Source organism: Girardinichthys multiradiatus, chromosome 20 (genome assembly GCF_021462225.1).
Source record: "Girardinichthys multiradiatus isolate DD_20200921_A chromosome 20, DD_fGirMul_XY1, whole genome shotgun sequence".
In the NCBI taxonomy this organism is placed as follows: Eukaryota; Metazoa; Chordata; class Actinopteri; order Cyprinodontiformes; family Goodeidae; genus Girardinichthys; species Girardinichthys multiradiatus.
The window spans coordinates 5107840-5249845 of NC_061812.1; the positions used below are offsets into that span (position 1 = coordinate 5107840).

At 41.0% G+C, this 142006-nt stretch overlaps 8 protein-coding genes across 17 annotated transcripts in view; 4 read left to right on the forward strand and 4 right to left on the reverse strand.

Moving 5' to 3' along the window:
* Positions 1-6282: 6282 nt before the first annotated feature.
* On the reverse strand, positions 6283-11681 carry LOC124856403. 4 transcript variants are annotated; one of them, XM_047346779.1, is made up of 10 exons: positions 11475-11681; positions 10682-10894; positions 9671-10186; positions 9357-9481; positions 8995-9193; positions 8572-8658; positions 7965-8218; positions 7671-7799; positions 7122-7262; positions 6283-6866 (listed from the first exon to the last, which is right to left on the reverse strand). In XM_047346779.1, exons 6-10 carry the CDS (start codon positions 8606-8608, stop codon positions 6714-6716), a joined length of 714 nt encoding a protein of 237 aa, XP_047202735.1. In that variant the 5' UTR covers positions 8609-8658; positions 8995-9193; positions 9357-9481; positions 9671-10186; positions 10682-10894; positions 11475-11681; the 3' UTR covers positions 6283-6713. The 4 variants fall into 4 exon arrangements, 3 of the variants coding, with proteins under 3 accessions (XP_047202735.1, XP_047202733.1, XP_047202736.1); XM_047346777.1 differs by having other exon boundaries at positions 6283-6536; positions 6665-6866; positions 9671-10894; XR_007035322.1 differs by having other exon boundaries at positions 7970-8218; positions 9671-10894.
* A 7639-nt stretch (positions 11682-19320) lies between these two features.
* Positions 19321-22533, reverse strand: LOC124856704 (zinc-binding protein A33-like). Its single transcript, XM_047347458.1, has 2 exons — positions 21953-22533; positions 19321-21876 (listed from the first exon to the last, which is right to left on the reverse strand). Exon 2 carries the CDS (start codon positions 21545-21547, stop codon positions 20105-20107), a length of 1443 nt encoding a protein of 480 aa, XP_047203414.1. The 5' UTR covers positions 21548-21876; positions 21953-22533; the 3' UTR covers positions 19321-20104.
* Positions 22534-22819: 286 nt separating this feature from the next.
* On the forward strand, positions 22820-26319 carry LOC124856703 (E3 ubiquitin-protein ligase TRIM35-like). Its single transcript, XM_047347457.1, has 2 exons — positions 22820-24215; positions 24308-26319. The coding sequence occupies exon 2, from the start codon at positions 24320-24322 to the stop codon at positions 25799-25801; it is 1482 nt and encodes a 493-aa protein (XP_047203413.1). The 5' UTR covers positions 22820-24215; positions 24308-24319; the 3' UTR covers positions 25802-26319.
* Positions 26320-29743: 3424 nt separating this feature from the next.
* On the reverse strand, positions 29744-47301 carry lmcd1 (LIM and cysteine-rich domains 1). Of its 2 annotated transcripts, none has more exons than XM_047347459.1 (7): positions 46965-47301; positions 37091-37164; positions 36496-36751; positions 33480-33629; positions 33177-33407; positions 30115-30333; positions 29744-30028 (listed from the first exon to the last, which is right to left on the reverse strand). In XM_047347459.1, the coding sequence occupies exons 1-7, from the start codon at positions 46989-46991 to the stop codon at positions 29843-29845; spliced, it is 1143 nt and encodes a 380-aa protein (XP_047203415.1). In that variant the 5' UTR covers positions 46992-47301; the 3' UTR covers positions 29744-29842. The 2 variants fall into 2 exon arrangements, with proteins under 2 accessions (XP_047203415.1, XP_047203416.1); XM_047347460.1 differs by having other exon boundaries at positions 29744-29964; positions 46965-47286.
* A 2340-nt stretch (positions 47302-49641) lies between these two features.
* On the forward strand, positions 49642-57595 carry mcm2 (minichromosome maintenance complex component 2). Its single transcript, XM_047346548.1, has 20 exons — positions 49642-49744; positions 50776-50963; positions 51049-51221; positions 51312-51442; positions 51518-51656; positions 51743-51840; positions 51935-52056; positions 53276-53483; positions 53610-53744; positions 54305-54496; positions 54576-54669; positions 54754-54832; positions 54936-55107; positions 55390-55516; positions 55627-55739; positions 55902-56066; positions 56153-56227; positions 56351-56533; positions 56732-56887; positions 57125-57595. The coding sequence occupies exons 1-20, from the start codon at positions 49739-49741 to the stop codon at positions 57233-57235; spliced, it is 2667 nt and encodes an 888-aa protein (XP_047202504.1). The 5' UTR covers positions 49642-49738; the 3' UTR covers positions 57236-57595.
* A 963-nt stretch (positions 57596-58558) lies between these two features.
* podxl2 (podocalyxin-like 2) lies at positions 58559-87135 on the forward strand. Of its 2 annotated transcripts, none has more exons than XM_047348158.1 (13): positions 58559-58870; positions 64395-64738; positions 65064-65400; positions 68085-68188; positions 70459-70675; positions 73702-73857; positions 73945-74087; positions 74175-74249; positions 74929-75085; positions 75282-75343; positions 76648-76717; positions 79265-79431; positions 81667-87135. In XM_047348158.1, exons 1-13 carry the CDS (start codon positions 58840-58842, stop codon positions 81724-81726), a joined length of 1923 nt encoding a protein of 640 aa, XP_047204114.1. In that variant the 5' UTR covers positions 58559-58839; the 3' UTR covers positions 81727-87135. The 2 variants fall into 2 exon arrangements, with proteins under 2 accessions (XP_047204114.1, XP_047204113.1); XM_047348157.1 differs by having other exon boundaries at positions 58561-58870; positions 76648-76827; positions 79255-79431.
* A 5176-nt stretch (positions 87136-92311) lies between these two features.
* LOC124856278 (bladder cancer associated protein) lies at positions 92312-96557 on the forward strand. Its single transcript, XM_047346584.1, has 2 exons — positions 92312-92468; positions 95196-96557. The coding sequence occupies exon 2, from the start codon at positions 95377-95379 to the stop codon at positions 95638-95640; it is 264 nt and encodes an 87-aa protein (XP_047202540.1). The 5' UTR covers positions 92312-92468; positions 95196-95376; the 3' UTR covers positions 95641-96557.
* A 933-nt stretch (positions 96558-97490) lies between these two features.
* Positions 97491-142006, reverse strand: part of ripor3 (RIPOR family member 3) — a 54387-nt gene continuing 9871 nt past the window's right edge. For 3 of the 5 annotated variants that reach the window (XM_047348873.1, XM_047348875.1, XM_047348872.1), the window contains exons 2-26: positions 141385-141452; positions 127842-127940; positions 124987-125139; positions 119225-119303; positions 119111-119134; positions 118956-119009; positions 118674-118823; positions 113573-113636; positions 113438-113481; positions 111590-111715; positions 109485-109630; positions 107956-108082; positions 102647-102801; positions 102158-102349; positions 101341-101431; positions 100942-101205; positions 100727-100869; positions 100486-100651; positions 99794-99923; positions 99520-99684; positions 99207-99371; positions 98834-99036; positions 98241-98324; positions 98072-98162; positions 97491-97980 (exon numbers count right to left, since the gene is read on the reverse strand). In XM_047348873.1, coding sequence (XP_047204829.1) covers positions 97880-97980; positions 98072-98162; positions 98241-98324; positions 98834-99036; positions 99207-99371; positions 99520-99684; positions 99794-99923; positions 100486-100651; positions 100727-100869; positions 100942-101205; positions 101341-101431; positions 102158-102349; positions 102647-102801; positions 107956-108082; positions 109485-109630; positions 111590-111715; positions 113438-113481; positions 113573-113636; positions 118674-118823; positions 118956-119009; positions 119111-119134; positions 119225-119303; positions 124987-125139; positions 127842-127939 — 3015 coding nt within the window. In that variant the 5' untranslated portion in view covers position 127940; positions 141385-141452 and the 3' untranslated portion in view covers positions 97491-97879. Of the gene's footprint in view, positions 97981-98071; positions 98163-98240; positions 98325-98833; positions 99037-99206; positions 99372-99519; positions 99685-99793; positions 99924-100485; positions 100652-100726; positions 100870-100941; positions 101206-101340; positions 101432-102157; positions 102350-102646; positions 102802-107955; positions 108083-109484; positions 109631-111589; positions 111716-113437; positions 113482-113572; positions 113637-118673; positions 118824-118955; positions 119010-119110; positions 119135-119224; positions 119304-124986; positions 125140-127841; positions 127941-128637; positions 128725-141384; positions 141453-142006 lie in introns of all 5 variants that reach the window. The other 2 variants (XM_047348876.1, XM_047348874.1) reach the window with 1 other exon arrangement.

Sequence of the window (142006 nt, forward strand, 5' to 3'; positions counted from 1 at the left end):
CTTTTGTTTGCTTACAGATTAATGACGTTTGAATACAGTGAGCAGAAACTGCAAGTCAGAACATAATCAATGTCAAAGGACAGGGACTTAGCTTTAAGGAAAGTTAACTAAAATAAAAATTAATATTAGAAAAAAAACACATTACTGGTTTACAACGGTGTGCATTAGATGCTGGTATGAGTCTAAATATTCCAGTTTCCTGTTGATTTCTTAACAAATTTACTCACTGCAAGAGAAAGAGAAATATCTGATTTAAAAAAATCTTTTAATAATCAGTTTAATGAATTAAGTGGGTCAGAAAGGGGGTCAGATTCTCCAGGGGATTAGAGTTTAACAGAACAAGTTCATTAGCTGTTTTAAACCACCTTGAGCGTTTCATGAGGCTGTTTAAAATGGAGGACTAAGATGAAGATTGTGATTCGAGCACCACTAAAAAGCAGTGATACATAAAATTATTCACCAAATATTCCCCAGTGATGTGCTTCCATAAAAACCAACAAGATCATCAGGCTATAAAATATGGAAGCAAATCGCTACCATATTTCAAATGAAAAAGCATTTTCAGAAATGCTTTTTCATTTTAAGAATGTGGCTGCATTGTTCGACTCATAAATAAAATTAGTAATCAATCATCCTATTTGCATTTTCATTTTCTTCTTCAAGACTGCTCATTCTTTCACTTAATTAAAATGAAAAAGAAAAAGACATTTGAGATTTATTTTTCAAAATATGCCCCAGCAAATAGATACCAAAATTCAATTTGAAATGTAAAATTTGAAAATGAAAAAGCATTTCCAGAAATGGTCTTTCTGCATGGAGTTTGCATGTTCTCCCCGTGCATGCGTGGGTTCTCACCGGGTACTCCGGCTTCCTCCCACAGTCCAAAGACATGCCTGTTAGGTTAATTGGTAGCTCTAAATTGCCCTTAGGTGTATGAATGAGTGTGTGCATGGTTGTTTGTGTGTTGCCCTGCGATGGACTGGCAACTTGTCCAGGGTGTACCCTGCCTCTCGCCCATAGACTGCTGGAGATAGGCACCAGCTACCCCGTGACCCACTATGGAATAAGCGGTAGAAAATGACATTTCCAGAAATGCTTTTTCATTTTAAGAATGCGGCTGCATTGTTTGACCCATAAATGAAATTAGGAAGCAATAATCCTATTTGCATTTTAATTTTCTTCTTCAAGACTGCTCATTCCTTCACTAAATGAAAATGAAAATGAAAAAGACATTGCTTTTTCATTCTCGTGGTCTGCCCGCAAAGTTCTGCCCAGAACTCGAAAACGAAAAAGCATTCCGAGCTGCGGGCGCAGCAGAGTGACGTCAGCAGCCGCTCTCCCTCAGCTCCCTGCTGACCGAGCTACCCATCTTGTTCGGTAGGGGGCGCTGTGCACGTCCGCATTGCATTACATTGCAAACGTGCGGGAAAATTGATTGAATTGCCGGGTCTTTAGCATCTCAGGTCATGGCGCTCCCTCAAATTGTTCAAAACACTTTTAGAATTAGCTGAGCAGGTAGAATCCAGTAGTATATCCGAGTCTGAAGCCCGTGACCGAGTAGAACAAGTCATGGAGACCTTGGCTGCATACTCTGCCGTCATAGATTTGAACATTAATGAGGTTGCTATAGTAAACCTCCGTTCAGTCCTGGAACGGCTGGATGCTGTGGAGCCTCGAATGGGACGAGGACGACCAACCATCAACATCCCGTTTGAGTCCATTGAAATCTATTTATTAAATGGTTTCAAAGTACATGAAATAGCGGAGCTGTTCGGCGTGGGCCACCAGACGATCCGTCGGAGGATGCAAAGCAACGGATTGAGGTAACAGACTGCTTATTACTATTATTAGTGAAGGAACCGTGTTCACAAAAACATATTTGTCGCCATTTGATGCTTTGTGACGTAGCATATGCCTGTATAAGGGCGTCCAGGTAGGTAGGTGCAGTACTGGAGACAACTTTCTGACAACAACTCCCCCTCCTTCGTTGTGCTACGGGGGAAAAAAAAACACTGTAATTGTGTAATTATCAGACCGCCATTACACATTTCATCTTGTTCACGCCCTAGAAAAACACTTTGTGAATCCCTGAAGTAGATCACTAACAACTGACTGTAATGTGTGGAAATATAAACGCCTTATCATTAGTAAAGCTAAGATATATTTGGGGTTTGCTGCTTATAGATTGATTATTATCAGGAGTTTTTAGTTATGTTTTTGAGAGTTAGAAAAATCCTTAAACAGTAGCTTCTAATGTGGTCACACAATGAGTGTTTATTATTCAAGGTTAAAGCTTGCAGGTGTTTTCTGTCTGTATCGTGAGAAGCTGGCAGTGAATTAGGGAGGCATGGTAACTCCTCTCCCTGAAGATTCCTGAAGACGTTTGGGAAACAATTCTTTAATTAAATGATTAAATGTATCTCTGTTTCTTTGATACTGTTAATGGGGAGACATCCACAGACAGAAATGATTGTGTATGTGTGCTGCATAGCAACGTGGGGTATAAAATGTAATGTGACGCAGCCTCCAGTCAGACAACACACAGAGGTTTCCAGGTAGCAGTGTAAGTGTGTGTCTCCCTCTCTGAATTCAGATTGGTTTTAATAAACTTGTGGAAACTGATCTCTGACTGAGGATTGTCCTTTGGGTGCCAAATAAAAGGAATCAATAGTAATGTAAGAGTTAACTGACGGCCAGTAAAGTTTTCCTACCTCAACAGATGTCATAAGGACTACAGTATAGTAAGCCTTAACTCCCAAGTCCCAAGATTGACTTGGGAGTTAACTACAAGTACTCCAGATAGTTTTGTTTAAAGAATATTGAATACATAATATTTTAGTCAAAGTTCAAAAGTTGGGCACCCGACTTTAGCAGGTTCATGTGCACTATCCCCCTAGGAAACTTGACTATGTGACCACAGCAGCATAAAGTGATGATAGTGGCAAACACACAAACAAAAAAACAAAAAATAAAGGTCAATTAAAATAATCTGTCTCACTCTTTCCAAGATAATTCTCAGAAATTGTTTTTTGTTTGTTTAGAATAGACATGTTTTCTGCAATGAGTGACCAAGAGCTGGATGCAGTCATTGCAGAAATCCACCAAAGTCACCCTAACACAGGATACAGGATGATGAAGTCACTCCTTCATGCCAGGCGACTGCTAGTGCAAAGTAAGTTTAATGTGAAGTTTATCTCCATATGAATGCATTAAATCCTATGTAAGTTCAATGAGTGCACATTCTCTCAGTTTGACCTAAGTTATAATAACAATAATAATAATAAAATGTATTTGTATAACTTTTCTAACGAAAATGTAGTGAAAAGTGCTGCATTCAACAAAAATGATCAAAAGATAATAACATGATATAATTAAAATAAGAAAATAAAATTAAAATATAATTATTTAAATTAAATTGGCAATTTCATAAATGAAATCTTACCTTCATTGCCATTGCCTGTGCTGTGTTAACACTGATTTTTGAAGTGCTGTTAATATTTCACGTAATTTGTCTTTGAAATTTAACGTTTGCTGTTGTTGTTGTAGTTACCAGAGTACGTGACTCCTTAAAAAGAGTGGACCCAATTGGCAATGAGGTGCGTGCCATGGCCAATCGGACACTAAGACGGAGGCAATAATCTGTTCCTGCACCAAATGCAATGTGGCACATAGATGGAAACCACAAATGAATACGGTACATACTTGGACATACAATATATTGACTTTGTTCACCCGCTCTACAACTTTCTTCGTTGTACGCTACTGTTCTTTGTGTCAAATAAGCTGTGTATGAACCTTTTTCAGATTGCTATCTGATACCTTATATATTTAAGAAATGTTTTTTCTTCATCTTTTCTCTGTTTTCTTTTACTAATAGCTGGAGATTTGTTGTTCATGGTGGAATAGATGGCTTCAGCCGTTTAATTGTTTATCTGTCTGCTGCAACCAACAATCGGGCATCCACTGTGTTGGAGAGCTTCATTGGTGGCATCAACAAGTTTGGTTTGCCATCACGTGTGCGCTCTGACAAAGGTGGTGAGAACATGGAGGTTTGCCAATTCATGGTGGAACACAGAGGAGAGAACCGGAACTCACACATTACTGGAAGAAGTGTCCATAACCAGCGGTAAGTTTTCAATAGCACTGTATTATGAGAAAACCATTTCAGGAGAATATAATAGCACTAACAATAGTCACAGGGAAACCTATGACTGTGAGTGAAATACTTGCACTGTAGAGCTCAGAAAAATGGGTCAAATGAGACCTGAACAGTGTTTAAGGATTACAACAACATTTAGGGACCAGAGAACTACTTCAAAACTTTTGATTTTTTTATTTCTTCTTTTCTATTCACATAATTGTTGGATGTTACGATCTTCTCTCCTCTGACCACTGACATAAAGCTTAAAAGATAAAACTTTATAGTGTGTATTTTGCTTGTATTTTCACACTTCAGGCGAGTACTCGACCAAGACCAGGGCCTCATCTATAAAACTATGCATAGGGTCAAATGCACTGTTCAGTTCCCTGATTTATTCATTCCACACCTCATTCATCAGTGGAGCTTTAGTGTCTGTCACAATCTAAATTACTATGACTATCTAAAGTTACCACTTTTATGCACATCGACCTTTTCTTTGAACGTGGTTTTTTTGTCTTCAATTCTAATTTTAAATAACACAATTATTATTTTGTCAATTATAATTCAAAGCAAAACCATTTTTTCCATTTGTTTTTTTTTCTTTATCATGTCACTTGCCCTTCCAGGATAGAACGCCTGTGGAGAGATGTGTACATCCAAGTCCTGGACCCATTCCATGTTGTCTTTCGAAACCTGGAAAGCGAAGGAATGTTGAATCCTGATGATGAAAATCCTCTTTTTGCTCTCCACTGGACTTTTCTGCCTCAACTACAGAAGCAACTGGCCTTCTTCGTGGATGCATGGAACCATCATAGTCTGAGAACAGCAGGTAGCCAGTCTCTCTACCAACTTTGGGCATCATTCAGAAACCTTGAGGATCCTGATGAGGTATGTTAAAATGGTTGAGTGTATCATATTAGGAGCCATCATTTAAATTAAATATTATAAAGCCCTAAAATTATGTGGCTACATTTCTTTAAAAATGAAATATGTAAAGGAGTCATCACCTTAAAATCAAATTGTTCCTTGTTAAAACATTTCTATTATAGTTGGACCTCAGTTGAAACTTGACTGAAAATTGAACATTTTTGTTTACGCATGCATGCATACATTACATGAAAATGAATTTGTGAAAGCGAGGGGGACAGCAGCGAACCCTGGTCCAGCTCTGCCTCTGACGTGAACAGCTTCTCAATTATTGTGCACCTCATTACCGTTATTACAATGAGCATCCAGACCAGTCAAAATCTCATGTGTAATTTTGATACAATTACAGAAACACGATATGTTAAAACACCAGGTGATGACTCCTTGAAGCTTAGGAGAGCTGATTGCATAGTTTAACATTTTTAAACTGTAATTGTTAAACTTACAATGAAACATTTCAAGATATGTTTTGTATTGTGTTGTATCCAAACAAAGCCTTATTTTTCTGAAACAGTTACGTTTATGAAATATTTAATATTCGATATTTAAAATTCCAATACTCTTTTGTGTTGAGGTGGAGGCAGACTATGGTATTGATTGGGATGGACCATACGGATTTGATGACCTTGGAGATCAAAGGGAACAAGTTGAAGTACCTCAAGTGGAGCTGCAGCAACATCTGACAGAGGAGGACATGGCTAGCTTACCTGACCCCAATGTTCATCCTTCTTGGATGCACTGAACATCTACACAGCCACACTACAGCAGTTGATGCAGTGACAGTCACAGTCCCTCCTCCACTCTATCCAGAACCACAACCACTACTGATATGGCAAGAATTAAACCCAGCATTCTTAAATACTGGCAACAACATTAGAGTTAATTAAGTTCACTTGTAAAGGTTGTGTGCATTTTAGGTGCATTCTGGAAGCAAGAAACTGGTTTTTTTTTTCTTTTTGAAGTTGTCTTTATTCCACAACCTTAAACATTTGTCAATAAAATATCACACTCCTTCCTTAACTGTATGATATTAAAATGTCAACATTATTAAATGGTAGTTCGTTATGGAGGTACTTTTGTATGATTGACTATACAAATATATTCAACATGAGAGTAGAACTATCTTTTCACCAACTGGTAAAAAAATAAAGAGAAGCGTCACGAAAATTTACAAAAACTACAAACCAGACATGGAAATGTGGGAGTTAGGTTTCTCCTACTCCCTACGTCTGCTTTAAAGCAGATCTCAGATCATTCCAAACCCAAACTCTAGATCTCACAGATGCTTCCAGGTTTTCTTTCAATGCCTGGTAACTTTGGCACTTCAGTGGGAGTTTCGGCGTTGTGAGGCAGGTTGAAGCGACTGGCAGAGTAATTTCTGGAGATACTTCAACATAAAGGTGCTGGGGGGGGGGTATACTCCAACCTGTCCAGAACTTCAGGAGTTGTTGTAGTTCCTGAGAAGACCCTACAAAGACAGTCATACCTTTTTGAAGTTTACCCAAACATTAGTCACTGCTTCACTGTAGAGTGCTTTTAAAAAATTGGACTTTCTACAGTAAAATAAAACATTGTCCACAAAATGTTATTTCTCACCAACATGTTTCCATAAATATGGACTCGATGTGAATAATCAGCAATAGCTCTAGGATATGAAGAGTGTTCTGAATCGGATCTGTTTTAACGTGTTAATGTAGTCTCTCAAAAAGCCTGTCACCAAGCATGTCTCCTCCACGTTGCTGTGGTCGTCCTCATCCTCACTATCTGGCATTGGCCAGATGATCCTTTTCAAGATGGTCTAAGAAGTAAAAACATTTTCAAAGACTATCAGTTAAAAAGGCATATCAACAGAGTAGAGCTACTTTGCAAATATCACATTCAGAAAAGTACAGATAAAAAAGGCAACCTTAATTGTATATAAAAATGGAGGATTGTTATTGGAAAGATAGAAATACAAAATATTACACTTAAAGCAGTATTTCTAACTACAATGACAATTACCACAATGATATTTATGTAAACAGTCAGCAGTTTCTTATTAGAAGCCAATTACCTGTGAGTCCATCACTTGTTCTGCTGATTTTGGGAAAAGTACCTCGGCTAGAGCTGGACGCTCTTTAATCATAGTGAGAACAACGCTCTCTTTCAGCCCCTTACGGAGCTGCTTCATTTGTGCTCTTCTCCGGTCAATGACCTATAAACATAAATTATCAATAAGTTTAAGTACAATTTAGATACAGTTGCTGGTGGAAAAAAAAGACACTATTACACTAGTGAATCTTTTTTACAATATACGTAGCATAATTTGGTTTGGTTGAACTACTTTTATTGTTTTTTTACCCAATAAAAGGGTGGAGAATTAAAAAAACGACATACAAGGAGGTAGCCTAAGTAATGGGTGAAATTTGTATATGCAAAATTTCATATACCGGTATATATATATATATATATATATATATATGTGTGTGTGTGTGTGTGCGCATAAGTGTGTGCTTGTATATATGTGGCTATTTCAGCAGCAAAAAAAATAATAAAAAGAAATAATAGAATAAATGACAAAAAAAGATAAAGTACTTAATTTCATTTATAATTATTCATATACCGCATGCTGTAGAATTTTCTCTGCCAACCACCTCCTGTTGTTATCGTTGATGGGAGGAAGATCCCAGCCAAAGGCCAAGTTGTTCACCTCACATCGTTCCTGTGGGGTCAGTTCTCTCTGACTATCAAGCTGCAATTAATAAAGTAAGGCAACGGTATTTCACTTTTATGGTCTATGCTTTTATGTTAAGCACAAAGTAAACATATTTGCAAGAAAGCATAGGAATAATCAATTGAAGCGAATTTAAGAAACATTTGTGTCATGACAATAAAAACAACTTCCTGTGACACTTACTACACACACCACATCAAGGACATCTGTATCAGGGCAGTCAGCAAGCTCAAGTGCAGCAAACTCCTGATTACTTCCAACAATTAGCTGCAACATTGCTGGACTCAGTCCAGCCAATCGAGGGCCTCCATGAATAAAAGAATGTCCTATGACACGTCCAGCTACTCGGAAAAGGTCTCCATCAATCAGGGCTTTGGAAGTGGATGGGACCTTGTGATCGCCTGACCCATTGAACAGAAGAGTTCTGCCAGTGTTCTCTGAGAGTAAAAAAAAAAAAAAAACAAAAGATACAAATAAAAGCTGATTTCTGCTGAGACAACATTATCCTGAGGTTTATCAATTGCAGTTCAAGGAAATATCTTGCTCTGATAATGATTTACATAATGTCACACAAACAGATTTGGGTGAGTCAAAATACCAGACATGAGAGAAGACAATTTACTGTTAAAGAACACAATGCAATGTAATGCAGTTGTCAATTTGAGATCAATTTTGGGCTTTAGGGCCAACTAATCAGAGCCAATTCATCCAACCATTACTTGTGTTTGATTAAAATTGTATGTTTTTTTTACACAAAAAAACAATACAATAAACTTATTTTAAAACTCACCAAAGTCAAGGTTGAAACCAAACTGGATTTTTTCCATTACTATAGACAGGAAATGCCGTTTTACACCATCTCCAATAGCTGCATCACCTGAAATACAAGGACTTACCCTGTAGACTTAATAGGAATGTATATATAATGTAAGAGTCAATTTCAATAGGTTTTATTCCTAGCTCGACAACTTTCCGAAGGTGCGCCTGACCATGGTTGTTATTGTGACTGCTGTGGTAAGGCACATCTGGATTAATCAATTTGGCATGTAATGTAAAACAAAAAAAAATAAAGGAGCTGCTTTAATCTAAGGAAGTAGTGGAGCAGGGCATAAAGACTATTCAGCTAGTTAAAGTTTTTACTTCAGTTTTAAGTTGTAATCACTGTTCTTGTTAGAAATGTTGCAGTAAAACACATTTAATGAAAGATACCTACCAGTCAGTATAACAGAAAATGGGCTTGCCCAGTCAATTCCCGTTTTTTTTGTAGAAAGTCAGAATCTCCCTTTCACGATCTTCCTCGGTGGATCCGAGGTCCAGCCTGGCAACCAACCCTGGCTTGAGTTCAGCATTGCTGAGCAAGTGATGGCAAAACATGTTGGCTGCCTTGTAAAAATCAGGCTCTGTTGTCCATTCTGAAAATCAATTAATTATAAATGAAAACTGGAAAAAAATATATTTTTTTAATGTTTTTTTAGGACAGCAGCTAAAAGTTCCTTCTATTTTGTAAGGACAATATAAATATCAGTACTTTTATCCATTAATTGTTTATGGTTATAAACAATAAGACAGTTGCACCTTCAGAGCTACTACTTTGATTTTCTTCAAGCGGATTTTGGTTGCTTGATGAGCTAGCAGCAGCTGAGGTTCCTGCCTGGGTATTCTCAAGGGTTTCTTCACCAGTTGAATCTGAGTTATTTTTCCTTGGAGTGATAGCGGGACATTGTTAATACACTAAAGGAATCTAAAACATCAATAATAGTTCAGTGTGTGAGACACTAATAAAATAAAATTTGTTTTGGGTCAACTGGTGTTTTAGGAACATAAAATGTCGGTAGGACTTCACAATTTACACTATACAAATTCATGTATAAACAAGAAATATGTCTCACCTTTCACAACAGTCATTGTGGCCTTGAATCTCAGAGAAGCTAAATATCTCTGCACAGTAGACACATTCCACCAGTGGTCCAGTTGTTTGAGGAGTGAGGGTCAAACTGGGAGGATCCTGGCATAAATGAGACAATAGTAACAAGTAAATATGCATCACATAATGAAACATCTTTCCTCACATTAGAGCTTAGTGGACTTTGTACAGACATATTTCAGTTGTGAGGGTTATTGGCTGGGGATTTCTTTGCCAGGGATTTCATACTCCAGAGAATCAAATACTACATTGTCAATATCTTTTTGGAGTGGCCTTATGTAAATCACAGCTGCCCCTACTCCAAGTTCTTTGCTACACAGACCCTCTGGAGTACACCTATTCTGTGGGCAAGGACTGATTTCCAAGACCTTGGACCTTGTAGAGCCCCGGCTCCGCAGGAGTTGAAACCCACCACAGTACTTCCGTTGTGGAAACTTCAACTCTAGGTGATCAGAAAAGTCAGATGCACCACAGTATTTATCTGAGAAAAAAAAAAAGGTATTGTAACAAGTTTAGGGGTAAAATGTAAACATTTAACTTTATTACAACATCACGGTGTCCTAAAATTAGATAGCTGACCAATTTTTGACATTTAAAGTATCACAGGTAAGGCATTGGTCTTACTGACTGATGGTCTCACAACTGGTCTAAATGTCAATAACCCCCTGCACTTATACTTTAATTTCTTTCTACTTTTAGTTAATTATGTCTTAATTTAGTTTACTTTGTTTCAAGCACATGGCACATTACAGACAGAAAGCAATACACATGGGTTTTGTTTTATGTCCTTTTGTGTCCAGTTCAGTATGTCTGTTTTGTCTTTTGTTGGGCAGTTACATCATTAGTTTGTTCAGTAAACTCACTTTATATTAAGTTTGTATTTCTTGCGTTGGGTTCTGCTAACCCTAACCTCTTTTGGGTAAATAAAACCCCTTTTTTCAGTCAGATTTTATTCAATACATACTTGTAGGCATACCTGGGAATGTGATTTTCCTTTCCCCTAAACCTGCCCTTTCAAGCGTTCTTTTTGCTGCTGCGGTTGGGATATCACTGTCCTTTCTTTTAGCCAGGCAGAAGAAAGCGTGAGTGTATGTGGTCTTTTTCCATTTTTTGGTCATGGTGGCTAGTGAGGTTGACTTCCGTCGTACACCTCGTGCAAGGTAAGGACCAAACAACCTCAAAACCTCAGCTGGAAGAAATATGGGTTGGAAAGCAGAACATAAATTCAACTTAATTGAACTTTATTTTGAATATGTTAAAAAGAAGAAACAGAATTAAAAATAAAATAAGGATATAGTGTAGTTATACATAAACATACAAACATAAATGGTGAGATAAACATAGTCCAACATTTTTTTGATCAATTGATATTTTTTGCTTAACATTTTAATGCAGAACAGTAAGATCGCATGATGTAATTTAATTTCTATCGTGATCAAGATCATGTTGAATTAATAGTAGAAAACGTATACAAATTTACAAGGGTCTTTGTTGACTGCAGGTTGTTAGAAGCCTAATGGCTCCAGGCATACACACTGATGTCAGACTTGCTGTTGTTGACACTTAAGTTAGTTGTTGAAACAAATGGTTGCTTCATTATATTCTACTGTAACTGTAACTTCAGTTAACAAAATAAAAAATCACTGATACTTGTCTGGCGGGCCCTAACACTCAACAACAGTGTATCGCGTTGACATGACATGTTAAAAAAAAAAAAACGATCTCACACGTGCATTTTATTTTGCTGGCTTTTCTTGCTAAAACCTTACCTGGAGCATTGTTGCGGCGCTCAGGAGCATTCAGCGTTGCCACAGGTGCGTTGGAAGAAGAAACTTGTTCTAAAGCAGCAGCGGCCTCCCTCAGTAGCTCTGCCACTGTTTCGGTCATTGTGGTTGCTTACTCTGCGTCCAGATAGTCAGACCCACACCGGCAATTCAATCAATTTTCCCGCACGTTTGCAATGTAACGCAATGCAGACGTGCACAGCGCCCCCTACCGTTTCTGGAAATGCTTTTTCATTTTCAAATTTTAGATCCCACCAATCCAGCCTGCCAATCAGCTTCATTGTCTCCTCTTATTGACGCTGCTGTTTGCTTCCCTGTGCAGACAAAGGAGCTGCAGCGCGGTTGCTGAGAGATGCTTTTATAAACATGCATGTTACTAAGGGCTTGATTTCTGCAGTGTCCATTTCAGTTTGGACTGAGCAGATGGTGCAGATATGTACAATGTTTATTTCTAACTGCAGATGATCAGCCATTTAGTTGGTTTAACCATAGTTGTTAGATTTAGCGGAGAAAGCTAATCTTGAGGCAGCTTTAGAAGTCAAATGAAACAAAACACCAACAGATAAAATGACTGGATGCAGAAAGATTGTGGCTGTTGAATTCATTTATTCAAAAGCTGATTTAAATCATGATTAATAATTGATATATTATATTATTGTTAATTCTTATAATATTGTTAATTAGACTCACCTGATTCCCATGTCATTGATCACACCTCCTCTGTTTCTAGGCTTGCTGCTTTTCATTGTTCATTGCTGGTTTCCTCCGACACCCCGTGCTCCATGCCCTGTTCTCCTCATGCCACATCTGGAAGTCTTTCTGTTTTCTTTTTCATTAACACCACCTTCATCCATGTTGCTTCATCCTAGCTCTTGTCTACATTTTGGTCCTGCCTTAAACTCAACTCTTGACAATGTCAGGAGATCGATGTACGGATGTACAGATTGGGTTTTGTCTGCTGTAATGCAGGGATTGCTCTGATTTGTTGAGGTAAAGCTAGGAGCTGAGCTAAAACATGAAGTTCTTGACTCACCAATCCATTTATATTCCAGTCCTTATCATGAGCACAGTGTTTGATATAAAGCTGGGAGCTCTGTCATGTGAGAGAAGCTCAGAACCTTGGAAAGGAGTCAACTGAGGTGGTCCATCTGATCAGGATGCCTCCTGAGGCATCCCTTTGGAGATATTCCCATCCCAGTTGAAGGGTACACCAACACTGACCCTGAACTTCCACACTACCACAACCTCCAGAATGAGCTGGAGAGGGGTGTCTGGATTTGTAAATCTCTGACCTTTCTTCAAAAATCCTAACATTTTCCTCACACATCTTAGGTGGTCCCTTTGACTTCTCACCATGGAACAAAAACCTGCTCTAACTCATGCATGAAGCACCAAACTCTCCTTATCGATCAGCATATTCCCAAGGCATTAGCTGGGAACATTTCCCAGGAACATGCTTTTGCATTTATTTGTTTAAGCAATATGAAAAAATCAGGCAAATGTCAAATTTGCCTTGGCTCGAGTGTGTTTTTCTCTGAAATTCCTGCATTGAACCTCCCTCTTAAATTAAAGGGAAAATGTTGGTCCACATAGAGCCAGATTTGTCCTGGAGACCCGTTCTAACCTGCATGTCAGGAGAACAGAAACACATTCTCCCTCATGTCTGACCCTGTGTGAAAGAGCAGACTAATCCTCCACTTCACCCAGACAGAGACCCTCAGAGAGAGGTGAACTCATTGAACCAAGAAGGTCCAAAACTAGTTCATCACAGCTCTGAGGGCTTTGAATTACAACTGAATATGACAGAATGGAGTAAAAAGGCTGTAATTCATGAATCAAAGCGTAGATGTAGCAGGAACCCACTGTCTCCTTGAAGGCTTTCACACAGGAAGCAAAGTTGGACATAAAACATCTGGTACCTGTCCAACATATTCATACTTCTTCACCAGTTTTAAGACAGACTGTTGATCTGCAGAACTTTTGACCATTTATGTTGAATAAGGCAGAACCTCAGTGTTGGTTTGATTATGCTCTGGAGGACTTCAGGAGGCGTTAGAAGGTCATTGATCACAAGCAACATAATTTTTCTGACCTGAATGGAAGAAGATGTTCTTTAAGAAGCTCTTATTTTGAAGAGTGTTTAGTGTTTTATTCTCTTATATTAAAAAAACAAAATTGATAAATGATCTAACATCTCCTCAGAGATATTTACCTTTAATATAACAACCAATGTTCTTCATCCTGGTTGATAGGCCTCGTATTCATCTGAATTAAGAATCTATGGAAACACATTTTATTCCTTTCGGTTAAATAGCGTCTGATTTTGATCTGGTCTCTGATGATGTTGGTTTTAAACAGATCCTCTTTCCGCCATGAATCTGACTGAACTGGACGGATTCAAATCCAAACTGGACTCCGTAAAACTGGACATGGTTTGTCCTGAGAAGTTCTTTGAGATGAGATTTCTGGTGAATTAAATAAAGTAAACTTAATTGATGGTTTCATTAGAAACTGTGAAGTCAAAACATTTCTTGATTTTAAGCAGCGTTCTAGACAACCTGCAGAAGGTCCAATGATGCTTTGTTTAGGCAGGCGAATAATAAATTTGCAATAATCCAATCTTGAAGAAACAAATGCATGAATAACAGTTTCCAGTTCTGTTCAGTAGATAATACAAAGGAGGGAACCCAGAGATTGAACATGACCATTTAAAGTAAAACCAGAGTCAAAATTCACCCCTGAATGGAGGGGGCAAGAAAACATTCAGCTTTGGGAAGGTCATTCCAGATGCTTAAGATTTGTTTGTTTCCTTCATCCATTTCAAGACTTCAAACCTGTTGAAACTTTATTGACAAAGATTAAATCCATCCCAGGAAACCAACTATTTGTCATGGTTGGGTGGATAAGGACTTAAATTCACAGCTAAACTGAAGTGAAGCCAAGTTATTTATTTATTTAAAATAAAGAAAAAACTTTAAAAAATGGTCTTGCACAAGATGAGCAGATGGGAGCACAGAAATACGACCGGGCATGGAACAATAATCCAGCAGAGAGAGGACGAGTATGGCAGAGAACAAAGGCAAGAGAAGAATCCAGCAGGGAATAATGAGAAGACAAAAACTTACTGAGGCAGGGTGGGAGTAATGGGAAGCAAACTGGAAGAGCTAGACAGAGTTGGAAAGGCAGAGCAGCTGAAGGAGGAAGACTCAGAGACACAAAGAATTATCGATCAAGGGGAAAAGATAAACAGAGATGTAACAGGTATATTACTTCATAAACAAATAACTCAACAAACACTTGAACTAATATAGGAACACCAATCTAACAAAGAGCACAGGGAAAGAAACTGAATAAGGCAAGACATAAAGAACATAAACAGCAAGGAAATGGTCAAAAATACACACAAAAGAAGATCAGAACCCAAACCCTTTAGGATTGTGACAGTATTCTGAGCTGGACCAGTTCTGCCATGGAGAGTGGTTAAATAATCGCCATTTAACCAGTTATTAATAGAGGGATTGCATCTATTTGAAGCAAATCCACAATTAAAAGCCCCCAAAATGTACGCTGATAATGATTATTTGTAAAATTAGTGAGCAGAACTGTAACTCCACCTGCAGCACTCACAGTGTTTGCAGTGTGAAAATACAAGCTTCTCAACATTTGGACCCTCCTTAGTTCATTCAGACCTCATGACTTGCAGAAAACATTGAACAAATAGTGCCGCAGATCAGTTTTATTGGCTGGTAAAACATTTGACCCGGATAGATTAGATGTCTGTATATAACTATTTGTTATGATTTGGGGTTGTTTGGTTTTTGGTTTCTGGTTTTTTCTTATGTTTTTCACAGTTAAGGTTTTGACTCGTTCTTTTGTTATTATTCTTCTTAGATTTTGAATCATGCTTCTGTTATTTTCCTGGTCATGCTTTAGTTTTGTTGTCTTGTTCATGTTTTGTTCAAGTTTGGTTTTTCAACCACGTTTTGTTCTGTCTGTCAATTAAGTTTATTCGGTTCACCTGTCCAAGTTAATCTGTCTCCTTGCTCCACCTGGTTTTCACTCCATATATACACACCTGTTCAGTTAGTCGTCGCAGAAACATCTCTCATGTTCATGTCTAGTTCTCATGTTCATGTCTTGGTCTCTAACCAAGTCTTGTCTTTTTGATAATGCCTTGATTGTCTTGCCTGCCCATTTCTTTTGTTCCTGCCTCCTGCTGAGTGTGAGTTTTCTAATTAAACCTTTTTTCACTTACTGTCATGCTGCCTTCTGGTCTGCATTCTGGGGTCCTATATCTCACAAGCCCTAACACTATAACAGTTGCAAACTGTCCGGATGAGTCAGGAAAATTAAGCCCTCATTCTTATCTGACCAAACAGAAGTTGTATCCTGTAATAAAATCCCAGGTTTTATGCCTGATGCAATGATATTGAAGTGCAGTACAGTTTTTTTTGACCATCAGTTAAGATGTGTTTGTGTGTTGGTAGTGGTTTCAGATCACAGCATTGTGTTACATAAAGACCCAGCAGCTACTGTGCTTCAGCTGCACAAAGGGGAGACATGTTACACCATCACTTCAGTCTTCCTTTTTGTACTGAAGCAACATTTTTGCAACAGGATTTACTTTCAGGCAATGTTTTTATGCTTATGCTTGATTAAATTTCTGTCTTTCCTTGGATGTCCTGTAAATCATTTGTGCATGAATGGTGCTAAATAGGTAAATTTGTAGCAGGATGAGCGTTGGATGTCAAATATATCTATCCGCTTGTATACCCGCTTGGGACTGGTTCCTATCTCCAGCTGTCATTGGGTCAGAGGTCAGGCACATCCTGGACAGAATTTAAGTTTGATCTCATAATCTTACTTTAAACTAGAAAATACAAATTCATTGAACTGAAATGTGTATGGAGTTTTGTTGCAAAAAGGAGAACTCCAAAGAACAACAAATAATCACAAATGAACACATTTTATGCCTGCAGTAAATTCCTGTTGGGCTGGATTACATATTTGATCCTGCAGTTATGTTAGAATTGGCCACATTAATATTTATGTAACTCTATAAAGTGTTTATAATGCTGTAGAGATACTGTCCGGTTGTTACTGTTCTGGCAGACATCTTGTTTAATGATCCTGAACACACCACTGTGAGGGGAAATTATAGAGAAAAAATGACTTTAAACAAAACAGAAACAGAAAAACTTTGAAAATACATAAAACTAGTTTTGATTTGTCTTACTTTAACTGTTTAAAGTGGTTTGATTAAACTTTTCTTATTGCACAAATATCATAATAACTTATTTTCCCATTGACACAAAATATTTCTTCCCTTGAATATAAAATGTGAGACCTTTTTTAAACCTCCAAGATCCTGGAAGAAATTTCAGAAATTATTTTATCTGTTTTCTGCAATGTTTTGCTTTGACTTTTTTCTCCTGTTTGACTAAAATGAATTTCGGTTTTATATGAAGGTGAAAGAAGGAGCGATGAGATGAGGAGGCACAAAATTAAATCAAACTGCAGCAGATAGGAAGAAACCTTTACCTGCTGCTCTCCCTGCTGGTTGCTGCTGGAACTGCAAAACATAAAAAGACAACAATTAGGTGAGTCCATCTGGATTGTAACTAGAAACCTAGTTTATTTCTAAATAAAATATAAAGGAATGAAGAGCATTTAGGTTTATTTAAGAACAGCTTTTTAGTGCACACATTTTGCATAATCAGTCATCCAATGATTGAAATCAGACTTTTCTGACAAGTAACCAGCAGGTCAAACACTAAAATATCAGTTTTTTTAGACCTTTTTTCCTTTTAATATGCTCTATATCGTGTATGATTCTACTACGAAACAAATCTGTTAGGGGAATAATATAAAAATACATAAAGCTGTAATAACCTGGTTGTAAAAGTGCGAACACCCTGAACTAATAGTTTATTGAACCATGTTGCGGTCATATTCCAGCATTCAGTCTTCTTGGGTACACACTTCCCATCAATCATAGTAAATCTAATTATATGTATGGGTTTTTTTTAAAACTTTTATTTCATATTTTTTAACCAGGCTGGACAGATTAAGAACAATTTCTTATTTATTGCTATGGCGTGGCTAAAGGCAGGACCTTTTGAAGGAAATTGGGATAAGGGACTGTAAGAGCAGAAAAAATGCACACAACAAACAACAGAAACACTGAAGGATCTGCAGGAACATCTGGTAAGTACTGGTTGTGTTCTACATGCAACAACCATCTCCTGTGTTCTCCATAATACTGGACACAGGAGCAGAGCTGAAAAGAAAGAAAACATCCAAGCTAAATTCTCCTAAGCAGCCAGAATTTCAAAATGTATTTTTGGCAGGCTGGGCTGCATGGTGGAGCAGTTTGTAGCACTGTTGCTTTGCAGCAAGAATGATCTGGGGTCTTTCTGCATGGCATTTGCATGTTCTCCCCTTGCATGTGTGGGATCTGTTTGGGTATACCAGTGTCCTTCCACAGTCCATAGACAAGACTGTTGGGTCGTTCGGTTGAATTGGTCTTCTTAAATTGTCCTTAGGTGTGATTGTGTCTGTGGATGGCCGTTCTTCCTCTGCGTGTCTCTCTTGCCCAGAGCAGGTGTAGAGAATGGATGGATGTTTGTCGGTGGTGGCAGCATCATGCTGTGTGGTTACTTTTCTCCAGATGAAACAGGGCTTTTTGTCAGAGTGGGTGAAATTATGAACAGTTCTAAATGCTGGTTAGTTCTGATCCAAAACCTTCAGGTGTCTGCTAGAGCATTAAAAATGCGGATGGATTTTTTTATTTTTTCTGCATCACTGTGAGTCCAAGACTGCATCCAAATCAACAAAATATTGAATTCATAAGAGGATAATTTCTGTTGTGCTTTAGCTAAGATAATTCTGTGGGTCACCTGAAGAGAACCATATTTATGATAACCTATATTCAAGCTCCTCACTTTTAAAATAGTACAACATAACTTTAATATGTAAGTCACACTCCCCAGAGTGTGACTTACATATTTAAAAGCCTTCAGTTTTTTTTTAGAGCACAGCTGTGAAGTGGAATAAATCATCAATGGACTGCATACAATGTCATTCTCCACACTTCCCCCAGTATATAAGCTCTCTGATTGTCATTACTCTTGGCTGGATTCTTCTGTCATCATAACCTTTTCTCCGTTATACTGCCTCATACTCCGGTTCCTCGTTTTTTCTGCCATTGCTTCTTGAAACAAAAAAAGTTTGTTCCAAATTTTAAGTGGATGAAAAACTGTATTTAAACTAAGTTTCAGGTGCGCAGATGTTACGAGTTTAGCAAGTCCCTTTAAGAATAATCAAGAGTTCTAAATGGGTTTTCCGAAGTTTTTATTTATGAATTGTAAATATTTATTTGTGTGTGTGTATATTTTCTGTAGTCATGTCCTTTGTTTATACACTTTATTGGTTTTGGTTGTTTAGTTCTACTTAATGTATTTCTCCCTTTTCTACTTATTTGATCTGTTTTATGTTGAATGTTTGCTTTGGGTTTTATGTATCTTCAGGACCATAATAGAGAAAAGCTCTTGCTTTATTATGTTTTTGTCCTCTGTGATGAGGATACAGACTCCTATCAAAGAAGACTAAATAACTAACTGTTAACTAGGTATTAGTTAATGGGATGTGCACACTGATGCAACCAGGTGCAACCTGGTTTTGATTTCACTTAAACTGTACAGAATAAATGTCACATTAATGATGGAAACAGTTTAAAAAATATATTTAATATTGTTTTATTTTTTACGTCACAAAAAACTTAAACTGTACAGAATAAATGTCACATTAATGATGGAAACAGTTTAAAAAATATATTTAATATTGTTTTATTTTTTACGTCACAAAAAACCTATATCCACCATAGCTGTGTTTGTTTGTAGCAGGGTACCAACAGCTGAACAAAAATATGTACACCCCATATTTTCATTTAACAATAAAGTGTCAACAGGTGTTGATTCAGAGTTTCTTTCAAATACAAAATGTCTGATTAAAGTCATTTTTCTTTACAATGTTTTACACACATGCCTTTCACTCCCACTGTAAATTGTCAGGAGAAAAATTGCTGTCAGGGCTGGCCCAAGGTCTTCTGGGGCCTATTTTTCTGTGCTGAGAGTTAGACTGGATTTGGGGCCCCTCTTCCTGTTAAGAAGATCACCAACGCCAACGGCGTTTCAACACAGATTTTGTGAAATCTGGGAGAGGGGGCCACATTTAATCGGCTGAGCTTAAAAGCAATCACAGATAATTGGTTATTATTTGCTGACATGTATGCGTGAACAAACCGAACTCAAACACAAAGACAATATTAAACTCATAGCATCAGATTGTTACTGTGTTAACCCAACAATCACACTATTAAGATTATCTCTGCACTTTTACAAAGTAAACTTGCCCATTATTTAAAACAATTAAAAACATTTTAGTGATGCTGAAACCATCAAATCAAATTTAACAATATTCTCATTCTCAATAAGCAAATATAAGAAAATATAAATGTAAAGTTTGCGTTAAAATTCAAGAAGGCCCCTGATGGTTTGGGGGGCCAGAAGCCGCGGCTTAGTTTGCTTGTGCCTTGGGCCGGATCTGATGGCTGACTAAATCAGCCTCAGAAATAAAAACAGAGTCATCATCATCACAATAAAACCGATTATTATGAGCGGCGGCAAGTTAGTTGAGCCTTTTGTTGGTAAAATCTTCAGGGGAGATCTTCCTCCATTGCTGAAATAAGGAAAAAGTCTTCCCTGGAAAATCTGTGTGAAGGAGTGAATGTGAGCTCCAGTTTCAGGATCAAAAAATGACAGTTTTCTTCTGTCACACCTCAGGTGAATTCTGATCTTCCTAAACTTCTTCACTTGGTGAAGTCTCACCTCATTCTGCTGAGAAACTGCGGAGTATTCATTACGCTCAAACTTTATGATCCATAATCCAGACTTTATATCTTTCTTCTTGTAGGCAAGCCACGCTGCCACACCCAGTCCCCAGTGACCCCCGTCTCCGACTTCTACGTCCCAGATGTGAGATCCCGAGTCAAACCCCTCAGATCCCAGGACGCAGCGGTAGTAGTCGATCCTCTCCGGTATTTTGGGAACTTTTCGTCTCCTGCTGTATCTCAAACTTGTCAGATCTGCAGAGATGGTGAGGTGCTGATGAGCCGTGTTTGGATTCAGAACCACAGGTGTACAGGAGGTTGTCTTCTCTATCTCGGTCCAGATCAAACTAGCCAGGTTGCCCAGGTGTTCAGCAACATTTAGCAGATATCCAAAGCATGGTGGTGCGTCATCCAGCATGGAGCACTGCTGGATGTTTTTCACTGCAGTCTTGTAGTTCTGCAGAAAAGTGACATTTTCAGCTTTCAGTTCCTCCTCTGTGACTCTGATTGTTTCTGAAAGCAAAGCCATCCTTCTGCTCAGGTCATCACAGTCACATCTCAGCCATTTTTTATTCATCTTTGCTTTATACCTTAAAGCAGATATTCTCTTCTTCTCTTCCTTTTGTAGAAACTGGTAAAGTTTCTTGAACTCATCTTTAATCTGTGCCTCTGTGTGCTCAGCCTGGGTCTTTATGTAATTGTCTTTTTCTTCAAATTGTTCTTTAACTTCTTCAAAGAGCTTCAGTTTCTTCTGTAGGGGCAGCAGCAACATCTGGACCTTCTTTTTGCTTTCCTGTGCAACTTCGTCGATTGGTCTGAATCTGTGGTTGTTGTGAGCCTTTGAATCTCGACAGATGACACACACGGGTTCCTGATGGTCCAGACAGAACAGTTTGAACTTCTCAGAGTGGAGCCTGCAGAGACCTTCAGAGTCGTTTTCTTTCCTCGACACAATGGCCTCACACAGGTTTCTCAGTGCCAAGTTGCGAGGCGGTTGTCTCGTCTGAGAGACGGTCTTGCACACCGGACATTCACACTGCTGCTTATCCCACCACCAGGATTTCACACAGTCGTTGCAGAAGCTGTGGCTGCATGACAGAGCAACTGGATCTTTAAAAATATCATGACAGATGCAGCAGGTCAGATCCTCCTCAGGTCTGAAAGCCATTTTCTTCAACACAGAAAAAGAGTATGTTGTCACTTAATTTGGTTTTTTTTTTTAAATCCTTCTTTTTCAGGTTTACTTCAGTGTTTCAAAGTTTGAGTATGCCCAATGTAGGAGTTCCAGCTTCTTGTTTGGGTGAAATGAGCTGTCGGTTTCGTTTGTGTGGAAAGCAGGAGTGGGAGTGGCCAAAAATTGTTTTCTTGCAGGATCAAGGTTTAAAATGGGGTGGGGCATTGTCACCTGATCTCCACGTAACACCTATCTGTTGAGGCAGGTCAAACATCTGTCCTTCACACTGTCTGACATATAGCAGAAGACAACACAAAGATAGCCTGTGAATTAAAGGGGTAGTTTAGTATTTTTTTAAAACAGGTTTGGTGCAGTAGTTATAAGCAGTCAGAATCTTACCTGCAGCAGAGAGCAGTCAGAGTGACCTCAGTTTGGAGGACCAGCAAGAACCTTTACGATAAGGGTCCAACTGTGAGCTGTTTTGGACCTGTGTAAGACTACATTTTTAGCATACATAGCGACTCAAATGTTTCCGAGAAGCTGCAACAAACACTCCTTCATTTGTCCACGAGAAGCTGTTTAGCAGTCTCAGTTGTACATATGTGTTACCACATGTCCACTGCACTCACATGGCTTGAGCATCACTGGAGTTGCTGCTTGCAAACATATACTCACAGGTCAAAGGATCATCAGAACATTGAGTAACTTTCAGCGTATCTGTACTTGAACTACGGGTTGGAAAAGGCTTGGGGATCTCAGATCATGGTTTTATGGACTCTGGTGAGTTGAGAAGCAAAAGCAAAGTTCATCTGCGGTTATTCAGCAGCAGTATTACAAGGAATTAAAGAGCTGTTTCAAGTCTGACAGAGAGATATCAAACTATATGCAGAATAATTCAATTCAATTCAATTCAGTTTTATTTATATAGCACCAATTCACAACACATGTTGTCTCAAGGCACTTCACAACAGTCAGGTTCATACATTCCAATTAATCCTAATCATTGAACAGTTCAGTCAGATTCAGTTATTTATTCAAATTGGATAAAAAGCTTTTCTATGTAAGGAAACCCAGCAGATTGCATCCAGTCAGTGACTTGCAGCAATCACTCCTCCTGGATGAGCATGTAGAGACAGTGGACAGTCACTGGCGTTGACTTTGCAGCAATCCCTCATACTGAGCATGCATGTAGCGACAGTGGAGAGGAAAAACTCCCTTTTAACAGGAAGAAACCTCCAGCAGAACCAGGCTCAGTGTGAGCGGCCATCTGCCAGAACGGGATGCAAGGAGGGATTTAAGTGGGTTCCATCACAAGCCAGAGTAAAAAGTATGGAAAGAGAACATATTCTGGCAAAATGTGCTGTTGAGAAAAATATAATAGGTTTATGCTTCCAATTTGGACCCCAGGATTACACAGAGATCACAAATAATGCATTAAGAAGAAAATGACAAAACCTATGGTAATTTGATGAAAAAGGGAAGACATATTTTTCATAACAAAACAGATAGAAAAGTGTTTGGTTAGTGATCAAATAAGACTTGGTCATTGTAGATTTGAAGGTGGGCTGGAAAAAAACCCAAATGAAAATCCTTCAAGTGTAAGAATGGTAAAGGGCCTGCACTTGCTTATAGGACTTTCATTCAGTCATTTACCCATTCATACACTGACAGTGGTGAGCTACAATGTAGCCACAGGGGTTTGGACCAGCAACCCACCAGGTACAGGACAAACTTCTACCACCTGAGCCACAGTCCCCCTATATACAGCAGAGAAGAAACATGTTTAGAGAACCATGGTCAAATAGAGAATCTGATTTTGATAAACACACTTTTAAACATGCACAGCTGGATGAGAACAGATACAGTTCTGCAATATTTCTGGACCACTAATTTATGTAATGTTATGTAGGAGTGAGTCACTGGCTTCATTCATGTAGGCTGCGTGTAGCTTAGCTCACTAGAAGATAATCGACTTGTATAATAATTAACAGGAGGTGGCAGCAGTTCACCATTAATGAGTTCATTCTGCACATCTTACTTTTTCACTTTATTTATCATCAAATTACAGAATAATGGCTTTTGCCTGTTAACAGTGGTAGAGCAAAAGCAGTTGTTATAAATTATAATATGAGCTACAACAACTAATTTCCCTTTGGGACTAAAATAATATTTTTGAATTTGATTTGAAATCTTAATAAGAAGCTACAAGAGTAGAAAATAAGGAGATAATAAATTAAACCTTAGAAAAGAAAAAAAAACAAGGATGACATCAAAATTAAATTAGAAGAGAAGAAAAATAAAAAACAAGAAAAACCTCACATATGTTAAATATAATGTTAACACTTAATTGTTGGCTGCAGTTTTCCAGGGCATTTATAGACTGAATTGCGTCGGGATCAGAACTTGACTTTAAGCAGTCTTTGTAAATGTTGCTAGAAGTTAGTAACACCTTAACGTGGGGAAAGGAGCGGGATCTCCCTTCCCAATATGGCGGGCACGTTGACGTACGGCTATGGCGGGCTGCGGCAGGACGCAACCAATTACGTGACCGGAGGCAGAATTTGTTTATCTCAGCAAACCCCCACGGAGGATTGAAGATAGTTTTACTCCTGAATTTCAAACCTGGAGAACTTTAGCGTCCAACTGACTTCATGAACTGAACGTAAGTTTTTCAAAACTCGAAAATCTGTCTGAAAAATCACTTTATTTAGGGCGAAACGCGGATCTAACTTCCTGTTTTTAACTTTGTGTCAGCGTTAAGACAACATGGCCTCAAACCTAGAGGAGGAACTGTCCTGTCCCGTCTGTCAGGACATTTTCAGAGACCCCGTCCTCCTGTCCTGCAGCCACAGCTTCTGCAAGGACTGTCTGAGGAGATGGTGGACCCAGAAACAGGTCCGCCAGTGTCCGGTCTGTAAGAGCGACTCCGGCCGCAAGGAGCCCACATGTAACCTGGTGCTGAAGAACACCTGCGAGGCCTTCCTCCTGGAGCGGGACCGCAGAGCTGCAACCGAGTGTGAAGATGACTGCCAGCTGCACTCTGAGAAACTGAAACTGTTCTGCTTGGACCACCAGCAGCCCGTGTGTCTCATCTGCAGGGACTCCAAGCTGCACAGCAGCCACGTCTTCAGGCCCATCAATGAGGTGGCTCAGGACCGCAGGGAGGAGCTGAGGAAGTCCATCACACCCCTACAGGAGAAACTGAAACTCCTCAGACAAGTCAAAGAAGACTTGGACCTGACAGCCGAACACATTCGCTCCCAGGCCCGGCTCACAGAGACAAGGATAAGGAACCAGTTCAGAAAGCTGCAGCAGTTCTTGCACGAAGAAGAGGAGGCCAGGGTGGCTGGTTTGAGGGAGGAAGAGGAGCAGAAGAGTCTGAAGGTGAACGAGAAGATTAGGGCTCTGGATGGAGACATGGCTGTTCTTAATGACACAATCAAAGCAGCAGAGAGAAAGCTGAGGTCCAAAGACGCTTCACTCCTGCTGAACTACACCACTGCAGTGGAAGCAGTCCAGCGGTTCCCCTTGCCGGATAATCCCCAGGCAGTTCCAGGAGCTCTAATAGATGTAGCCAAACACCTGGGAAACCTGGACTTCAACACCTGGAAGAAGATTAAAGACACGGTGTCTTACACCCCTGTGGTTTTAGATCCAAACACCGCTGGAGCGGGACTTTCCGTGTCCGAGGATCTCACTGGGGTGACGCGTGGAAACAGGCAGAAGCTTCCACTGAATCCCGAAAGGTTTGACTCTGAAGGGATCATTGTGGCCTCCAAGGGCTTCACTGAAGGCATCCACTACTGGAGCGTTGAAATCGGAGACTGCAAAACCTGGTTTGTTGGTGTTGTAGAAGAATCCTTTAGAAGAAAGAAGCCGACTAAATTCAGCTCAGGATTGTGGGCCTTGTGTTTTTCCAAGGAAAAATATTCCTATTTCTCCCAGGGAGCTCCCCCCAGCTTCAATATCAAGACAAAGCTGCAGGTGATCCGAGTTCATCTGGACTTGGAGAGGGGAAAACTGTCTTTTACCGATCTCAAGACCCTCAAGCACATTTGCACCTTCTCGCACAGCTGGTCGGAGAAGATGTTTCCAATCTTTTACGTGGGAGGCATCTATCCTCTGAAGATATTACCGGTGGTGTCAGAGGGCAGCGGAGAGGACGATGGTGATAGTGAGGACATGATTAATGATGAGGACATGAGACGTGTCCCTCAGGAACATGTAGATGATAGGGAGGAAATCTAACCTTAATTAGAGCATATCCGTGTTTTCCCAAAGGCCATCGTTCTAAGGGCTTGTTTCTTACAAACTGTGATGTTAAAGTGAAATTATACTCGAACAGAATTGTCAAACTTAATTTTTGAGACATTTGTTGGTCTGTTTAACCTCACTAAGGTGCCAGAGCCAGACTTTACTGTTAACGTGTTACCATAAAACAAAACATGGATGTTATACCTTCAGAAGGCCTTTGTTTATAAGCATCAGTGGAGAAACTGTGTTTAGAACTAACAGAGAAGCTACATGGAGACTTGTGTGGGTCTTAATTAAAAAGCTGTATTATTAAAAATGAATGAATCACTGCGTTGGAAACAGAAGAATGAAAAAAACTATTCAAAGGATGAAGTATTGGAATAATTCACTTTTTTAGGTTAATTTTTGGGTCTGTAAATCATAAACAGTTTAGCAAAAATCAGTTTTTTTTCCATTATGACCAAAGTTTGTTATATTTAATTGCTGAATTAAACTAAAGCTCACATAAATGAGGTAACATGTGTCATGGTCCTTAGTAAGAAAGCTGGATGGAGTCTGTGTTTACATGTTTGTTTCTGTTTACTAATGATAAACTGTGTTAAATGGTAGTATAACTTTGTAATGATGGTAATCATCTTCTGAGGCCTTTTGGTGTTTTGATCCACCTGCATATTGATGCAAAATATGGATTCACTTGCTGCATGAATACTTCTTTAGGCCTTTATTGGCTCTGAATGATAAACTAGGACAAACAGGAGACCAAAAATACAAACTGCATCTGATTTTGTTTTGCCAAACGTGTGGTAAAGTCAGTTTGTTTCTAGCTGTACAGTTCTATTAGGTTTGGTTGCAATAAAGAAGAGCAGCTTACGGTGTTACACAAAAGTTTTAACAATCTCTGGAGTGTGGCATGAATTTGTATTCTGCCTCTTTTTAATCCGACTGTTTAATCCAGTGTCCTACTGAAGCCACCTAACTAGTAACCAGAGCTCAGCTGTGTGTAATTTAGTTTCAGTATAAATGCGGCTGTTCTATGAGGGCCTCAGAGGTTTCTTAGAGAACATCAGAGAACAAACAGCATCATGAAGACCAAGGAACACAGCAGACAGGGAGGAATAAGCAGGATTAAGTTCTAGAACAATATCCCAAGCTTTGAACATCTCACAGAGCTCTGTTCAATCTGTCATCTGAACATGGAGAGAGGATGGATCAACTGGAGACCTACCAAGACATGGATGACCTACAGCTCAGGTTGGAGAATCTGTGAGGAGCACAACTCTGGCCTTTTATAAACGAGCAGCAAGAAGAAGAGGTGGCTTTCACTGTTTGAACACGAGGCTTGAAGAAGACACAGCAAACATGGGTGAAGGTCTTCTGCTCGCTGTCTCGATGAGACTGAAATTGAAATTTTGATGTGTGGATGAAACTATCTGCACATCATCCCAAATGAACATTACCCACATGAAACATGGTGGCAGCGTCATGCTGTGGGGATGCTGATGTTGGAGATTTGAACAAAATGTGACAACTTGAAGGGGTGTGAATATTTTTACGAAGCTCTGTTCTTATGATCCTTTGAATTTCAGAATTATTATATTTTTCTATCTAGAACAAGATATATTGCTGTGTTTCTGTGTTGCTTCGTTTGAAATTTGTTCTAAAATGTTTACATGAAAGGAGGATTAAAGCTTGGAGAGGCTCTGCTTGTTTGGATATTTCTGTCCGGTTTTACCGTAATAAAGACATTTTGACATAAATATCTAAAAACATCTGTTTAATTTCAGTCATCACATGATAAGATCTTGAAACTAAACGAAATAAGAAATTAAGAAAATAGAAAAACATGTTTGCAGCATTTTAGCAACAATCCAGGTTCATTGGGTGAGTGCATTTCTGTTTTTCACTAATTAATTAAAGATTTTCACTCTAACTGGTCATGTGAAATATTAGATTCCTAAAACTAAACCATGGCAGAAAAGTAAATGCATCCTCTTTCATTTCCAGAGTCTTCTGTGTCAGTAAAGCGCACACATACAATTGGACCACAGTTCTTTCCAATGCTGCTGTTTGCAGACAGAAGCTTCTCCAAGGTCTCACCACATTATCTCAATCAGGTTGAGGTCTGGGCTTTGGCTGGACTGTTGTAAAATCTCAATTTTCTATTTTAGCCATCCTGTTGCTGATTTGCTGCCATGTTTTGTATCATTGTTCTGCTGATGAGCCAGTTTGGGTCAGGCTTCAGCTGTTGGACAGATGGTCTCATATTTGTCTCCAGAATACTTTGGTACACAGAGTAAATCATGGCTGACCAAAAGCTGCATCTACAAAACAACCCAAATCACCGGCCCTCCGCCACCACACCTGACAGTTGGTATGAGGCATTTGTGCTGATATTTTCTTAGAGGTTTTCTCCATAAATGGAGTTCTGCATTGTGACCAAACATCTTGACCAAATTTTCTCTTTCTGTAGAATAATGGACTTAGATGGTTTTGAAATGACCTTATAAGCATTCTCAAGACGGATGAGCAGCAATAATTGCCTCCCTGAGGTCATTGCTTAAGTGTTTCCTGTTTGGCATTGTGTTAAAACACACATATATGGTCCAGAGAAGAACACTCCCAGAACTCCTTCTCTCACAGATCAGTATTAAACTCTTCATCACCAGTAACTATGGATGTTTCATTTCATTTACCAACCTCAGGCACATGCATTAAATGAAAGCAGGCAAGCTGTGAAGACATGATGGTTGCCAACAACATGTGAGTGTTATTTGTGTAATAATGTAGCTGGAGACCTCGGATGTCTGATTTTACCCATATTAGTCCAAACCTTGGTGTATAATCTGTGTCAATGGAAGTGATGATTAATGCATCCAGCTCCTCTATAAACCCCCACTGATTACACAACTCTCTATTAAAAGCCCCAAAACTCAGCAGATCAAATTGAACTGTCTCACTTTAGGACTAAAAATAAGGAAACCTGTTTTTTTCAACGATCAACTGGGTGACGCCATTTTCCAGGAACGTCGACCCAGAGACCACTGGAATTCCTCACATTCCTGCAGGTGGTAGGTCATCTGAGCACACTCGTGCAGCAGAGAAGATATGTAATCCCACCCGATTACTTCTTTATGGCTGTGAGATGTTATTTCACTATTACATTTGACATCGATTTTTAGATCATGACAGATTTTTTTTTTATAATCCAACTGACTTTTAAGAACTTTTTAGGATTTAAATGACAACACCTCATTTTGGTTACTTCAGTTTTTCCAACAAGAGCTTCGCAGCATTTAATATCTGGGAGTTTGTCCACTCCACATGCCGTTTGTGAATCTGAAGACAGCATTTGCCCGTTTCCGTTTCCCTTCAGACATTTTGTGAGAGATGCTGTGGGACCTTTAACCTCCATAATCCGACATAAACTATGTGGAAAGAAATGGTGAAAAAATGCCTTCCTGGACTCTTTTTCTGATCAGATCAGGTTTTACAATCAACTGAACAAGTAATGTTAAATAGAAAGAAAATCTGAGTTGAATTATAACTTCTGAAAACTCAATATATGTTATTCTTTCTCTACAGTTTAAGACCAAAAAACATTTCCACAACCAGGCATTAAGCGGTCGCTGTACTCAATAATGCATTCATTTTGTTGATTAGTTTTTTTGATGTTTCCCTGAAATGTCACCTCTGGGCTTCCGTACTGAGCTGCAGCCTGAAAGGCCATCTGAACAATGTCAGAGCTTTAAGAGCTCAGAGATCAAGAGAAAGTTTCTTCAGCCACTTTAAATGTTTCAGTCACATAAACATTTCTGGATGAGTCTCTAAGGACTTTGAAGACAGTTTTATGTTCTTTCAAGTGTTTCATATACTAATAAATCCATTTAACATTTTGTGTTGATAGAACTAGAAAATTAAACAGTCTTACATGTCGGCTAAAAACATAATTCAGCTCTTTATTATGAAGGATTTACTTTTATGTATGTTATTTTGATCTCTTTTCTTCCTCGTAGTTCTATTGGTGATGTTTTAAAATTAAATATTTGTCAGTGCTGACAGGGTGTATCCAGGCTTTGGCCACACTTCCAGCAGCAGTAATGTTGAGGATGCCACGTCCGTCCATCTTTCGCTGTGATGAACGACTTGCAGAAGATGAGCTGAGGATGGAGAAGCAACAGAGGAGATGATCAGTGATTCAAAAGGAGTAGCTGGAAGTTCAATCTGTGAATTTAAAGAGGTAAAAGGCCTTAAATGAAGAAACACATGAAAAATAAATAAATTCATGGTAGAAGAAGAAGACGTCTCACCTCGTCGCAGCCGGAACATCTCGGCCACACCGACTCACAGTAATGCCGTCCACAGAGCAGCTTCTGATTGGACCAGAAATACACCAGGTCCACCAGACCATGGCCGCAGTCTGAGCAAACAAAGCACGTGGGATGCCACAAGACGTCATGGTAACCTGCACGCTCAGCGTAAACAGCTGGACTGTCCTTCACAACCTCTTCGTGGCAACCAGTACACCGCTGGAGGACAAAGGAACAAGTAAAAGTTACGTTTTCAGAGTGCACACATGAAAACCTGGGTCATTGATGTCACGTTTTTTTGGTTTTTTTCACTCTCCAACATTCTCTGTTCAATTCAGTTCAATTCAAAGATACTTTATTGATCCTCGAGGGGAAATTAGAATTCCAGTACAACCCATTCAAACAGACATCATGACACAAGACAAGGGGGGGACGGGTCACCGAGGCTTTGCTGCCCACTCACAGTCGCTGCCCTTGCTAGATGAGAAAACAGGCCACATTAGGAAAGTAGAGGGAAAAAATCATATTTCACACTTTATCCTTAGCAGGATACAGTTTGAGATTGCAAAAAACTTCAGCACAAAGAAGCAACAAGTTGACAAAACAACATCATGCCGGGAACGGTGAAGGTGGTGTGAGGGGGTGCATATATTTATCTTGAGCATGTGTGTGTGTCCAAGTGAGTGTGTGCAAGTAAGTCCATGAAGCACTGTCACAGAGACCATTGTCCTTGATGGTACGATGGAATGTTCATCAACTGGCCACAAAGTTCTGAGCAGGTCCACAGATGTCCTCAGGGAAGGGAGGTGGCAGAGCGTCATGTTTACATAACTTCCAGGAGAGGTTGAAGATAGCCAGCCATCAAGGCCGTGCAGGGGAGCCAGATTCAGAAAAACAACAATTATTTGGGTTGGGCTGACTCTTAATTTTCCATCAGCCTTGAGAGTCTCGCTGGTGCTTCTCAAAGGCGAATCCAAACACCCAAATTCCTGGTCTTTCGCCAGATCCGAGCGAACAACTTTCTCCAAGATTTATCCCATTTCACCCCTGAGTCCAGGAACCGCAACCTGCCTGCGATCCTGTGTAAGGATCACATCTAGTCTGCGATTCAGCTCACGTAACATCTCAGTTTGAGTGCTGATCGCTCTGAAGATCCCATCATACATGCCAGGCAGCCTCACAATTGCCAGAACAGCTGCTGACATTCTCCGAATTTCGCGATATGCCAGGTAACCGCTGACTCCAAAAAGCAGAAATCCTGATATCAAACATCAAATTATATACATATCCACGTCCTTGACTGACATTATCGACAAACACACAATCCTCCACTTCTGCCAGGAGTCCATTGTGTATCCAGAGAAAAACGTCCCATCTAGGCAAGAGGGTTCTCCTCCACCCTGTCTTCTCGTTGAGAAAATTTGATCAATTGCATCGAGAGACCAGCTGACCAAATCCATAACTCAGAATTTGGAAGATATGCAAAAGATTTGGGGACGGTTCAGAACAAAAGGCACGATAGTTCAGTAGTTGGACCCACTACTTCCTCAGCTATAACTTTGGAACGTTTGCTGTATCTGCAGCAGGTCCTGGAGAGAGCCCTAGACATCCCTCTCCCCGGCGACATCTGCCAACTCATTCTGGAGGATCCCAAGGCGTTCCCAGGCCAGACGGGATATATAGTCCCTCCAGCAAGTTTTGGGTCTTCCCCGGGGTCTTCAACTCAGTGAAATGTGTCCGGAGAGCCTCCAAAAACGGGCACAGGAGCCATCCTAGTCAGATTCCCAAGCCACCTCACCTGATTCCTTTCAATGCGGAGAAGCAGCGTCTCAACTCTGAGCTCCTCCCAGATGATAGAGCTCCTCACCATATCTCTAAGGCCGAGTCCAGTCGCCCCTCTGGTGGAAGCTTATTTCATCCCCTTGTACCCTGGATCTTATTCTTTTGGCCATGATCCATGTCTCATGATCATAGGTGAAGGTCAGAACATACATGGACCAGAAAATCGAGAGCTTTGCTTTTTGGCTCAGCTGTTTCTTCACCACAACACACTACAGCAGCACCTGCATTACTATGTAAAAGAGAACAAAAGTGGTGGAGATGTACCACACCGGCACTCTAACCATGGATTTAAAAGCTCCCCATGGCAAGCACCGTCTGCCTGTAATTCAACACAGTGGTGAATGACCACCAGTGACAACAATGTGATTAAAAAATTTAATTCTAACAGCATTTTGGCAGATATTGTAATAACTGCTCCTGTTCTGACCGGCATTGTTACTGTGTCACCAGGATACTATCTATGAGCGAGTCATGCTGTGATTGTCTAAAACACTGCAGAAGTGACTGAAAGCACCTGAAAGTCTCACTTTCCAAAGTATAATGTCTGTATTTTACCTACAAGGTTTTAGCGGTCCTAATTTGTTCCGAGGTAGTCCGAGAACACCATCTCATTCCACTCAAACTCTGCAAGTCTGCTCAGCTATTTTTTTCACAATAATATGTCTGAACTTAAAGAGTCACTTCAAGCTAATGCTACACTTGTCAAATTACAATACAATACAATCTGTCAGTCACTTGGCTCAGTCATAGGGAAAAAAAACAAGATTCAAATTATAATCTTGTGGCACATAGTGAATGGAGAGACAGTTAATGGAGCGAGAGGAGAAATCCATCCTCTTGTTTACTTTCTTTCTCAGCTCTCCTATGTTTCTGCATAGAGGATCTTTGGGGAAAGTAAGACTGCTCACTCCATCCTCTTCCTAATAACACTTCCATTCACTTCCATTTTCAGTTAGAAAAGCATTACTTTTCAAGAAAATAATGTTTTTCTGCAGATCTAAACAACACACCATCATCCAAATCCAAAACAATGGAAAAATTAGTTGTTATTTGAATGATTCATGCTTAAAGTTTTTGTTTCTAAAATAAAACAAAATTTGATCTTTTTCTTTTTTTGGAGTAGTGTTTTAGAAATTCTGGAATGGGATCCTTGGAGTCATGTTTCAGCTGGGCTCTCTATGTAATATTAAATCTGGCTTTAATCTTCAGTATTTACTCACATATTCAGTTTTGTCATCGGTTCCGTTCACAGCAGAGGAGGTGGTGCCGCTGGTTGCACTCTGGTTCTGGTCCTGCACAGCATCTGTTTTGTGACTGTGATCTTTGACCTCCTTTGCCATCCTCTGAGCAGCTGCTTCCTTCAGAACTCCTCCCTCTCCAGGTAAGGCCACCTCGCCCACTCCCAGAACCTCCTGTTTGAACTGCTTCACAAACAGAATCATGGTGCAAACCTGCAGATAAAAGAGTAGGAGTTAACTTTAAGGCACTTGTTGGGTTTGCTAAAGCAGAGATGCAGTTGGTACCTCCTCCTGGCTGCCGAGACTCTGACACTTCATGGGGTCCTGATCGTAGACAGGGAGCTGTCTGAGAAGCTGCCTGCGGCGCTCCAGGGCCCCCTCGGTCCCTGAGACGGGACGTTGACTCTCTGGGAGGAGCTCCATGTACTGCATGGCCTGAAGGTATCAACAATCAACTTTCAGCTGCTCTTCACTGACATCAGATTCAGTCCATTTTAGAATGAACAAATCTTACACTTGTGCAATAACGTGCATAAGTTTTGAATCACCTCTTATTTTCTTGTAAAGTTGTATTTATCAGTAGTTCTCCATTTGTGTTTTTTGTGTTTTGCTGATGGCTTGTCACTAATGTTCTTCCCACCATGTTGTGTTTAAAAATGAGGAAAGATGAAAAGCATAGGGCAAAAGAAAAAGCGTCATGTCTTACAATAAATGAAAAGTGTCTGAAATTCATATCTTTAAGAAATAATTTTCAACTGTTTCCCATGTTTTTACCCAAAGCAGTCACCTTGTTGGATGTTTGGATTTGTCATAAATTCAGGTAATGAAATGTTTGTCTTTGTGACAAACTGCATGTAGCAAAGAGCCTAAATATCTCATGTTGAAATGTTTACCACTTTAGAGATTTTACTGGACTGAAAGTGTGAAGAAGCTGATTTATTTCAAAGAAAAACAGATCAAGACCATATCACAAGATTACAAGTCTTGCTCCTGTGAAGCAAATATGAGAAAATGATGGTTGATTTATGATTTCTGTACAGTACTATGTGAAATGATTATTCTCAGAATTTAAAAGCTACTTGGTTGTGACAAGAAAATATAACAGCTATCATTACAGACGGGCTGCTTCCTATTCTCTTCCTAGATCAACAGTTGATCATATTTTTCACATGTACTGGATTTATTTTGGCTTCCTACACATTTAATGATGTGTTTCATGACACATTTCTAGAGGTTTTGTCCTTTTTAGCCATGTTATAAATACAAAATTTTTACACCAACTACATAACAGGTAAGATGTAATTTATTGTGATGTTTTAAATGCATGAAATACAAACAACAAAACAAAATAGTGTTTCCCTTAGAATTAAAGCAATAAACTTTAGATTTGATGTGATGAAATTAAAATATGACCATGTCCATGTCTACTTTTAGAGTTTACCAGATTAAAAGTTTTGTTAACTCAACAGAAACCTCCTGAATTTCTTAGGACGGTGCCGTCACAAGAACAAAACTTAATGACTATGAGCACAGATACAGTCCCTTTTTCTTTCCTCAGTAATGTTTTAATGTTGGTTTAGACTTTGGGGCCTGCTGAAAGTCCAGTTTGTTAAACTAAAACTACCAGAGTCTGAGTTTGATCCTAAAGTTTTTATCATATTTTTCCCTCTTTGGTTCAGTTTTATTTTCCCATTGCTGTAACCTGAGCAGCCGGTTTCAGTATCGCTTGCTCCAGGTGTTTTCTGTGACACAGCTGTGTGTTGTCAGCGTGCTGCGCTGCTGAGACTAACAATGACTAAGCCTGGAGCAGCATTAGTAAACAGTCAAACAAAGTGCTGGATGAGGCTAACAAGATGCTGGGGGATTTTTCTGAGGCACATGTGGAGAGCAGGCTCTGTTGGATTTGGATCTGTCTCTGCGAGCTCAGCCGCAGTAATGTCTGTCATCGCCGTAATTACAGGCTGCACTGGAGCCTGTTTTTAATGCGAAGCAGACAGTTTGAAGAGATGGCTACTCTGAGGTATCTTACCAAAAATATTTTTAACTGGATCCAACAGAAAATACAAGTAAAAAAAACAGACTGCTATTCCTATCGTTGTATTTTACTTTATTTAGTCTGATTGAAGCAGCTCTGGTTTACAGCTCTGCAGAAAGCGGTTAAAACAAATATTCAATCCTTTCCATCATTACTGTTTAACCTCATAAAGATATGAGTCTGAATTTAAACAAATGACCTATAGAAGAAGATGCATCAGAAATCTTTAGTTTTCTTCATCTATTTTAAATGTGTTGTGACTTTTTTTGTTTAAAATTTTTTATTAATATTTCGTCCATCTGTTTAGAGTTTCACTAGATATCCAAAGCATCCTATTTGTAAGGAGCAGAGATTGTCTGGTTTTGGAGATTATGTTCTGATAGCATCTCCTAGTCACGGCCTTCGCCGTTCTCCAGAGCGATTTGCAACTGAATGTGAAGCAGCTGGGATGAGATACAGCTGTTCCAAGTCTGGGTCAGAGTCTCTCAGCTAGGAAAGGTGGACTACTCCCTCCAGGTCAGGGTAAAAGGTGGGGGGGGGGGGGGGGGGGGGGGGGGGAACCGACCCAAAAGGGAAGCTCTTGATTTACTCAATCTACGTTCCAACCTTCGCCTATGGCCGTGAGGTTCGGATCTGTTGGGTGGCTGGATGCTGCCTTAGAGATAAGGTGAGGAGCTCTGCCATCGGGATGGAGCTCAGAGTTGAGCCGGCTCCTCGGAGTATATATATTCCTTCTGTCCTGACGGTATTTTGGGATCCCCCAGACTGAGCTATAGAGTACTGCTGGGAAGAAGAATATCTGGGTTTTGCTTCTGCAGCTGTTACCTCTTCGCTTCACCGTCTAATAAACAGAAGATGGTAGCTGGGTGGATGGATAACTGTAAGAACCTTCGAATTACTAAAGTGGGTTATTTTTTTACCACCTAAGTATGAAATATTGATACCTCTAATTTCATTATATATAAATAAAACAGAATTTTAGAAAATGAAAATAAGTGTTATTTTACAGAAACAGATAGCTTCTGATTCTGGATTTTAGATTGAATGATTACATATGGATATTTGGAGCTGAAAGCCCACTACTCCTTGGTTGGGCTTGCCTTTGTTTTTGACAAAATGACATTTAAATAAAATAAAATGTTGATCAAGAACAGGAAGAACGGCATTGTGATTATATTAAAGAGGGAATTGACTGTTTTAACTAAATATCTGCTTTAAGTGTATCAGAAACACCAAGAATCTCCATCACCTTCTGCTGAGTCTCACCAGTTTCTGGTTGAGCCCGGCTGGTGCCCAGTCGTACGTGGTGGTGATGAAAGTTGGGTCCTTGCGTGACACCACCGGGTTCGTCACAATCATTCGGTTTCTCTTGTACATCCGAAGGCCGCCGCCCCCTTTGACCTTTGCAGTTAAGTGTGAGCAGGGCGAGTCTCCGAACAGGCGTCCCATCTGCTGATCGTCCTCAAGATCACTCTCCGGAGCGTGGTCGACCGTGCTGCAGCCGCATGCCATGCAGGCTTTCCTGGACAGAGGAGAGACCCCCAGGGATGAAGATATCACCATGTTCTGCCTTGGTCCGCAGGTTTTTGTTTGTTTGTGTAAAACATTCAGGAGTTTTCACGCATTTTCATAAAATAAAATAAAAAATCAGGCTGTCTTACAAGCTTCCTAGCAGATAAAACATTGTTTACAAAAATCTTTGCAGAAAGTGTACAGTTGCCATGTTTATTTATGTGTTAATAAGTTTGTGGGCAGTCTAGGTAAACCAGAACCATTGGAAGAATTGTTGCCTCATTCCTTTCATTGTTTTTCTTTTTGTTGGCAAAATGAAATTAAAAAAGCTCAAATTAAGCAACTGTACCTCCAAGAATGGGGCTGAAGTCCAGAGCAGCTGCCCTTACAAACCAGACACTTCCCTGCACCTCTGAGAGACATCTGAGAGGAGGCACAGAAAACAAACATTACTGCAAAACATATTTAAAAGTGTGTACATACACTGCATTCAGAGAGGTAAATGTTAGAAGTTTAGAAAAATCAAAACACAGTTGAATTAAGAATATACCAAAAAGAAAGAAAAACTTTGATGCAAATTTGAGATAATTCAAAATTTAGAGTTTTTAAGAGATTGGGAAAAGAACAGGGAAGAAACAAAATGTTGCTTAGCATGTTGCATCACAAGGAACAACAAAAAAATCTGGAAAGGAACAAAGAAACCCAAGACGTTTATTTAAAGTGGAGAGTATTCCCAAAATCAGCATCAGGAGTGATAATCTGGCAACCGAGGCCAGATGTGACACTTTATGAGATTAAGCACTCAATAAAACTAGACCAAGGTGGAGGCTTGAGCAGAACGTGATATGAAATCCACATAAAACAAAAGCAAAAATCTCAACTTAATATGCAGCCTATGACATTCATATTTATAATAATTAAAAGAAAATTTAAAAAGGTCCTACATATGTATCTACCCCACAACCCTGCTAGGATAAATAGGTATAGACAATGGCTGGCTGGGTGGGTGTATGAGTAAAACTTCAATAACTCATTTCCAGTTTCCTAAAGTCCAACTTAGTTAAACTCCAGCTGAAACCAGACTTGCCTTTCTGCCTATTTTTGTCCTAAATTGCTTTAGGTTTTTTCATCCGTGTAATAAAAGCACATGGTGACTTTTAGGCTGAGTTTCCTTCCTCTTGTATGCAAAATATAATCTAGAAATAAAATATATTTTAAGATGATTTAAGAGAAAAAGATAAAGCCACTTGAAGACCTTGTTTTGGAGGATTTTTGATCTCAGGAAATTCCAAAATCAAGCTTCTGCAAAAGTGAGGATCATGAAATGTCGGTGCGAGTAATTTAGTGAGAGTTAGTTTCATACAAACAATAAGAAATTACATCAAGACCCCTTAAGCCATTTGATGTACTAACAACTCTGACTCCTTTAAAAGCCTGAGATGATGTTGAGGAAGTTGTGTTGTGTGTAGGAGTTCTAGCTCAGATAGAAAGAGTTGTTATGACCACGTTCTCTGGGTGTGGAGGCAGCAGACTGGAGTCCACATACACAAACCACACATTCAGGAAGGATGATCTCATCGGTCCACCCAGTGACTGTTCCTACAAACATCACTGATCCTCCTCTGTACCACAGCCTGTGTTTTGTAAAGCCGTTATTCAGATAATACAGATATTATACTTTTACTTTGCTCATTTCAGTCCTTCACAGTATAGGTGATTTCACACCTGACTTTTGTAGGTGCTAAACAGCTGCAGGAAGTTTTTCTTTACCTCCTTGTGATCTAATCATAGTCTACTGTGTGGATATAAAGTTTTATAACTTTAATACATAATGCCTTGCAGCAGGTCACTTATTTATTTGGTTTGATTAAAATGTCTGAATCTGTCATATTTTATCACAACTTTTCCAAATAGGGATCAGAACCACAATCAATGGAAATTGGGGATGATGCAAAGTTTTCTGCCAATTATATAGACTTTTATTACGTTTTTTGCAAGGCTTGAGCAGTTTTGGAAATGTAGCCTCATGCACTGAAAACTAGACGGATGTGTCTTGGTTTTAAAACTTTATAGAAAAATCCAAATAAAATAAAGTTGTTTCAGCAAAATATAACTTCTGTTCAGGTTCATGCTGGGATCAATATTTCACTGAGGTGTAAAGAAAGGATTTTTATTAAAGATGTGGACAAAGCCCTAAAACACAGGCGTCATACTCCTGTCAATTCAATTCAATTTATTGATATAGCACCAATTCACAACACATGTCGTCTCAAGGCACTTCACATAAGTCAGGTTCATACATTCCTATTAATCGTAACCATTGAACAGTGCAGTCAGATTCAGTTATTTATTCAAATTGGATAAAAAGTTTTTCTATCTAAGGAAACCCAGCAGATTGCATCCAGTCAGTGACTTGCAGCATTCACTCCTCCTGGATGAGCATGTAGAGACAGTGGACAGTCACTGGTGTTGACTTTGCAGCAATCCCTCATTGACCTGTCCTCAAGGTCATGCAACTTTTAGACATTTCTCTACATCAACACACCTGGATCACATGATTAGGTCATCAGAAGGAATCAGTCTAAAACTGGGCAAGTTCAGTCCTCCATGACTACTTTCCTGCAACTTTTACATGAATGCCTTCGCCAACACCCCTGAATCAAATGCTGTTCAGTCATTCAGCTCTGCAGAGGCCTGGTAACGACCAATTTGTTTGATTCAGTTGTGTTGGAGAATCTAAAAGTTGCAGGATTGTAGCTCTCGAGGTCTGGACTTGGAAACTCCTGGTTTTAATTTTAGGCTTGGAATGTTGATTATATTTGCAGCAAATTAAGTTTTCTAAAATGTGGAAAGATTTAGTTAAATAAACTGGACCAAACATAAACACATCACTAAATTATGACCGAAACGAAATTCCATTTCATCAAAATAATGTAAAATCTAAAACTAAATTATGATTCTATGCAAAAATGAACACTGATTCAAACATTTTAGAGTTCAGACCAGAACTGGAGAGAATATGCAAACACAATGCAGAAAGACCCCAGGCCCAGATTCAAACCCAGAACTTCTTGCTTTAAGACAGCAGGCCGGCCAACAGCGTCACCTTGTAGCTGAATGCCGGATCAGAATCTGCATATTTAGATCCACCGCCGTCCATGTGTCATTATCAGACTGGGGAGATTGAATTTACTGTACAGGAATTTACATTTATTCGCCAGATTACATAAACTGTTGTTTATGGTCCATACTGACAGTTTTAATCTACAGTAGAGCCCCTCTACCTGGAGTTATTGGGTTTTTAGAAACCTGTGTACTATTCATAAATCAACTATAAGATCATGTGTTTCATATCCTGTCAGCAGGTTTCCTCACAGCTCCAGAAATACCCAAACATGTGAGATAACACAGAGAGTTTAAGGCCTCTGGCAGAAAACCCGACAGTAAAAACAATCTGCAGCTTATTGTCTCAGAGTCTGTCCACCTGTCTGTCTGTCACCGGGTATTACCGGGCCCATCTCTGCTGCGGGCATGGTGTTAGAGGCATCCACATGTGCTCCATAATGACAGAGACAAACCAGAGCTCTTAGATAATAGAAACCAATCCTGGACAGCGGGATTTACTTCATGTGGAACTTCATGTCCTCAAACTAGAAGAGTCGGACACTGTGAATGGAATATCTCCAAATACAAACAGCAGAGGGAAATATAAAAAAAGTAAATGAAATAAGCTTTCAATTTGATCAAAATAATATGAACTAACATTGATCAAGATTTTTTATAAATAAAAATATAGTATTAATACATCTGAAAACACTGCTTCCCTGTGCGACAAAAACATCCAAAACAATCGGCCTAAAAGATTTCCGGAAGAGAAATGTGGACCTCCACAGGTCTGATTCATCCTTGGACATAATTTCCAGATGTCTGAAGGTACCACTTTTATCTGCTATATTTGTAGTACTTATATGCAAGTAGTAACAGTAACAGAAGACAGGTTCTGTTCCCTAGAGGTTTTGCTGCAAATTGCATGAAAGCCCCAGAACAAAATCAAAAGATCTGGAGAAGATGCTGGCTGAAGCCAATAAGAAGTCCACAGTGAAACAAATCCTGTATCAAAATGGCCGAAAAGCCACTCAGCGAGGAAGAACCCACTATTGCAAAAGCAAAACCAAAGGGCAGTTTTCAATTCTCTCAGGGACAAAGACTTATATTTTTGGAGACATGTCCTGTAGTCTGATTAACATGAAAATGAACGGACATTTGGAGTAATGAGGAGGACAACTGTGAAGCATGAAGGTGGCAGCATCATGTTGTAGGAGATTTCTACTGCAAGAGGGACTGGTGCACTTCGCAAATCATGAACAAAGAAAATTATGAGGTAATATTGAATCGACATCTCAAGACATCAGCCAGGAAGTTAAAACTTGGGCACAAATATGTCTTCTAAATGGACAACAACCCTAAACCTACCACTATATTAGTCACCGTGTAAGCCAGGTGGCCTACAAACCTGACCCAGTTAGACCGGTTCTGTCAGGAAGAATGGGCCAAAGTTCCAGCAAACTACCCAAAACCATTGACCCAAGTCGTACAGTTTAAAAGGTAATTAAACATCTGAAGAAAGATTTAAAAAAAACTTCAGAAAAGTTATTTCTCTAATTATTCAGGTGTTTAACAAATAGAAATAAGTTTAGCTGACCTAAAACAGGAAATGTTTGTTTTATTTAATGTGAGACAGTGAAGGAAAAGGCCTTTAAGTAAAAGTTTATTTATATGGAAGATTTTCACAAAGTCTTTCACAAAAAGTAATAAAATATAGAAAACAGAACACAATACAATCTCACGATGAAAGCCCAAATCATAGTCTGTGTTTTTATGCAGTGTATGTAAAACTTTTTTATCTTTTTCTCCATTTTTCATGGCTTGTCTTGATTTAATGTTTTCAAATCAATGAGGTATTGTTTATCAATTTATATATTTTATGTTGATCATTTTATCTGATAAAAATAACATTTAAAATGTACCTATTTGAGTTTTAAATTTGATCAAAATTTAAAAATTTAAATCTCATTATTATATATTTTTTAATAGTGTGCATATATTCTGTTTTTATTCCAGGAACAACAGATGGAAAAATATCTTTTTCAATAACTCTGGCACATTTACTGAAATGTTTTTACAGGCCCTGATAAAAGCTAAATTTGAATCAGGTTCCACTCATTGACGTTACTCAGCTGCAGGTTAAAACAGGACTCATCTGCTTCCCAAGAGTCTCTACAACAAGGTGTGAATGATCAGCCAGTAATAGGAAGGTCACAGTGATGAAGGCTGTCGTCAAAACAGCTTCAGAAGAACAAGACTCTAATTACATCCCTCTGGAGCACACTGACTGACAGGAGCAGTGTCACTTTATCATTATCATACAGTGTTGTGTTATTCCTACCGTCAACAATACCCGCTTGTCCTTGCAGGGTCACAGGGTGTCACTGGGTGACAAACCCTGCACACATTCACTCATACCTAAGGGCATTATGGAGAGAGCAATTCACATGCTCTTCTCCCTGTACACCAACAGCTGCACCTCCAGTCACCAGTCTGTCAAGCTTCTGAAGTTTGCGGACGACACCACCCTGATCGGACTCATCTCTGATGGTGATGAGTCCGCGTACAGATGGGAGGTGGACCATCTGTTGGACTGGTGCAGCCAGAACAACCTTGAGCTCAACGCTCTAAAGACAGTGGAGATGGTTGTGGACTTCAGGCAGAACCCAGCACCACCTGCCCCCATCACCCTCTGTGACTCCACAATTGACACTGTGGAATCTTTCTGCTTCCTGGGAACCATCATCTCCCAGGATCTCAAGTGGGAGCCAAACATCAGCTCCCTCATCAAGAAAGCCCAGCAGAGGATGTTCTTCCTGCGGCAGCTGAAGAAATTCAACCTGCCAAAGACTATGATGGTGCACTTCTACACAGCCATCATTGAGTCCATCCTCACCTCCTCCATCACCATCTGGTACGCCGCTGCTACAGCCAAGGATAAGGGCAGGCTGCAGCGTGTCATTCGGTCTGCTGAGAAGGTGATTGGCTGCAGTCTACTGTCGCTCCAGGAACTGTACACCTCCAGGACCCTGAAGCGGGCAGGGAAGATTCTGGCTGATCCCTCCCACACCGGTCACAGACTCTTTGAGACTCTCCCCTCTGGCAGGAGGCTGCGGTCCATCCGGACCAAAACCTCACGCCACAAGAACAGTTTTTTCCCATCTGCCACCAGCCTGGTTAACAAAGCCCGGAAATCACCTGACACTCTCCCTTTCCCCCACACCCCCCTTTTTTTCTTTTTTTTGCTGACAGGACACCTGTAACCTGTAACTCGAAGCGTTACATTAACGCTCAGCTTGGACTCCTGCTTTACTTGCACAATGATCACCTGCACTGTTGTATTGCTCTTGCATCTTATACTGCTCTATACTTACTCTCACTCACTTAAAACTGTGCACATATATTTATATTATATTGTAGATATGTTTATACTGTTTAATTTGTACTGTATTGCACCGACTACGCCAAAACAAATTCCTTGTATGTCCAAAAACGTACTTGGCAATAAAGCTTTTCTGATTCTGATTCTGATTCTGATTCTGGTAGTCATGTTTTCTGGTCTGTGGGAGGAAGCTGGAGTATCCAGAAAAAACCCATGCATGAACAGGGAGAACATGCAAAACTCAATGCAGAAAGACTCCAAGTCAAGATTTGAACCTAAAATCTTCTCGCTGCAAGGCAACAGTGCTACCAACTGCTCCACCGTGCAGCCCTCTGATCAACAATCAATATTACCAACTGATTAGACTATAAAAGAGTCAGAAATAGAGAAACACTTCAAACAACAGCCTTGATTTCTTTCAAATCTGATTAAAAAAAAGTTACATCTGAGCAGGAAGTCTTGACGTTTTAATAGTTCATGTGAAGAAGCTGCCCTCCCACAAGTTGGCAAATTGTGTTTGTTTTTGTTACCATTGAAAGCAATGCACACTTCAGTTTTAGAACAGTTTTAAAGCAAAGAGGGAATAAAACTCTCTTGTTGAAGAAATTGTGCTGTGTTTCTATATTTAGGGCTCAGATAAGGCGGGCATGTTGTAGGCGGGATCACTCTCATCCAAGTTATTTTGAATATGTCAGCAATGCACAGAGGAAACGCAGTGAGATAAGAAGCTGGAGGTCACAGGAAAGGCTGAACAGCAGTCAAAGCAGGAAGATCTGACTCGAGGCATCCTTCACATTTCATGTTGGTCTGCTACTAAAACAAAAAACAGATCAAGTTTCCAGAGGCGTCCTGATCAGTGTTGGCTATTTTAAAGGTGTAGGAACAGGAGGAGAGAGCTGGACAGGACCCCAGAGACCATTGTCAAAGTATAGTCCCAATGCTGAGGAATGGCTGTGAAATTTATACACAACATTTAGCTTAACAAACCTGTGTTAAGTGAAATGTTTGGGGATCTTTTGAAAGCGCTGCAGTTTTCAGCAGTATTTGCTGCTTTAAGTAAATAAGAAGGATAATTTGATTCATTTTCATTCCATTTTTCCTCCAATATTTAATTTTTTTGTTTTAAATTTGGGAATATGTTGAAATATTAATGATAAAGTTCTTAGTGAAACAACTTCAACTTTGTTCTGTGTTTTGGACCCAGTGGAGCATTCCCTGCATCCTTTGTGCCCCTGTGGGTGTTGGGAGTTATTTCCATCATGGTGATGGGACCTGTTTAAGCTTTGGGGCTTAAACAAAGAGACCAAATCTCAACAGGTGGCGCTGATCCGACAGGTCGTCACCCTTCGGACTGATGTTACCTCTGGACGGGCCACCAGCTGAATGACAGGCGGTTCTACAGGAACATCATGTCTTTGCAGTCCAATGTTAAAATGATGTGCAGTTTAAAAAATCAAAGCATTTAAGCATAAAAGAAAAAAAAATATCCTAAACGTTTTTCAGGTGTATTTGGTATCGATTGTGATTTTGTTTCACAAATTAATTTGCATTCTTTTCTGTTCTGGAAAAGGGTTGGAGGCACGACCTTGTTGTTAATCTGGCATACTTGTCTTCTCAATATAACCTTTGAATATTTTAAGTTATAAGATTTCCCAAATTAAGTTTTGCAATGGATTTCTGATGCATCTGTGAGGCACCATCTGTGTCTGCTGACCTTCACTCACCTTCCTGACTGACTGTTGGATGGTCCAGTAACTGCCTGATAACAGCATCACTCCACCCCTCATGTCGCCTCTTATGCCCTCTGGTGGCCATTCTAGACATGGCAACTCTTTATACACCCATAATAACCTGGAAATGTGCTAAAGTGTGTCCAAATCAGATCGTTTCTTGACGTAGCCTGTGTCTCACAGCTGCTGTTACACTGTAAAATCATCGCTGCTCCCAGATAAAATGTTCCAATCACTGCTGTCATTTGGACAGCTTTAACATATTCTTGTAAATAACCTTTTTTGCACGAATATACAAAAGCACAATTTGTAAAATTTCACACAATCTTCACTTTTAATATTTTTAAAATATACACTATATATTTATTAAAAACACGCTATAGTTTTTATTGCCTTTTATTTTTATTACAATTGTACGTTTTCTGTTTTTCTATTTTAAATTGATTTTTTATTTTTAATGTGTCTCTGTGTGCCTCGATTAGCTGCTGTCATTAGGCTGAATTTCTGTTAATATTGTATAGAATCGATAGAATCGATAGTTTTTACGGGTTACGAGTAAATAAATCCTCAAACATTAAACAAATTAATATCATATGTAATTGAGTTGGTGTCCTTCATTGTAAGAAATAAATATGAATTATTTATCATGTTTTAAAATGTATATATGCGCACAATCATTAAACCTCATCAACTCATTAATATATTTATTTTTCTCTTATATAAGTGAATTAGCAAGAAATATTCCCTTTAGTACCTTTTAAGAATACATTTAGCATTGACTAATGTATCAGTCAAGTAAATAAGAAGTTACCTACAAACTTTCCTGAAAGGAAATAAGTTAGGATGTTTAAGAGCAACCCAGAAACCTGAAGGCTCGAACTCTTAGAAAACTGGGGACCGATTGAACACCCGCGTCTCCGTCCACAACAAAGTCAGTTTAACATCAACAAAGACTGAAAAGATGGTGACCGAGAAAGAAGCTGTTGCTCCAAGAAATGACACCTTTAACTCCACCCCAAATCAACCACAAAATAGTTCAAATGTGGATCCAACGGTATGTTTAAAGGTGACAACAGTCCCAAACTCACATCCAAGCTGTTACTGAAATTGATAAAACTAATATGAGGTTTCTGGGATAATCTTCTTAAACCCCAACCTCAGCCCTATGGACTGTGCTTAAAAGCTAGTTTACTCAACTCTGCAGAGAAGATTTGCCAACTATCCAGAAATCTTTGTGGTGGCTGCAGAAACTGTGTGGTCTCTCTACAATGCAAGAATTCTTGGGAATTTAGATTTTAAATTATTTTCATTTTTCAAGTCTTTGAGCTTCCTCGATGTCATCACCCTAATCTTGAAATCTTAAACTCTGTCCACAGATTCTCTATAAGATTCAAGCCATCACTCTGACTGGGCCACTCCAAAACATTAATATTACTCCCAGTCAGAAGAAACGTGCTGATGAAATTAAAAGAGTAATTTAATTTAGTCATTTTTGGCTTATATTTCAGCTTGTGTGGACTAGAGAGAATCCTCAATAAGTTCAAATGTGTGCATGCATTATATGTTTTTTACGTCATTAAGTTATATGTTGTATAAATGCTCCCTTTGGGGAGGAAAATAGGCCAAATGCATCAGTAAAACCTCAGAACTGATCAGACATTGATGTAGACGATAAGTGGACGTAAACGTCTGATCAGAAATGTAAATGTGGATCAAAATAAGTGTTTCATCTAAATTAGAGGATATTGAACCGATTCTAGATTCCTTTTATTGTTTTCAGAAGGTAAACTAGTTTTTATGAATATTAATTAACCCTACCTTAGGAGGCTGAATGTTTTTAACCAATAAATAAAATAAAGTTTACTTATATAATGAAAAGTCTTCAAGAGTTTCTGTGGATCTCCACCAACGGGAGGAGATGCTATGTCCCATCAGCCTGAATGACCATCTGACCTCCACATGTGGACGTGTCCCTGAACAGGAATCTTAGGTGTAGATGTCCGTACCTTTTCCATGGCTGCGCTCACGTCCATGTCCTCCTGCTCCTCGGCTCTCGCTGCCTCTGCTCTTCCAGAACAATGAGACTTTAAATTCCTCTCCTGTCGACCACACTTCCCCTCTCCCCGCCCACAGTTGCTCCTACTGCCCTGTAGCAATTTTCAGCCATCTGCTCTTTCATCCACGCGTTACTTCTTCTTCTCTTTCTTTAAATAATTTCTGTGTCTGGAAACTCAAAGCAGCTAAGTAACCTCACCTTCCTTGCATTTAGTTGTGATTTCCTGCCTTTATACTCTTGTTTTTCCCTACAGTCCTGATTTATCCAGCTGCCAGCTCTGCTTCTCCACCCTCTGCAACATGAACCCAGCAGGTTTCTTCACCTCTTGATTTTGCTCCAACATGCTGCACAGGGGATCGTCAAGCATTAAAGCCTGACAGGGTTTCACTCTGCTCTCTTAAATGTAGTGAGTGCTTGACGTATTATTTGTGGACACAGTGTACCTACAGACACACAAACCAGGGAGGTTTAACAGCTGTACTGTCTCCACTCACCAGATCGGTAAAGTGGCCCTCTGCTGGACTGCAGAACTACCCGGGGTAGTGAGGCCAGACCGGACTGTTTGTGTTTTGAACAAAAAGCTGAATGAGTCCCTTCTTACATCATTACAGCCAATCAGAATGTGCCTAAAAACTCCCCAGCCAATAGGAGCATAGGAAATCCCTTTTCCTTCTATTCTGTAGATTTACAGTTCAACTCAGAAGAACATTGATGAAAAAACAAGCACAGAATCAGCTTTTAAGAATGAGCAATTGGGTTTGGAGCTCTCAAAAATCTTCCTGGTTCTGGTTCTACAAAGGGGGCAATCTCAGGCCTTCTTTCAACACACTCAAAAGAGACGTTTAGTTGTAAAGATGATCACAAGTAGATGAATTCAGATCATTATAAAACATTGTTAACAACAACAGGGACATGCAAAGGTTCTGACTCGTCCTGCAATTCTTTATATTTTCTTTCGACGCAACCAGAGGTTCTTGAAATCTTTTAAGGCCATTGGAGTATTTAATTGGATGTCGTTTGCTTTATAATTCGTTTTCAGCCCAGTAGATGACCATTTTTGGAGATTTCTTATATTTCTCAATCCACTTAACACCTACTTGTGAAACATTGAGACAAAATTAAGCTCCTGAACCAGCACTGTGTCAACACATGTAACATGCAACTCACCAAGGACCCAATTTTAATTTGCTCACTCCGGCTCTTTGTTACTAACAGTCTGTTATAAAGATGCTATTTGTTTTCATGTTGAATCCCACACAGAAAACACAGCCGGACAGACAGAGAAACAGCCCACATCTTGATGAATAAAGAGTAGAGCCAAGTTAGGTCCATAAAAGGAATGGTCTGATGTCTGATGTAGATGTACTGTGGTCCACAGGGTTGCCCTGTATATGTATGATGCTGCCACCACCATATTGCCCCTTGTACTTTATCACAAGGGGCAACATAGCTGTTTGTTCAGAGTGATGTACAGTGTTAGTTTTGTTTCATTTATAGTGTTTTGCATTTTGGTCAAAAACTGAAATATTTTAACATTGCATGATCTCCCTCCTGAGCTGTGGGTCTCTGCAGCTCCTCCAGTTACCATGGGCCTCTTTGGCTGCTTCTCTGGTTAATGCTGTGTTTAGGTTTAGGTGGACGGTAATGCCTTGCTAGGTTTTCAGTTCTGCCATCATGTTTGTATTTTCAGATGATGGATTAAACGGTCCGTGACCCACTGTGGAAGAAGCGGTATAGAAAATGACTGACTGACTGGATTAAACACTGGTCTGTGAGATGTTTAAAGCTTAGATATTGTGTATCCTCATCCTTGACCTGTCCGCTGTGTTTCTTGGTCTCCATGATGCTGTTTGTTAACATCACTCAACAACTGTACTTATAGTGAGACACATACACACGTGAACCCTTTTTTTTACGTATTAGGCATTTAGTTGCACAGGATTTTAAATAGGGGTGTCAAATTATCAGATTTTTACTTGTAGAAATCTTTGATAATATATAAATTTCCTTCCTTCATAGTTATGCACTACTTTGTTCTGGTGTATTATGTAAACTCCCAATAAAACATTTTGCAGTGTCTCTTTCAGGTGACAAAATGTGAATGAAAAAGCAGTGGGGATACTTTTGCATTGAACTCTAAGTAGACCTTGACCCAGATCTGTGTTTTGCTTGCCTTCCGTTCATTTGTTTTGTTAAAACCTCAGGTTTTGTCCTTACTTTTTTCTAAAAGTTGATCCTCAAACATTCAAACACATTAAACTGTGCGCAAATGTATACATCTATATATTATATTTCTGTGTTATAATTTACTTTTTATCACAAAATTAAAACAAAGAAGAACTAAACAGAAAGATATGATGTTTAAAATCGACTAAAAGTAAAAGCAGCCCATATGTTCCCGGGGAAATCAACGTTGCGTCATAAACTCCGCCCAGGTTGAAAAGTGAGACCAAAAAAGTGCGTTTGTTTAACTCCGCGGCGTACACCGCCTCCTTTCCAACACAGTAGTATTACACAGACAGGACAGGCTCAACTGAGTCTGTTTATAAGAGCGAACTAACTGCAGCCCAAGACCACGCCTCATTAAAGATAAACTACCAATAAGAAGTCTTAACGTCAACGTACTCATTTTTCGCGGGCTTTGAGCGTCACGTGGTTGGTTCGCGCGAAAAGTAACTCCCGGCAGGAAGAAGAAGAAGAAGCAGCAGACACAGCAGCGCAGCTATGGCGGTGAGTGAAAACCAGTTAAAACCGATGAAACTAGGCAACGTTTGGGATTCGTTATCAATAAAACAAAAAACTGATTAATAAACCAGGTCTGGCAGCTGCAGTTTTAGTCTTTCTCCGTTTTTTTGTGTTTGTATTGTAGTCGCTGTGATAACGCTGATGGAGAGATCTCGTATAGTAAAAAAAAAAAAAAATGATATTTCGTTTATAATCCCGAATTAAAATTCTTCTAGCTTGTAAATTACATGTTGCTGAAGTTTATTCCTAAATGATGGTTTTAATTCGGCGTTTAAGGAACGTTTTGCGATGTTTGAAAAGGAGAGCTGCCATGTGGCTGCTGAGGGTTAAAGGTGATCAAGTTGGGATCCTTTTATTTAAAGCTGGCGTCGAACAGTAACAGCTGTAATAATGAAATCAGCAGTAAGATTGGCCGTCTTTTTTTTTATTTATTGTTTCAGTCCCTTTATTTTTTGCGTGCTAACATCAGTTGCTGGATGCCACTTCCAGGTATTTTCTAAAAACAGGAGCTGATGACAAACTCGTCGGTCATAAAGGAGCAGGTCTGTCAGGATGAAACGGAAACTAAACGTCAAAAATGCAAACTTTATAATGCATCCCCGCAGCAAATAGTTGACACATGTTCTCATTAATATATTTACTTAGATTTCTCAGACACAAAAACAAAAGAAATAAAACCTGAAAACCATCTGATGGTTCGTAACGTGGAAAAAAAGAAACGGAACATTTTTTCTTCCCCAGTTTTTTTTTTTTGTCTTTTTGTTTTTAAGGGCTAATATCAGTTGTATAAATGTTAATTAAATGACCCGATAACAGAGAAACAGCTCAAATGAAGACACTTTAGATGTCTAAAAGAGAAGAACAATCCTCATGTCTCAAATCATTTGAAAACTAGAATAACAGATCACTTTTATTTAATTTATTTAGATAAAGCCCTGTTTTTAATTCTTTGTCTAAAATAAAGTTTTTAACTGTCAAACCACGGTTAGGTTGACCGAACTCGTGTTGTTTTCCAGGATTCCTCCGAGTCGTTCCACGTGGCCACCAGCCCAAGCCGAGCCCTCATGAGAGGAGACCTGACCTCCAGCCCTGGACGGGACCTTCCTCCCTTTGAGGATGAGTCCGAGGGGCTGCTGGGGGACGGCACCCTGCCTGAGGAGGAGGAAGCTGATGGGGAGGACCTGATTGGGGACGGGATGGAGAGGTAAGGACCAGGTTCTAACACAGCACAGACACTTGTTGGGTTTTTTGGTGCGTCATAGTACCTAATTGCTTTGTTACTCTTTTAGGGACTACCGTGCCATCCCGGAGCTGGATCAGTACGAGGCAGAAGGTTTGGACCTGGGTGACGAGGATCTGTCGGAGCTGTCGCCTGGAGCCCGAAATGCTGCGGAGGAGGCAATGAGGAGGAGGGACAGGGAGCATGGGCTCAGTGGGAGACTGAGGAGAGGACTTCTATATGGTGAGAAGAGCCACAGCGCTCAGAATGATCCACAACATCTTCAATCATCTGCAGGATGCAGGCTGATGCCGTGCTTTTACTTTGTTTCAGACAGTGAAGATGAAGATGACGAGCGTCCCGCTGCCAGACGGAGGCGGTTCCTCGAGCGCGCAGCTGAGGGCATCACAGACGGAGAGGAAGACGAGATGATCGAGAGCATCGAGAACCTGGAAGACATGAAGGTTTGTGATCCCAAAGCTTGTCAGGTTCCGTCTGCGACGCCCCGGACGGGTTTCTAACTGGTTTTCGACCTGCAGGGTCACACTGTGAGGGAGTGGGTCTCCATGGCGGCTCCACGACTTGAGATCTACAACCGCTTCAAGAACTTCCTGCGGACCCACGTGGATGAAAACGGCCACAATGTGTTCAAGGAGAAGATCAGTGACATGTGCAAAGGTAGTTTGGTTTCACGAGGTGATGAAGAGCTGTGTGATGAGTTGCGGTTCTGAATAACCGATCCTTTGTTTTCCTGATGCATGCAGAGAATAAAGAGAGTCTGGTTGTAAACTATGAAGATCTGGCAGCCAGAGAGCACGTTCTGGCTTATTTCCTGCCTGAGGCCCCAACTGAGATGCTGAAGGTGACTTTTGTAATCCTGCTTTACGTTGTCTGTTTTTTCGCAGTTTATTACAAATTTGAATGTCGATCTTTGAATTAAACATCTGTCTTTTCAGATTTTCGATGAAGCAGCAAAAGAAGTCGTCCTCGCCATGTACCCGAAATACGGCCGCATCGCTCATGAGATCCACGTCCGCATCTGTAACCTGCCTCTGGTGGAGGAGATCCGAGCCCTCAGGTATCACCGTTCGCTGCCCTCCCGTGTTCTCATGGCGGTCGAAAAACCTTTCTGCTGCTTCGTTTCCTGCTGACTTCTGATCATTTTACACCGACGGTAGAAAACCAGAACAAAAACTGATTGATTTCATCACTGGACGATTGATTTCATCACTGGACGATTAAAGTGCTCTCTGCTCAGATGTAAACACAGAAGTCTTAATAAGCTCCGAGGGCCTTCTGTAAAGTTTGTGCTTGAAATAATATACCCAAATCTAATTGAGTTTTTCTCAGCAATTACAAACTATTTAACAGTTTGGCGAAGTGCTGTCTGGATGCTATCAGCATGTGGCTTTGTCTAAAGTAAGTCTAAACTAATAGTAGAGGCTGTGGACATGAAGGCTAGAGTCTTGGGCCTGACGCCATGTATCTGTTCGAGATGTAAGCAGGAATCGGTTCTTGAATTGACCTTTCGTGTTGCCGTAGTAGAGATTCCTCGACGCCGCTTAAACACTGAAAGAACCTTCACTGTTTTTAAACTGTTTGGTGAGATGGGAATGATTTGTAAGAACGAGAGAAACCTACGTCTAGCTAATGTTTAGCTGCCAACGATGCGTAGGTTAATATCAGATACCCTGTTTGCACTACGGCTGCAACGAAGGATTATTTTGATAATCGATTAATCTGTTGATTATTGTTTCAATTAATAATCGGATCACAAAAGGTGCTCAATAGGAGAATTAATCTATCTGGAAACAAACAAGGAATTTCTGTACTTTTTTTACATTAAACAAATCAATTCAGTTTTTTCTTCACTCTACAATTATAACAAATTCCTTGAAACTTGTCCTGAGCTGGATGTAGTATCTGGATTTACTGATGGAGGCTCCTCGTTCTCCAGCGCTTTGGTGGGCTCACGTCTGAAGACAGATAGGACTCTATAAAACGTTACCTTCGGGAAAGTCGGTGCTTCACTTTGCATCAATTTGTTAATCAGAAATTTCTGCTTTTAATTTTTCTTTATAGTAAAAATGACTATATAATTTAATTATTCAGAACATCCATAAAAGTAGCAGAAACACTGACTTAACAGTTTCTCTCCTCGCGTTGCAAGACAACAATTTGTGTTTGAGGAACAAAAATCCCAAATCAGTTGGAAATGAAGTCACTGAATAAATCTCTATATTGGGCCGGGGCAGAGGATTAGAACTTACCAGAATCTGACTCCTCCTCCTCCTCAGGCAGCTCCATCTAAACCAGCTGATCCGAACCAGCGGCGTGGTGAGCAGCTGCACCAGCGTCCTCCCTCAGCTCAGCATGGTCAAGTACAACTGTAACAAGTGTAACTTCGTGCTGGGACCCTTCTTCCAGTCCCAGAACCAGGAGGTGAAGCCGGGCTCCTGCCCCGAGTGTCAGTCCCAGGGGCCCTTTGAGATCAACATGGAGGAGGTGAGCTGTTTTCAAGATGGTCGGCTCCAGACTGATGGTAGAACCTCCGGGTTGACGCTAGTGAAACTGTGCAGAGCCATCAGAGTACATGTAACTCTGTAGTAACCGACTGTCTCCCTCTGACAGACGGTGTACCAGAACTACCAGAGGATCAGCATCCAGGAAAGTCCTGGAAAAGTGGCGGCAGGCCGCCTCCCGCGGTCCAAGGACGCTATCTTGCTGGCCGACCTGGTGGACTGCTGCAAGCCTGGAGACGAGATTGTGAGTCGGTCTCCTTAAAAATTCTGATTCTGGGATTTCATGTAGCCTGACGTGAATGAAGTACATAGTTCCTATGCAGTGTGCTTTAATGTAGAGTTTAATTAATTTATTAAGTTCTTTCCAGGCCTGGATAAGTATGGAAAATATTTGTAATTCTAGACTTTATTCCTTGTTTTCTGAATCCATCAGTTTATCCAGTTCTTCATTTGTCCATCCGTGTGTCTGTCCGTCTCTCCGTGCATGCTTTCACGTGCAACCATCAGTAAATCCACATTTTTATTTCAGTTTTACCTATATGTTTCATTGTCCATGCATGTTTTTCTGCATCCATTCATCTCCAGTCTGTTTTTTTTTTTTTTCCAGTTTTATTTTAAATCCTAACCTCTGCAGGAGAAGCTGTGGTATTTTCATAGTTAACCTTTGTAAGGCACTGAGAACTCTGGAACTTGTGAGTCAGGAAACTTTAGTTAAAATGTGAAGGAATCCTGACCCTTAACCAAGTAGAACTTTTTTCTGACTAGAGGACATTTGTTTTAAGATTTGTGTTTTTGTCTCATCAGGAGTTGACTGGAATCTACCACAACAACTACGACGGTTCCCTGAACACGGCCAACGGCTTCCCAGTGTTCGCCACAGTGATCCTGGCCAATCACATCACTCGCAGGGACCAGGGCGTTGCCGTGGCGGAGCTCACAGACGAGGACGTCAAGGCGATCGTTGCCTTGTCGAAGGACGAGCGAATTGGCGAGAGGGTGAGGACTAACGCACTCCTTTCCAGACTGAAGCACAGCTAATCTTTTACTGTTTTAATTCCTACCGTGCTGTCTGCAGATTTTCGCCAGCATCGCGCCGTCCATCTATGGTCACGAGGACATCAAGCGGGCCCTGGCTCTGTCTCTGTTTGGAGGAGAGTCTAAAAATCCAGGTACAGACTCCCAGCTGCGATCCTGACTCCATCTCATCCGTGTCATCCATAAACTCCACTAAGGAGTCGCTCTCTCTCCTGCAGGTGGCAAACATAAGGTGCGTGGTGACATCAACGTGCTGCTGTGTGGAGACCCGGGAACTGCCAAGTCCCAGTTCCTCAAGTAAGACTTGGCTCCTGAGGAACAAACGTTTTCCTGTAGTCTGAGTGTTAGAAGGTTTTAATCCAGATCAGAAACCGTTGAATGGAGACGTTTTCTTCTCCAGGTACGTAGAGAAGGTGGCGAGCCGCGCCGTGTTTACCACGGGTCAGGGGGCGTCCGCTGTCGGCCTGACGGCGTATGTTCAGAGACATCCGGTTAGTCGAGAATGGACGCTGGAGGCCGGAGCGCTGGTGCTGGCCGACCGCGGAGTCTGTCTGATCGACGAGTTTGATAAGGTGAGCCGAGACGCGCTCGGATCCTGATAGCCCGAGCTTTCTTCCTCTTTAACCCGGGCCTACATGTCCTTCTGGGAGACAGATTTTACTGTTTTCATGTTTAATGTTAAAAATTGTTCTTTAATCTCTTAGAATTCATCCAGATCAGTTATAAAAGTGAACATTTTCCAATGTGATTGTTATAGCAATGAAGGAAAACATGTCATATTTGTCTGCATTGTCCAGACGTTATTGGCTCATTTTTTTAATCCGCTGTAAACAAATTTGACCTCTGACCTCCAGATGAATGACGCTGACAGGACGAGCATCCACGAAGCCATGGAGCAGCAGAGCATCTCCATCTCTAAAGCCGGCATCGTCACCTCGCTGCAGGCCAGGTGTACCGTCATGGCAGCTGCCAACCCCATCGGTGCGTCGCCCTACGCTAGTTAATGAGCAGCCCTAAGGTGGTTCCAGCAGTGAGACGGACTGTGTGTGGTCTGCCATCCTCCCTAACTGTTTGCTTTCCTGCATCTCCAGGCGGCAGGTATGACCCGTCCCTCACCTTCGCCGAGAACGTGGACCTGACGGAGCCCATCGTGTCGCGTTTTGACGTGCTGTGCGTCGTCAGAGACACCGTCGACCCCGTGCAGGTGAGCAAACGGCACTTTTTACTTTGAACTCTGAAAAGAAACGTGTCTGAATTATGCGTGTACCTTAATTTAATCTGTTGGATCAAATATCATACGATGTTTTTAAATGATTGAAATAACACAATGCTCCACCACCTCGTCTGGTCTCGTTTATCAACCAAGGATGAGATGCTGGCACGCTTTGTTGTCGGCTCCCACATCAAGCATCACCCTAGCAACAAGGAAGGGGGCGTGGCCTTGGAGGACGTGGTTCTGCCCAACTCGTCCGACGTTCCGTTGATCCCTCAGGAGCTGCTGAGGAAGTACATCATCTACGCCAAAGAGCGGGTACAAGAACACACTGAGACGTGGAACCGAAAATCACTCCAGGTTCATCTGCTCCAATCAAATTATGGGTATTTGTTTTTGTACAGGTTCACCCCAAACTGAACCAAATGGATCAGGACAAGGTGGCTCGCATCTACAGTGACCTTCGCAGGGAGTCGATGGTGAGTCCTCTGAGCTGTTACGGCTGCTGATGTTAAAGCAGGAACGTTCTCCAGCTCTAAGGTTGTTCCCTAAAGACAGAGCTGGAGCTGGATTAACGGATGTTGCTTTGGCGCCCCCTACAGGCCACAGGCAGCATCCCCATCACAGTTCGTCACATTGAGTCCATGATCCGCATGGCCGAGGCGCACGCCAAGATGCACCTGAGGGACTACGTCCTGGAGGACGACGTGAACATGGCCATCAGAGTGATGCTGGAGAGCTTCATCGACACGCAGAAGTTCAGCGTCATGAGGAGCATGAGGAAGGTGCTGTTTCATGTTAGGATGTCAGAATATAAATCTGGTCAAATATTGAATGGTTCCTAGAAGGTCTGGCTGGAAAATATGAAGCTGGACCAGGAGTTTATGTCACATCTCAACATCCTCTGCTCAGTCACTACGACATATCGATAAAAGATCTGCAGATGACAGGCTAACTCTCATCGGTTCCTGTTTACTTGCTAGACGTTCGCCCGCTACCTGGCGTTCCGCAGGGACAACAACGAGCTGCTGCTGTTCATCCTGAAGCAGCTGGTGGCTGAGCAGGTCGCCTACCAGCGAAGCCGGTACGGAGTCCAGAACGACACCATCGAGATCCCGGAGAAGGATCTGCACGACAAGGTACGGAACAACCTTCTGATCCTCAATGCGACCTGAAGTATTTGGCTTTTATTGGACCTGCCAGAGGTTTTCAGTGGGCCTGAACTTTTTCCACATTTTTATTTATTTAGTTATTTCAGTTATTTCCAAGGATTTTATGTTAAAGACGAACACAAAGCGGAGTATGGCTGAAGTGGAAAGAAAATGGGTTTTGAAGGCTACAGCTGATCTTCAGGTTTGTTTTTCTCCTTTTTCCAGGCGAGACAGATCAGCATCCACAACCTGTCGGCCTTCTATGACAGCGAGCTCTTCCGCTCCAACAAGTTCAGCCACGATGCCAAGAAGAAGCTGATCCTGCAGCAGTTCTGAGACGCTCCTGTTCCTTCAGAGAAGCAGGGAAGGAGATGAACCTCGGTTTTCTTCATTTTGGACTCTGGGGGCCTCACGTTCAACCCCAAGGAGCTGAAATGTCCTAATAAACGAGGAACACTGCAGAAGTGTTGCCGCTCATGAGGTTCCTCAGTTTGTAAATAAATGTACATGTTTGATATGAGGATTTCTGCCCCACGTAACAAGATTTTTCTGATTGTAGATGTTTGTAGTTGTGCTCAATGTTAACGAAGCTTAAAGATGGAATATTGTTAAAAAACAAACATAAAACAAAATTTAAAGAGGTTGAAATAACTTGTTATTGTTGGATTGACGCTGATAATAAATGTATTTGCAGAAGTGTTTCTTTTTATATTGACTTTCCTGTAAATAGGTCCGGGTTTGCAGTTCTCAGGACTTTCTGAAGGGACCAGACCTAAGCTGCTCTTCGTGGTTCTGTAGAACTGTACGTTTTGGTTGTTTCTTCCAAATCCTGTTTATTTACGTGTTTAAATGCATCCTTAAAAGGAAAAAGTCCCACATTGAGAAAAACACTCATTGTGACCTCACATCTCCCAGGGTTGGAGCATGTAGAGGTTGTGATCTTCGACCCTTCCTCTGCACGGTTTCTGTAAATCGTGGATGGGTCTCTTATGCTTTTCTCTTCAGCCCATATGCTTTCACCAAGCTTTAGGTCCAGGGACTGAGAGGAGCCATGAAAGAAGGCTGATTATGTCTGGACGACCACTTTTGCGTTGATTTGGCTCACTGATGTGCAGAAAGACCCGTTTTAAGGTTTCTGACAGATTTATATCTAAAATGTCCTGGCGTGATGTCATGCGACCCTAAGGGTCTTTGGAAGAGAAGCAGACCCACAGCATCACAGTTCCTCCCCCGTACATCCAACCCACCTGGAGCGTTTGTGGCTGGAAAGCTCAATCTAGTCTCAACTGACCCACAGTTCCTGTTACAGATCACTTGGTCTGTAGCATCCAATGCTTGTAATGGAAACTCTGTGATGCCTGCAGTTAAAATGGAGCTTTGGAGATTTTTTCTCAGTTCCGGATTTTGAATTATGTGTAGCTTCTTGTCACTGAGTTTTCAAGATCATGTTCATACTTGAACCTCATGTTTTCCTGTCTTTTCCATTTTGAAGAGTGCCCAAGTCGAGACTCAGATAACGTTAAAAAGATTAATTTTCAATTAGATTATGCCACTTCTATAAAAGATTATTTTGTTTAAGGTTTTTTACACACTTTTACCAGAGGTGCAGGAAAAACATGGACCCACCTTTAAAAATTTGCTCTGAGTAAAACTGCGAAATCTAGCGGCCATGAAAGGAAACGTCAACCAGCAGCAAGCCAGCTTTTCTCTGCAGCAGATCTGGATCTGATTCTGGTTCTGACCGCAGCTCCTCCTCATCTCCCTGCACAACCAGAGCCGTCTGTGTACGTGAACACCGCAGCCTGGCAGCCGTCAACCCCGCACGCCGTCAGGGCATGAAGCGGCCGTGAAGGCTCCGTTGTCCCGCTGAACATCCAGGGAGCATCCGCAGCTGATTCCCGGGAGATCGGAGAGGAGGCGGAGGGAGCACTGCAGCAGACATGCCGGGCCTGGTCATCATCACGCTGATCGGTTAGTCTCATGTGTTTCATTCATTCACCTCCCTCCTGTTTCCTTCAGCTTTGGCCAATAATAGCTGCAGCGAGGAAATAATGCGGTTTATTTATACACGAAAAACGCAAAAATAAGACAGAAAATTCTTAAAAAACAGAGGATCGTAAAATGTCTGCAGAGCATTAAATGCGGGTAACTTTACATAAACAGAGCTGTTGATGCTGCAGCATAAATCATGTTATATATGAGGGTGTAGCTTGCATGCATTGTGTTTTAATAAAGTGGATGCAGCACACACACACACACACACACACACACACACACACACTGCAGTATCTGATAGTCACACACTATCCTGGCCAAGATCCAAGTTTTAACTGTTGCATTAAAGACCATCAGTGGTTCTGCAGCACCACACACACACAGAAATGACACGTTTTTAAATCAAATCTTTATATTAGAATATTTAATAATGTTTTTTATGTTGTGTTTTGGGGAAGCTTATTTAAGAATGTGAGAGTTTTTAACCAGGATGTTGTGTTTTTGTTGCACTTCCTGTCTGGTTAACTATTACAACTTGCAAACATATTAATTACAGCCAAGGGCAAAAAACAACAGCAAATATAAAAGAAAGGAGCTGCCCATGCTGTTAAAGGCTGCAGGTTGATTGAGTTTGTAAACTTTATTACTACCCACCCAATAAATTCCCAGTTTAAATCAACCTCACCTTCATAACTTGAACTTAAATTGCTAATATATAAAAAAACTTTTTACACACATTTTTAATAGTTTTCTAATTGATGAATTGCTCAAGATGTTTCTTTGATTGGGTTTTGGGCTGATGTAGCTCTGGAGGTGGGTGTGGAAAAAACCCATTAAAAAAATAAATTAAAATAATCTTGGCAGATTATGATGCTGCTGAATCAGCAAGCCAAGCTGAGACCAACCGAGCCCCAGCAACCGCAGCCCAACCATAAGGGTCTAACCACCGACCCCCCAAGGTCTGGCTTCGGGAGGTTATCTCTAATCCAGATGAGGTTCACCGGTTGACTGAGATTGTGAAATCACTCTTAGGCTGAATTGTAGTTTCAGGCCAGTTTTTCACTGTACACCCTGTCAGGAGCTAAAGAACGAGAAAACATAACCACCAAGATCATAGGGGTAGTCAGACCCCTTCAACACATACTAGGACTCTGCTCCCTGCAGGTCAGAAGCCTGTCTGAGTACAGGCGTAGGAACGACTCCAGAATGGGCTGGAGAGTTTTGTTGGTGAGAGGGATATCTTGGCTTTCCTCATGGATGGATGGATGAAGATGAATCCCACTTCAGTCTAAAATGCTGACATTCAATTTAAAATCTGTGTCAGATGGACAGTATTTTTATGCCAAACAAAACTCAAGGTAAAATGTGCTTACTGTAGAGATTATTGTCATGTCCTGTCATGGTTGATCTCTTAGTCTTTTTCCTTATCAGGCTTTTAAAAACGTTGAGAATGCCCTGAACTTACCAAATGCTCCTACAGCTGAAACATAATCTTGTTTTTTAGCCTTGTGTGTTGTTAACAGTGCGCTGTAGCTGTAGTCCTGCATGGAGTAGCCCCATAGCTCAATGGTAGAGCAGAAACACAATGGGCAGAGTCCTCAATCGTCCCTGGTTTGATTCCCGGCCCCTGGGCCATTTGCTGCATGTCTTTTCCTTCTCCCTGCCCTCCTTCCTGTCTACTGATGATCACTAGTACCAGAAAAACCTTTAAAAAGACTAATTATTGAATAACTTATGCATATGTGGTGAACCTGTGGAGAGCTGTTTATTGTACAGAAGAAAAAATTCTGTTTGTTGAAAATGTTTATTTTCAAAATGGCAGTAGCTTAAAAAGAGAGATAGGTGGCGCCCCACTGGGTGCCAGTTCATGACTGCATTTCTCTGTAATGGAAAAAACTACAAACAGCCAACTTTGTCTTACTTTTGAATAAGAATAAAAGTTCTCGCTGTTTGTACACAGCTGACTGACAGCTTATAGCGAGTGGAAACGGTGGAGTGCTACTATAAACTACATAAAACCAGAGGAAGCCCTGTACTTTCTGTAACTTTAAAAAACAGTGAAACCTGGAAGTGACTCAAAGATTTTCCTGTCAAAATCTGAATCTTCATTTGAAAGTTTGTGTAGCTGAACTGATATACATTTATTACACCATCTGTTCGACTAAACCTCTATCCTTTTTTATGCAGAAAGTGTGTTTCTTCACCAGTTCTTTTAACCTTCTGGAGACGTCTGATTAGGGTGTGATGGGGATAATGGGATGAGCACTTCGGAGATATTTGGGGGAGGGTTACAGATTCTCATAATCCGCTCTGTGGGTTTTTTACGGCTTTAGACTGAACAAGATGTCCTCTGTGTCAGATTTTCTCACCCATGTTAGTGTTTATGGAAATGGATCTCCTGATAAACAATAAATGCCAGAAATAAGCGTGAGAACTAATGCAAGGTAACAAGAAAGATTACAGGAGTGAAAATAAAGAGGTGTGAGTTTTAAAAGCCTGAAAGCATCCCATCATCTACAGTTGCTCATGTTTTGTAGATAAAAGCAGAATATGGTTACATCAATAAACAAGGACAACTACAGGAATCTGAAAAAAGGGTCAAATTTTAATCTGTGCAGAACAACAAAATGTAATAAAACAAAAAGTGTGGGTAGAGGCACATACCAGAAATTAATTGATTTTGTAATTAGGGTTGTTTTTGTGTTTTTTCTAAGACTCAGTTAAAGTTTTATTATAGATGTCTCTGATCTCCAGGAATGAGAGGATCCTCTTTCTTTCGTTTCTGACTCGGTAGTTTTAGAAGGAGATGGATCTAAAGCCACCCAATTGGATCTCCTGTCCACCGGGACACAAACACCTGAATCTGTCTGCCCTTTCATCCTTTACCTCCATCTTCCATCCAACCTTCTCTCTCTGTCTCTAGAGCTGCTCACTGGATCAGTAATTCAGTTTTTTGTTAAAAACCTCTGTGAAGGGGAATTTTCATTTTTATTTTAAGAAATGCATCTACATTTTACATTAAAACCAACAAAAAGGTGAAACAAAACCAAATGGTTTTCCCGACCCTGTGTGCAGCATTAAACTGCAATTTCCTGAACATACGTTTCTCACAGTGACACATGGTAGTGGCAGCATCATGGTGTGGGGAGGATTTTTCTCAGCAGCGACAGAGAAGCAGGAAGCATGAAGTTTTCATGTTCTCCCTGTGCATGCATGGGTTCTCTCCAGGTACCCCGGCTCCCTGCCACAGTCCAAAAACATGACTGCTAGGAAAATTGATCTCTCTAAGCTGTCCTTAGGTATGATTGTGTGTGAGGCTGCTTGTCCTGTGCATCGCTGTGATGGACTGGCGACCTGTCCAGGGTGATAGTTTAAGAAAAGCTCAGTCAGTAGCTGTGAACTGGTGAATCAGTTCGGGCCTCAGACCATGTGGGCTCTGGTGTTGGATCTGAGAGATTAACATGTTTCAGACATGTTGGACATGATGGTGTAATCAGCTCAGTCACCCTCTGAGGTCAGACAGCCATCTGGGGTCCCAGACAGAGACCACCATGAGACGCAGGACTGTGACCAGAGATATGATATTAGTGATTAATGGCAGATGAGTGAGTGATCTGAGTGGTGTCAGTAAGTGAACGTCTGAGCACACCTTGTAAAAGGGTTTATAAAGCCTTCATCTTTTATTTCAGTAACACTCTCACATCAATAAAAAAGAAAAAATGCACGTTAATAAATATTTTTACTAAATCACCAGAATCCATCTGCAGCAGTTAATGAACAGTTCAGATAAGATGTAATGTCACAATAATCTAATAACTGATCAGAATAACAAGCAGTTTCTAAATTAGTGTAAAGAACTAATTCCCAACACTGAGGAACGAGGAGACGTGCATTAATGCAGAAAGCCGACATGTATTAAATGTCTCTGGGTTTTTATAATGTTGGGGAATATAAAAAACAAACTGGATGAGTCTGCAGCGAGTCAGTGTTTAAACAGTGAATTAAATCATTTTCATTTATATTGCAGACAACAGAGAGCTTTTATCCTCTCTGGCATTATAAGCTGGTGTCACAGAACCAAACACTCATTAATGTGATCCCTATTTGTTAATCAGGCTGGTTTTTATTTGTACCGTAGAGTTTAAACTCTTGACAGGTTATTTTTTTCCTTCCGTTTGCTGACGGTCAGATTTCTGTCTCCTTCCATCGATCTGCTTGTTTGTTGAGTTTTACAGCAAAGCACAACTTTAATCCACCCTCTCCATCATTGCTTTTCTGCAATTAAATATTTAAAATGTGGCTGTGTGTGTTCCCAACACAGTGGAAAACATCATTTGGCCTTTTTTACTCCATTTACATGTAGTTCATATAAAAACATGTCTGTTTTTTGGAAAAGTTCTAGTATGTTTTTGCTTTTATTAAGATTTTGCAGACCGGTGTTGCTGAGAGCGCCTTTTTTAGGATCCTTAACTGGCTCCTTGTAAAACACACATTTTATATATCTTAAGTGTCCCAGACAAAATGTTAGATTAATAAGGTTAAACTTGGAGGAAATAATAAACAGACAACCAGGGTAAACATTGAGTAATCTTTGCACATTTTCATTTTCCAGCCTCCTTACTGTTGTTTACAGGACATGCGTTGGGAAAACTTAGTACCCCTATGAGTCGTGTATAATGTCCCACTCTTCAGTGCTTGCATGACCCAGTTCGGTCCAAGCTGCATCTGGGGGACAGATGTCCTCACATTTAACTAGAATACTTTGGTATTCAGTGGAGTTCAAGGTCAACTCATTGACTCCAAGGTGTCCAGGCTCTGTGACTTGCAGAACAAGCCCAAATCATTAGCCCTCTGCCACTGTGCTTGACAGAGTGAGGTGTTTGTCGAAAGGGCAGATTAAGCTTTGCAGACTTTAATCATGCTGCCAAAGTCTTTTTTTTTTTTTTTTTTTTTTAAAGGACTTTTTCTTTCTTTCTTTCTCTTTCTTAACAACCCATTTGTGTTCAGTTTTTCTACCTGTGCAGCAATGAACTTTAACATTAACCAGACTAGCTGAGGCTCTAGAGCCTGGGGTGGATACCTTTTTTTTTTTTTTTTTTTTGTAATTTCCTTGAGCATTGTACGCTCTGACGTTCAGTGGGACGTCCTCTCCTGCTAAGATAAGCAGCTGTCTTCAATGTTTTCCACCTATAAATGGAATTCAAATAGTTTGCATGTGGCTTTAGAACCCCTCCCAGATTGATGGGCAGCAACAGTTGCTTCTCTAAGGCCATTGCTGATGCCTTTCCGTCTTGGCATCATGATAACTCACACAAGTTTGCTTCAGAGCAACAACCTGCCAAAACTCCAATTTTATTTGATCTAATTTCTTTTAACATGTAGTTTACTTGTACAAGTTATTACATAACATGTCCTAACATGTCATAACAGGTTTCCATGTAGTAAATCTTTAATTTCTGCTGTTGCATTCCTCGGCTGTATTTTTCTCTCCGCTCCGCAGCTCTCCTGTCCAGCCCAGAAACTTTCACACGTGGGTCATCCCAGCGTGTCATACCACTCAGACTTCCGCTGGCTCCTCTGCTTCCAAGTGAAGCCCAAGCCCAGTCACGTTTAATCCAGGAATTAGTCAGAACCAAGCGCCACTCAGCCCGTGAGTTAGTCCGTGCTCAGCCTCATTTGGTTCATGACATGGGCTGGCCGGAGATCCATGAAACGTCCCGCTCACAAACCAAGGTGGAGTCAGCGAATTCCTCTGCACTGAACTATCCCCCCTCCGTAAACCAGGATGTAGTCAGGACCCATGCTGCAGTGGATGAAAGCCTGGATGTGGAAGATGTGATGGAGGTGAGGAATCTAAATGACTACTCATCTTGTTTTATTAATCTTTAAATGGTTTAATACACGATAGAGTCTCCTAAATATGACTCGTAATTTAATACACTTTGGACATGATTTGCTTTTTTTGTTGGATTACAGGTGGTTTGTTAAGTTTTGTGTCCATGCATCATTACAGCAAACTTTAATGTTAAACACAAACTATTTTTACCCCTGCTTCCACTCCATTGGAAAGCAGGTTGGGAACTACATGGAGGCCAAACTTTAGAAGTTCAAGTAGTACAAATACTTTTGCAAAGCACTGCAGTTCACCTTCTATGTTTCCACGTTTTAGCAAATGATTCACTTGGCGGTCCCGCTGGATGCAGAGAACAACAGAAGACACCTAGATCCCACCGAGTCAGGTGGGCCAGGAGCCGGCGATACCTCCCAGGAGGCTTCTGGCTTCGATGGGATGGACACAGAGGACAGAGAGAGAGGAGAAGAAGGAGAAGAGGACCAAGACAGGAGAGGAGGGGAGGAGGAAAGGGAGAGATTTGTAGAAGACAGAGAGAGAAGAGAAGGAGATGTTACAGAGGAGGAAGATGAGAAGGAACAAGGAACAGATGAACACAGCGTCTCAGAAGCCTTGGAAGTTAATCACACAACACCAGATCTGGATGCTTTAATCGGTTAGTAACAGTAACTTTCTTTTTGTAAACACAACCTTAGCCAATGATGCTGCTTCATGTCAAATACTCGTACTTGTATTCGTTGTACTCATCGCCTTCGGCTTTATCCGGGACCGGGTCGTGGGGGCAGCAGACTCAGCAGAGACGCCCAGACGTCCCTCTCCCCAGACACCTCCTCCAGCTCCTCCGGGTGGAGCCCAAGGCGTTCCCAGGCCAGCCAAGAGAGATAGTCCCTCCAGCGTGTCCTGGCCCGTCCCCTGGGCCTCCTCCTGGTGGGATGTGCCTGGAACACCTCCCGAGGAAGGCGTCCAGGTGGCATCCGGTATAGATGCCCGAGCCACCTCAACTGGCTCCTCTCGATGTGGAGGAGCAGTGGCTCTACTCCGAGCCCCTCCTGGATGGCCGATCTCCTCACCCTATCTCTAAGGGAGTGCCCGGCCACCCTACGGAGGAAGTTCATTTCAGCCGCTTGTATCCGTGATCTCGTTCTTTTGGTCATGACCCAAAGTTCATGGCCATAGGTGAGGGTAGGAACGTAGACCGACCGGTAAATTGAGAGCTTTGCTTTTCGGCTCAGCTCTCTCTTCACCACAACGGACCGGCACAGCTCCCCCATTACTGTGGCAGCCGCACCAATCCGCCTGTCGATCTCCTGCTCCATTCTTCCCTCACTCATGAACAAGACCCCGACATACTTGAACTCCTCCACTTTGGGATTAATAAAGTATTTTTGAATTGAATTTGAATTGAATTGAGGCAGGACAACCCCTCCAGCCCTTGGCTGCGACTAGAAATCCTGTCCATAAAAGTTATGAACAGGACCGGTGACAAAGGGCAGCCCGGAAACAGGTACGACTTAGTGCCGCCAATGCGGACCAAACTCCTGCTCTGCTCGTACAGAGACCGGATGACCCCTAATAAAGGGCCCCAGATTCCAGACTTCTGGAGCACCCCCCACAGGGCACCACGAGGGACACAGTCGAATGATTCTCCAGGTCCACAAAACACATGTGGACCGGTTGGGCAAACTCCCATAAATCCTCGAGTACTCTGTAGAGGGCATATAGCTGGTCCAGTGTTCCACGGCGAAAACCACACTGCTCCTCCTGAAGCAGAGGTTCGACTAGCGGCCGGACTCTCCTCTCCAATACCCTGGCGTAGGCCTTACCAGGGAGGCTGAGGAGTGTGATCCCCCTGTAGTTGGCAGGCACCGCAGACCTTACGGCCGCGGCTATGGGCAGCAGCATCGACAATAGACGTGGAGAACATGGTCCACTCAGACTCTATGTCTCCAACATCGCCCGGGATCTGGTCAAAGCTCTTCCAGAGGTGGGAGTTGAATACATCCCTGGCCGAGGGCTCAGCCAGACATTCCCAGCAGACCCTCACTATGCGTTTGTGCCTGCCAAGTGTGTCCGGCTTTCTCCTCCTCCAGCGGATCCAACTCACCACCAGGTGGTGATCAGTGGACAGCTCAGCCCCTCTCTTCACCCGAGTGTCCAAAACATGCGGCCGAAGGTCTGATGATACGACAACAAAGTCGATCATTGACCTCCTGCCAAGGGTGTCCTGGTGCCAAGTGCACTGATGGACACCCTTATGTTTGAACATGGTGTTCGTTATGGACAATCCGTAACTAGCACAGAAGTCCAATAACAAAACACCGCTCGGATTCAGATTGAGGCCATTCCTCCTCCAAATCCTCTTGCACCAGTCCCTCACGGTTCCCCCTGGAGGTGGTGGGCCCACTGGGGGATTGGCCTCGCGTCTCTCCTCCGGGTCGCACGAGGAACAACCCAGCCACCAGGCGCTCTCTGACGGGTCCCGACCCCAGGCCTGGCTTCAGGGTGGGACCTCAGCTCCGCCATACCGGGCGACGTCACGTGCCTCAATCGTATAGTCCTCATGAGGGTCTCTTGAACCGCTCTTTGTCTGACCCGTCACCTAGAGCCTATTTGCCATGGGAGACCCTACCAGGGGCATTTAAGCCTCAGACAACATAGCCTCTAGGATCATTCGGACACTCAAACCCCTCCACCACGTTAAGGTGGCGGTTCAAGGAGGGGTCATGTCAAATATTTTGCCAAAAACCAATGTGAAGCTATTATTCTCCTTTCTATGGAGCGTTCAATTACAGTAAGTTTCTGTTGCTGCTGCAAGCCAAAGAACCAAAATTCAGAGGCTTCAGTTTTCAGCAACGGTGGCGGCAGTGGTAGGGGTTTGTCCTATAACTGGTGGGTTGCCGGTTTGAATCTCCGCCCTGTCTGTCTCAGTCGTTGTGTCGTTGGGCAAGACACTTCACCCACCTTTCCTGCTGATGGTGGTCAGAGGGCGGATTGGCGCCAATTGTATGGCAGCCTAACTTCTCTCAGTCTGCCCCAGGGCATCTGGGGCAGACTGAGAAGGCAGACTCTTTTTTGCACCATTAAGTCTCTTACTTTGGTAATTTAAAACAGATTTACTTGTTGTTTATTGCTAAATTGTTATTAAATGTCTTAATATCAGCAGACATGTGAGCTTCTGCACCTGATTCAATATAACCATCAGACAACTTAACAACTGGATTTATTTATGTTCTGAATCAGCACTTAAAACTCATGTTTTCCCATAAGCACTCAATAAAAAGACTTGGACCGCATGCATGTCAGAAACACGTGTTTTTGACATGCGTGTTTTTGACACAGGCTACACGTCCTCTTTCCATCCATCCAAGGAGCCCAGCAGGCCCTTTCTAACCGAAACACATGATTACAGGCATCAAGAGCTTCGTGGTCCCCCAGTCTTGGAGGTAAGGACAGAGACATGTGTCCACATCCTTTTTAGCAACCAATAAATGCTTTATTTTTGTTCTTTACTGCAATTAATTTTAGCAATGAATCTTATTTATAAATAAAACAGTTCAATGAACTGTGTTGCAGCAGATTTTCATCCTTTTGCACAACAGGTTTAGAAATTCTCAGGTTGGGAACTTCCTCTCTTCCTGACTGCTGGCACATCACAACCTTTAGAGAAAATGTATAAAAGCTTTGCCCAATAACTAAATTTTGTACACTTGTTTAATTTAGGAAAACATTTTAGGATTCATCTACCAAACAGGACAATGGGGTGTCTTAATTTGGAAAAACAGTAGGTTGGAAACCTACTAGTGGCAGCTCAATTGCAGTAAATCAGTTATAGAGATCACTGAATGTTTTGTTCTTGACCTGAAGGATCAAATACAAACTTCTTGCTGCAACAACCTGTAAATTATGCTATTTTAGTGCAGGAGCATCTTGTAAGCAAACTGTAGACAGAGGTTTCTGTGTGTTAGAGAGGGTCTGCTACTTATAATAAACGTTCTGCCTTCCATGCTGCAGCAGAACAACGTTAAACTTTATAGAAATAAGTGTGCTGAAGAGGCAGATATTGCAACTTATTTGTTCTCTGATAAACAAGTGCAGCATCAAAAGACTTCAGGACATAATTTACTGTAAATTAATATTGCAACATGTTGTTTTCTTCAAATACACAAAACAGGTACATCTCAAAGAATTAGAAAATCGTGGAAAAAGTTCAATATTTTTTGTCCATCATTTCATAAAGAGAAACTCATATATTATATGGATTCATCACACATTCAGTGAAATATTTTAAGCTTTTATTTGTTGTAATTTTGATAATTATGGTTTCCATAAAATGTAAACTTAAAATTCAGTGTCTCAGGAAATCAGAATATTACATAAGATCAATAAAAAATGATATTTTAAACACACATGACTTGGTTGGGGCTCCTTTTGCAATTACTACATCAGTGCAGCGTGGCATGGCGATGATCAGTCTGTGGTTCTACTGAGATGTTCAGGAAGCCCAGGTTGCTTTGATAGTGGCCTTCAGGTCATCTTCATTGTTGGTTCTGGTGTCTCTTATCTTCCTCTTGACAATTCTACATAGATTCTCTCTAAGGTTCTGGTCAGCCCAGTTTACTGGCCAATCAAGGACAGTACCACCATGGTCATTGAACCAAATTTTGGTACCTTTGGCAGTGTGGGCTGTTACCAGGTTCTGCTGGAAAATGAAACCATGATCTCCTTAAAGCTTGTCAATAGCAGGAAGCATGAAGTGCTCTAAAATGTCCTGTTAGATGGCTGTGTTGGCTCTGGACTTGAGAAAACCCAGTGGACCAGAACCAGCAGATGATATGGCACCCCAAATCCTCACTGACTGTGGAAACGTCACACTGTACGTCAAGCAACATGGATTCTGGACCTCTCTCTCCCTTCAGACTCTGGGACTTTAATTTCCAAAGGAAATGCAAACTGTACTTTTATCTGAAAAGATGACTGTGGACCACTGAGCTGCAGTACAGTTCTTTTTCTCCTTAGCCCACGTGAGACGCTTGTAGCCAATGTATATGATTCATCTGTGCATAGTGGCCCTTGATGCGTTGACTCCAGCCTCAGTCCATTCCTGCAGAAACTCCCCCAAATTCTTGAATGGATTTTGTTTGACAATCCTGCCGGTGCATCTTTCCTACAACATTTTTCCTTCCACTTAACTTTCCACTGATATGCTTGGACGCAGCACTCTGAACAACCAGCTTCTTTAGCAATGACCTTTTGTGGCTTACTGTTAATGACTGTTTGCTGGACATCTGTCCAGTCCGCAGTCTTCTCCGTGACTGTGTAGCCTACTGACCCAGACTGAGAGACTATTTGGAGGCTCAGGAAACCTTGGCAGGTGTTTTAATTTCATTAGCTGATTAGAGTGGGACACCAGGAGTTTCCAATTTTTTAATGTTTTACAATATTCAAATTTTCTGAGACACTGAATTTAGTATTTTTATTCTTTGGAAGCCACAATCATCAAGATTACAAGAAATAAGGGATTCAAATATTTCACTCTGTGTGATTAATCTATAGAATATATGAGTTTCTTTTCTTTTTTCCTGCAATTAGAAGTGTCGAAAAAGGGTTGTTTGCAAAACTTTCAATGAGAGAACATCTAAAACATCAACCATGTCTTCATCATCCACTGCCCTCACTTTGTTTGTCTTCCTTTCATCTGACATCGGCCATCCAGATGAGTCCTTTAGAGAAAGATCTGCGGACAGCGGAGAAAGACGAAGACATTCAGTCCAGTGGCTACGGAGTCCTCCGTTCCTCAGTCACTGCAGCTCAAACATCTACACCTTCTGCTGCTCCTGCTGATCGAGCTGTTTCTGCAGCCACTGATGGAACGGCCACTCCAGAGACCGGCACAGGAACTGACTTTGGACTTCTGGGAAGTTATACAAAAGGTACAATCTAACCAATCGAATGACTGAATGAAGAATTTCCCCCTTTTCTCCTGTTTTTCCTTTTTTGCTGCTCTTAAATGCTTCAGATCATCAAACAAATTTTAATATCAAACAACGATAATCTGTGCAAATACAAAAAATGGTTTTCAAATATTTAAATTAAAAAGGGAATAAAGCTATTCAAGCTAATCTGACTCTATGTGTGGAATAAAAGTAGTTTCCCCCAAAACCTCATAACTGGTGGTTCCACTCTTGCAGCAACATCTGCCGTAAAGCACGTGTGATAACTGGTACTGACTTTTTTTCTGCCAAATGTTTTTATTTGAGCCAAACTGGAGGGAAGCCTGTTCGAGGTCATTTCACAACATCTCAATCAGATTTAAGTCCAGACTTTGACTTGGCCATTACAAAACCTTCAACTTGTTTTTTTAATTAGTCCGATGTGGACTTGCTGGTGTTCTTTGGCTCACTGTCCTGCTCCAGAACTTTGTCCATCAGATTAGGGTCACAAACTAATGGCCGGGCATTCTCCATCAGGGTTTTCTGGAGGAAAGGAGAATTCATGGTTCACGTCCAGGTCCTGATGTAGAAAAGCAGCCCCATACCACCACACTACCACCACCGTGTTTGACTGTAGTTATGATATTCTCTTTGCTGTGGTGGTTTTTACACCAATGTAACGAGACCTGGTGTGTGACCTCCTGGATGAGTTGTTGATGAGCTCTTGGAGTAATTTGGGTTGGCTGGCCTGTCCTGGGAAGGTTCTCCACTGTTCCATGTTTTCTCCAATTGTAGATAATGGTTTTCACTGTGGTTCTCTGGAATCCCAGACCCTTAGAAATGTCTTCATAATCCTTTCCAGACTAATTGATGTCAGTGACTTTAGTTTGCACTTGTAGTTGAAAATCTTTATAGTTGGATATGATGTGTGTCTTTGAGACCTTTTAGCCTACTTCATGTTGTCAGACAGTTTCTGTTCCAGTGATTGTTGATCTGAAATATTTCAGTGTAACACAAAACAAAAACAAAAGAAATTTGTAAGACGATTTCTCCTTGTTTGCATTTAAATCAGTGGATTTAAATTGTTTGCATTTAAACCTTTGAAGATAAAACACATTTTTAGACTTTTATATGAATTTCTTTCAGAAAAAAAAGTATTTTGTTGTGCTATAAAGGGGTAATTTACTTATTTCATGATATATTAATTTATTTGATTTAGCTCCTTTTGGCCCTCCATACACCGCAGGGGTCACATGATTCTGAAAATCATCTCAAGACCACCACTTGTTGTCTCACGACTCTTGGGAGTCCCGACCCCCGCTTTGGGAACCTCTAGTAGGTCATGATGTCCTGGTTTTACAGCTGGAACATGTTGGTATTAAAGGTACAGCTATGTCTTGGTTCAAATCGAACCTCAGAGACAGAAGTCTTTTTGCTTATTTCTCTTTTTTGGCCCCTTCCATTTATGGAGCTCCATTGCTCTTTAATTTGTATTTGTTGTATAGGTCTATATTTGGCAGTCACAAAACCTCTCTTCTTTTTTTTTGGTTAGAAACCCGGTGTGCCCACTACTGAGCTGTCTAAATGAAATTAAACCTTATGAATTTTAATGGAAACAAGACATGGACACACTTACTCAATTCAAAGATACTTTATTGATCCCCGAGGGGAAATTACAATTCCAGTACAACCCATCCAAACAGACATCATGACACAAGACAAGGGGGGGATGGGTCACCGAGGCTTTGCTGCCCACTCACAGGCGCTGCCCTTGCTAGATGAGAAAAGAGGCCACATTAGGAAAGTAGAGGGAAAAAAATCATATTTCACACTTTATCCTTAGCAGGATACAGTTTGAGATTGCAAAAAACCTCAGCACAAAGAAGCAACAAGTTTACAAAACAACATCATGCTGGGAACGGTGAAGGTGGTGTGAGGGGGTGCATATATTTATCTTGAGCATGTGTGTGTGTGTGCAAGTAAGTCCATGAAGCACTGTCACAGAGACCATTGTCCTTGATGGTTCGTTGGAATGTTCATCAACCGGCCACAAAGTTCTGAGCAGGTCCACAGATGTCCTCAGGGGAGGGGGCAGAGGGAGCAGAACGTCATGTTTACATAACGTCCAGGAGAAGTTGAAGATAGTCAGCCATCAAGGCCGTGCAGGGGAGCCAGATTCAGAAAGCAATTATTTGGATTATGCTGACTCTTAATTTTCTGTCAGCCTTGAGAGTCTCGCTGGTGCTTCTCAAAGGTGAATCCAAACAGCCAAATTCCTGGTCTTTCGCCAGATCCGAGAAAACAACTTTCTCCAAGATTTATCCCATTTCACCCCTGAGTCCAGGAACTGCAACCTGCCTGCGATCCTGTGTAAGGATCACATCCAGTCTGCGATTCAGCTCACGTAACATCTCAGTCTGAGTTCTGATTGCCCTGAAGATCCTATCACACATGCCAGGCAGGCTCGCCAGTTAGCAGAAGTTGCCAAGGCCACACTGGGCAGCCAGATTTAGAAAAACAATAAATGTTGTGGTTCAGGCAGTTGTGAATTTCCAACTACCTTAAGAGTTTTACTGGTATGTCTCAATTGCGAATCCAAATAGCCAAATTTCTAGTACTTTCCGCAGATCTCGAGCGTACAACTTCTCCAATTTGGAAGATATGCAAAAAGAGGCTCCAAAAAGAAGACAAGACACAGAGCTGAAGCAGGGCAGATATGGGAGGGGTGCGGGAGACAGAGAAAAAGTGTCCTCCTCCACCGAGAGCAGAAAGAAAAACAACTCAGTGACTGTAAGGAACTGTGGTGATGTGGTGGCACAAATATATAAAGTTGTTTGTCATCAGCATAGTAAGACATGTTGTAACAGTCTCTAATCTGAGCTATGGGGGAGCATTGATATTTTGAATAAATGTGACCCAAGAACTGAGCCTTGAGGAGCACCATGTTTTCTTGAAACAAAGCATTCCCACTTTGCCATAGGAAGAGTATCAGCTGCTTGTGTTTTGTCTCTGGTTTGTCGCTGCAGATGAAACAGAGGAGGAAGAAACAGGTCTGTCACAGGCAGGCATAATTACCCAGAATCCCACGGCTCCAGAGGTTGGATTGGCACCCAGCAGAGAACCTCTGCAACCTAGTTTGGAGCAGGAGGAACACTGGGAAGAAGATGAACATGATCTAAAAGGTGAGCATTTATCAATAATAACACCAGCTGTCCAATAAATATTGATGTATACATCTTACAAACTATTTGTTTTCTTTTGATCAAAAGATAAAGGTGAGGAGATGGAGAATGAAAAGATGGAGAAAGAGGGAACAAGTTTCAGAGGAATCATCCCGCTCACCACAGATCCTTCTCCCACAACTGGCTTCACTAAGACAGAGTTTGATCCCAATCAGGAGGATCCGCGGCAGGTTGGTTCAAATTCCCTTCAGACAATGTAACTGGAAGCAGGAAAACCTTAAAAATATCTGTTGTTCTCTCAACTGTAAATGTTTCAGGTAGTTTGTTTAAACTGGAGTGAGCTGGCTGGACGTGGCTATGTGATCCTCAACATGACGAAGAACATGAACTGTGTAAGTACCAAGAATCAAGAATCATCCATGTTTGGCACATTTAATCTAATAGATTCAGCAACCTTTGGCCTCATGAAACCATCGGCGTCTTGATGAAGAAATACAAAAAAAGCATGCATAGGGAAGGCAGGTTTATTTGTAAAGCATCATACTTTACAGGACATCAGAGGAAAGACAAAAATGGAATTACAAAAACCTTTAGGTTTTGCTTAAACAGAGAGCTTATTTTGTCAAGAAACTAAGAGCATCGTATAAAGAAACACATTTTAAAATGCAAATTTTCACCCAAATATAAGTTTAATTTTAAATTTAAACCCAAATCGCCCTGACCCAATATCCAGATTGAATCTCAAATCTCACGCTTTAGTCACTCAGCAGTTAAATCTGCACCAAGTTTTAAAGAAGCTTCATTTTATTTGAAACAAAATCCTCCATGATGTCTTCTTCCAAATATCTGCTGTTTTCAGTCATTCCTGCTGATTTTTCCTCAGTATGACCTGTTTTTGTGAAAATAGATCAAGGGTCTTCAGTGTTGCACCCGTTGCCATGGGAGCAACACAAACCCCAAACCACTAATGCAGTAAACTAAAGTAATGGTTGCCGCGGCAACGTGATGGATTTTAGCAAACATTCGGCTCCAGAAGGAAAATGAAGAAAAATGCGTTTGTTTGTGAGGCAGGAGGAGTTTCGCGTGTGCCAGGGAGTCCAGCTGTTGAAGATCATTGAGCGGGAGTTTGCACGCAGAATGAACAGCCCTGAAGGATCATGGGTACTTTACCTCAGCAAGCCAACGCACCAGCAACACCAGCTGCTGATGAACGTGGCCTCTGGACATGGTATACACACACAAACCTCACAGAAGCTTAGTTCCTAATCTGGATGCTGAGGAACTCATGAAGCTCCAAGCCTAAACTAGGTTTCCAGAGCTTACTGGCCCTTCCAGTTAAATGTCCTGGTGCAGACTCAGAGACACGTTGATGTTGGCCTGTTGGATGGTGTAAACACTGCTGATCATCATGTGCTGTCTTTCAGGAGTCATTGCTACTCAGGAGGTCCTGGACATGTTGGGAGAGATCGGGAAAAACCTCAATAAGGTGCAGAAACATTACTCAAAAAAGCCCTATTAACAAGGGTCAAAGGTTACATTTTAGTGATGCAATGTTTGTATTTTGATTTACCTTTTGCATCCAGAATAGTTCCTTATTTTATGTCTTTTATCTCGAAACAAAAGCCAAATGATCGTTCAAGGTTTCTTGGTTTCCCGTCTAGATTAGATTAGATTAGATTCAACTCCATTGTCGCTGAACACGTCACCATAACAAGGCAATGAATGTAGATTGCATCCATCCAGAAGTGCTTAAGCAGTGATAAAATAACTTCTACTGATATATACAGAGCAGTGCATGAAATTACTTACAGATATGGTTATAGAATGACTAATACTGTAGATATGTACCTTGCAGCCAAACCTTCAGACTTTCTGAAGGTCTTTCAAAGCTCTTTTGGACTCTGGCTGCTTTTCATTTCTTCAAAATCAATTGAAATATTCTGCTGTCAGAATTTAGGAGGTCCAGCTCTGAACTAAATAGAACAGCATTGTAGTGTAAACATGTCGTCTTGGTGTTTTATCTCAAGCTAGATGTTGTTACAGTGCTACAGTTTTCTTATCCCTTGAATTTGTCCCATTTAGTCCCATTAAAAACTTTTATTTTCCTGGGATTTTATGTTATTGACCAACACAACGGAGTTAGAAAATGATGGATGGTTTTCAAAATCTGAGAATGTGACAGCTCCCTTTACTCTGGTACACCTATATTTATAGAAGACTTACAAAAAGAAAGCCACAAACAGTCCCTTTTACTGTTTAACAGAAGCCATCCAAGTGGAAGAAGGTCCTGTAGTCAACCCAGACCACAACTGAACCTTTTAGCCTGCATACAAAACACTGTTCCCAAGAAGAAACATAGCGGTTGCAGCATCATACTGTGGGCATGGTTCCCTTCAGCAGGGACAGGGAAGCTGGTCAGAGTTGATGCCAAAACGGATGGAGCTAAATCCAGAACGAGCCTGGAAGACAACCTGTTAGTGGCACCAGAACACTTAGAATATGTGGCAAGGCTTCACTTTGTGGGGGGTGGGGTCAATACTTAGAATGCCGCACTTTTCAGATTTTTATTTGTAAACAAACTGACTCTTAAAGAAAACTTACATTTATGACAAAATGTTAATGAATGTGAATACTTTTGCAGCAGAATTAAAAACTGACTAAAGCTGCCAGTGATGAACTACTGACATTAGTTCTAAAAAATAATTTTTATTCTGAAGTGTGAAATTGTCAGAAGTAATTTCTGCTGATGCCCGTCAGTTGATATTTGTTTTGTTTCTGAGTTCTCATTAGGTGGGAATCCAGAACTACAGCGCAGCGACCAGTTGTCAGTCTCGGCCCAGTAAGACTCGCAGCGACTACGGTAAACTGTTTGTGGTTCTTGTCATCATCGGCTCTGTCTGCATGGCAATCATCACGTCTGGGTTCATATACATCTGCTGGCAGAGACGACTGCCAGCAGTGAAGAGCATGGTAGGTCAACACGTGTGGAAATGTATGGTCTGAACAGCTCTGATTTACTTTTGTTAACATCCAACCATTTCTGTATTTAAGGCTGCAACACATTCCATAAAATATTGTTTTATTAAAGGTTTCCCACTTTGTGTTCTTATTTCTTCTCCAAACACTCAAAACCCATTTTTCCACTTTAGATAGCAGAACGTGTCCAACAGAACAGGGTCTTGTTGTATTTTTGGTTTCAGGCCCGCAGGCAGGCCAGTCCTTCTTCCTCGGTCGTGTTTTGGAAGCTGTGCACAACATGATTTGTGCCTGAAGAAGATGTGGTGTTGACTGCAGAATATGTTCCTTTAAAATCTCTACTGGACTCTTCTGCATTAATGCAGCCATCAGAGAAGTGAACATGAGCTTTTGCCAAAGGCACGGATATAACCAGGGGTGAAAGTAGTTTTAAATACTTGCTGGTACTTAGGGGCGGAGATGGGGGAGGCACTGGGGGCATATATGCATGCATATATATATATATATATATATATATATATATATATATATATATATATATATATATATATATATATATATATATATAATGTGTGTGTTAATTGTTACTCTCATCTGTGGCCTCTCTGAGCAGAGTCCAAACTCAAACTAATTAAAACGTATCAATATTTTACTTTACTGTAGGCTGTCTGTATAAGGCAGAAATTACAATCACTTGACAATGTAGAATATATCTATATATATATATAGATCTATCTATCTATCTATCTATCTATCTATCTATCTATCTATATATATATATATATATATATACAATTAATAAAAAAATTGACAGTTCGGTTGTTTTCGGGGTTTTTATTTAAAAGTCTGTAGATGGTAAGGGATTTATTGTTCGTCCTGTCCTAATGCAAGCGGCGGTTTTTTATGTTTGTGCACCAACTGTGTAAAATCTCCCAGTCCATTAAATTGAACGCACCGATCTCCATGGCAACCGTTCTGTTTTGGGGATAAGCGCACATGCGCTCTCGCTTAGTGTATGTGAAATCTAAGGTCGTAACGGTGTTTTCGAGCTGTACTGTGTTGTTGTAATTCAGCAAAATAACATGAAACACAAGTAGTTTCTCTCCCTTTGCTTTTAACTGGGGTATTTAGCAGCGAGCAGACAGACATTAAACGTAGCGGTGCTCGTTTTAAACGCCGTTCATTAAAACCTCGAGCTCCGAGGGGAGAGAAGCAAAGCAAGAGTATTGAGGCTCCATCATAGCAGAACAGTTCAGAAACAGTTTGGAATGAGGATAAAATAACTATATTTATAAACAGATTAAGTCGTGTTGTAGACTGTCTGTTGGTAGCGGATCTGATCTTCTTTGTGTGCTCGTTAATTCTTGCAGCCGTAACTGGTTCTGGATGACGGCTTCATAGCAGGCAGCCGTTCTTCTCTCTTCCCGGCACTGCGTACCGGCTCAGAATCTTTTAGTGGTACGCAGTACTGGACCGTACCGGCTCACTTTCACCCCTGGATATAACCCCGTTCCATCAGAGAGCCTGACTACAGAGATGGGCTTCTGATTAGTCTTTGGTCCTCCATTAATGATCTGGAATACTGATCCATCTAACCACAATCCACGCTTCAACTGAGTGAAGGTCCAACTCAGGTGCCTCAGAGAAGGGGGTTCTGACTGTGGTTTTCTGCTCAGTAAAGTTTCTGAATGTTTTCTCAAGTAACCTCTTGTCCTCATGGTTTCATCAGCGATCAAAGGTTCTTGATGGAGCGATGTCTGGCGGAGATCCAGGCTGTCCAGCTTGCTGCCTGAAATGGTTTCATCATATCCTGCAACTGCAGCAGGAGACAAATACAAACTTTCTTCGAGGGACTTTGCTTTTACTGAGCTCAATAATTTTCACTCACATTTAGTGGTGAGCTGGAGATCCTCTGAACCTCTTTGCTCCTCAGAAACTATTTCAGACGTTTGACTGAAGTTGTTGCACCAATGATTGCAATTACCTGTTGACATCTCATATTCAACTAAAATCATTTATTGCTTCATTGCTAGCTCTGAACTGCCCTCTTCCCTTCGGAAAGTGTTGCAGCTTAAAATGCAGGAATGCAAGAGTATTTTTATATACTCAGATGTTATATCTATAATTAGGCTGGTTGGATAAGAGATCTCTTGGATTTGTACCATTTTCAATGAGGTAAAAAGAGCAGAATGCAAATTTCCCAGTTTTTGCACCGCTGACCTGTTACATTTAGTATAATATCTATCTAAAACCAATGTGTAACCTCCCTTGGTTTAGTTGCGTGCCTCAAAAAAATAAGAGCTGACTTATTTGACTTATTTCTGGTGTTTGCTCTGTTTTTAGACCTCCTAGAGATTTCATGATGCATTAAATGTAATAAATGCTCTCGGGTCTCTAAATCTATATCTTGTGCTGGTGCAGTTTCCTGCAGAGGAGCTTCACTCTGTGGAGAATGGTTACCATGACAACCCCACCCTGGATGTGACCAACGACAGCCAGGCTGAGATGCGGGAGAAGAAGCCGAGCACCAACGGGCTCACGGGGGCGGGAGGAGGAGGAGGTGCAGGAGGAGGAGCGGAGGACAGCAGTCGCTGGCAGGTGATTGGATGATGGATTTAGCTGAAGAAAGAGACGAGGAGTAATGGATGTCTGGTGAATGGATGAGGATGAAGTTTACACATGAAGCATGGGTAGCATCAGTATGTAGTGAAGTGAAAGCCTCATAAACGGTGGGTTATTAACTGTGTTAATTTATTGACTACTTATATTTATTAATCAAATATCACATCTGTCTCATTCAATAAAATTGGTTATTTTTATCTAGTTTAGTCTGAGACTTTTTAAAAAAAAGAAAAGGAACAAATACATTTTTTCTAAGAATCACAATATTAACTTTTCAGTTAAAAATTAAATCAGTCATAGAATCAATAGTCAGCCTACTAGTAATCACAAAATGTATGTTTTGATGATTTATTAAGTAAGGAAACAAACATTAAATCTAAGTGCTTAAAGTAAATTCTGTAAAATTGAAAAGTGAGTCCAATGTTCTCCACACATAATCTAGATTTTTATCTTCAAGCACTGTTTTCCACAGACAAAGGTCTTTAAGGTCGAGCAGATTCTGATTCCCCAAAACAGCCATAAATAAACTGATACTTTTAGCCGTGGGTCTTGATGTGTCACCTCCCAGTGAACCGGACCGGGTCCCTCGACCTGTGGTTCTGAACATTCTGTTCTCAGTGGACGGAGAATCTGCACGACGTTTGTCTCTCCATGGAGGCAGTGGCTGTTTTCCTTGTGGAACAGGTGTCAGATGTTTGTATGGCAATTCCTTTGTTTGAAAGTCAGAAATGAAACGAAAGAAATTTAAAAAAACGATTTTGCTGAAAGATTAAATTAAATTCAGTGCATGAAAGCAACACAACCGAATTTTAAACAAATGGATGAACATGTTTTTCGTCTCGACTGGGTGCAGCTTCTTGTTTCTGTGTGGCGGCTGGTCGGTCCATTATTCCCTCTCCGTCTCTCTTCTCCTCTTCACTGCTAGCTCTGCCTCAGCACTCACCAGCACTCAGAGGCTGCAGTAGTTTGCTGTTGTGTTCGGGTCAATGGAGAATGTTGTTCAAAGAGAATTCAAAAAGAGATTTCTGACTCAAAGTGGTATGCTCAAGGTCTGCTGCTTGCACTGAAATATTTTTAGCAGAGGTGAAGCCAAGTTTTAACCTTGCAGGAAAAGATCATTAGCTTACAAGACCTTTGATTCCACATCTGTTCACATGCTTTTAGATTTTACATAATTTTGGCACTTTGCACAGTCCTGGCTACAATATATTATAGACATATGTAAAGCATAAAGCATATATAAAAGATGCTAATGTTTATCTTATTTGCAGATGACACAAATATTTCCTTTTTGTTATTTACAACATAAATTAAAGTGGCGGTTTAATTTAAACAGACATTAAATCTGAATGAAACCAAATTTATGATATTTGGAAAATTAAAAATACCCAATTTTCACCAACATACAGATAACTTGATAAAATAAAAGTTAAATGAGAAAATGAAAACACATTGCATTATAATAGAAGACCATAAAATCTGCTGGAAACCTAAAGTAAATGTGATGTGAAAGCAAAAATAGCGAAACATGTTGTAGTTCTGGGGAAATTAAGACATATACTGGATCACAGATCAACAAGTACTACGGTATCTTGCTTACTGTGGGAAGTCTGGGGTAACACTTTCTCAACAAACCCACAAAATATTTATGTTACAAAAAAGAGCCATCAGGATTGTAAACAATGTGGGAGAGAGAGAAATCATTCTTCATAACAGCAATAAATATGTTCAGGCCAGGAAACAGTTTACTTCCAGACAATATCCAGCTGATGTTTATTGTAACCCCTGTAGATGTGTAAAATAGTACCAAAATGTAAATATAGGTTTAAAAAAACTATATTACAAAAGGCATTTTGGGGTGATAAATGGCAGAGGAGGGGTTGTAGTTTTGCTTCTTGCACTTCTCTGTTCAAACTCTGGTTCTCATTATTAAAAATCTTCACTGTGTAATATTGAAATTGGAAATTTGGGATGGCAGTGTTTATGATTTATTTGGGTTGTAAATGATTAGGTAAAATGTATAATCAAAAGAGCAGTAGGGAGTAATAGGTTTTTACTTCTACCTAATCTGTTCTGCATGATCTGTTTGCTTTGTTTTTTCTTTTAACTTATTTTCGAAAGAAACCAATAAATTATTAAACTAAATTGTGACATTTTTACAACTGTGCGGAAATAACATGTTTAATGTCTGTTTTCATCTTTATTTTTCAGGCGTTCGTCAACCAGGCAGTGACTGAGGATGATGAAGAGGAGCAGGACACACATCTCTGATTGAGGAAGAGGAGATTTGTTTAATTGAATGATAAGTGGAGTCTAGAAGAAAGATCACTGTGATGACAAAGGGGAAGGAAAATGAAGAGTGGAGAAGAGTAGCAGTGACTGAAAATATGAGGGGCTTAACTGGAGGAGTCACTGAGGTCAACATCAATATTAAACATTAAACATTAAAGCTGCATCGAGCATTGAGAATTTATCCGAATCACATCAAAGCTCTTCTGTTTAGTGTGCCTTAAGCTTTCAGCTTGTAGGACTGAGGCTGCACGAGACTAATTCACAGTTAGCTACAAATCATCTCTCTGCACCTGCAAGCTTTCGGGCAGCTTCAACAGCTCATGTTTCTGCAGCAGAATGTAACTGAATGGATTGTTTGGTTTGCATTTTACATTTTTAGCATGATCTTACCAAAAAAGTTATTGCAGTTAAAAAAACCAAACAGCCTCTAAAGTTGTCACAATGGTGCACAAAGACAGTGGATACAGAGAGTGTACACATCCCTGTTTAAATGCCGAGTTGTTGCAAATCATATTTAAATCTTTTTCCAGCTTTAACGTGACATACTAAAAAGCATGCGGGCCCTTAAACTAATACTTTGTAGAATCCTCTTTCCAATATTTAGTGTTTTTGTGTTCATACCTGCCATGATTACATGCAGATTAGCCAGAAATAGGATTTAGCCATTCTACAAGGATTTTTGATTTGTTTACTTTCAGCAATTAGCTAAAGCCAGAGTTTGCAGAGAGGTCACAACATAACTAAAGGTTCTTGTGGTTCAGGAGAAGGACACTCTAATAATAATAATATAATAATCCCACAGTATTACACACAATGTCACAATGACGACAGCCATCAGTAACTGGGGGAACTCTGGGACGCCAGTGACATTACTAAAACTAGACTTTTTGATTAAAAATCTAGGCAATTACTGGTCAGGGGGGCTGAAAGAACTGTGCAGTTTATATCAGACATTTTCTAGCACGTAGTCTACTGGATCTGTTCTCCCTATGTCAACAGTCTCCTGTTTTTACCATATGTCCTGATTCATCTCCTGGTCCACTCCGCTGTTTAAAGTCTGTGAGAACTGCAGGATCCATTAGGACTCTCTGCAGACCTCCGTGTGCAGCACAGATTTTTGTGGCTGTGTGCGCTCGGCAGGGACAATAACACTCCCAGCCAGAGGGGGGCACCAACACACAGAAGGTAAAAGGAGACAACGGGTCAGATCACGAGCAAAAGAGGAAAATTAGCAGTGTTTTTTTCTTCTCCTCCTCTGAGTAGACGTATAAACCAGAATATTATTGCCCCATAAGAAGGTGGTATATGTTGTGTTTGATAAAACTAAACTTGGACTTTTGTGCCACAGTTCCAAAAGTTAGGTTTGTCACAAAAACATACATGTCAGTTTGGACCCAAAACCTTCCAGTGTCTGCTAGATAGTTGATTCTTTACAGTCACTACAAGTCCAACCACAATCACCAACAGAATGATTTCGCCAGAAGAAAGTCAGTCTTAGAACAGTCGAGTAAGAGTCCAGATTTAGGTTTCACCAAAGTTCTGTGGGTAACATCGCAACCTGGCAGATCTGGTGCACGGTTGCAATACAGAGTGGACAGATATTGCCAAGTCAAGCTGAGTTTTCTGTTGAATTGTACATGATATACAGTATGTCACAATAAAGGGGTAAGAGATTTTTAATTGATGCATCATGTCTCACTGTTGCATCTTAAAATTCTGCCATTTTAACAGGTGAGTGGACACTTTTAGATCCACTGTGAGGTTTAATAATGCAACTCTTTAAAAAAAACTACCGTATGCTCTTTTATTACAGTAATTTTAATAACGATTTGAATGTGACACGGTTGGGAGAATAGTCGCTGTTAACCAAGCATCGCTCACACCAGCAAGAATGTCTCTAAACGTCCGACAACAGTGACTTCTCCATAGTTCCGAAGAGCAGGTTTCACCTCTGTCAACTGAAAGAAATGTTTGGCACTTTATTGATTCATTTTGAAAGAACGACCTCTGAGACGCTGCATCATGCTTAACGTACCACACAGAAACTGGATTATGATATGTTTGCTTTTAGTAGGGTTTTTAACTGCTGAGGATGTTTACTGTTCGCTCTGTAACACGTCACATGAAGCTTTACCTGTGCTCTGTTAGCCTGATGTGCTTTTATAAATAGTGCTGGAATGGTCGCTTTAGTTTGCTCCTGACTTACTGTTGAGGCTGTGACACATCGCCAACATTCTTGTCCAAAAGCATGAATACATATATATACACTCACATATATATGTATATATATGCCGTAGCTGTAATGTCTAGGTTGAGCCATCAAACCCTAGTTCCTGTTGAGTCTTTGGTTTGTATTGATTAAACTCAGAGCCTGGGACGCGCTGCAGTCATTTTCACGTCATGCCATAACAGGCTTCAGTCAGAAATGTAATAATTGACTTTTTAAGGTGCAGTTGTGCCCTCCTTATTACAAGTGAGTCACTGTAGTCGTATTCTGGGCTTAGCTGATAATGTCCTCAGTCAGAAGACTGTACTTTATACCAGCTGCAAGCAGTGGGCAACTGCTCTGGTGGCCAAAATCAAACAAACATCAATCTTTAAGACACAGAAACATTGTCCCCGAAGATCCTTTTCCTAAATAAGGACTGCTGCACATTGGATGTGTTGTGTTAAGGTGTGCCGAGACAGAACAGATCAAAGTGTTTCAGCTGTGGGTAGTTTTTTTTTTTTTTAACCTGGTTAAGTAGAACAGTTGCAGGTTGCTGTTCTGTGGTGTACCGGAGGACAGCCAGATAGTGCCATTGTTGGTTATTATGGGTAAAATGTATAGATACATATTTTTCTAATGCAGCCATTGGGTTTTGCCTTTGAAGGGTTTATTCACTTTGTTGAAATGTCATTTCTAGAGCACTAATATGAGTCAGGATTTCTAAGATGAGTTTTGCACAAAAAACACAGAATTCTGTATCAGTTGTCACCACATGGAGTTGTATTTGAAAGGGGTCCTGATTAGTATTCTTCCAAACTTGAAGGTCTTTTAAAATCTTACTTTCAACTTTGGCTGCTTTTTCAATCCATTAACAGTCCTGTGCCTGAATATCTGAAGATCTAAATATGAAGAAACTGAGTGCATTTTGAAAAACATTAAGTCCTTTCAGGTTTTTGAAGATTGTGTGTTTTATTAGGATGAAAGGTATACAATTTAACGTGCTACTGCGTACGGAAGAAGTAATTTATTTTTGCTTTGATGTTTCTATCATGTTTTCCCTTTGTATACTCAGTGACCATCTGGGGCTGAAGGTTCAATGCTCTATACACAGACCATGAGTGGCCCCAAGTGGTCAAATAAATTAATTAGCTGCATATTTTAGAAAATAAGTCCAACTTCACTACAGAGTCAGTCCCTTCAAGCATTCGGCATGCTGAGGTGAGTACAAACCGGGCATCTGCATAGCTTAGCAAGAGATTAAGTGACTTTATTATGAGGTTATTACTGCAACAATTGCGTAACATTTATATCAGTTTTGTATCAGTGGTGCATATGTGGAGTAAATATGGTTCCCACAGAATCCATGGCAACCTGACTTGGCTGGAGATCGCAATGCTCACATAATCAAATTCAGAAAGGCAAAGCTGAAATGTTATTGGCTTAAAGCTAAGCATCTCCGCACACATTGCAAGGCAGTTATTGGAATAGTATGTTGGGGTATAAAGCCTCTTAACTCTGATCCGTAATAGACAACTTGGTAAAGAGGTGGGGCTCTGTGTTAGCAACACCCTGCCACTCATTTCTTTTACCAAAGATGGATTTTTCATACTCCTTAAAGACATGACCTGCTGGAGATAGAGTTAAGACCCCAAACTATTCATACCTCTGGCACATTTAGGTTTAAAGTAACCTTTTAATTTCACCAACATGTTTCTTTTGACTGGCAGTAATATTACCATTTTGGAGCAGCCCAACCAGAGTCTCAGCTGTCAAATCTGAAAGAGTCTCTGGAGGAAACTAAAGATTAGTGTGATGGCAAGGAGGCCCTTAAACAGCAAAGACATGGAGGTCATCCCCAAAGAGAAATTATCAAAATACCAGTGGAAACATGAAAAAGGCTGCTCGGCAATTATAAAGAAGGTTTGATTGTTGTAATGACAATAACGAATTTTTCAATTGATTATTAAAAATGGTATAAATAATATTTACAATATTTTTTTCTGAATTGCTACTCAATTACTTACCTCATTGGATTGCATGTTGAGAGATGCCTGTCTTAGCTTTCAAGCTGAAAATAATGTAAAATCTAATTCTACCAGGGGTATGAATAACTGTGGACCCATCTTGTTTGGTGTCTTCCACTCTTTTGAGCACATGGTGTCATGCTCAGGTACAATAATGGAACTGAAACTTGGTGAAGAGCAGCCAAAATCCAAAAATAAATATTCAGGCCTTCAGAAAGCCTGAAGAAAACTTGATCAGGATCATTTTGAAATACATTAAGAAAGTCCGGCTGTTTGGAAAGAAAATAAAAAGAAATGAGTGGGGCTTTAAAACATTTTTATAGTTTTTTATCTTGCTTTCATAAATCATTTCAGTTACTTTGGTCACATTAAGTCACAAAGTGAGGCTCAAGTCATTGAGGATAACACAGACCCTTTATTAAACTGACATGGCCTTAAATCTCATAGTGCTAATCATATTGTTATTTCGGCCCTTTGTCTTCATATATTCTACTGTAAGCTGGTTGCATATGGTCAGAGAAGAATTAGTATTAGTAAGGCATTAATGGAATAAGAGCAAGTTTGAACCTATTTATACAACTGCCTGCAGTGTAGATCGGCCATGTTTAGAGCACCAAGCTCAGCTCATCAGTCATGCTAATTACCAGTAAGGGAGAACAAAGGAGCATGCAGCTTTCAGCACGGCAGCAAACGCCAAATAACAAATTAAACAGCTGGTGTTGCTTTTTTTCTGTTTAAAGCTGTTTGTATAAAATCTGTTTTCTACTAGTTTGATCCTGATTGGTTTAATTTGGATTTTCACATATATTTGCAGTTTATAGGGTTGCAGGTATTTGGGCATTCAATTGTAGCAAAAATAAACCAACTCAATGTAATGTTGATGTCAGATTATCTTTTTATGTATCTGTTATTTTGTTTAGTTGATTAATTATTAATCTGTGTTTTATTATGCTTTTTGATTGCCAATCATTCTCCTGTTCATCGCCAGTATAACTGTAAAAATACATTTAGAGAAAAATGAATGGTGGTGTTTTCTCTCTCTCTCTGAAATTTCTAACATATATATTATTTTGGTTTTGTTATTGTCTGTTTAGTACATAATACAACCTGAACAATAAAACATTAAAATAAAATCTTTTCTGATACCAGATCAAACTACATTTCATCTCCAGTTTTTTCAGTTTTGCAGATTCCAAAGCTTTAAAATCAGGAGTTAGAAACAGTACGTTTTTTATTTTATTGGGATTTTAAGTGGCAGACCAACTCAAAGTAGGGATAACTGGGAGGCGGAAGGAAGATATTTTATGGTTTTGAACATTTTATTCACAAATTACTACCTAAAAAGTGTTGCATGCATTTATATTCAGCCCCTCTGAGTCAGTACTTTGTAGAACCACCTTATGCTGCAGCTATAGCTGCAGTACATACTGGTACTCTTTCGATTGTATCTACCATGTTTGCACATCTACAGATTGAGATTTTGTCCAGTTTTTCTTTGCAAAATATCACATCCTTACCAGATCACATGGAGAAGTTATCTGATCCTTATTTTTGAGGTTCTGCCACATATTCTCATTTGGATTTAGGTCTGGGCTTTGACCGGGCCATTCTAGAATCCTCCTGTTGAAAGTAGAACCTCTTTTGCAGGCAGGTTGCGGAAAGAGTTGCGGTTCCTGGACTCCTGGGGTGAAATGGGATAAATCTTGGAGAAGGTTGTTTGCTCGTATCTGCCGGAAAAGACCAGGAATTTGGCTGTTTGGATTCACCTTTGAGAAGCACCAGCGAGACTCTCAAGGCTGACAGAAAATTAAGAGTCAGCCTAACCCAAATAATTGTTGTTTTTTGGAATCTGGCTCCTCTGCACGGCCTTGATGGCTGGCTATCTTCAACTTCTCCTGGAAGTTATGTAAACATGACGCTCTGCTCCCTCTGCCCCCTCCCTTCCCTGAGGACATTTGTGGACCTGCTCAGAACTTTGTGGCTTGTTGATGAACCTTCCAATGAACCATCAAGGACAATGGCCTCTGTGACAGTGCTTTACGGACTTACTTTGCACACACACACATGCACACACTCACATGCTCAAGATAAACATATGCACACCTTCACACCGCCTTCACCGGATCCCCTGCATGATGTTGTTTCATCTATATGTTGCTTCTTTGTGCTGAGGTGTTTTTTTTTTTGCAATCTCAAACTGTATCCTGCTAAGGATAAAGTGTGAAATATGATTTTTTTCCCTCCAACAAGTTTTCTTCCAGCATTGTCCTCCATCCATCTTCACACCAAATCTGACCAGCCTCCCATGTCCCTGCTAAAAACACATGATGCTGCCACCACTGTAGAAACTGTTGGATCCTTCAAATTAGGGCAGTCTCCTGCAACTTCTCAGTAAAGGCAGAAGCTTTTTTAAATTTCTTAGCTATTTACTTTGTTTAAAAATGGCCCTTTATCAATTCTTTCATTAAATGGAAAATCCAAATTTTAATCAACATGTTGAAATGTTTCTCTTTGTGGCAATAAATCACTTTGAGTTGCCTTGTGATATATAAACAAACTTGCCTATCTTTTGTTTTCCAAAAGATAGATTCTAATGTAATGTTCGTTCGTTCGTCGTCTTCCGCTTATCCAGGACCGGGTCGCGGGGGCAGCAGACTCAGCAGAGACGCCCAGACGTCCCTCTCTCCAGACACCTCCTCCAGCTCCTCCAGGGGGAGCCCAAGGCGTTCCCAGGCCAGCCGAGAGACATAGTCCCTCCAGCGTGTCCTGGGCCGTCCCCTGGGCCTCCTCCCGGTGGGACGTGCCTGGAACACCTCCCGAGGAAGGCGTCCAGGAGGCATCCGGTATAGATGCCCGAGCCACCTCAACTGGCTCCTCTCGATGTGGAGGAGCAGCGGCTCTACTCCGAGCTCCTCCCGGATGGCCGAGCTCCTCACCCTATCTCTAAGGGAGTGCCCGGCCACCCTACGGAGGAAGCTCATTTCAGCCGCTTGTATCCGTGATCTCGTTCTTTCGGTCATGACCCAAAGTTCATGGCCATAGGTGAGGGTAGGAACGTAGACCGACCAGTAAATTGAGAGCTTTGCTTTTCGGCTCAGCTCTCTCTTCACCACAATGGACCAGCACAGCGCCCCCATTACTGTGGCAGCCGCACCGATCCGTCTGTCAATCTCCCGCTCCATTCTTCCCTCACTCGTTAACAAGACCCCGAGATACTTAAACTCCTCCACTTGAGGCAGGAGCTCCCCTCCAACCTGAAGAGGACAAGCCACTCTTTTCCGGTCGAGTACCATGGCCTCGGACTTGGAGGAGCTGATCCTCATCCCAGCCGCTTCACACTCGGCTGCAAACCGCCACAGCGCATGCTGTAGGTCTTGGCTAGAGGGGGCCAGCTGGACCACGTCATCCGCAAAAAGAAGAGATGAAATCCACTGGTCCCCAAACCAGACCCCCTCCGGCCCTTGGCTGTGTCTAGAAATCCTGTCCATAAAAGTTATGAACAGGACCGGCGACAAAGGGCAGCCCTGCCGGAGTCCAACATGCACTGGGAACAGGTCCGACTTAGTGCCGGCAATGTGGACCAAACTCTTGCTCCGCTCGTACAGGGACCGGATGGCCCCTAATAAAGGGCCCCCGATTCCATACTCCTGGAGCACCCCCCACAGGGCATCACGAGGGACACAGTCGAATGCCTTCTCCAGGTCCACAAAACACATGTGAACCGGTTGGGCAAACTCCCATGAACCCTCGAGCACCCTGTAGAGGGTATAGAGCTGGTCCAGTGTTCCACGGCTGGGACGAAAACCACACTGTTCCTCCTGAAGCCGAGGTTCGACTATCGGTCGGACTCTCCTCTCCAATACCCTGGCGTAGGCCTTACCAGGGAGGCTGAGGAGTGTGATCCCCCTGTAGTTGGAACACACCCTCCGGTCCCCCTTCTTATAAAGGGGGACCACCACCCCAGTCTGCCAGTCCAGAGGCACTGTCCCCGACCGCCACGCAATGTTGAAGAGGCGTGTCAACCATGACAGCCCTACAACATCCAGACACTTGAGGTACTCAGGGCGGATCTCATCCACCCCCGAAGCCTTGCCACCGCGGAGCTTTTTAACCACCTCGGTGACTTCAGCCAGGGTGATGAAAGAGTCCAACTCCGAGTCCCCAGCCTCTGTTTCCACCACGGAATGCGTGATGACAGGATTGAGGAGATCCTCGAAGTACTCCTTCCACCGCCCGATAATGTCCTCAGTCGAGGTCAGCAGTCTCCTGCCCCCACTATAAACAGTGTTGGCAAAGCACTGCTTCCCCCTCCTGAGGCGCCGGACGGTTTGCCAGAATCGCTTCGAGGCCAACCGGTAGTCCTTATCCATGGCATCACCGAACTCTTCCCAGGCCCGAGTTTTTGCCTCTGCCACAGCCCGGGCCGCAGCACGCTTGGCCTCACGGTACCCGTCAGCCGCCTCAGGAGTCCCACAAGCCAACCACAGCCGACAGGACTCCTTCTTCAGCTTAACAGCATCCCTTACTGCCGGTGTCCACCACCGGGTTCTGGGATTGCCGCCACGACAGGTACCGCAGACCTTACGGCCGCAGCTATGGGCAGCAGCATCGACAATAGATGCAGAGAACATGGTCCACTTGGACTCTATGTCTCCAACATCCCCCGGGATCTGGTCGAAGCTCTCCCGGAGGTGGGAGTTGAATACATCCCTGGCCGAGGGCTCCGCCAGGCGTTCCCAGCAGACCCTCACTATGCGCTTGGGCCTGCCAAGTCTGTCTGGCTTTCTCCTCCTCCAGCAGATCCAACTCATCACCAGGTGGTGATCAGTGGACAGCTCAGCCCCTCTCTTCACCTGAGTGTCCAAAACATGCGGCCGAAGGTCTGATGATACGACAACAAAGTCGATCATCGACCTCCTGCCTAGGGTGTCTTGGTGCCAAGTGCACTGATGGACACCCTTATGTTTGAACATGGTGTTCGTTATGGACAATCCGTGACTAGCACAGAAGTCCAATAACAAAACACCACTCGGATTCAGATCGGGGAGGCCATTCCTCCCGATCACGCCTCTCCAGGTGTCACTGTCGTTCCCCACGTGGGCGTTGAAGTCCCCCAGCAGAATAATGGAGTCCCCGGGAGGGGCACTATCCAGCACCCCCGACAGGGACGCCAAGAAGGCAGGGTACTCTGCACTACCACTCGGCCCGTAGGCTGAAATGATAGTCAGAGACCTCTCCCCAGCCCGAAGGCGCAGGGATACAACCCTCTCATCCACTGGGGTAAACCCCAACACGAGACGGCTGAGCTGGGGGGCAACAAGCAAACCCACACCAGCCCACCGCCTCTCCCCGTGGGCCACTCCAGAGTAGAAGAGAGTCCAACCCCTCTCAAGGAGATGGGTTCCAGAGCCCACGCTGTGCGTGGAGGCGAGCCCGATTATTTCTAGTCGATATCTCTCGACCTCCCGCACAAGCTCAAGCTCCTTCCCCCCCAGCGAGGTGACATTCCACATCCCTAGAGCCACCCTAAGCATCCGGGGATCGGGCTGCTGAGGTCTCCACCTTCGTCCGCCACCCAATCCTCTTTGCACCGGTCCCTCACGGTTCCCCCTGCAGGTGGTGGGCCCACTGGGGGATGGCCTCGCGTCTCTCGTTCGGGCTTGGCCCGGCCGGGTCCCGCGAGGAGCAACCCGGCCACCAGGCGCTCTCCGACGAGTCCCGACCCCAGGCCTGGCTCCAGGGTGGGACCCCGGCTCCGCCGTACCGGGCGACGTCACGTGCCTCAATATTTTGTTCTTCATGTAATTTGTTCTTCTAATGTAATGTGGGTCTGCTGTTAAAGATCTGTGCTACAAGTTCTGTAAAATATAAAGGCATCCAACTAGTAAATGTAATCAATGATGCAAACCAGAAGCAGTATAATAAAACAGCCGAGGAAACCATACAAGGTTAGTTTAGTTCTTATTGACTTCCAAAGAGAAATCAATTTAGGGAAAGAAGCTTGTTTTTTTCGGTTTCTTTTCAGTGAATTTTCTTCGTTTGTTTCATCTCCTGTTGTTATTACACTCCAAACCATTAGGTTGCGGCACTGCGCTTTTTAATTGCTTTACCGGATTGGGACGTAAAGCAAGAGGATAAATACGTTTAAATATCCAGAAGAAAGCGACTAAATATCTAATTCACACAGAATTATACACCTTGTTAATTTCTGCTTATTTTAAACATTTTTAAAACATACTGGCTTAACCAGGATAATATACTGTAATTCTTCGCCAAGCGCTTGTTTCACAGTAGGTGGCGGTAAATGCACATTTAAGTTGGTTTGTCAACAGCCAATTATTAACAGAAGAAGAAAAAATCCGACGACGAGAAAGAAGAGCTAAAGCCGTCGGCAGCTAGTTAGCCGTTTCTACATACGCAGTCTAGCAGCTGCCAGAGTTAAATGCTGCATGTTTCCATTTGCTGAGAATGAACCCTACAGATTTCAGGTGCGTTCATATTTTTTCTAATTGTTACAGTGTTACATGGACTCGTTTTTAAAAGACATTTTCTCGTGTGTTTGTTCGTGAAACTATTTATGGAGCTAAGTTAGCTTGTTGTTAGCTTCCCTTTATGCTATTGCTTGGGGTTTTATTCCAAACTTTAAAGGCCCCGGATTGTGGTTAAACCCCCATTCAACAGTAACCAAACACTCTTCAGATCCCCGTGGCTCTCTGAACATTTTTCAGGCATTTAAACGTGTAGTTTGATAGCTAACGTTAGCGCTAACTCTAGCTTCTTGCTGAAGGTGATATCAATCAGTAATGAGTCCACAAATTCACCTGATCAGAAACTGAACCTTAGACTCGGATATTATCCGTTATGGCGCAGTTTATATAGACTGGTTCTTCCGTTCAGACAGACGAGGAGGATTGCTGTAAAAACAATTATTAGCTTGTCTAAAACTGTTTTTCAGTCCTGGTCCTCAGGGCACACTGGCCTGCATGTTTTAGATGTGATCCTGCTTCCGCACACCTGATTTCAGGTGATGGCTGATTAAACAGGCTACTGCTGAACCGCAATCATCTGAATCAGGTGTGTTAAAGCAGAGAAACATCTGAAACATGCCGGCAGCATGTCTTCAGGATCAGGGTTCGGAAAAACGCTGATCGAAACCTTTTGAAGAGGTAAATAAGAAGTGTAACTGTAGTTTCTCATCACAGCTGCCACAAACCGAGTTTCTTTAACCCAACTGGCTGGTTAGTGAAGCCAGGCCGGGATTGGACCCAACCAACAGACGGGATTTTATGATGTCTGGTCATGTGGCAGAGTCAGGGAAGAGCTTACAGCTGCTTCTGACAGAAATAAACCTATCTTTGTCCTCCTGCCAGCCGAGTCCTGTTGAAAACAGGCTGAAACGAGCATTTTAACAGCCAGTACTAATCACACTGAAGTAGTTAAACTAAACCAGATTAAGGAAGTTTAGACGGGTTGAAATGGCAGCAGCAGAATGGCTGTTGCGCGTCACCACAGTCTGAATCAAGTCAAAACGTCCCGTTTGGTATACAAGTTTTTGACTTTTGGCTCACATTTTGATATAACACACACTTTAAAAGGCACCAATTTGAATTTACTCTAATATCAACAATTAATATAAAGAATGAAAGTTTTTGAGCATTAAGTCAGAATTTTGAGATGATTATCTGGTAGGGAGGGGCCATATAGATTTACTACTTATATTTAGTGCTACTCATCGCAATGAGGCTAAAAATTATTTAGAATTTTTTTATTTTTTTTCTGGTTTTAAATCGGTCCCTAATTATTGTCAGAACCTTGAAAAACGTTCTATAAAACCTATTATCAAAAACATATCTACAATGATACATAACTGCATTTACTTATTTTAAAAGGGCAGATGCAGCATTTTATGGAAAGCCATTTAAGTCCAAATTAAATACTGTTATTGATAAATTATTAATAAATATTCCATGAAATAAAACAATCCGTGGGGCGGTGCTGGGACAGCATGGCCGAAGCTTAATTCATGGCTGTGGCCGGCAGAAGACAGCTCCCTCTTGGCTCCCCCCCCCCCCCCCCCCCCCCCACCGACTCCCTCCCTAATTTTGAATTAAACGGCTTTCCATACAAATTGGTGTAGAAAGTAGTACAAATTTGCAATTCTGTTTTTGGGGGTTTGCAAACAGGTTAAGATGACACGGTTACAATTTATGACGTTTCTCTATTAATTGAATAAATAAAATATTTTAATGTATCAAGTTAAAATTCTGAAATGTATCAACATCAAGTCGTACAAGTTCAGTATTTATGAAACGATACTTTTTGACATTAGGCTGTCGGGAAGCTGGCCGCCTGGTTACTGCGGAGGAAGAGAGAACTGAAAGTAGAAGCTGAGCAGCCAAGCTTTGAGGATGTTTGCATGTATAAAACGTAAAAACATGACTGGTATTAAAAAGGGTGTGGATATATTTAGCCACAGCTGCTGTATTGTGTGGTAGAAAACTGATGACAGGCTTAGAGTTGATCACCAGCTATAGTTTTACACCGATCTGCACAAAAGGTCCAATGAGATCATTCCAGCTGGACGTCTGCTGCTCTGCTTACCTTATGACACATTTAAATATATAGATATGTCATTCCCTCAGTGATTAACTCACATTACATTAGGAATATCAGAGAACAAAAGTTGCACGATCATCTTACTGGTTATATACCAGAAGGAGGTTTTGATGTAACTTATAAATGTGAATGAAATGAGAATCCAGCCAACTCCAGATGTTTTTATTATTGATGCCTTCATTAGTTTAGGGAATAATGTATGAGTTCGCTGGTGTGGATTCTGAGTCTTCCAGGACATGAGTCTCACGTTTCTAGTAGAAGCAAACTGGATGAGGTGAACATCCTCCAAGACCCAGTTGCTTTCTACTGGAACACTCAGAATTTAGTTTTTAATCAGTTTATATTACATGTCGACGTTGACGGGTGACTCAGGGATACAGACTCAGTTTCTTTGTATATGTAGAGAATTTAGTCTTAATCTTAACACGTTTAGTTCTGGACAGTATCCTGTTGACATTTTAAATGACCTCAGAGGCTGGTTTGTTCCTGCTCCTGAAACTGGATCAGACTTTTAATGGAATATTTACCGATAATGACTGGAAATGTGTGGAATGTTAAACTGTTTTGGACTAATTTTAGAATGAATTTCCTTCTGCCAGGGATGACCTGAATACAGAAACCTCCAGCTGCTTTGACCTCTTCCTGCATCATCCCAGTTCTGTTGGATAAATCAGCCTCTTCCATCATCTTGACTTCTACTTGGACCTGTTTTTCCTCCTTGAAAGACTTCAGTGAACTCAACAGCCACCTAGAAAACCTCTTCCTGAACCTAAGGTGACAATGTATTGCCTGCAGTGGCTGCTCCCTGTGCTGCTCATCCCCAAACCGCTGAACCCAGCTCTCTGGTTCAACCACTCCATGTTCATGGGCTTCTACCTGCTCAGCTTCCTGCTGGAGAGGAAACCCTGCACCATCTGTGCCTTGGTTTTCCTGGCTGCCCTGTTCCTCATCTGCTACAGCTGCTGGGGCAACTGCTTCCTCTACCACTGCCAGGATGCTGCACTGCCGGACGCTGCCCACGACCCAGCCATTGTTGGGACCTAGGAGGAAGAGGAGGAGATATAATGGAGAGGAGGAAGTGGCGTAACAAGGGATTGGTGGGGACTTACTGTAAAATGATACTGCCATGCTGTAAGGAGGAGGCGGCACACATGGTCCTCAGCCAAAGACTGCAGGAGGCTGTTGGGAAGAATTCAACAAGCTGGAAACCTCCTGGAGAAATATCACGAGCAGATAAGCAACCACACTTGAATCAATGGGAACTGGCAACTTTTGAATTAAAAGTAGATACTTCACAGTAGAAACTGAGCTTCAGTCTTTTTAGAATGGAAACATTTTGTTCTTCAGAATGAGCAAACTGTGAGAAAACCGCAGTCAGCAATATTCCTCCTCATGTCCAAACTCTGCACACCGACTCCGGACAATCAGAGTGAAATAATTTTCTCTCAGATAAAACGCTGAGCTTCCTCCCGTTCCCTCAGTGCTTCACCTCTCTGCCATGTTTGTGATACAAACTTTATTCCCTTTTTTTAAGCTGATTTTTCTCATGCATGATTTGCTGTTTTTGTTTTTCAAAGCTGTCGATTCACCCAGATTTGAATGAATTTGAACAAAATGCTGAAACTTTCCAAAGGGTACAGGAACCTGCGTGAGGGTTGAATGAAACTGTGTAAAATGTTTTGTTTTTTGTTCATTCTGAAGTTGAAAACTGGTGACTAAAGGACACGGGTCAGCAATTTTACCAACCGTAAGCAATACAGGAAGCTGGCTTCGGATGTTCACCTGCAGGATGTCTAAAGAGCATTTCTGTTTCCTCATGTTTCACCGCTCCAAGTGTTAATGTGTAGCTGTCTGGCTTGTTCTGTGTGAGGAATGTGTGCAGCCTGTTGCAGTGCTGAATGTGCTGACTGCGACAAGATTACTATGGTTTTAATTTAAATAAAGTCTTTCCTCAGTTTGAATGTGGTTTACGTTTTTCTGTCGCAGTAAAAGCAGATGTTCACATACACTTTATAGAAAGATGCAACATTTCCTTCTGACCTTAAATCAAACTAAATGTTTCCCGTTTCAGGTCAGATTGACCAAGACAACTTGGGAAATCCCAGATGATGTCATGACCTTTTGTTTCTGAAAGCTTCGTTAGAGTTACAGGCTCACCTGTGGATGTAGCTTAAGGTGACACCTCAAATAACCGGACCTCAAGTCTGGTTCATCCTGGGTACAATTTTTAACTTCAGTTCGATTATATGCAAGGATAAACATGGGAGTGTCCAGCCATCATTTTTCTGCACAGATGGCTGAAATGTACTCCCTAAAGAAGCCATTACTCCCAAAGATTCACATTAGTGTGTTAATGCAGTCAGAAAGACCTAAATGGCTCACGTCTGCAGGAAAAAGTGAGAAGCTTGCAAGCTTGAGAACATCGTCAGAACTGTTCTAGGCTTAAGACTTTCAGACGGATCAGAACAAGATATTGAGACTAAATCTCTCCTCAGTCTGGTAGTTGTTCCACTCAGATCACCAAACTCAAGCTCCTCCATCTTGCTCCAGACCTTGCTCTTCATTTACCTAAAAACATTGAACATTTTGATTTTTTTGTCTACATTCATTGCTTTTTAATATTTGATAAATGTTTAATAGCAGTTTTCATCCAAGCATAAAACCAAAAGTCAAAATGATTCCTAAAAAACATACAAATTTAATTTGTATTAAATTATACATTTTTAACCGAAGCTTGAGAAACAGCCTTGGAGCTCCAGTTTTCTAGTTCAGCCAGCAGAGGGCGGTATTCTTGTTTTTTGCACCATCTTCACGAAAAATAAGCTATAGTTTTTTTACCCTCTATTGAAAACCACAGATTGTGTTGGAAATAATACTCCAGCAGCATGAAACAGTTTGGGACCACCATTCTGGATTTATTCAGTCCTTGTGGGCTTAATATGCACAAAATATTTTAACTCATGCATCTTAATCACAAACTAAAAACATCAGCTATAATTAAAACAAATCTATTCTTTTTCCCAGCCATGTAAAATGAATTTAAAGCTGCATTTGTTTCTGCAACAGAGAATCTCTTAAACAAGGCAAGTTTCCGACAAAAATAAATTCAAGTTCTGCAGGTAAAACTCTGCAGGTAAAGCATCAGATCTTCCTTTACCTCCTCTGGTTTTCATTAATTAAAGAAAAAAGTTTTGTCCTCGTTTTCCGACAGGTTTGTAAAGTTTATCCGAGTCGGACTTCAGCCTGATTTTGATTCCGTCTCTAAACTCAGTTGAATCGTTTCCTATAAAATGGTGATCTCAGTCTCTTGGTTCTGGTAAGCCTCCTCCTGCATCTCAACGTACATCTGCTGCATTCTCTGGAAGGCCTCGTATCCCTTTTTACCTGGACGTCAACGAGAACAAAGACGTTTCACAAAAATGCAAACATGAAAACCCAACAAGCACAGCGGACAAACAGCAGTTCAAATTTATACCAAAGGACAAGATGGTTTCTTTGGCGACGCTGCATAGATCTTCATCCATGGATCTCCACAGATCCGCGATGTGGTCCACGCTCTCAGTTGCCTGACGAACAGAGACAGTCAATGATGAGCTGCACAGGAACAAGAAGCATCTGTTTGGTTCTTTTCTGGTTCTGCTCACCCTGAGACATTTCAGAGCCAGACAGGAGCCCTGCTGGGTCTGAACATCGGAGCTTCTCAGACTCTCCGTGTAGAAAACCACCGCCTGGAGCAAGAAATCAGAACAGTCAAAGTCAGGCAATTCAGAAACATTAAAATTCAAGCAAATTTTCAAAAATATCTAGAGAATTAAATAAAAAACTTTGAGGTTAAAGTTAAAATAAAATTCAAACATCAAAACATTGAGAATGAATTTAAATCATTCTTTGAGAATTAAGTCAAAGGGATATTAAACAATATGCATTTGTGAATAAATCTAATATATATATATAATTACTTTACATAAATTTTTACAGTATTAAATACTGTAAAAATACTTTAAAGTACTGTATTTTTAAAAGATCACTTTCAAGGTCCAAACTTTGATTGAAAAGTTAGACAAACCTTTTAAAATATCTGCTCTGGTTTATCAGTTTCACCAAATACCTTTTTTAGAATTAATTCAAACAAACATTAAATTCTTTAAAAATGCATTTGAAAATTTCTGAATATTTTGAAAATTAAATCAAGATTTCAAAAAAAAAAGTTGTACTTCAGAACCGCTGTTTGGGTCACCTTGGTTCTGAAGGACTTGCAGCCAGCAGCTCTATAGATGCAGTTGGTTGCAGCTTTGCAGACTTTATGATTGGAGTCGACCAGCAGGGCGGCGAGAGTCTGCAGTGTGCATCGCAGTGGGAGGAGCTCTGATATGCTCTGCCCCCTCAATTTATTTAAAGCCCTCCTCCGTTTAGGGCTGGTCAGTAATGACAGGATGTACTCTAAAAACGGGCCGCCAAAAACAACAAATAAACACCCGATAAGTGTGAAAGCAAGTTAAATGTACAGCTGGATGATTTAGCTAATGACTAAACCAGAGGTGAAAGGTTAGCACAAGACAGCAGTAATATGGGATGGTTTACTGACGTTTAGTTAGAAATGAAAGCTGTACCTTCTTTGGACAAGCGGGAGATGTGCTCTCCCAGATCCTGGAAGCTCCAGCGGTTCAGATAAACGGAAAGCTGGAAGAGGGTGACTCTCTCTGGGCTGCAGACGGATCGACGGCAGGGCAGCAGCCTGCAGACCAACTGCAGCTGCTGCAAGAGTCGGGCAAAAACTGGAGAGAGGAGGACAGAGACGAGTCCAAAGAGAAACTCTGAAAGACCTTCATGATCAAGACCAATGAGAAGGTTTCTAACACCTGGCCTCATTAGACAGTTTTTATTTCACGGAGTTTGCTCTCCATCATGGTAACTCCTGTTTACCTTTCTCTGACTGTCCAGGCTGCTTGGCTTTCACCTTATGAGTGTAGCGTTTCTTCAGTGTCCTGGAAAAGTTTTCCACGTTGCAGCAGAAAGGAGAGCTGCTGTCGTTCACACACTCCTCCCAGAACAGCAGGATACTTCTCGATCTCTGGGCTTTGGGAAGGACTGCAAGTTAAAGTGAGGAGCCTTAAATGAACTGAAACAATGAGCAGGACAGATTTGAGTCGAGCTTTTAACCGTTTCAGATCAGATTATATTTTATTTTTCCACCGACTGTCTCTTGGTGTGATGTTGTTGCTCTTCTCCAGCAGCAGACAGCTGACTCTGGCCAGAACCTCAGTCTGGTTGGACATCTCCTGCAGCAGCTCCCTTCGAGAAAGGCTGAAGTCACTTGTTTTCATCATCTACACGATGGACCGAAAACAGAAAGTAGACAGTTTTGTTGCATCCAGACCAGACCAGAGTCCTGTTGCAGAGCAAAGATCTTCCTATTAAACAACTGCAAGGTGGAGACACCACCTTTCAAGCCAGCTGGAGCAGTTAGCTCAGGAAGGCTGGGCCTAACGACCTGTTGGTCAGATGTAGACGTCGCTAGTTGAGGACAGAGATCATATATTGGCTATTTTTACTGCAAAATCTGCTGCTTCTAAAAACAACAGTTTTTTAAAGACATCAGTTTTTAACTTTTTGTAGTGAAAGTTGTGTGTTTCGGTAGGAAGGTGCAAACAGATTGTCTGCATCTGGATGTATTTATTTAAATAGAAACTTCCTGACTGAACGACACATCCTTAAATCACAACCTTCATTGAGTTGAGTCTGAGTAAAGAGATTGATCTAGTTTTCTACCATGAAAGAACAGGTGTGTTCCTCTACTTTATCTTGCAGCAGGCAAGAAAAACACATTTTCAGACTTTCCAGATAGGATTTGAGTTTTAATCTGATTAACAGCTTGGTAACATCCCATACCTCCTGCAGGATGCAGCAGATGTCCAGGTGCGTCTCCAGAGCCTGGTCCAGACCCCAGTTCCCAGAAGTCAGAGGGGCGATGACCAACTCCTCCTCTGAAGCTGACTGGCTGTCTTTAGACAGGGGGCCGAGACTCTTCAGAGTGCTCTGCTGGAATGAACTGATGCTGAAAGAGAGAAAAACTGTTGTTTCAGACAGAAGACATCTAATCATCACCAGCCTGCTGTGTCTGTGGACGCACCCGCTGTCTTTTAGCCTCACGCTGCCCAAACAGGAAGTGTCGTCATCTGCATTAAAGTCATTTGACAGGAAGTCAAAGCTGCCCAGGACTTCCTCGACGACCAGAGTTTCCTCTGATGAGCTTCTGAGCAGGGAGAGGTCGTTCTGAGGAGCACAGTGGAACATCATGCCAGTTCTGGATCAGCTGCTTCAGTGTTTGTGCGCAAACTCAGTTACCTTCAGGATGGTACCCAGGTGCTGAATCTGGTGCTGCAAAACTCTAAGCTCCTTATCAGTGCTGCTTTCACTGTGAAATGACTTCTCCAGCTCTGCCATCAGGGCTCCCAGCCTGGTGGACTGGGTTCGACGCTGGGCACTGCTCACCCTGGGTCTCCCTGAGGTTGGAGCTGCTGGTGGAGCTAAAGCTGGGGAGGCAACTGGAGGCTGAGTGGATGGCATGGATGGGAGGGTCTCAATGTCTGTTGGTTTGTTAGGGGACTCCTACAACGTGTGAAAAATGAAGTCTGATCAGAGAAGAAGTGACGAAAGAAGTGGAAAAGTTTAAGAACAAAGTCACAATGAAAAAGGTTAACAGACAAAGCTGGTTGGATCCAAAGATAACGCAGCGTCACCTACCTGTTCACCTCTCTGCTGCACAGTCGCTCTTTGTATCTCAGGGTCGGGTTCTCCTGAGGGGTGCTTTCTAAGGATGTCTGGAGTGCTAGACCTAAAGAAACATCAGCAGTAACATCTACAGTGTTAGCATCACAGTAGCTCCCACTGGCTTGCTCTATTCAAGATTTAATCTAGAGCTGCACAATATCAAATCACAAACATCGTTGCCACATCACTGTGTGCAGAAACAACGGCACGGATGCAAATTTTGCATGCAGTTTATGTTTTCACTGCCCCGATGCTAAAACCTGATGCATATTTTTATTGCCAGAGATGTTAAAGCTCGTGAAGATCGGTGGGAACGGTGATGAAGTGTGAAAAAAAGAGTGTTAAAATGTGGGTTAATTGTACTGGCAAATTGGATGGCACGTTTTGCTGATATTGCGACACCCTTTTTTAAACCTCCGTATTCAAGGCAATAAGAACCGATGCTGTTCTCCACATTTGACTCAGTGTTTCCAGTCGTTGTAATATATGTCTGATGCTTCTGCTTGGATGATGTTTGGATGTCTGGCGTAACAGGAAGACAACAGAGACGTTGAATGTGAGGACAGAACCACCTGGAGGATGTTGTGGACCTCAGGGAGGGATGGATGGATGGGATCTGACACTAGGAGTTAATGTGGGAACAGTTTTCTTTGGGAATTTGAGGAACTTCCATACTGGGAAAATGATTCCAAACCAATAATTTAGGGTTTCCATTCCCTACAAATGTTTATTCTAAATACATGGAAATTATACATTATAAAAGCGACAGGAAAGTAAAGCTCATTCTCACCTCAGTAAGGCCACAAGAGAAGCAGTTTTAGTTGTTTCTCCTGATGAAGTCTCCAACACACCTCCCCACTCCTCCTCGTCAACCTTCCCATTGAACCTCTGCCTCGCCTCCTGCTCCTCTTCCTCTCCAAAGAAAAGCTGTGTCCGACTTCCTCCCAGGCTGGTGGAGGGGTAGCTGTGAGCCCGAGTAAGACTGGAATAACATTTTACACATTTTAATAAAGAAAAGAAAATTAAGTTTGGTTTCATTTTATGCAAGTTAAACTGTTTATCTCATCAAGTCAGCTCCAAAAAAACTTCCTCACTGGCCTGAAGACTTATTAGAATAAAGTGATAAACCAGAAACTCAAAAGGTTTTTAAGGTCCCCAGATATCATATAGCCTTTAAGAAAGCATACAGAAAATAAATCTTAATTCTGTTTAATTGCAACAAACTGATCCTACATTAGGAAAAATAATCAGTCACAATCATATCTGAACTGATGCCTACCTGGTGATGTACGGACTTTGAGGGCCTGATTCTGCGGAGGTGTGTGAAGGGTCAGACAGGTAGCTGAGCAGGGACGCACCTCCTCTGTTAGGACGACCTTTAGACACCAGAGATGGGAGGGAACCCTCCTGATCCTGCAGCTCACGGACCATCGACTGAAAACGATGAAGAACACCAGTTTACACAAAGTTCTTGTTTGTAAAGGTCAGCTCAGCAGATTTAAATGTTTGGTTTTTTTCCTGTGTGTAAACGGTTTTACAGAACAGCGAGAATCACCATATTTACGATAGTACTTGTTCACCTGAAACAGATTAAACAAAAAAAAACGGTTCTGACCCAATAGAAACAAAACAGACGATATGAAATTTTAGATCTGGTCATGTTACAAGTTTATTAAATCCCAACATTTAAAGCTGTTTTAGTTGAGCTGGAAAGTAATTTGCTACATCCTCTTGTCCTCCTGATGTTTGTTCCTCTGGCTTCAGTTAGTGCATCAATTTAGTCATCGTGCTGTCTGTATGGAATAGCAGACAGCTCAATTTTATACTGGAATGATTTTTATATCGAATTATGAAACAACCAAAACTGCGAAGATGCAAAGGGAGAAAATGAGCTGTACCAGAGGGAACATGGTGACAATAAAACGAATTAAAACAGTCCAATGAGATTCAGACACATGACGTTTGTGAAATAAAAATGGCATTTAATCCAGAAGTGGTAAGGATTTATTAAAGTTGATATGTTGGACAAGAGAATCATCAGCCCATTAAAACCACACAAGTTTTACGAAAGCCAAAGTTTGCCTGTGGTCCAGTAGATGGTGGCAGACAGGAATGCAGTATTAATAATAGACAGAGATAGTTGTGTATTTTTAGGTTAAATTGTCCATCCTTAATCCACTCATAAATTAACACCCTGTAAGAATCGCAGCTCGGTCTTCGTCCAAAGAAGAAGCAAAAAACAAACCTCAGAAGGGTCCGAGTGTTTTTCAACTCCGAGTGGTTCATGGATGTTCAATTGTTTTTTGGTTACTCTGTACAGATGCAACACTGAACAGAACCCAACACGACAGATCGGATCGATGCATCTCCCACTTCCTGTCAGCTTCAAACTGATCAGTGTTCATCAGGTTCTTTTGGACTTTGTGTTCTTTAGCTGAAGACATCAGAGCTGCAGGTTCGTCACAGAGATCTTGGCTGGTAATATAGTTGCTTTGCTGGTGCTGTTAATGACCGTAAACATCTTCTCTGTAAAAGGTGTGTATCCAGATTGGAGAAGGATTGTTTTTCTCTGGTCCAGTCCAGATTCACTCTGATCCCAGCTGTGATTCCCTGAGTTAAAGCCCTCAGGACTGAATGTCTGATATCAAACCTCTCTGGATTATCGGGAAGCAGCTGGTAAGGTTCATCGCTCACGGCAGTCAGAGCTACAGACAAGATGAGGTGTGCACTAGCAGTGTTTGGATCCAGAAAAGGAGTGTAAGATATCATGTTGTTCCAGATGTTTGGCTGGTCTATCAGAGCTCCTGAGGGCAGCTGTGGATCATCCAGCAGATGGCAGCACTGGACTCTTTCCACAGCAGCCTTGTAGTTCAGCAGGAATGAAACGTCTTCAGCTCACAGATTCTTCTCTGCGGATCTGACTGCGTCTGAAAGAGCTGCCATCTCTCTGGTCAGGGCATCCATCTTCTCATTTATCATCTCACTCTTCCTCAGAACTTCCTCCCTCTGTGCAGCCAGGCTTGCCTCCTCTTCAGCTGCTAGAAACCACTGAAGCTTCATGAACTGCTTCTTAATCGCCATCTCTGTGTGTTAATCAGTTCTGCCATCAGATCAAAGTCATCCTCAACTTTCTTCCTGAGCTCCAGCTTCTTCTTTATAGGTTCCTGAAGTTCCTTCTTGTGTTGCTGTGCAGCTTCATAAACCGCGTTAAATCTGTGGTTGGTATGTTCTTCTGAATCTCTACTGGCTGCTGATGGTCGAGAAAAGAGCTCAAGCTCCTCAGAGTGCTGCCTACACCAAACCTCCTCAGAGGCCATTCAGTCTCAGAGTGGAACTGAAAAGCGAGAGTCAGTCAGTCATGAGGCCACTTCCTCCGTTACCAACTTCTCTGTGGAGATTTTCCAACCCACCTTCAGTATGTGGAGTGTGATCAGCTTCAAGCAGCAACTGGACTCGCTCAGAACAAGCTGGTTGTTTGTTCTGAAGGTAAATCTCTGCAGTTACAGAGAAAATGGTTTCCTGGTTTATTCCAGATGGAAAATTAGATTTACATTGTTGGAAAAAAGGTGAATATTCAGAATATTTTTATTGTTCATTGTTAACATACATTCTGCCATGTTTGCATGTATGTCATTTCTGTGCATCCATCTTTTTAATGGCCACTTCCGCCAATCCCTGAGAAGGCCCAATCTTCAGTGTCTTCCAGGTTACCTGTATAGAATCGAGGTGTTTTATGTGGCAACAGCTCCATTTCCTTTGGACCTTTCTCAGCAGTCTGGTCAGTGATCCTAGTGTCTTCAGCCACCTTGATTGCTTTGTTGGGTTCATGTCTCCAGGCAGGTCCGTTATCAGCAACAATCTGATGAGTCAACATCTAACTGGGACACATCGATATGCCTCTTTCAGAGGTCATTGTTTCTGAGCCATTTAGTCCAAGGTCGCATTTGCTATATACAGGTCCTTCTCAAAATATTAGCATATTGTGATAAAGTTCATTATTTTCTATAATGTCATGATGAAAATTTAACATTCATATATTTTAGATTCATTGCACACTAACTGAAATATTTCAGGTCTTTTGTTGTCTTAATACGGATGATTTTGGCATACAGCTCATGAAAACCCACAATTCCTATCTCACAAAATTAGCATATCATTAAAAGGGTCTCTAAACGAGCTATGAACCTAATCATCTGAATCAACGAGTTAACTCTAAACACCTGCAAAAGATTCCTGAGGCCTTTAAAACTCCCAGCCTGGTTCATCACTCAAAACCCCAATCATGGGTAAGACTGCCGACCTGACTGCTGTCCAGAAGGCCACTATTGATACCCTCAAGCAAGAGGGTAAGACACAGAAAGAAATTTCTGAACGAATAGGCTGTTCCCAGAGTGCTGTATCAAGGCACCTCAGTGGGAAGTCTGTGGGAAGGAAAAAGTGTGGCAGAAAACGCTGCACAACGAGAAGAGGTGACCGGACCCTGAGGAAGATTGTGGAGAAGGGCCGATTCCAGACCTTGGGGGACCTGCGGAAGCAGTGGACTGAGTCTGGAGTAGAAACATCCAGAGCCACCGTGCACAGGCGTGTGAAGGAAATGGGCTACAGGTGCCGCATTCCCCAGACCTGGGCTACAGAGAAGCAGCACTGGACTGTTGCTCAGTGGTCCAAAGTACTTTTTTCGGATGAAAGCAAATTCTGCATGTCATTCGGAAATCAAGGTGCCAGAGTCTGGTGGAAGACTGGGGAGAAGGAAATGCCAAAATGCCAGAAGTCCAGTGTCAAGTACCCACAGTCAGTGATGGTCTGGGGTGCCGTGTCATCTGCTGGTGTTGGTCCACTGTGTTTTATCAAGGGCAGGGTCAATGCAGCTAGCTATCAGGAGATTTTGGAGCACTTCATGCTTCCATCTGCTGAAAAGCTTTATGGAAATGAAGATTTCATTTTTCAGCACGACCTGGCACCTGCTCACAGTGCCAAAACCACTGGTAAATGGTTTACTGACCATGGTATCACTGTGCTCAATTGGCCTGCCAACTCTCCTGACCTGAACCCCATAGAGAATCTGTGGGATATTGTGAAGAGAACGTTGAGAGACTCAAGACCCAACACTCTGGATGAGCTAAAGGCCGCTATCGAAGCATCCTGGGCCTCCATAAGACCTCAGCAGTGCCACAGGCTGATTGCCTCCATGCCACGCTGCATTGAAGCAGTCATTTCTGCCAAAGGATTCCCGACCAAGTATTGAGTTCATAACTGTACATGATTATTTGAAGGTTGACGTTTTTTGTATTAAAAACACTTTTCTTTTAATGGTCAAATGAAATATGCTAATTTTGTGAGATAGGAATTTTTGGTTTTTACGAGCTGTATGCCACAATCATCCGTATTAAGACAATAAAAGACCTGAAATATTTCAGTTAGTGTGTGATGAATCTAAAATATATGAATGTTAAATTTTCATCATTACATTATGGAAAATAATGAACTTTATCACAATATGCTAATATTTTGAGAAGGACCTGTATATCCAAGTCAGTTGAGATGTCTCTTGACTGAGGAGGGTGCAGGTACTGATAATGCATGCACAATGACTTTATCCTGCCAGAAAACTGCAGATCGAGGTAAAAGTGACAAGCACTTCAAAGATGCCTCCATCTGTAGTGATTGGTGGGCAGTCAGAGTCCTCAGCTAAGGCATTTGGTTTCCTCAAGCCAATTTTTAACCCAAACTCGCTGCAAACATGAGACAGCTGATCAATAAGAAAACAGCTATACTCCAACATAATCTAGAACAAGCAGACCTTAGACAAGGATCTCATGATGATTTCCCAGAGATCATCCAGCTTTGAAGCAGAAGGAGGGATTAAGGTGCCTTTTTACCGTCTCTATACGTTTTGTGAATGGCCGATGAAGCAAAGGGGGTTGAAGCCCACCCGCCTCCGTTATGTCCCTGACTCACCAAATGAGGTAGTCACAGCCCAACATCAGCTGACTTGTCGAGGAAAAGCTGGGTTCACGGTCGAGGGAGACAGGAATAATTTTTGAAGAGAGAGACAAAGGTCCAGTTGATAGAAAAACGTATGTTACTTCCCTTCAGCTTCTTTTGTTAGTTGTTCCTCGCTGAAGCCATGCTAGGATTTGATTATCTGTTGGGTGAAGAATCAGTAACACCAAGCTAGACCATACTACTATGAAACAGATCTGCTTGTTTGAGAAATAAATTTTGCTTCATTTCCCACTCCCTGCTGTTATTTTTATGATTATTTTCAATTTGAATATTTTTTCAACGCAAACATATTGGGAAAAGGTTTTAGTGCAGCTCTGCATCACCTCCTAAATGGCATGGGGCCGGCCCAGGTGCTCTTAATGTTTATTATTCAAACTGGGCCTTAAGGCTCCTCTACAGTTGCCATGAATTAACGATTGTTGGACAAAGTTGGTTTAATCTGTACTAAAACCTCTTACCAGTATAAAAACATGTATTTTGAATCTTGCTGGTTATAGTTGACATAGTCGGAGTAGAGCCTGATAAGGTTTCATGTTGATGAACTGTAAGACATTTTCCCATGCAGTATGTTTTTGTACTCACTGTGAAGTATTTCTCTGTGAAGGAGGGGGTGTTCGGTGCTGTCCAGCTGTAGATTGAACCCTTCCTGCTCGACCCCGACTGTTTGCTGACGGACAGCGGCCTCATCTTCTCACTGCCGTCGAACGGGCTGAAGAAAACAGATCACACAGAGTCTTTGTCCTCATTTCTAAATATTCAACATACAGACTTTATTATTACAAGCTTGTATCTCGCAGTTTATTGAAGCATTTACTGGACAATACATGCAGTCATACTCAAATTAGAATATGCGTTCGGACGAGACTCGTTCGTCTAGAATGACCTTTAAGCAGGTATTAAACATACTTTTCATTAAGCCAACATTTCTGCATTAAAAATTAGTTTTTTTATTGGTCTGATTTAATATTTGAATCCTGAAACTCTTGTTTTCACTAGCTGCAAGTGAGAAATCATCATAATTAACAGAAATATAGGCTATAAAACATCAGTCTGTGTGTAAATAGTCTATATGAGGTGTTTTACTTATTGAGTTGAGTTATAACTGATTTTTTAGTAATATTCTAATTTATTGAAATGACTGTACAGTGTGACCAAATGGTGGTGGTGGTGGTGTATTGTTACTCCTCACCAACAAAATAGACATTTTATTTCATTGTTTACATTGTGGATCTGTATCCACGAAACAGTTTTTTGTGGAAGTCTTGAATAAACGTTCTTCAGGCTTCGTTAAGGAGTTTCAAGGTCTTTCTTTGATGAGTTTTTATTTATGTTCAGTCTGGTACCCAAACATTTTCTGTAATATAACTGTGACCTATAATTCATCTGGATACAAAAAGCCCCCTAATCCCAAGGAATGAACTGGTGTTCTAATAAGAGATGTTTTGGTTCTTTGTTACTTGCAGGAGTTAATTCTAATTTCTTTGATCAAATCTATGAAACATCTTGAATATTAACATGGTTTTAACAGACAGCAAACATCATTGTTGTTCCCAAAGAGCTGTTAGCTGAAAATTAGTTATACAGTAGCTGATGAGCTGGAGGATGATGCAAAGCTTGTGTCTTTCTAGGCGTCATTCATTGCACATTATTGGGAGAAATATCTGCAGATTTTTTGCCTCTTTGGGGGTCCTGTTCCCTTGTATTAAATGTTTTCTCATTCTCATTTTTTCCTGGTAGGAGAGGACTATTTCCGCAGCTGATGTTGAACGGCTGCACTTGTCAGTCGTGTCATTTTACACCCACACTGGCTGCAGGACTGCAGAGTTCACACTCATAAGGTCAAGATAAATATTTTGACAACAGTTTAATGTATTTTACTCTACAAATAAGAGCCAGCTGTGTTCACCAGTTCCTTTAATCTATGGTTCCCTCTAAAACTTTTACTCCATCCACCTAAATCATCATCTTGCCACTAACCCTTCAACCCTGGCATAAGGAACAGATTACGGTAAACCCGTCTTTCCTTTTTTCGCCTCTCTCAGCAGCTTCACATCACAGCGTTTTACATATGGAGGACTTATGTTGCTTATGAGATGTTTGTGTGTCCATACTTCCAGGTGACTTCCAGCTGCAGCTTGATCGTTCCCAGCTCTGTGATGTCCACCAACATCAGCTGCGGCCTCGCCACAAAGAAGTCCACGCTAGCACACGTTACCATGCCAATCAGCAGCCAACCCAGACCCTTCGCCTCAGTCACCTGAGAGAGGTGATTGAATGGATTACAAACATGCACACGCAAGATTCACAATCGCTTCTCTTCCACACAAACAGATGTGTTGATGAAAATTGGTCCTTTGAAGCTCAGCTTGACATTGAACAGCACTGAAACAGACACGCCTGAATTTCTGGCATGCCATTTTGCGATAATATATTGATTGTATATTTTTTCATATTTTTGCTTTTGAAAAATTGCATTGGTTGTATTTTCCATATTTGCATTTGGTCTTTAATAATCATTCTGTTTTATGTGCATTTTGGTATTTGCAAGGTGAAGAAACATCTATTTGACTATTAAATTCAGAGGCCTATCTATCCACCAAGGCAATGAGTAAACTGACGGAAACTCATGAAAGCTTTGCTCTGTCAGGATAATTAGGTGAGTTCAGGCAGGTAATGGACTACTTAGTGTCCTGCTCATTCAACAACGTCATGATCGAGACCCTGATCCAATACTTCGCGCGTATTGAGCCATGCAGCCCTTATTTGCTCAGGTAATTTTTAAGTCAGTTTCTTTCAAAACTGTATTAGATGCCAAGTGCAATATTTTGGTGGGTTTCCCCTCCACCATCTAAGTGGTTTTTTACCTTTTACAATTACATCCACAGAGAAAGACTGTATTAGCTGCTGCAGCTTCTTGTGTCATGTGAGCTCCTCTGCACTTTCACAGTTGTTTCTCAAAGTGTTTTCCCACTCAGTTAACTGGAGCAACAATGAGCTGTGCTATGAACCTTTGTCAGTAAGTTACAGCTGCTGCTAGGCTAACAGGCTAATGTTAGCCCACCCTGCTAACATTAGCCTAGACCAGGATTCTGCGACCTTTACAAAAGAACATCTGCAGCTCTAAATACACTGCATTTAGCCGGAATAGGGACAAAAATAGCTAAGACCTTTTGAAAAATTACAATTTATACTATTTGATAAAAAATCTACTTAATGCATTGCCATTTAGAATTAAAATTAAAGTGGTGTTTTAAATTTTTAGGTTTTAAACTAAAGCAAAACATACGGAGCCCATGAGGGGACATGGGGGAATTTTTTTTCTTTTGCGTCCCCACGCAATACTTTTGCGTTTGCTCGCAAAAGTTGTTAATCGCCTTGAGAAAGCTGTGCATTATGGAACAGCAGCACAGATGACAAACTGCTCACAAAACAAACAACACTGATATGGCATTGATATGGTTTATTTGTCATATATAGTTAACATGCAGACAACAATGCGATTAAATGCTTAAGATAAGAAGAACCGTTCAAATCACGATAAAAACAGAAGCACTGATGACGTGCAAAAAAAGTACACATCATGTAGCAGCAATAAGCAAATAAAGTGTCACAGATGTGTTTTTGTGCAGTATTATTGTCCAGAGTTCTGTAGTTTGACAGCTTGTGGATAATTAACTGTCTTTAAGTCTGATTGAAGATCATTTTATTTAAGGCCGATTTTAAAATAAAACTCAAATCTCAAAAACGGGTGTGGAGATTGTTCCATCTTTGCAGTTATCTGGTTTGGAAACTCTCCCACAAAGTATTGCGAGATAACGCAAAGACTATTGCGAGCGAACGCAAAAGAAAAAAAATGCCCCCATGTCCCCTCGCGGGCTCCGTAAAAGCAAACCTTTGCAAAAAGAGGATGGATATATTTTCTTTTAAGGGATGTTGACATTTGTGGAAAAGTATGTAAAAAAGAAAGATATAGATAATATTACTGGTACTTTTAGTGTCATTCTGTTGCAACAATTCAAAAGCAATTATTCAATGAACTAAAAAACTGCTAAAACCTGCATTTGTTATTATATATATTTAAAAACAGTAGTTGGGTTCTTTCTCATTTTTAGGTCAAAATTATTAAGAGCCGTTCTGGAAGGTCCAAAGAGCCACTTGTGGTTTCCTGATATTCAGTCCTTGAACAACACCGTTTAAGTTTGACATTTCCACCAACCTTAATTTCAAAGTTATGGTAAATGTGTGGGAGGAAGACCATCTCCTCTTCACCCCAAGACTGAGTGTCGTCCGACTCGATCCTTCCTCTGATTTTCCATCGCTGCCGGCCCAGCCGCACCACCACCTGGTCATGTGACAACATAAACGCATTAGTTTTAAGTAAGACCAAGTTTATAGATGGATTCCATCTAAACACGATCTCAGCAACAAGAAGAACAAGACTCAGGTAATTATGTTTGGAAGTAGTCGTTCAACTGACCAAAGACAGATTTGTCCAGTTCTACAGAGATCCTTTAGTAAACTGAGGCTTTTATCTAGAGTGAAATCATTTTTATCCTTGAGAGACATCGAAGGTGATCCATGCTTTTATTACACCCCAACTGGATTATAACTATGTTGGCGTTAGTCAGGCCTGCTTTGCATAACAGTAGTTGGTCCAAAATGCTGCAGCTCTTATCTGACAAACTAAAAGGCGTGAAAGTTTATTTCCCCAGTATTTGCTTCGCTAGGCCCATGTTCATTTTAGAATTGATTTTAAAGTTTTGTTCTTGACTTATATAGGCTCCTAGGTATTTGACCTCTTGCAGTGTTATATGTGCTCCAGATCCGTTAGATCTAATGATCTCTTGCTTTTAACTGTACCAAGGTGTAGGGGTTATAGCCCCTAAACAGTAGATAAAACTTCCAACACATCAGACAGGCTCCTGCTGTTGATGTTAGCAAGTCTCATTTAGAAACACATCTGTACTCACTGGCTTTTAATGCAGCATAATAGACATAGGATGGCATAGTGGGGGGTGTTTCCTTGCTGAGTTTGTCCTTTTGTATTTTGCCATGGTTTTTCTGTACAGCCCACTGGTAAACATTGCAGTGACTTTTAAACGTGCTTTATAAATAAACTTGAGCATGAAGGAGGCCTGCAGCAGATTATCTGAATCAGAGTCCATCCTGAGGTTTGATTCCTTTCATATAAAAACATATAACTTCACCAGATATCTGGTTGGTTGCAACCTATAGTCAAACATGCTTTGCAGTTCTAAACTCTGGAACAAAGTGCCATTGCACATTAGAAGCTCTCCTGTACTAAACATTTGCAGATTTGGAGGTCAGATTGCTGCATCCTAGGAGTCGAGCGTGTTCACAGATCCTTCCTCCCAGCTCTGTCACTGCTACCAACAAACTCAATAAGTTGTTAACATCCCTCCTATCATTTGCAGTTTTCCATTTTCTTGTTAATAGTCTAATTTTGCACTAATGTAGAGCACAGTTTGTACATTTTTAAATGATCTTATTCAGCTACACATTTTTAGAACCTGAGAATGCCATTTGTAATAAGTATATGTTGACCTTACTGTACAGTCTTTTATTTTATTTTTATTGCCATCTTTATGCATATCTTTATGTTTCAATTTGCCCTCACTTTGCTGCTGAGGGTCAATAAAAGATATTTCTATTCCATTTTGTTTTCAAAACATACTTTCATTCCCTGGCTTTTCAACCAGCCTAAATTGATGCTCTTTCTTTGTGTGATTTCATTTAATTGCATTATGATACTCTGATTTGTACAGCAGCTTGATAAACTACCTTCAAACGTACTTTATAAATAAAAATCGACTTCGCAAATGGATGTTTTTAGGGACAACATTAACCACTTTCCCACTCCACACCCTTATTTTCCTCTGTATTTAGCCTCATTATTCAACTATTACACTGATTTTAGTTATTCCTGTTATTGAGTGAATTATAGGAAACTCCTGCACCTCTTTCCCACATTGGACATTATTTTCACTCCAGGCCCGGGGAGACCCAGATGCTGAAATGTTCTATCTGTTGAGGAGAAACTCACCTCGTATTGGTCTCCAGGGCAGAGCCGAGCGAAACCAATCAGTCCTGCAAGTGAAAACGTATGTTTGCACGAAGGACTGGAAGATGATGGAAGATGATGTGAAACTGATAAGTTGAGCGCTGCTCTCAGACTTACCCTTCATTTTGATGTGCAGCTCTCCGAGGAGGATTTCTAAATCTCCCTCCATGGTCGACATGTCCTGAACAGAGCAGCAGGAGCAGAATAAGGAAGGGTTGGAGAGGTGGGGTAAAATTAGGATGTTCAGCTTTATTCCACAAGTCTTTCTTAAACATACAAAAAAGAAATTCATGTAAATACTGCAATATAAAGAAATGCTTGTGTTTAAACTAGTCCCCGTATCTGAAAGAAACATCACACTATTGCTTTTTACAATTACATTAAAAAGGGGAGAAATTCAGGGATCATTTTACTAATTTAGATTTTAAATATTAAAAAATAAAGTCTAAATCAATATTTCACAGACTGACATTTACCAGAGTTAGATTACTTTAGTCAAAAACTTAAAGACAGAATAACGATGCAATATCAACCCCCTTAATCCTTTAGACCCTTCACACCCATCTAAAGCACATATTAAACATATTCTTTCTAAAGTATCAAGATGCCGAGTGAAGCAATGCTTCTGCAACAGTACACTCAGAAATGCAATAACATCTAGGTTGATTAGCTTAACGCGGTTACAGGGAGCATCCAAAAAAGCATTTAAAAAGTAAGCAGAAGAAATTTACTCCAGGTCCGGAGTGCTTCAAATTTTCTTTTGCTTGAACACACCTGATCTAAGTAAAAGGGGCCATTAGCAGGCTCATGCATTACACAGAGACATGCTGAGAAGATGATTTAACCATTTTAAATCAGAAGACTTCTACATTTTGCAGGAAACCAGCCTTTGATGACAGAGTTCCCTAACCCTCTAAGTGGGAAGATCCTTAGTTTTGCCCTTTAAAACAGCAGATACAGTGCCTTGCGAAAGTATTCGGCCCCCTTGAACTTTTCAACCTCTTGCCACATTTCAGGCTTCAAACGTAAAGATATAAAATTCAAATTTTTTGTGAAGAATCAACAACAAGTGGGACACAATTGTGAAGTGGAATGAAATTTATTGGATGTGTCAAACTTGTTTAACAAATAAAAAACTGAAAAGTGGGGCGTGCGATTTTATTCGGCCCCCTTGCATTAATACTTTGTAGCGCCACCATTTGCTGCAATTACAGCTGCAAGTCTCTTGGGGTTTGTCTCTATCAGTTTTTCACATCGAGAGACTGAAATTCTTGCCCATTCTTCCTTGCAAAACAGCTCCAGGTCAGTGAGGTTGGATGGAGAGCGTTCGTGAACATCAGTCTTCAGCTCTTTCCACAGATTCTCAATTGGATTCAGGTCTGGACTTTGACTTGGCCATTCCAACTCCTGGATACGTTTATTTGTGAACCATTCCATTGTAGATTTGGCTTTATGTTTTGGATCATTGTCTTGTTGGAAGATAAATCTCCATCCCAGTCTCAGGTCTCTTGCAGACTCCAACAGGTTTTCTTCCAGAATGGTCCTGTATTTGGCTCCATCCATCTTCCTATCAATTCTGACCATCTTCCCTGTCCCTGCTGACGAAAAGCAGGCCCAAACCATGATGCTGCCACCACCATGTTTGACAGTGGGGATGGTGTGTTCAGGGTGATGAGCTGTGTTGCTTTTACGCCAAACATATCGTTTTGCATTGTGGCCAAACAGTTTGATTTTGGTTTCATCTGACCAGAGCACCTTCTTCCACATGTTTGGTGCGTCTCCCAGGTGGCTTGTGGCAAACTTTAAATGAGACTTTTTATGGATATCTTTGAGAAATGGCTTTCTTCTTGCCACTCTTCCATAAAGGCCAGATTTGTGCAGTGTACAACTGATTGTTGTCCTATGGACAGACTCTCCCACCTCAGTTGTAGATCTCTGCAGTTCATCCAGAGTGATCATGGGCCTCTAGGCTGCATCTCTGATCAGTCTTCTCCTTGTTTGAGATGAAAGTTTAGAGGGACGGCCGGGTCTTGGTAGATTTGCAGTGGTCTGATACTCCTTCCATTTCAATATGATTGCTTGCACAGTGCTCCTTGGGATGTTTAAAGCTTGGGAAATCTTTTTGTATCCAAATCCAGCTTTAAACTTCTCCACAACAGTATCTTGAACCTGCCTGGTGTGTTCCTTGGTCTTCATGATGCTCTCTGTGCTTTGAACAGAACCCTGAGACTATCACAGAGCAGGTGCATTTATACGGAGACTTGATTACACACAGGTGGATTCTATTTATCATCATCAGTCATTTGGGACAACATTGGATCATTCAGAGATCCTCACTGAACTTCTGGAGTGAGTTTGCTGCACTGAAAGTAAAGGGGCTGAATAATATTGCACGCCCCACTTTACAGTTTTTTATTTGTTAAACAAGTTTGACACATCCAATAAATTTCATTCCATTTCATGATTGTGTCCCACTTGTTGTTGATTCTTTACAAAAAATTAGAATTTTATATCTTTATGTTTGAAGCCTGAAATGTGGCAAGAGGTTGACCAGTTCAAGGGGGCCGAGTACTTTCGCAAGGCACTGTAGTTGTACGCCTTCACACTTTCTAATTGAAAAACAACGATGATACAGGTGAAAAAGTTCAATATTTTTTGTCACTCATATCCGAAGGTGAAACTCAGATTCATTACAGAGTGAAATATTTCAAGCCTTTATTATCTTGTAATTTTGATGGTTATGGCTTACAGAGAATGAAAACCCGAAATTCCACATCTCTGAAAAATTTGAATGTTGTGAAAAGTTAAATATGGGAAACTCTTGGTGTCACCTGCTAATTAACTCCAAAACACCTGCAAAGATTTCTGGAGTCTCCAAAGGGTCCCTCAGTCTGGGTCAGTAGGCAACAGTCATGTGGATGACTGTTGCCTGGACCGATGTCCAGAAGACAGACATGGACATCCGCCATAAGAAGGTCAATCCACAAAAGGCCATTGCTAAAGAAGCTGTTCAATATGTACCCAAGCATATTCTTTTATTTATTTTGTTTTGTATTTTTTTACCTTGTCCTGTCCGGCAGAATATCGCTCAGAATTGTTGTCTGAGTGCCAAGAAATTGCATAACAGATTTACTTTCACAAGCAGAGCATCACAGCTAATGCTTTAAAGCTCTGCTTGATATTTATAAAAGAAACTTTATTATAAACTTCTTTGGGACTATTTCAATTGTTACGGACACGGAGACTGAAATGAAAAGGAAAAAAGAAGCTCAAAAAAAGAGAGAGATGGGGAAAAAGGAGAGAAAAGGAGGAAAGAGTGCAGTAGAGAAAGAAGGATAAAGAGAATACAAGATTACACCCTGCTTGCTTATACACCTGCAGCTGTTTTTTTTTAAACAAAATAGTACACGGTAATTCTGTATGTAAAATGTACTTAGTGAGAGGTGCAGCCAAATATAGAACATCTGTGTTTCTGTCAACACCTGAAGCTCAACACCTGTGAGTATGGGTGTGGACGCACTTTTGTATACAAGGTTTCTCCACAAAAATATGCAATAGCGAGTGTGAGGACCCACAGACTTGGCACATGGTCCCTGGACGGACACTGAGGAGATCCGAGCCACAGACATCTAAAGGCCCCCCAAAGCACAGGAACCCCAGGAGAACCACCGCCAGGACTACCGCAACCCCCCCAGAGAAGAGCAGTGGAGAGTCCCAGGGGGACCACCCAGCAGCAACAGTGCAGAAGCACCAGGGAGCCGCAGCGACGAGTCCACAGGCCCCGCTGGCAGCCGTCCACGCCCGAGCAGAACCAGCCATGGACCCAGAGGCCCAAGATCCCGGGACACACCACCCCCCAAGCGGAGGCCCGACAGAGCCCAGGGGGCCAGGCCCCGGCAAGCAGCCACCGGGAGTGAGCCAGCACACACCAAAGCACCCGGCCCTGGACACCGAGAACCACAAGTACACCAGCGGGCAGAGACTCCAACCACCGGCAGGTGGTGTGGCGGGGAGGAAGCTGATCCAGGAGAGGGAGCAGTCCAAGACCCAACCTGTCGCAAAAAAAAAAAACAGGCACACACAGTCACAATCACCCACTCCCACCCTCATGCATACACATAAAACCACTCACACCCAACGTAAGGATAAAGTACCCAAGCATATTCATAAACGTTGTGTGGAAGGAAAAAAAATGGGTACTAAACTTCAGAGGATTGTCAAGAAAAATCTATTCAAAACTTCACCATTCAGTCATCTGCTGGTTCTGGTCTGCTGGGTTTTCCAAAGACCAGAGTCAACACAGCCATCTACCAGGGAGTTTTAAAGCACTTCATGCATCCTGCTGCTGACAAGCTTTATGGAGATGCTGATTTCATTTTCCAGTAGCACTTGGAACCGGCCCACACTGCCAAATGTATCAAAACCTGCTTCAATGACCACGATGGTACTGTACTTGATTGGCCAACAAACTGGCATGACCAGAACCCAATAGAGACTCTGGAGTATTGTCAAGAGGAAGATGAGCGACACCAGAACCAACAATGCAGATGACCCAAAGGCCACTATCAAAGCAACCTGGGCTTCCTGAACACCTCAGCAGAATTACAGGCAAATCTCCATGTCACACTGTACTGATGTAGTAATTCATGCAAATGGAGCCCAGACCAAGTACTGAATGCATAGAAGTGAACGTTCTTTGGCCTGCCATTTATGAATTTTATTTATATTTTAATTTAATTTAATTATATTTTAAGTATAAAAGTCCCTCCATTCCACACTAATCGTTCAAATTAAGGACTTTCAGCAAAAACAAGTTGAAAGACTTTCTGGCAGAGAAATTCAGTTTACCATGACCAGCAGATGAAGCAGCCTGTGTGGGCCTATAATGAAGAATGGCATGCATTGAAACCAAAACTGACACAAAGTGGCCGATTTACGAGTCGAAAGGAATTCGTAGCATCTAAATTAACAGTCTGTCTAAATACAGAGCAGAGCTGTAGTTTAGAGGAGCATCGCTTATTCCTGTCCAAAAGTCAGACTTCTCTCTCCACTTTTATGTTGAGTTTGTAAAAAGCCCGACTCAGCTGCAGTCTATTAATGATCAGAATGATGACAGGAAATGTTAATTTAAAAAAGGCTTCATGTCACTGTTACATCTAAACATGCAGCGTCTTACATAAGTATCCATCCCCAACCATATTAACATTTTGTCATGTACCTGGAGGCTGTGGCGGTGATTGCGGCCGAGCTCCAGCAGACTCTCTCTGGAAGCTCTGGTAGATGGAGAAAGTGAGAAAGCTCTCTTCATGTTCACTGCTCCTTGACACAGCTTCCACTGAATGCAGTAGGTCTCATACAACTCCTCCACCTGCAGAAACAAACAGAAACCACTTCTTAATCATGATGTTTTAACAGTGGAGAAAGGGTTTCCTCTTCAAAAATCTAAACAAAATAAAATGTTATGGTTTAAACAGCGTAAATCTACTCCTCTGTAATTTACCTTGCTGATCTGAAACTCTAATCGCCGTATGTATCTCTCCAACACTTTAATCTCCTGTGAAAACAGACATTTTATACAGGATATGTTCTTTTTATGTCATCTTTGATCTTTACCAGTTAATTTAAAATGTACTGAAAGTAAAACAAACATTTTACCTTCTCCAGATCATAAAGAAACGCCTGGAAAATTGAGGAAATGCATTAACACCATAAATGTTGCAACAATTCCCACAAATACGATAAATGATCATTTGTTCCAGTTTTTCTCACCAGTCTGGAATTCCTCTTGGTTTCTTTCTGCTGTGAAGACAGGAGCTCCATTTCTGCCTGGTGGACCTCTAAATATTCACTGCACACACACACACACACACACACACACACACACAGGACACTTTGGTGCCTTTGTAAAATCCATTTATAGTAAAACCAAAAACTAAACAAAAAGTACACCAGGGGTCCCTCTGAGCATCTTCCACCAATATTTTGACGGCAGTAGTGACTTCTTAAATAAAGAACCAGCTTAGAAAATTAATAGTTTTCCATTACTCATGAAAAATATACAGTAAAGTCCAGCAGGTTTTAGATGAACACAGTTGAATTAGATAAATAGGTCATCATTAGAATTCTCCAGAACCTGATGAACCAGTTGAATCATTTGAATCTTGAATACTGGAGCTGGGATACAACCAAAAGTTGCAGAACATTGTCGTAAACCAGAACAGAACCAGTCTTTAATATCACTGCTCACAGCGCTGGTAAAGACATCAAGAATAACTGTGGATCAAGAAGGTTCTGGGACATTTTTTGAACTACAAACAACCCCAACCCTTTCATTGTCAGCTATGGTTCTGTCCATTCCTTTGAAAACAGTTTTTTTTTTTGCTGCATGACCACCTTCTGTCCACATGCAGAAACACTTTCCAAAGAGAAGAATATTCAAACCTCAGTTTCTGCCATGTCCATGAGGGTTGGATCTACAGGGATTATTAAAAACAGTCACAAAGGCGAACCTCTTGTGCATGCCCACTTTGAATTTCTGTGCTGAAACCAGAACAGTAGTGGAGATGTTTGTTTCCCCCACCTTCGTGTCCCTTTATCCTGACCGTTTCCCTGTAGCTTCAGATATAATTTGATGGTTGTTTATTTCAACAAATAAATTTGCTGTTTATTTCCCATTCTGCAGGGCTGTCAGGTTAAACGGGTGGAACCCACAGCACTGTACGCCCTGCGTTTGTGAGCATGTTCATTTGGTTAGCAAATCCTACTGGCTTTTACTGCCTGCAGCTAGAATGTACTTTACTGGGTTGTGCCATCATTCCCAGATCTGAGCTCTAGCCGCTTTAGTGTGGCACAGGATCTACGTTTGATGCTGTCGCCACCTGCTGCCACAGTTTAGACATTGCAGCATTTTGATTGGAATCTCAAAGACTGTAGATGGACATTTCTTTTCCCAGAGAACAACCAAAAAAATATCCCATTTCATGTAGCTTTGGCTTACGAACGGTCCATCATAAACCTATTAAATCGACGGGCAGTGTTGGGGTACAGATGACTCAATGGTAGAACCAATGAACTACCGGAAAGGATTCAGTCATTTGTTGTAGCCATGGGTGGTTTTATTTATTTGTTCACCGTGCTGAACCTGTACAACCAATTAAACACAAAATGCAGTTTTTAAGTTATGCTTTTTTTATTATGGGAGAATAATTTCCAACCTATATGGTCCTGTGTGAAACAGTGTTTGCCTCCTAAACCCAATAACCGGTTGGGCCACCCTTAGCAGCAACAACTGCAAACAAGCGTTTGTGATAACTTTCAATGAGTCTTTTTGGCCCACCCATCTTTGCAGAGTTGTTTTAATTCAGCCACATTGGGGTTTTTTTTTTTTAGCATGAACGGCCTTTTTAAAGTCAAACCACAGCATCTTAATAGGATTCAGGTCAGGACTTTGAATAGGCCTTTTCAAAGTCTTAATTTTGTTTTTCTTCAGCCATTCAGAGTTGGACTTGCTGGTGTATTTTGGATCATTGTCCTACTACAGAAATCAAGTTCGTTTCAGCTTGAGGTCATGAACAGATGTCAATTCAGTTTTATTTATATAGCGCCAATTCACAACACATGTCGTCTCAAGGCGCTTTACAAAGTCAGATCAATCCAACCTTCCAGATTCCCAGTCAGATACATATATTCCAGTTAATCCTAACCATTGAACAGTGCAGTCAGAGTTAGTTATTTATTCAAATTGGATAAAAAGTTTTTCTATCTAAGAAAACCCAGCAGATTGCATCCAGTCAGTGACTTGCAGCATTCCCTCCTCCTGGATGAGCATGTAGAGACAGTGGACAGTCACTGGCGTTGACTTTGCAGCAATCCCTCATACTGAGCATGCATGTAGCGACAGTGGAGAGGAAAAACTCCCTTTTAACAGGAAGAAACCTCCAGCAGAACCAGAACCAGTGTGAGCGGTCATCTGCCACGACCGACTGGGGGTTTGAGAGAACAGAGCAGAGACGCAAAGAGAACAAAGAAGCACTGATCCAGGAGTACTTTGTGTAAATGTTAATGGATGTAGCTCCTTTAGTTGTTTCACCTAGAAAGAAATAACAGATAAACTCGGAGCCAGTTTTCAAGGTTAGAGTCTGAAAGAGAGCACATAGAGTTAGTCACAGTAGAAGCTCAGTCAATTTCCATGTCTAGGAGAGAGAAAGGGTTAAACACTAAAAGACAGGGCCATGTGGATCATCTGTAGAAGGTGAGCATTAAGTTGTTAGCAGCAGAAGCTCGGACGACGCCCCACTCCAGAAAGGTGTCACAGGTAGACACAGAGCCAGGCCAGGTGTACCTTCTAGGAAGAGAATAGAGAGAACAAGGTTAAAAGCTGAAATAACAGCAAATAATGCAAAATTGGAGAGTAGTGTGAGAATGTAGCAAAGAGGGTGAAAGTGGTCATTATGTCCTCCAGCAGCCTAAACCTATAGCAGCATAACTACAGAGATAGCTCAGGATAAACTAAGCCACTCTAACTATAAGCTTTATCAAAAAGGAAAGTTTTAAGCCTAGCCTTAAAAGTAGACAGGGTGTCTTCCTCACAAACTAAAACTGGGAGCTGGTTCCACAGGAGAGGAGCCTGATAACTAAAGGATCTGCCTCCCATTCTACTTCTAGAGACTCTAGGAACCACCAGTAAACCTGCAGTCTGAGAACAAAGTGCTCTGTTAGGAACATATGGACCAATCAGATCTCTGATGTATGATGGAGCTATATCATTAAGGGCTTTATATGTGAGGAGGAGAATTTTAAATTCTATTCTGGACTTAACAGGGAGCCAATGAAGGGAAGCTAAAATAGGAGAAACATGATCTCTCTTTTTAATTGTCATCAGAACTCTTGCTGCAGCATTTTGAATCAGCTGAAGGCTTTTAACTGTCCAGAAATTCTCCTTCAGGATTTTTTGGTAGTCACCAGAATTCATGGTTCCATTTATCACAGCAAGTCTACCAGGTCCTGAAGCAGTAAAACAGCCCCAGACAGTCACACTGCTACCACCATATTTAACTGTTGCTATGTTGTTATTTTTCTGTAATGTGGTGTTACCCAATGCCAGATGTTATGGGACACACACGTTCCAGGAGGTTCAGCTTTTTCTCGCCAGTCCACAGAGTATTTCCCAAAGGTCTTGGGGATCCTCAAGATGTTTTCAGGAAAAATTGAGACGAGCCTTAATGTTCTTTATGCTCAGCAGTAGTTTTACGTCTCGGAGCTCTGCCATGAAGGCCATTTTTGCCCAGCCTCTTTAGATATGAACACTGACCTTAACTGAGGCCTGCTGTTCTTTGGATGTTGAAGTGGGGTTTTTGGTGACCTCTTAGATGAGACACCACTGCGTTCTTGAAGTATTTTTGGTCGGCTGGCCACTCCTGGGAAGGTTCCTCACTGTTCCATGTTCTTGCCATTTGTGGATAATGGCTCTCACAGTGTTTTGCTGGAGTCCCAAAGCCTTAGAAATGGCTTAATAACTTTTTCTAGACTGATAGATCTCAATTACTTTCCTTGTCATTTGTTTCTGAATTTATTTGGATCTCAGCATAATGTCTAGATTTTGAGGATCTTTGGTCTACTTCACTTTGTCACTTTGAACAGGTGTGGCAGTTAGGCCTGTCGCAGTAAGCAGTAAATGAATTAATCGCATGGATTAAATTAATCGCATGATAAATCAAAATTAGCTTGATAATTTCCGTTTGCATGCTTGTTTGTTTGCCTGCTGTCTCCCTCTCTTTCTACTAAAAAGACTAGGTGACCCCTCCCCTCCTCGTTTCTGTGACGTAGGGAGGAGTGAACTCTTGCGTCAGGTGCATGGTCTCGTTGCGTACCTCAGAGTGTAGCATGAGATCGTAGCAAGCCAGAGAAACGCTAGTTGAGATTTGGAAAAACAGATGGAATTGGGTTCAGAGCCGAGCGCGCCAGCTGCAGCGTGGGAACACTTTGGGTTCAAACCGAAGGACCGTGGTGAACCACACTAAACCTGTGTGGGTCACTATGTCGCATTTGTTGTAAAACAGTAGCAGCTAAATGCGGCAATACAACAAACATGAATCTGAACCTAAAAGCACAATCATCCAATGCAGTTTTCCCAGCTGGGGGAAAAAACTACAACCAGGCCTCCTTTGTCTTCCCGACAGTCCACAATCTCTGGAGTGTTTAATCTGACAGACTAAAATAGCTACAGATTCACATATGACCTGTTCAGGCATCTGTTCTTATTCAAATTCAGTACTTTTGTTGTTAGTTTGCAGTTTTTGTTTATAAAACCAACAATTTTGCCTGTTTTTCCTGTCTGAGCCCAATGATTAATATTTTTTGAAGAGCAATTTTGTTTACAGAGACTTCTTAATCCATTTTAATTATTGTTTTTGGTTGTTTATTTATTTTGGATATTTGAAATGTTCCCGTGTTAATTGGTCTTTGGAAATTGAAGTTTATTGATCTTAAGAGGGTGTAGCTACTGGCCTTATTATGCCATTATCATTATACTTGTTAAAAATGGCATCCAAACATTGTTTATCGCAATAATTTCTGGGACAATTTATTGTCCAGCAAAATTAGTTATCATGAAAGGCCTAATGGCAGTAATCAGGCCGGGGGGGGGGGGGGGGGGGGGTTTGGATGTTTTTCTACCTTAATAAAACCTCCATTTAAAAACTATTTTGTGTTTACTTGTGTATTATTTTTATTTGTTTCATGAACTGAAACACTTACAAGAAATAAGAATAAGAATTTTTCACACCACTGCATAGACAGTAAGGGAGAGATTCATCTCCTTTCAGATATCAATAAATACCAGGATGATCCACCAGTGCAGCCTAATTTCAGGACATTTCCATTCACATTAATGGAGGACAGGAAAATTCACTTTGTTGGTGCTCCAAATAAATTCACATGTTTTAATAAACAAATAAATATTGCCCTCTTTTATTTCATTCTATTTTCTGCACCCCCATAAAACAAAACACTGGCCCCACTTTGGCCCCCCTGGAAAATTTGGCCACTGGTTGTAGCATCCATACATGTAGTTCTGAGCTGAACCTTAAGTTTTTCAGATTTTTCAGCGGGGCGTGTGACTGACACCTGCTGGACCTGAACTTTAGCTCGAGAACCGTGGGACCACAGCAAATCCCACACCCAGGTCGACATGGACATCACTTAGTGCAGAGGAACATGAGGCGTATTCAGTTGGTATTCTAGGACTCTATACACAACTGCATCTTACATGTCTTTAAAAAAGGTCCAATTAAGTGTAAACGTATCCATTTTTCTCTTTTAGGATTTCACTAAAGAGTAATGAGTTTCATTCAGCCACATAGTGGTGAAATGCATAAAGTATTCTGCAAATTAGAACTTAAGATGTGCCACTGATTTAATTTAAACTGCTGGTGGCATTTATGGCGTCAGCCTTTACCCAGCTTTTAATTCATAGCAATCATTACAAAAGAAGGCATCATTTTGGAGAGTTAAATGTTTTGTTTTCCACATACTTGAGTCCATTGCGAAGTGCTTGGAAGACCCTGTCGACCTGCTCCGGCTTTGACCAGGTAGCTGCTGACCCTCTGTGAGGAGAGAGGTGCAATCTGCGAGATTTACCATCCATCATGGCTTTGGAGCGAAAAGAGCCACGTACGGAGGAAGACCTAAAAGCCAGAGAAAACAGTTGGACACACTTATCAGGCACAATAAAAAAACATTTTTAATTTAATCTGGAAGGTTTCGAGGGGAAAACTGAAACTCATGAGGGTTTAAGAGCTTCTCTTGTGTGCCGTTTGTGACATGTTCCCTTTTCCCATCAAAGTTTCAACATTATGGTTCCTGGGAGACCAGCTGCAAGGACTGGAGCAGTTTTTAAATGTGCTTCTTTGTTTGAAATGGAAATGTTTGTGTACAGTATAAAACACAGAGGAAGTGGCCAACAGCATTGGGATTTGATCTCATAACGTAAAACATCTCCGCCACCTGAGGCTTTGCGTGTTGTTATGGTCTAGTTTCCTTTAAGCATCATAAAGTGTGCGTTCAGAGTCGGCCCATCTGTCAGCTACTATCCTGTCTGAGGGTGAACAGATTCAAACAGTCCAACTATGACAACCAGGCCAGAAGTTGGCTACATTTAAAAATAGAACTTCAATGTGATAACATTTCACAGAGTATAGCCTGGAATTGACTCAGTCAAAAAGTGTAAAATTTTATCATAAAAAGATATTTTATACAAGCAGTCCATCACATTAAATTCACTGGTAACTGATCTTGTGTACTTGAGCAACTTGGCTCTTATGTAACAATTTGCACCTGCATGTTTAATTCACACTTTATAACTTCAACTCCTTCTAGATGTGAGGCAACAGTGCTGACAACAGCACCACCCCGCAGCTCGGATTTCACAACGTAATGAAACCGTATACAGATGTTGTTCATACTTTGGCCACTAGATGGAAGTAGAGATCTTCCACTAAGATCCTAGGTGTGTATAAAACATGCATCAATAAGCGCTGCAGTTATGGAGGACTAATCGTGCCATACTTAAAAATACACAGCTCAAAAAAACAAAGGGAAGACTTAAACAACACAATATATCTCCAAGTAAATCAAACTTCTGTGAAATCAAACTGTCCACTTAGGAAGCAACACTGATTGACAATCAATTTCACATGTTGTGCAAATGGAATAGACAACAGGGGGAAATATTTGGCGATTAGCAAGACTCACTCAATAAAGGAGTGGTTCTGCAGGTGGGGACCACAGACCACTTTTCAGTATCTATGCTTTCTGTCTGATGTTTTGGTCACTTTTGAATGTTGGTGGTGCTTTCACACTCGTGGTAGCATGAGACGTACTCTACAACCCACACCAGTGGCTCAGGTAGTGCAGCTCATCCAGGATGGCACATCAATGTGAGCTGTGGCAAGAAGGTTTGCTGTGTCTGTCAGCGTAGCGTCCAGAGCCTGGAGGCGCTACCAGGAGACAGGCCAGTACACCAGGAGACGTGGAGGAGGTCGTAGGAGGGCAACAACCCAGCAGCAGGACCGCTACCTCCACCTTTGTGCAAGGAGGAACAGGAGGAGCACTGCCAGAGCCCTGCAAAATGACCTCCATCAGGCCACAAATGTCAATGTGTCTGCAAAAATGGTTAAAAACCGACTCCATGAGGATGGTATGAGGGCCCAACGTCCACAAATGGGGGTTGTGCTCACAGCCCAACACCGTGCAGGACGCTTGGTATTTGCCAGAGAACACCAGGATTGGCAAATTCGCCACTGGTGCCCTGTGGTCTTCACAGATGAAAGCAGGTTCACACTGAGCACATGTGACAGACGTGACAGTCTGGAGACACCGTGGAGAGCGATCTGCTGCCTGCAACATCCTTCAGCATGACTGGTTTGGAAGTGGGTCAGTAATGGTGTGGGGTGGGGTGACATTTCTTTGGAGGCCCGCACGGTCCTCCATGTGCTCGGCTGAATCCAATTGAGCACATCTGGGACATCATATATCGCTCCATCCACCAACGTCACGTTGCTCCAGAGACTGTCTAGGAGTTGGCGGATGCTTTAGTCCAGGTCTGGGAGGAGATCCCTCAGGAGACCATCCACCTTCTAATCAGGAGCATCTCCAGGCGTTGTAGGGAGGTCATAGAGGCACGTGGAGGTCACACACACAATACTGAGCCTCATTTTGACTTGTTGTAAGGACATTACATCAAACTTGGATCAGCCTGTAGTGTGTTTTTCCACTTTAATTTTGTGTGTGACTCCAAATCCAGGCCTCCATTGGTTAATAAATTTGATTTCCATTGATGATTTTTGTGTGATTTTGTTGTCAACACATTCAACTTTGTACAGAACAAAGTATTCAATGAGAATATTTCATTCATTCAGATCTAGGATGTATTTGAGTGTTCCCTTTATTTTTTTGAGCAGTGTACATACAGAAATAAATGACTAAAATAATTAATGGGTCCAAAATAGCTGGAAATAGAAATTAGTGCAACATTAAAAAAGCAATAAAATATAGATTTCACCATTTTAACGGACCAATTAATCAGATATAAATATAAATTTTTTTATTTTTCTATTTTAATACACTCATTTCATTTAAACCACTAATTTTAAAATAATATTTTTTCTCAAACTTCATTTTTCCTTTGTTTAATACAAGTGAATTTCTTGCCCTTTTTATTTATTTCATATTTATTTCCACCCAAACATATTTAAAACATGTTTTTTCACTCAAAAAAAAAAAAAAAAGAGAATTACTGGCATTTTAATTGTTAAACACCCATATATTTTCTCCTATATGATTATTCTCCAGGGTTTATTCCCAATGCCCACGGTTTTAGGTAACTCACCGTTGTCGACCACTCAGCGAGCTGAACCCTGTGAAAGAGCAGCTTCTGTGGACCAGACCTCCATCTGACGGGAAGTTGAACCGAAGCTTCACTGACATCCTGCAGGCCAATAAGATCAAAACTAGAACATTCAGATGCAGAAAAATGATCAGTATGGTTAATATTCTAATTAAATAAAACCACATACACACAGATTCCAGATCAGCTCAGGAGCTAAAGCTGATGCTACTTCCAATAAAAAAAGCTGCTGTTAACTGTTTAAACCAGTTGTGTTCAAACTGTTACGTGGGCCAAAAATAAAATGACCTGCTCAACATTAAACTAGGCATGCAATATTTAAATTCAACAAAGAAAGTTTGCAGTGTTTAAAGAAAGGCATTTAAGCTTCCCTATTCTTTTGTGCTTCGTTAAAAAATAAATAAATTAGAAAACCGTGATCCATTTCTCAGCCATTACAGGATTTGCGTCATTCTCTTTGAAAACACTTACTTTAGCCGAAGTTAATACATTTGTTAAAAGCAGATTTAGGTGCACCAGAGTCTTCTTTTGACTAAATGTACCTGGGGGCCACTTTTTGACACCACTGGTTTAAACCCACAACTCTAACCTTTACAGACAAAAGCTGTAAGCATTATCAAGATTTTTTGCATAAAACCTTCCCAGCCACACAGAGCAGCTCATTCCATTTAAACCATTCAATTTTGCATGAGGCTATAGTAAGTCAGGATAAAGCCTGCAACTTCCAACAAATACTTTGCTTCCTAAGTTTGTTTCTCATTCTTATGTCCATCTTAACCTGATAGCAGTCACGCCAAATCTCAAGTCTGGAGGACCACACTGGTGTTGGATGATCCAAAATAGGATGGAGGAGCATTCAGCATCTCTGGATCACATTAACAGAGAAGAATCTCGGTAAAGCGTCACCAATATGGGACAAAAACACACAGTTCTAACTCTGTTGTAGAAGTGACAAAAGCACCATGTAAATGTCTAAAGTGTTGCATGTGATACTTTTTGTAAAAAAAACAAAATCAACTAAATTCCCCAGAGATGTTTGGACAAATTCAACGTTTTGAATTTTGCTATTTTTAGTTTGTGTTGCAGTGAAAATATCCAATAATTAAATTAATTCCACATGGAAATGTCAAAGCTTTTCCACATTACTTTACCTTTAAATCAGTCGGTCTTCATTTAAAGAGCACATTTCATACACAACGACAGCAACAAAGAGATTTGCCAATTTATAATTGGAGGCAACGAAAAACAAAATGAGAGAAAAAAAAATATGGGTCTGAACAATGCTAAAAATAGGACAGAAATGTGTCATTAACAGACTCAATATTAAAAAGGACTGAAGAAAAACTGCTGATGAAATAAAAAACCAAAAGCTTAGATAATATATAAAATCCCGGAAGACTTCAAACTAATATCACAAATTAAAGCTACATTTAATTTAAATGACGGGTATAACAATTCAATAGCAACGATAAAACTAAATAAGAGTAAAACAAAAAGAAATGAGCAGCAGAAAAGTCCATGTGTTGCTGTAACAATCTGTAGAACACCTGCTCATCATTTGTATGGAAGTTATGTTTTCTCCTGGAATTTGTCCTCTCCTGCTGTGTGAACTCGCCCCATGGGATTGGACTGTTGCAATCCTGCAGGAGGATCTGAACAAACATCCTAAATGTTTGTCAGAACTGTTTTTCTGACAGTTTTTTTTATGCAATCCTCAATAACGTTTTGCTTAAGAGTTCTTAAGCAGATAAACTACATGAAAGTCATCCAAAACAAAGGTCCAGGCAGATATACAGCAACCTGTTAATGCAAGCAGGTCAGAGTAACCCGGTTTGGATGCCTGAACCAGAATCTCAACACACTCTAGACCTGAGGCCAGAATCAACAGTTTTAAATAGCCAAATGTACAGTGCCTTGTAAATGTATTCCTAATGTTTAAACGTCGTTACAACAACAAACGTCAATGTGTTTTATTGCATAGAAGAACATGAAGGGGAGCTTAGTTGTGATGTGGAATAAAAAGAACAGTTTTCAAAATCTGATAGTTAACCTGAAAGGTATGACATACAGTTGGATTCAAACCCAGAGAGTCCAACATCTCTAGAACCACTTTTGACCTCAATTACAGCTGCAAGGCTTTTAAGAATGTCTGTCAGCATTTTGCATCTAGAGACTGAACATTTCAGCCATTCTTTATTGCAAAATGGCTTCAGCTCCGATTGGATGGAGAGCAACTGGGAACATAGATTCCCAGTTGGATTTAGCTCTGGACTTTGACTGGACTGTTCTAACATGAATATGCTTTTATCTAAATCATTATAGTACACACAAAGTACTCCTGGATCAGTGCTTCTGTGTTCTCTTTGCGTCTCTGCTCTGTTCTCTCAAACTCCAAGTCGGTTGTGGCAGATGGCCACTCACACAGAGCCTGGTTCTGGTTCTGCTGGAGGGTTCTTCCTGTTAAAAGGGAGTTTTTCCTCTCCACTGTCGCTACATACATGCTCAGTATGAGGGATTGCTGCAAAGTCAACGCCAGTGACTGTCTACTGTCTCTACATGCTCATCCAGGAGGAGTGAATGCTGCAAGTCACTGACTGGATGCAATCTGCTGGGTTTCCTTAGAAACGTTTAACCAATTTAAATAAAACTGAATCCGACAGCACTGTTTGATAACTAGGATCAATTGGAATGTGTGCACCCGACTTGAAATCTGTATGATTCGACTGAATTGACTTTGTAAAGTGCCTTTAGATGTGTTGTGAATTGGCGCGATATAAGTAAACTAAATTGAATTAAATTATAGCTACTATTTTATCTCTTGCTGTATGCTTAGTGTCATTGTCCTGCTGGGAGGTGAACCTCCACCTCAGCCCCAACTATTTTGTAGTCTCTGAACAGGTTTTCTTGGAGGATTGCCCTGTATTTGTTTTTATTGCCACTGCATGAAGCTGCCACCACCATGTTTCACAGCTTTCCACATGTTTGGCATGACTCTGGCTTTCAACAATGGCCCTCTTCTTGCCACATTTCCATAAATGCCAGAATTGTGGAGTGATTAGTGTTAGTTTGCAGTTTTTTCTATTTCCGGATGATGGATTATGTTCAAAGCTTGGATATTGTTTTAGAATCTAACCCTGCTTTAAACTTTTGCACAACTTTCTCCCCGACCTGTCTACATGATACCTTGGTCCACATGACATTTGTTCTCTAATGTTCTTTGACAAACCTGAAAAGTTACAGCCTTGCTTCTTAATGCAAGCTCTGCTAATGCTGAGTGTATCCTTAAAACCAGCTCAGCTGTATTTTGTATTTTAGCTGGATGGCCTACTTCAGATTTGGCTGGAAGCCTCATTCAGCAGCTGCAGTAAGATGAACATGATACACATCAAACATTCAGAAGGAAGACACTTCCTTCCCTCACACATTGCATTCGTTCCCACCTATAACACCCTCTACACCAATCTGCTCCCTCTGGTGCAAAAAGCTCTAAAATAAATTCATCCTTTACTGTATAACAGTGATATAATTTCCCCCTGAGAGATTTGGAAACAATTGTTTTTAACAGAAACAGTTTTTTTCAGTAGGTTTGGCACCCTAGATTCACATGGCTTTCAGTTTAAGAAGAAACACAGGCCCACAACATCATGCATTCTCCACCAGCTGTTTGTTTAATCGCTTACTGCTCCAGTTGAAACCTGCCGAAAAACGGACCTCTCTGCCACTGCACCACAATCGACTGAGCCACAAAAGGCAAATGAATAAATAAATGTTGAAACGAATTCACTTTTAGGTTTCTCTCAGTTGCTTAATTATATTTTGCAGAGCGGAGCGTCTGAGGATGAATGCCAACTCAACCTTTTCCTTCAGTTAAACAGTAGTATTAGAGAGGTTCTGCTGACCTTGCAACCTGAAGTTAGCATATGATTTGCAGCCGTTTAGAGAGATTTTTAGCTTTTATATAGAAAATTATTTAGATTAACTGGTAATAATGGAACTGTAACCAAGAAAAAAAAAAGGTTATGGCTCATTTTACCAAATATAATTCACAAAATAATTTGATCACTCTCTTACAGTTATTAGAACAGAAATCCAAATGATAAATAGCCCCCCCATTTGAATATTCACAACAACAGTTGACATTAAGTTGTTGGACCATGACTTTATTCCTGGTGAGGAACAAAGTTTCTCCAGTAGGAACATCTGCTTCTTCGTCATATTTGAATGTATGTTCAGGTCTGCATGTTGAGGGCCTGTTTTTATGTCATTTCTACTCACTAATAATTTCTAATCAACAAGGAACATTGCATTTTTGCACCATTAACTGCTGGACAAGATCATTCCATACACATCCATATACATTAGAGCTATTAGGTCAAAACAAGAATACTTTGACCACCAGGCCTCCAGCCTGATCATTGAGGTATGCATGCAGAGAATGTCAAATTGGTCTCATTTGACCAAACCACACAGTTACAGCTACATTTAGGCCTAAACTTATTAATACCCCTGGCAGATTTGGATTTGAATTTATTTTCCTGCAGCCAAGAAATCTGTTTTTGATAGGAAATGACTCAGGCATCTAAAAAAATTAGACATTTTACAAGGGAAATAATTCAAACAAAAATTTTTTTATTTTTTATTTTGGCAAATATTTATACCATTCTCTGTAATCAACTGAAAAATCTTTACTGGCATTACGGCAACCAAACCCTTATTATAATTAGTGACCAGCTTTTTATAGGTTTCCACTGGAAATTAAACTGTTTACCATCTGTGATGAGCTTCAAGTCTTTGAGGTTGGAAGACCTCCTTGCCATCATTCTAATCTTTAGCTCACTCCACAGATTCAAGTTGATACTCTGGCTAGGCTGCACCAAAAACATTAATATTACTTCCAGTTAGAAGAACTTAGTCAAGTTGCTTTTTTCCCCTCAAACGTGACCATTTTCTAGCTTTTCAAGAGCAAAACATTTGCCTTTTTGAGTGACATGTTCTCTTGTCTTTCCTATTTTGAAGCATGGCTGACAGGAATTGTGTATACGGTTACGCAAGGGAAATAGGAAGCCACAAACTATCAATTAGAAGTGTAGAGAAGCCGTTCCCATTACAATGCAAGGTATAAACAGGAAAAAAAAGGTTTTTTATATAATAGGAATCTAATAGGGGCAATATTTATAGGGGGTGCTGTAAATATGTTTTGCTTCCTGTTCACTTTTTAAATCAAAAGGCTTTTTAAAAGTAGCTCATTTGTTTAGAGAAAAAGGGGACTGTGTTTTTCTTTGTGTTTGTTCAGAGGAATTTGGGGATTTCCTGCGAGCCACCCCATGTGGTTCTGAAGCAGAGCGGGCCAGACAAGGGGAGGCGGACCTGTGGTGCATCACATGGTTCAAGATGAAGCAAAGTTTAACACAGGGAACATACGAAAAGCTTAGCTGGTAAAAATATCACAAGACAGTTCAGCAGGAGTTGATTTTACCCTTCAAAACATCTGTGAAAAACTAATTAATGGAGCAAAAAACAAAGTGTTTAACATGCCCACCCAGCCTCAGTAGACACGCATGCACACAACCAAAGCTGTTTCAGTTAAAGTAACAGATTTTTTTGCACGAAAGGAAGAATCTGCAGAAAACAAAATATTAAAGACAGCAGAAACAAAAGAGGAAATTATGTGTTTATCAGCAAAAGAAATGGTGATAAAAAGATCAGTTGCTTAAACTTGAGATGAAGAGTTTTAGAACTATGGAATAAACAGATATTCAGGTTCTTCAAATAAAAAAATAAAAAAAATGCATGAATCCGTTTAAAAATGTGAAAATGTTTAATTAGAAAAAAAAAAAAAAAAAGGCAGGTTGTGTTGGGTCAGATGCCCCATTCTGCCTTCACTGCAGCTGATCTGCTGCACCAGCAGGAATCTTCAGTGATTTCTGACCAGATGTTCAATATGATAAAAATCATGCAGTCCAACAAATAATGTGGAAAACAGTTATTTAAAAGTGTTTGCATGATGTTTGTAAAAGGTACCTGGATAAACCACAACACCAACAGGATACCGTTCTGTCACTTAAGAATGTTGCTGACTTGCACAGCAGAAACAGATGCAGAAAGTGAAATGAACATTCCTCAAGTGATGAAAAAGAAGTGTTACAACAGGACAGCTTTAGTGCCTGGGGGGGGGGGGTGTCTGGAAGAAAACGGGCTGGGGGTGGGGTGGTCCTGAAAAAATGATGTCTGACCTGTTGATTTATAGGGTCCCGTATGATGAGGGGGTTGAAAGTCAGGGCTTTGTGTTCGTCAACATCTTGCTCGATGCGTTTGCAGGCGTGCAGATGCATGTCCATGTGTGGTTGCAGCCACGTAATCTATGTGTCTCCATGCACACAAAAACCACTAAAATGGAGGGAATTCAGTTTTTCCCCCTCTGTTTTCTTTGTCTGCAGGTTGTGGGATCATTAAATTCTGATTTCAGTTGACTCATTAGCAGTTCACATGTTCTGAGACCAGGTCTACACAGTAAACATTTCTCTGGTTTCTCTCACCTCAAGTTTCCAAGATCTTTAGTTACCTTTTCAGGCCATTTATAGTGTTTGAATACAAACCTTTACTGAGCCCTTAGGGTACAAAAAAGATGGATTGCAAGTCAAAAATTTCCCTAATCTTTCCCTATTTTGCAAGAACCTTGATTAGAAAAACTGCCATAATGTGCTGCTTAGTCTTACTCCTTTTAGAAAAACATGGGCCGATTACCGGAATCAAGGTTTTCTTTGGCTTTTTTACATGTTTGCAGATAGTACATTTTAAAAACTTGAGGAAAAAACTAAACCTGGCCTATAAATCCTTAATTTGCATTATGTGTGTTTTAAACTTTTGTCTGCTTTAAAACTAAGGGTAATTAAAAAATAAAGCAGAAAATACATTGAGGTGGAAGATAAAAAGTAAAATAATGAAAAAACGTGGGAACATGGAGCTGTACAATGTGTAGAATGTCGTCTCGTGGATTGGTGAAATTTATTAGAGACAAATGGGATTATTTTAGCATGAATCAGTCTCCAACCAGGACCCCCCATGCACACACTGCTGATCATAGACCTGTAGCAGTTCTAATATCACTTTGCAATGAATGCACTGATCTTTGAGCGACGCTTCTCACATGGAGATGAAGCTTCCTGGATATCATGGGCTATAGCATTTATTCATTTTTAAAACAGAAGAAAAATGGTAATAACATTAGCAATCGAATCATAACTTCCTGCCATAACTGACAGATATGCATAAGGACTAAAATCCTTTTTTTTAACCACCAGTTTGATACCTCAGTAAGATACAGGTCCTTCTCAAAATATTAGCATATTGTGATAAAGTTAATTATTTCCCATAATGTAATGATGAAAATTTAACATTCATATATTTTAGATTCATTGCACACTAACTGAAATATTTCAGGTCTTTTATTGTCTTAATACGGATGATTTTGGCATACAGCTCATGAAAACCCAAAATTCCTATCTCACAAGATTAGCATATTTCATCCGACCAATAAAAGAAAAGTGTTTTTAATACAAAAAACGTCAACCTTCAAATAATCATGTACAGTTATGCACTCAATACTTGGTCGGGAATCCTTTTGCAGAAATGACTGCTTCAATGCGGCGTGGCATGGAGGCAATCAGCCTGTGGCACTGCTGAGGTCTTATGGAGGCCCAGGATGCTTCGATAGCGGCCTTTAGCTCATCCAGAGTGTTGGGTCTTGAGTCTCTCAACGTTCTCTTCACAATATCCCACAGATTCTCTATGGGGTTCAGGTCAGGAGAGTTGGCAGGCCAATTGAGCACAGTGATACCATGGTCAGTAAACCATTTACCAGTGGTTTTGGCACTGTGAGCAGGTGCCAGGTCGTGCTGAAAAATGAAATCTTCATCTCCATAAAGCTTTTCAGCAGATGGAAGCATGAAGTGCTCCAAAATCTCCTGATAGCTAGCTGCATTGACCCTGCCCTTGATAAAACACAGTGGACCAACACCAGCAGCTGACACGGCACCCCAGACCATCACTGACTGTGGGTACTTGACACTGGACTTCTGGCATTTTGGCATTTCCTTCTCCCCAGTCTTCCTCCAGACTCTGGCACCTTGATTTCCGAATGACATGCAGAATTTGCTTTCATCCGAAAAAAGTACTTTGGTCCACTGAGCAACAGTCCAGTGCTGCTTCTCTGTAGCCCAGGTCAGGCGCTTCTGCTGCTGTTTCTGGTTCAAAAGTGGCTTGACCTGGGGAATGCGGCACCTGTAGCCCATTTCCTGCACACGCCTGTGCACGGTGGCTCTGGATGTTTCTACTCCAGACTCAGTCCACTGCTTCCGCAGGTCCCCCAAGGTCTGGAATCGGCCCTTCTCCACAATCTTCCTCAGGGTCCGGTCACCTCTTCTCGTTGTGCAGCGTTTTCTGCCACACTTTTTCCTTCCCACAGACTTCCTACTGAGGTGCCTTGATACAGCACTCTGGGAACAGCCTATTCGTTCAGAAATTCCTTTCTGTGTCTTACCCTCTTGCTTGAGGGTGTCAATAGTGGCCTTCTGGACAGCAGTCAGGTCGGCAGTCTTACCCATGATTGGGGTTTTGAGTGATGAACCAGGCTGGGAGTTTTAAAGGCCTCAGGAATCTTTTGCAGGTGTTTAGAGTTAACTCGTTGATTCAGATGATTAGGTTCATAGCTCGTTTAGAGACCCTTTTAATGATATGCTAATTTTGTGAGATAGGAATTTTGGGTTTTCATGAGCTGTATGCCAAAATCATCCGTATTAAGACAATAAAAGACCTGAAATATTTCAGTTAGTGTGCAATGAATCTAAAATATATGAATGTTAAATTTTCATCATTACATTATGGAAAATAATTAACTTTATCACAATATGCTAATATTTTGAGAAGGACCTGTAAGACTTACACAGAGGTGGTGAGTTCAGGCTAACTTTGTCTGTTGGTCGTCTAAAACTATAGTTAGAGCAGACCTAAACTGATCTCTGTAAAAAAGCTTTGGAGGTTTGTGCACCACATGAAGCTACAGTCACAATCTGCATTCGCAACTCAGTTTATCAAGACGTTTTCACAATGTAAAATGTCTGCTTGCGAAAATGCTCTGCTCTCCCTCAAAACAATGCTTCCATCCTCAGATGTAATGTGTCTTGTACTCATATCTTCTGCTCCTGTTTACATCCTTCACTCTTGTTTGCTCTCCACTGAAACAAACTGGTAACTGTCTGTTGTTCCAACCAGTAAAGTTACTGTGACTTGGACATCACCGTTTTTTTTCCCCAGGCGGGGTTTGTTTTGCTCGAGAACAGAGCTGAGGGCGCAGGTTTTACCGGTGAGGAGGAAGTTTTAGCATGACACAAACAGGAGCAGCAGATGTTGGAGCAAGAAGTATTAAATCTGACTGCAGAAACATTTCTGAGAAGGAGTGAAGCATCTTTGTAAACATCTTAAGTAATCTCGATCTCAAATTATAACTGTGCTCATTGATTTTCAAAAGAAAACCCCCCCCCCCCCCCCCATACAACTGTGTAATGCATTGTTTTGGATAAACAATACTGCGGCATCCGTCTGCTGACATAATGAGAAATATCAAGTGATTGCTGTCAAACTGTCTCCCTGAACTGTGAACTTCACAAAACAACAGAAAGGATCAGTTACTGGAAGAGTCATTTTTACTGATTTAATGAAGCATCTGTTGTAAAACAAGTTAGTTCTTCATTGATCTTTAATGTTCAGATCCAGTTCTAGCATTGAAATCACTATTATTCTGAGATTCTGTGGAGGGAAAAGCAGGATGATAACTCTTACACTTTATTTGCATTTGTTTATCCACGCAAAACAAAAAAGAAAACTTAAATCATCATCAGGGTTTACTTCCCTTAAAGTTATTCATTATTTGGTCAAAGATTTTTCTGTAACATGGAATATTTACCCCTCAGCTAAATCCAATAGAACATTTAATAAAATGTAGGTCTCTGGTTTTAGATAATCTCTTCACCTCTTGTTCAGGTCCTGCTGAAACATGATTTGATAGCTCAAAATAGAGGTCAGAGGTCACAAATAACTTGTGGTTCCTGGGGTGAAGAACTATGTTGTTCTAGATGGGGACGCGCTCTCCTTCTCTCTCTCTCACACACACACACACACACACGCTTACAGCCATACTTACATCTAAGAGCACGTTCAGCAGGTCTTGCTTTGTACTGTAAACAGCGAATCAGATTATATTTTACTGATGTTTTTTCTTTCATCAAGGAAAACATCTTTTCTGTTAGCTTCTTTAACAGATGTTGTGATGCTGAGAACACGCACCTTACTCAAAACAGTGGAGAGGCCTTAAAGCAAAAAGGAGATACAGACATGGAAGTAGCAGATCAAGGGAAAACCCAGAAGTCCCCTCCCTACGGATGCTCACGGAGAATCCACGTGTTCCCAGGCCAGAGTGGATATTCTGGGCCTGCTACAGGGTCTCCACCCGACGGGATGTGCCCAGAAAAGCCATAAAAGAGGTGACTCAGGATTCCTGATTCCAGAGTCACCTGCATTTACATCTTACAATTGGAAAGAGTTTTGATCAATAGTTTTTCTGAAGGTCTTCAATGTTTCTCTTTGGACTTTGCCTACTTTTTTCCAGACATGATCCTCAGCAAGTCAAGTATCATCCAGGCACACCCCTGCCCAGTCATGAACACCTCTCCACCGTGGCCGGAGTAGCCTTTCCAGAATCAACCCATTTACAATTTACAGCTGTTCAGGTTCAATCCCTCAGGTGGTATTCACCCTGTAGGCTCAGTATGAGGCATTGCTGCTAAGTTACCGACGTGATGCAATGACTGTCCACCGTCACTAGATGCTTGGTGAGGAGGAGGCATTGCTCCAAAATCATTTGGTAAGTATAATCACCCGTTTCCTTGAATCTGTTTTATTAATGATCAGATAAGATGCACTTTGTTACAACTGAACTATATACATAAACTGAAATGAGTAGGGGATGAGATCAGTGCAGAACAGATCAGGAGCAGATTTTTTCAGCAGGTTTGCAGGGAAGGCTGAATGCCAGGGGATACTTTTCTTTCAACATGGACCTTTACTTCCCTGTTTCATGGGGTTTGTAGTCTTGTCACAGTGTAATATTAGCTGACTTGTTTCAAGAACTACAAATTACAGAACAAAAAGAATGCCACCAACACGTCTCTTAAGATACATTTTTTTAAAAGGAGAAAAAGTCAATTAAGGACGAAACAAATGACTGAATCTAGATATTTAAGAAATGAATAAATCTAATTCAAGATGTAGTATGGATAGACTGGGCATATTTAAGACCGTTTAAATCAAACACAAGCCTGCTAAAGCCACATGGAATATTTGTCAAAAAACATTGTGCAAAATGTATGCGCTCCATCGAGACGTCCTCAACTTTCAGGTATGAGGTTATTCAATATTACTTTGTATTTGACTGTGAAAAAAAAAGGGTTTAAAAAGTAAAAACATGCCAAATCCCATCTGCACCGATGGGTCCAAACTACAATGAGCAATTTGGTCTGCAGAGTGGATGCGAGGAGTGGCCGACCCCGTTGCTAGGTGTGGCACTATCTTGTAAGAGCTGTAATTGGTGGTTGCATAAAATCAAAAACCCAAAACAAATGTGTTTCTAGTAATCAATGGAGAAAAATTAACCAATGATAGAATTTAGACTGGATTCAAAAATGTTTAAATCATGATGATAAAACTAGCAAAATTAAATTGTCACACAGCATCAAAATGTTTGAATGTAGCTTATTTACATGCTCGTCAATATTTTGATTTGCTTATTATGTTTACTCGCCATCTATGTCATAATTAATTTTAAATTAATATTAAAATTCAGCTTTTTACTGTGATCTCCTTATTATATAATAAGGTTTAGTTTGGTAAAATGACAAAAACAGAGAAAAAGAAATAGACAAGCGAACTGGACAGAGGAGTAGAGCCTACTGAGATCATGATGCCAACAAACAGGCATTCCCAGCAGATCAATGCGTCGTTCCCTCTGCTTTCAGCACCAGCCTGGACTGTGAGCAGCTCTGGTACCTGCTGCATTCAGAAGCTAGAGAGGAGATAGCAGCACAGGCTTAGGCTGCTGACATCATTATGTACCATACAGCAAATACTTATTCACCTCATTTACATCTTCCTTCTATGTATATAGTGCTAAGATTATTTGTACTGCTGACTAGAGTTTGTATTTGTGTGCGTGTAAATATATAGTTTTTTACCAAAAGCATTTTACAGTTGGTAAATATTTAAATTATTTGTTACTATATTGTTTGTAATTTTGTTCACATTTTATTCATGGTTATTTATTGTTGTTTCTATTGTTTATTTATTCTTCCTAATATTACTTTGCTAGAGGTTGACCATAAATCTGTCCTGCTGCTGAAACCAATTTCTCTAAGGTGATGAGAAGGTTTATCTTATCTCTATATTAATAACTGTATTATTGTTATAGAAGTTTAGGTGCTCATTTACTCAACTTCTAAGGGGGTGGATCCCTGTACGGTCAAGCCAGTAGCGTTTTATTAAATCGTTGTTATTCATTGTTTGGAGAATTTCTATCGGTTATCTGTCCGTCCACAATCTACTCTGCTTAAGACACTATTAGGTTCACTAAAAGTCCCCCTCACTACTCTTTGCATCTCCTCACTTTAGGAGCTTTCTTAAGGCCTAAGATGCTTCGTGAATAACCTTTTTTACTAAGGGAAAATTCTAAGAAAAATCTTAGAATTGAGAAAAGATTTTTCTTACAATGACGTCACTAGGAGCCACTATTAATCCGAGGATTCTTTGTGAATACGGGCAAAGGACAGCTATAAAAGGGTGTTTAGTATCTGTTTTTCTTTTCGTCCATCATCTTCTTCTATTCATTCGTATTTTTTTTGTCTCTTCTTCACCCTACAAACCAAAGCTTTGCATGTTTTTCATCTTTACCCCCCCTTGCCATATATTGTGTTTGAGGTAATAACCAGAGATCCTGTGTTTTCAGCCCAAGGCAGTCTAAAGACCAAAAGAACTAAATCTATCTATTTACATAAACCTTTTCTCATGCAGAGTCCATCTTGGTCATCCTGAGAAAATCCAAACATCTCAGCTCAGACAAACTGGATTCCTTTTGTTCTTTTTCCCCACCATTTCCAAGACCAATCCAAACAACTCTGCACAAACATCTATCTTTATCCTCTAAAGATGAACATACTAACACACTACAATAGCCATTCACATCTGTTTGCAAGCTGATGGAGATAATCTGATTGTGTATATCAATGCAAACAGAGGAAAATATGTGAAAAATGTTGAAATCTTTGGCATCCAGTTGTGGATTAAAACCAGACTGTTTGTGTTTATCAGACCAACGTCCGGACATTTAGAGCTGCAGTATCAGTGAGGGAGAGCAAGTTACTGCAAGCATATCCACATATTGATCCGTTTTCAGTCAAAGCCTTTTTACACCTGTTCTTACCTCGTTTTTCTGCTCCGTCTGTAATGATGTCAGGGCTCAGATCGTCACTTTGGTGTCACTCCATCTCTCTGCAAAAATAAAATTACAGATATTTACCATTTTTTTTTTTTTTTTTTCCCTTTTCTTAGTATGGTTTTGATGCAAATGAAAGCTGCATTTTACAATGTAAATTAGATGAATCCAAGTCCGAATTTAAATTTTAAGCCGTCGAGAGGTTGTGTTGAATTTGGTTAGTAATTTCTTTCTACATGTATTAATGCACTTTATATTGTACATGTGCTTGTTTGACATCAAAACTACTTTAAGTCTGCAGTCAGAGTCTGAGACAAATGTTTCAGCCCACACAGCATCTGGGAATCACATGAAGTATCAGAAAACTACAACAACGTCTTCAGGACACTCAGCATCCAGCCGAGAACTATGTGGTGCCACCAGGGTCACTGAATGATTGCTTACAAGTGTTTTGCACAAAAAACAGAAAACATTCTGTTAATTTGACCAAAAGAAAATTAATATCTGTGATTAATCAAAACATGTACTGCTATTGCAAGGTTTAGTTTCCTGGATCAAAGGATGGTTGGTCCAGTCTTTCTACAAAACGGAAAATTAGGTAAACATAATC

Excerpts from the sequence above, each read along its gene's own strand:
- LOC124856278 (XM_047346584.1), top strand. The coding sequence starts at position 95,377 with ATGTATTGCCTGCAGTGGCTGCTCCCTGTGCTGCTCATCCCCAAACCG.
- mcm2 (XM_047346548.1), top strand. Across the intron at positions 53,484-53,609 it reads TTGAGATCAACATGGAGGAG|ACGGTGTACCAGAACTACCA; the intron begins GTGAGCTGTTTT and ends TCCCTCTGACAG. Across the intron at positions 54,497-54,575 it reads ACGAGCGAATTGGCGAGAGG|ATTTTCGCCAGCATCGCGCC; the intron begins GTGAGGACTAAC and ends TGCTGTCTGCAG.
- LOC124856703 (XM_047347457.1), top strand. The coding sequence starts at position 24,320 with ATGGCCTCAAACCTAGAGGAGGAACTGTCCTGTCCCGTCTGTCAGGAC.
- lmcd1 (XM_047347459.1), bottom strand. The coding sequence starts at position 46,991 with ATGGACGTGAGCGCAGCCATGGAAAAG. Across the intron at positions 37,165-46,964 it reads TGAGCGCAGCCATGGAAAAG|ATGTCTCTCAGAGGTGCAGG; the intron begins GTACGGACATCT and ends GCCTCCTCTCAG. Across the intron at positions 33,408-33,479 it reads GTCTCGGCAGCCAGGAGGAG|GTTTGCACCATGATTCTGTT; the intron begins GTACCAACTGCA and ends TTTTATCTGCAG.
- LOC124856704 (XM_047347458.1), bottom strand. The coding sequence starts at position 21,547 with ATGGCTTTCAGACCTGAGGAGGATCTGACCTGCTGCATCTGTCATGAT.
- LOC124856403 (XM_047346779.1), bottom strand. The coding sequence starts at position 8,608 with ATGGAAAAAATCCAGTTTGGTTTCAACCTTGACTTTG. Across the intron at positions 8,219-8,571 it reads TGGTTTCAACCTTGACTTTG|AGAACACTGGCAGAACTCTT; the intron begins GTGAGTTTTAAA and ends TTTTACTCTCAG. Across the intron at positions 7,800-7,964 it reads TCCTTGATGTGGTGTGTGTA|CTTGATAGTCAGAGAGAACT; the intron begins GTAAGTGTCACA and ends TATTAATTGCAG.
- podxl2 (XM_047348157.1), top strand. The coding sequence starts at position 58,840 with ATGCCGGGCCTGGTCATCATCACGCTGATCG. Across the intron at positions 58,871-64,394 it reads GGTCATCATCACGCTGATCG|CTCTCCTGTCCAGCCCAGAA; the intron begins GTTAGTCTCATG and ends TCCGCTCCGCAG. Across the intron at positions 70,676-73,701 it reads TCTGGGAAGTTATACAAAAG|ATGAAACAGAGGAGGAAGAA; the intron begins GTACAATCTAAC and ends TTGTCGCTGCAG.